General features: G+C 53.0%; 5 protein-coding genes across 10 annotated transcripts in view; 2 read left to right on the forward strand and 3 right to left on the reverse strand.

Moving 5' to 3' along the window:
- Positions 1 to 7828: 7828 nt before the first annotated feature.
- On the reverse strand, positions 7829 to 85016 carry PIK3R3 (phosphoinositide-3-kinase regulatory subunit 3). Of its 5 annotated transcripts, none has more exons than XM_051795578.1 (16): positions 84280 to 85016; positions 80145 to 80240; positions 79827 to 79904; positions 71341 to 71472; positions 68281 to 68482; positions 67842 to 67927; positions 25258 to 25369; positions 22862 to 22960; positions 21189 to 21369; positions 20198 to 20323; positions 19290 to 19432; positions 18058 to 18234; positions 17491 to 17565; positions 16972 to 17142; positions 15348 to 15545; positions 7829 to 7976 (listed from the first exon to the last, which is right to left on the reverse strand). In XM_051795578.1, exons 1-16 carry the CDS (start codon positions 84593 to 84595, stop codon positions 7844 to 7846), a joined length of 2325 nt encoding a protein of 774 aa, XP_051651538.1. In that variant the 5' UTR covers positions 84596 to 85016; the 3' UTR covers positions 7829 to 7843. The 5 variants fall into 5 exon arrangements, with proteins under 5 accessions (XP_051651538.1, XP_051651528.1, XP_051651548.1 ...); XM_051795568.1 differs by lacking the exon at positions 7829 to 7976 and adding an exon at positions 8182 to 14874 and having other exon boundaries at positions 84280 to 84631; XM_051795588.1 differs by lacking the exon at positions 7829 to 7976 and having other exon boundaries at positions 8182 to 15545; positions 84280 to 84623.
- Positions 85017 to 92390: 7374 nt separating this feature from the next.
- TSPAN1 (tetraspanin 1) lies at positions 92391 to 97526 on the forward strand. The gene is made up of 8 exons (XM_051796095.1): positions 92391 to 92471; positions 92610 to 92674; positions 93860 to 94066; positions 94497 to 94571; positions 95298 to 95396; positions 95781 to 95918; positions 96409 to 96492; positions 96757 to 97526. The coding sequence occupies exons 2-8, from the start codon at positions 92618 to 92620 to the stop codon at positions 96808 to 96810; spliced, it is 714 nt and encodes a 237-aa protein (XP_051652055.1). The 5' UTR covers positions 92391 to 92471; positions 92610 to 92617; the 3' UTR covers positions 96811 to 97526.
- Positions 97527 to 102377: 4851 nt separating this feature from the next.
- Positions 102378 to 121450, reverse strand: POMGNT1 (protein O-linked mannose N-acetylglucosaminyltransferase 1 (beta 1,2-)). Of its 2 annotated transcripts, none has more exons than XM_051795694.1 (22): positions 118940 to 121450; positions 117132 to 117313; positions 113989 to 114097; positions 113510 to 113625; positions 113137 to 113202; positions 112638 to 112751; positions 111864 to 111981; positions 111492 to 111590; positions 110856 to 110983; positions 110198 to 110268; positions 109822 to 109897; positions 108283 to 108366; positions 108110 to 108151; positions 107885 to 107943; positions 107299 to 107371; positions 106874 to 107002; positions 106434 to 106559; positions 106214 to 106278; positions 105784 to 105828; positions 105479 to 105614; positions 105079 to 105188; positions 102378 to 104800 (listed from the first exon to the last, which is right to left on the reverse strand). In XM_051795694.1, the coding sequence occupies exons 2-22, from the start codon at positions 117240 to 117242 to the stop codon at positions 104698 to 104700; spliced, it is 1980 nt and encodes a 659-aa protein (XP_051651654.1). In that variant the 5' UTR covers positions 117243 to 117313; positions 118940 to 121450; the 3' UTR covers positions 102378 to 104697. The 2 variants fall into 2 exon arrangements, with proteins under 2 accessions (XP_051651654.1, XP_051651644.1); XM_051795684.1 differs by lacking the exon at positions 118940 to 121450 and adding an exon at positions 118049 to 118183.
- Positions 118420 to 124380, forward strand: LURAP1 (leucine rich adaptor protein 1). The gene is made up of 2 exons (XM_051795900.1): positions 118420 to 118642; positions 121757 to 124380. The coding sequence occupies exons 1-2, from the start codon at positions 118451 to 118453 to the stop codon at positions 122444 to 122446; spliced, it is 882 nt and encodes a 293-aa protein (XP_051651860.1). The 5' UTR covers positions 118420 to 118450; the 3' UTR covers positions 122447 to 124380.
- Positions 124381 to 130936: 6556 nt separating this feature from the next.
- Positions 130937 to 138956, reverse strand: part of SMIM44 (small integral membrane protein 44) — an 11021-nt gene continuing 3001 nt past the window's right edge. Inside the window, exon 4 of the mRNA XM_051796113.1 lies at positions 130937 to 131750. Coding sequence (XP_051652073.1) covers positions 131575 to 131750 — 176 coding nt within the window. The 3' untranslated portion in view covers positions 130937 to 131574. The remainder of the gene's footprint in view (positions 131751 to 138956) is intronic.

Below are 138956 nucleotides of genomic sequence, written 5' to 3' on the forward strand. Positions count from 1 at the left end.
CCAACCCCCTAAGCTGGCTCTTTTCTGCAGCAGCTGTCCCCTCGCTGGGCTCCTGAGCACGTGGCATTTCTGGGGCTGGATCCTGAGACCTCAGGCACAACCCAGGGGGTTGCACATCTTCTCCTGTTTCCTGTCTCAGTTTCTCTTTAGCAGTGCTGTCCCTATGGGCACTGTGCAGTGGACCTCCTAAAACTCTGCTGGATGCAGGCGGCTCCCCTGGAACTGCTGGCTGGGGAATGAAGCAGGCCCTTGGGCTCTGCCTTCACCTCCAACAGGGAAGAGTAAGGGATGGATCCAGGACCCTGAAAAGATGGATGTTGCAGGGGTTCATGACTTAAAATTGCAGGAGCAGCATTCCTGAGAGGAGGCAGTTCCCAGGAATTGCCATCCACATGCAGCATTGTTCTGACGGCTTGGAGCTGAGCTGGTGCTGGGACGTCTTCCCATGCTCCTGCATCCCTCGAACCTGCTCCCTCTCAGCACTGGTGCCAGGGCAGTGCCTTTCCCTGACCCTCAGCTGTGATTTTTGGCTTTACAGGCTGACACCTGAAGTGGGACCTCACTGGGGCCGGCATTCCCTGGCCCTGACTCCTGCTCTCCACCCTGCTGGCTGTGCTGAGGATCTTTGAACAGTTTCGATCAGTCCTCTAGAAAAACAGATTGAGGCAGCATGGGCACCTTCTGCAAACAGGGCGGCATCAAAAGCCCATTTCCTCCCCATCCTCATCCTCTGACGGCCACGGCTGCTTTGCTGGAGACGAAAAGGAGAAGATTAAAGTGGGATTTTAAAAGTTTCCAGCCCCAGCTCGCTGCTCTGCCACCCTGGGCTGCTCCCCTGTGATCTTACAAGCAAATGGGCTCCTGTTACCTCCCTCCTGCCATCACCTGACTTTGTAGAAGTTGATGTGGATGGTGGGGCCAGCTTGTTAATTTTGGAGCTGTCATTAATTAGGGTGCTCCTTAACCCTGCTGGTACCCTCGGATTTGTCCATGGGGCTGCTCAGGGATGCACATTCCCATAGCAGTGGGGGATGCTCGTCTGGGGCAGGGGGGCCACACTGCTCCCCACCACTGCCCACATTCCCTCTCACTGCTAATAAGATGAGGATGGTAAGAGGATGAGGAGGAAAGCAGGTCCTTTTACTCCTCCCTGTCTCCTCAGCCCTTGCATTTCCATGTGCTGACTTTCCTGGTTGCTTTAGCCATTAAGTACTTTGGGCTAAGAGGAATTCCCCCCCCCCAGCCTTATTCCCAAGCCTTTCAGCTGGATGCAACAATGTCCAGAAGAAACCCATGGGGGTGCAACTGCTGTTACAAGATGGAAAACTGTTTCTGGGGATGTCAGCCTCCAAATGCAAGGGGATGCTGGTGGACCAGTGCCACGGAGCAGCTGAGCCCCTGCCCTGCCTGCGCAGTGATGCCTGGGCAGCCCACCCATCTGTTTTGCAGCTGGATGAAGGCCCCACTTTTCCCCAGGAAAATCTCCAGCTGCAGGAGTCAGGCCAGTGCTGCTCATACAGCCAGTGCCATAAGACTTTCTGGTTTTTGTTAAATCTCCCACCCAGCACTCAGGAAAACCTCTCCTGCTCGTGGGATGCACACATTCCAGCCCTGCTTCTCTGTCCTTGTGGTGGAGGAGCAGGTGCTGGGACAGGAATGAGATCAGTTGATTGGGAGACAGAATTTGAATTTTGGGGGGTCTCTGGGGTTTGGCAGTTTAATCTGCTGTGAGACTGCAGTTGAGGCTGGGCTGGCATTCCTTTTTCTGCCTGCCTGCTGGGGCCTTCCTGCACAGGGGAAAGGCAGGCACATGTGTGTGCAGGCATGTCCCAAATTCAGGGCAACTAGCCCATCCTTCCCCAATTCCTCCTCTCTGGGGAATGAGGCTGGAGCTCCACCAGAACTGCCACAGACCTGCAGGGGTGCTCTGGCCAGGCGTTGGTGGAGCTCCAGGAGTGGCTTATCCTGATGTGCAGATAGCCCAAGGGATGAACACCAGTGACATTTTGGGTAGATGCTGCAACCCATGGAAACAGGGGAATGATGCTCCTTTGGGGTCTGTTTGCCTGATGGGGCATTTGCTGCTCATGGAGAGGGGGATGAGCCCCAAACGGTGTTGAGTCTCATGGAGAGGGCTGAAGGGATTTCTGGGAATGCAGTGGAAGGGCCAGAAAATGCCCTGTGGCACCTGCAGCCCTGCTGCATGGCCCAGCACATCAGGGCTGGCAAGGAGCATCCTCTGTGGCCTCTCCATACTCTGGAGATACAAACCCATAACTTGGCAGGGGGAAAAAAAAAAGTAGCATTCCCCCAGCATGGGGCTGTCCCCCATCAGCCACTGTGGTTTGGGGTTCCCATGGGGTTGTGGGGTGGCTGCTCCCGTTCCCAGCCACTGCTGGCAGCACAGCGGGGATGCCAGTCCTGGGAAGTGGGGAGACCCCTTGGCACCCGCAGGTGCTCCCCTGGAAAGCCGTGTGGTGCCGGCAGCAGGCAGGAGCAGGGCTTGGCCGGTGTCCCTGCGCACAGACAGTGATGGATTCCAGATGGCCCACGGGCGCTCGGGGCTCACCGCAGCATTTTTTCGGCAGCTGGGCTGCGAGAGGGTCCGGTCCAAAGGCAACATCCGTCAGAAGGCGGCTGGCGGGACCAGGAGGAGGAGGAGAAGGAGGAGAAGGAGGAAAAGGAGGGGGGTGGTTTTAATCCCTTGGCCGCCAGCTCACAGGGTAGCGGTGACCTCTCGGGGCTGACTCCATTTCTCCATTCCATGTCTCCTCCCATCCCTGCACTGGAGGCTGGCAGCAGTGAAGGCGTGTTTCCAGCTGCCTAAAAATCTTTGGGATGTGGGCGGTGGGCAGGGGAGGTTTGGCCTGCCTTGCCAGGGGTGTCAGGTGTGCCCCACACCGTGTGGGTGTATGGGTCTGTGGGGAACCATTCCCTGTGCTGCAGGAGGGGGGAGCCCTGCACTTGGCATGGCTTCAGCTGGTGGGGGTGGGCTGGTGCATCCCCCTCCCTCTGCATTTAGGGAGGGGGAGCAGATTTTAGACAAGTGCCAGATGAACCAGTTGGAAGCCAGCAGGTGTGGGAGCTGGTCAGGAGGAGGATGTTTGTCCTCACCACCTGAGAGGCCTGTGCAAGCCCTCAGGTCCCCTGGAAAGGGCATGGTTTGGGAAAGAAGGTACACAACTGTGGAGCTATTTTGATTTCCCCCACTGACTGAGGCTGGGATTTATCAGACGTTCAGAAACCAGCCTCTGAGTCAAAAATGATAATGATGGGCACCTGCACCTCTAGTGGGCCTGGGAGGAGGGGCTTCTCTCTTTGGGAGGACACCTGGGTACAAAAGAGGAGTGCTGTGTCCTCAGAGGAGTGGTAGGGGTCACACACTCTGGTGCTGCACCCAAAATTCCTGGCAGAAATGGCAGCTGAAGCCTCGCTCCATGGGGGAAAGACATGATAGGGGAAAGGGCCATGCAGTGCCTGCACCTTGCTCCCAGCAGAAGGTTTTTCGTCCTGGAGCAGCAAGAAATTTCACTTAGAAATTATAGACACTCACAAAAATTATGCCTTGAAGTAGGAAGGAAAAAAAAAAAATAAGATCAACACAGAGAAGGAAAGAAAAAACGCCAGCAACCCACCCTGTGCCCGGGATCAAAGCTGGGAGCCGTTTGGAAGCCCTTGGACAGGAATATTCCCCGTCTCCTTTGGCCAAGCCGCTGCCGTGAAAGGCCGCTTTGTTCCTGGAGTGCCGGCCCCGCGTTTGCCCCCGCGGACTTTGCTCCCGCCGGCGGCCGGGCGGGCTGAGCTCGGGCTGAGCTCCATCCTCGGAGGGCAGCCCTGCCAGGGGCACCGCCGGCTCTGCCGCGGCGGCAGCGCTTTGATGGGCACGGAGGAGCAGGATGAGGAGCCCCGGCTGCTCCTTTCCCCGTCTGCCACTGAGGGCAGGTATAAAATACCCGGAGCTATTTATTCCGTGAGTGATGTGCGTCCAAGTGCCCTTGCGTTCCTTCTCACCCCCTCTTTCTACTCTGATTCCTGTCTCCTCCTCAGGTCTTCCCAAACTTTAGGCCAAAGAAACACTTTTCCTTTTTTTCCCCTTCTTTTTCTCTCTCTCTCTTTTTTTTTTTTTTTTAACAACCTACTTGTGTTGTCCTGGACTATTTCATAAGCTGCATCACTCCATGACACTGGAATTTCCCTCCAACAGCTCCTTCTAGGTTATGGGGGGTGCTCGCCTTTTCAGGGCTAGAGACAGTCAGGTCTGGCCAAAATTCCACTTGCCAGAAGTAAGGAGAAGGAGAGTCCCACAGCCTCTAGGTCTCAAATCTCCGGGGTCCTACAACCCCAAGTGCCACATCCCAAGGTTTGCTACCCCCAGCTGCCACCCCAAGCGTGGGAGGGACTCTGAGGCTGACTAAGCCCCTTTAACTCCGGGGTGTCTCACATCAGGCCAGCCTAAATCCTCTCCAGGTGCCGGACGTGGTCACGTTGACTGGTTTTGGTGGATCTAACATGGGGCAGGAAGGGCGGCTCTGGCCAAAGCCCAGTCCGGAAAGCTCGGCCGGGCTCTTGCTCAGCCCGGCGGAGCGGTGGGGAAAACTGCCCGGAACAGACCAGCCCTGTGCAAAAATGGGAACCTGTGTTGCCGATGAAAAGTGCTTTCTTTGGGTAGGATGTTTGTGTTTCCTTTGGCAGAGCGGCTCTGGGAGCGTGCACAGCACCTGCCCAGGGCGGGCTGGCTCTGCTCTCAGTGCACCCTTCCTGCCCCTTCCCTTGAAAGTGTGAGCAAAGGGAAAAAGTTCGGGGAATGTTTCAGTGACAGTTCTGCTTGAAGCAGGCTTGTGGCTAGTGAGTGCCTCTCCCGGGCACAGACCTGTGACAGCAGCCCAAAAAACCAGGATCTCTCCCACACAGGAGCCCAGGGAGAGGTTTTTGGGAGGGAGGGACACATCCTGGCCCCCTCCCTCCTAGCATTCCAGTCTGCCCAAGATGCTCAATCATGAGACATGCCTTTGCTTGCCCCTGAGGCCCTGAGACAGCTCATGCTCCTCTTCCTGCTCCTTACCCCTCTTCCGGGAGCCAGCCCCTGGGTTGCTCCGGTTTGCATCAGGGCTGGGAGGCTGAGGCAGCTGGGCATGAGGAGCAGCGTCCTCTCACTTGGAGGGAGAGGTCAAGGCTCTGCCCTGTGGCTTGGGTCTGGGGAAGGGAGGGGCTCCGGGCAGATGGTTGTGCAGAGGGCAGCAGGAGCCCAGGGGAATCTGCAGTGGTTTTGCCCTGCAATGCACTGGAGCGACTGGGCAGTGGCCAAGATGTTTCCCAGGAGCCACCACCACCAAGGATGGGTTTGGAGACAGGAGAGTGGGCAGCAGCCCAGCTGGTGCTCTGGAGCCTTTTCTCCCCTGCTCCAGCATGTTCTCTGGCCCAGGGAGCACAGAGTCATCATGCAGAGGGTGTCCTGGCATCTTGTCCCCTACCCATCCCTTCTCCACAGAGCCAATTTGTTTCCTCAGGGAGAAAGATTTGCCATCAGAAAGAAGAGATTTGATGAAAATAGTAGCCAGGAGAAAGTCTGGAGAAAATAGTAGCCAGGGAGTGGTTTATGCTGGTCAGGGTGAAGCCTCTGTCCTTCAAACCCCTCGGGTGCATGTATTGCTAGTGCTGCTAGTGCTGCTGAGGGACTGTGCCAGCTGAACCAAAATTGGTGTGAGGTGTTTTTTTCCCCTTGGAAGTATTGTCCAGAGTCAGATTTTGTACATTAACATTTTGCTCCAACTTGGATCAAACCCGACAAGTGAGCTGATGACATTTCCCATGAAATGGGGATTCTGGGTCTGTGGCCAACCCTAATCCACCAGTTTGCTTGAAAGCTGCCGTTCACTGCTCCAAGCTTGGATCTGATGCTCCAAGGAGGGAAATGCTGCACCTCGTGTCTCAGTGGGGGGAATTGTGGCCCATGGCTGGGGCAAATGCTCCCTCATTCTCCTCATATCTCCCTGGGGCCAGGTTGTGCATCCTTGGGGAGGGTCCTGTTCCCAGGGGATTCAGGTTGCACCCTCCGTCTTGGGCACCTTTGCACCCACCCTGACTCAAACATGGTGGGACTGGTGTGAGAAGCAGCTGCCCCAGCTGCATTTCCATGCTCAGGTGCTTCCTTCATGGCAGAGGTGCCTGATGGATCCCATGCACTGGCTGTGTATTTTGAAGTGGGCCAGAGGGGACAGGCAATCCTGTCCCTCATGGTTTTTGGGTAGCTCCAGGCACTGTGCAGCCCATCTCACTGCCCTGCCCGTTATTCATGACCGTGGTACTCAGAGCTACAGCTGCTGGTTGTGTTGCTCCTGCTGCCCAGCAACACGGTGTCTATTAAACTAAACTATTAGACTAAAATAACTCTATTTTGAGAGCTGAAACTGAAGAGGAGAAGTGGAGGACCTTGGTTGCTGCAACAAGCCTCTGGCTTTCAAACTAAACTCTGATCCCTTACATCAAGTCATTTTGGCTGGGGGAGGATGGAGTCTTTGAGATGTTTGGGGTTTGCCCCCCAGATTTTTTTCCCATGAGCACAAACCTCCCACTACAGCATGGGGGAACAGAAATCCCATGAAAGCAGCCTGGGGATGTCTGTCCCTCCATTCCACAGCCTCCCCTTTGGTGCTGTGCCTGGGGGTGCCATGCCATTGCCTGCCCCCAGGAAGGATCCTGTATGTGACTGGGGGGGGAACCCAAGGGACTTGCAGGAAGCTCTGCGGCGTTGCTGAGGATGGAAAAATCCCCAGGATCTGCCCTTTCTCTGAGAAGACATCTGAGCTGGGAGGTGTTTTTCTTTCCATCCAGTCAGCACGGCCGCTTGGAAATTTCCTACCTCGGCTCCCGGCTGTAATGTTTTCATAACACAACGAACTGTCTGGCAAAGCCCTGAAAAACGATTCGCCAATTAGTGACTTACATCTTTCCTGCAACTCTACCTCATTAGTCTTTATTAAAAGGAAATAAATTAAATAATAATAAAAAGAAGCCAGGCCCCAGGAGCCCCTTGCAGTCCTCCCAGTTTCTCGCTGATGTTTTCCCTTCGCTCCCCTCCCACTTGGGTGCCCAGTGCTGCCAACAGTAGTCATCAGCCCAGAGTGCCCATGGCTCATCCACTGGGAGCCATGTGGCTCCTGATGCTCTGGGTGATGTCTCTGAATGGCTGCATCCCTCCAGCATTGTGTCCCTTCCCAGGAAGGACAGGGGAGCAGGAGCACCCCAAGGTGCTGTAACATGGGCTGAGCTCCTTGCCGGGTGTAAACGACAGATGCCTGAGCAAGTTTTCAGGGTCCGTGCTCTCCTGCACCATCAGGGACTCTTCTGCTTTTTTGGGTGCTCCCTGCCTGATGGTGGAGGGTCCTGTGGCGTGAGTGATGGAGGGAATGCTGACTCAGCAGCTGAAAAGGCTTACTTGGCAGTGTGAGAAATGCTGATGCAGCATTTTTTTAAATGGTTGACTCAGGAGGCTGGAAAAATGTTGCTCAGCAGTCTGCGAAAACGTCGACTCACGGGGCTGCAAAAGCACTGAGCCCCGCACAGCCACAGCAACTGCCCCTGCCCTAATTTTCCAAGGATGCTGCTCTGGCATCCCAACCAACCCCCACGTTTAAGGGGCAAAACATCCCCCACAGTTTGCCCTCCTGCCATCACCTGTGTTTGGAATGAAAGAATACGAGCAGCATTACCCCCAGACTCACTGATTTTTCAGTGGATTCAGTGCCTGGTGCTCACGAAGGAATTCAGAAAGCGAACAGTGATTTCCCCAACTGCAAAATCCAGGCGAATGGATACAGCCGAGCCGGGTCTTTGGGAAGCCTGCTCAGTGCTGCAGCCCCCACCCCTCAGCCCCCAGCACCGGGATCAGCATCACCAAACGTGGTTTTCCCTGGTGGCAGGGGAAGCAGCCAGGCATGCAAGAACACTGCTGATGGCTCCTGCTCTCTCCGAAGGGGCTGCAAAAGGAACGCAGGAAAGGCTCCATTAAGGAGCGCGCGTGTGCTACGTGTATCCCTCCCTCGCCCCAGCCCCGAGAGGGGCTTTCTCTCCAGCCGAGAGGAAATCAGACCTCTGCAAGTCTTTTTTTAAAAGCCTCTGTTGAAGATGATGCCCGTGGCCTCGGCTGGGAGACAGACACAGCTAACACCACGACAGCCCGACCACGCTGCAGTTCTGAATTTATTAGAAACAGCTGTCAGTACATCCTTCTAAAACATTACATGTCAATGTGCTTTATTGCAATTTTTTTTATTGCATTTTTTTTTTTTTTTGATCTAGAGCAAGTAGGCCCAGGATGCTTAGTGTCTGGGATTTAAAAGCCCAACCATCTAGTAAAAGAAAGTACAGCAAAATTGTAACACACCTGGTGACAAGTACAGTGTTGCATTACTGAGCTAGAAACTACAGGATGACTTGTCAGAAAACACTAACATACACTTGGTTTCCTTATGAAGCAGTTTGTTTCTTTTCTTTAAAAGTTAAACTACATGAATTCCTTTTTTTTTTTCTTTTCTTCCCCCCACCCCCCTCCCCGACTACACCATAAACGACAGAAGAACAGATTTTACACAAATAACAAACAAGAGTACCAAAGTTACATGCTGGAATTCATCTGGAAAACAAAATAATTCCATAGCTTCTGGAGAAGCAGGTTCTTAACAGATGCAGTTTCCCTTAAAGAAAATAGAAGTCAAAGAAAAGCAGAAACATTGATGCAAAGGTTGTACAAAGGAGTGTGCTGTTATTTCAGCCCTCGACACAAGATCAAACACCCACTCATGCTTTACATTGAACCACACCTTGTACAAAGAGTCCACTCACAAAGGGACACGCACCAACACCACCCATTGCACATCAGCTCTGGATAGGGGGCACTGAGGGGCGACTGGAACGTGCAAACGATCACTGCATCTTGCAGGAGAGCAAGAGGGGTTTCTTTTGCTAAACCTTTTCTTGGGACAAAGTCGAATGCTTTGTCCCAGGGTAAGTAACACCCCAAATCAATTCGGTTTACAAATAGAGTAGTAACCCCCAAGGAAATCCAGAGTTCAGCATTTCAGAAGCACATATGCAAGATGAACACAATAAACTCCTTTTCATTTGACAAAAACCAACCCAATTCTGCCTGAACACGCGGCAGAATGTGCTAACAGTGAATTTTGTTTTATTTTTAAGGGGCAGTGCCACTTACAGCTAATGCATATACATGTGTACGTGAATATATTTTACATATATCTATATACATACAGTACATATACACACACGCACGCGCACACACACGCACACACAGATGATGCAGACCATTACAATCCCATGGTGCAATAAACAGCCAGATATACAAAATTAACAGGTTTCATCAAACATATCTTTGCTGGATGTAGAAGTCACTCACAAAAACAAAACAGACCAAAACCCCAACCCAGCCAACTGAATGTGAGCCCCACCCCGGCAGCCAACAGAGACCCGGGGGCAGCTCGTGGCTGGTCCCAGCATCCTACAACCCCCATGAAGCTACGAGACTGGTGCTGGGGGTTGATATTCACCCTTAGAGACCCCTTCTGTCTTTGGATGTAATAACTTTCTCCAAATGATCCCGAGCCTCTTGCTACAAGCACTTGGAAAGTGCGTGGGTGCGGCGTTGCTGAATACAGAGGGAATTTCCCTTCCCCCCCCATTTGACAATGCTGATCTCACAGAAGTGATCCCAGGGGAAGGTGGTGGAGGGGGGCATCAAATTAAAGCTGCTTTCTCTAATACAGGTTGATCAACGAAGCATTTTTTTGTATCAATAAGGGCCCATTTTTTTTTTAATTGCCTCTGATGCTTGTATTACATTTTTTAAAGGCAAACTTTAGGACAAATGGTGAGTCTACTTATGAAATATGGTGAGTCTATGCCAATAAGCAATTTAAAATATGCAAATTCTGCATTAATTGTATGGAGCCAGCCCCAAAGACCAGCACTTCAAGCACTGCCATCATCTAAACAGTTAACAAGCTAAAGCTCCCGATCTGCCCCTTTGAACAAACAGGAAGGAACTGAAAAGATTTCAAGAGAGATTTTTTTTTTCTTTTTTTTTTCCCTTCCCATTCGGTGGAAAGTATTTCTGCCCACAGAATGCAAGATTCACAAAAATGTTGGACAAACTTCATGTAACCCCATCCAAAGCTGCTCCTCACGCAGTACTTAACCGGCCGAGCCGCTCCGCGAACAGGCCGGCGCTTATTTGGGCTGGTGACTTGGTTCCCTTCTCCTTGCTGCACACACTGTGCCAAGGGAAGCAAAGGGATCAGCAATGCAAGTTCCCTTCCAACACAGAAAGGGGAGCAACTCCTTAAGGACTTATGTTAATTCCCTAACTCTCTCCTGGCATGCACATTTAAGGAGAGTATAGCTGATTATTCCAAAGGGAAGGGTCTGCTCTGGCATCTCCTCTTATTTTTGTGGTTCCAGGCGGAGGTCCTGCTTCATGGTCTGTCTCCTGCTTCAACAAACTACAACCAGAGGGATGCTTTAGGGTGCTGAGCCTTCCTCTTCATTAAAGCTATTTGCTTTGAATGCTGAACTTGAGCGAGCCTGACCCCCCTCCCCTCACAGCATCTTCGGGAATGTTATTTTGATTTTGCTCTTTCAAAAGCAGAGGTTGCAAGTCAACATAAGGAAAATAAACATAAGAAAATTTGATTTTAAACGTGACCTGAACAAAACAACCCCCAACCCATCACAGCGCTTTGTAAAACTGCATTTTGAACCTGTCTCTTACCCCTACTGATCCACAAGCAGTACCTGTTTCATGTCTGCACAATGCAGCAAGCATACAAGACTCACTAACATTTCAGATTTTTATTCCCTGTTAGTGTAACAAAAATAAAAAATAAACAGACATTCAAAAACAGAAGTGAGATTGTTCAAGTACCAAATAAGGGGCTTTTCCAAACTTAAAGTGTGACACTCCTATAGCAATTCTGCTGTTTTAAACAGCCACAGCATTCAGTTACAGACATGGTGCCACCTAAGCCCGCAGAGAGCCCAGGATTTGGGGCAACCAAGACCCTCCTCCTTCTCCTGTCCTCACTAAAACAGCACTAAGTGTCAACATTCATTTCCACAGTCCCATTACAGTTGCCTGGCTTTGTGAAGGAAAAACTGACTTTCGCCCTGCTGTGACTAGAATTCAGGTGTGATTAAAGATAAGATCTTTCCCTGGAAATGGCTTTTGGTTGTGGAAGTCTTGCTAACACTGGTGTCAGCGAGAAGAGAATCAGGCCCATCACATTAAATGGAAAACTTCTTGACCATCTGCCACATCAGGAGAGATGAGTGTGGAAAGAGCATTTTATTTTTGGCATAAGACAGAGGGCTGTACTGGATATAACTCTAGATTGCAACTACCAACGGTGCAAAGCAGTGACTCAAATGCACTGCTGAAAGAATTAAATAAAAACCAAAACACAAGCCACAAAACTAGAGCACTCCAGAATCAGAAAGTGAACAATCACATATTACTGCTCCACATACTAGTGAAGCATCTGTTGGGACATCCCTCTGTTTCTAGGTTCGTTCTTCCCATGCTCACATAACATGTAATCCAGAAAGAAACTAGTGGGAAAAGATTTATAATTTACTAACTTCAAAAAATATGGCACTCGTGGCTGACACAATGGGGCCAATGGCAACTGTGGAAGCAGACCTGATTTCCATCCATACCAATATAAAACACCGAATCACCCCTAATCCCTGCAAATATACTTCAAAACAGATTAGAAGTAACTGTGCATATTCGAGTTTCAACGTCCCCCTCCCCCCTCTTCCCCCCATTTAACACTGTGCAAAAGTTATTTATTTAACTCTACATATATATTTAATACAATATGGGTCAATGAGATCAATGCTCCTCTAACTGCAGTCTGGCACCAGACGGCTGCTACAACAGTGAGACTATTTCCCCCCTTTCCTCCTGACGTTCTGACTCTTAAAATTAAAACCTTCTCACATCTTACTGTTTTAAAAGAACTTGAGTTCCTTTGTTTTGCCTTTATGTTCGTATTTCCTGTATTTGTTTTAGGCTTAACAGCTGCTTTTCGTCCTGGGGTGTAATCCTGCACCTCTCAGGCCCATTGCTGATTTCTCAGCCATGCAAGTGTAGAACAGCTCCTGGAAGCTGTGGGTTTTCTCACAGGTCTAATGACACTGAGCAAACAAAATCAGGTCAAGCACAATGAGAGGTGCAGGACCAAGCCCTTGCCTCATGGATCACACCAGCTACATGTGGTTTTGTACCCATTTTCATTTGCTCTGTGAGTCCAAAATGGATGCAAAAAGGGGAACGACTGCAGCAGCTGCAGGACTTCAGGTGCCTAAACCAAACACAGAGATACAATGGCAAAACAGCCTCAGGGAGACTGCTCAGGATAATGGAGCCAAACGCAAGGACCGTGGTCTTAGTCTGTCCATGGCCCTGATCTGAAGGTCTGGGCAAAACAGAACTTCAAAGAACGCTTCAAGATGGCTTATTGGCTCCGAGTCCATCATTCGCACATCACCTGTGATCAGCGAAAAGATCTCGGAGAGCAAAGGGCCAAGAATCTCAACTCACTCACACAACGATAAAGCCAAGCTACCTTCACAGACGTTAATGGAATTACATTGTATTTACCTTGGCAGAGCCAGGGCTGGAGCCCGGACCAAGACCTCACAGGATCAGTCAGATTCCACTACAGGGAAACTTCAGACAGCCCCGCTCTGCTACCCCGCTGCTGTCAGTACTGCGAGGGTGTGCCAGGATTTATGAGCCTGGAAGTTGATCTGCGCTTGTTTAAAACAAAACTGAACCCTACCTGAAAACAGGGCAGAGGTGAAACACTTCAGCCAGGTTATCTCTGTCACAAAACCAGGGATCAGAAATATGGGGCCCATCAGCCTTGAATGTGAACGTTGTCAGTAAGAGGAGAGTCCAGAGAGATCCCAAGGGCAGTGAAAACAATCAGACACTCCTCCCACACAGATTTCTCCACAGGCATGAGGCACCTGGCTATCATTTGTGCCTTTGAACTGATTTCCCTCATTGGGCATTTGGTCTCAGCCCAGCATCAAGGGAATGCTAGATGCTCAAGAAGTGTGAGAATGACAGCTTTACAGCTACCAGATTAGAACTGCAAATTATCCAAAATGTAGGGCAAGTTTCTTTATAAAGAAAAGAATTCCATGTCCACATACCACTGAGGAATCCATTCAAGGTTTCCACTAACAGCAAAGGCTATGTCTCATTTTTCCTTTTCCTGGGGAAGTAGGAGAGAAGGGACACACTAGCAGATGTGTTTCACTTTTGACATAGCAACTTATCTGGATTTTATTTTTCTCTCACACAGTCTTGGTTAAGTTTTGAAGTGTTTCATTTAATGAGAAAAGTGGCATCTACAGAATTCTTTGCCTGAAGATTGCACTCTGGCCGATTAGAAAGTGCCTGGGATGCATCAGGGTCATTAGTGCAAAATAAAACATCTCGTGGCATGCCAGGCAACCAGACTACCCTTCCTGCAATGGCTGTCAGTGCTCCAGCCTTGTCACTTCCCTACTTGCAAATTCAAGACATTCAGTAAAATAATACTTCTAGTGTAAACATTATACATCAACAAGCCTGGCACTACTGCCCAGGCATTACAGAAAAAAGCCATTTGAACAGGAAATCAGCCCCAGGGTCAGAAACGGGTCTCCAGCATTCTCAGACCTGCATGACTGTCTGCTTCCTGTCCTGCACAATGGGTGCATTGCAAGGGAAACGCTTCCAGTAATGGGAACAAAAGTAACTTTCAAGGTTGCACACTGAACAATTACTTTGCCAGTTGTGCTTTGATGCCAAGTGGTTCAGTTTGCCAAACTTAGCTCTTTTTCATTTTAGAAGCTTAAGGAATGGAAATAAGCTGCTTTGTACACTTTCCAGGGAGGGGATTTATTTGATGATTGCTGTAGTTGATGAAGCCCAGGACTACCCACTCCAGTATCTGACAGCAGCCCTTGCCAAAGGATGGTACCAATAATCAAGGAGTATGGCTTTCTTCCCTTCCTGTGTTTTGCATCATGTCCAAAATAACTACAAGGGAATTTAGATTATACCAGTGTAAAGTCTTGCTTGGCTGCAGTGGTGTGAGAGTTCAGAACCCCTCTTGCAAAGAACAAATTGGAGCAGATCTATGATTACCATGCTCACCTCTCTACAACTGGGAGTGACTACACCTCACCAAAAAATTTGGTACAATAAGCCATCCAGAAGCATTTGATTACACTGACCTCTTCTGTACCAAGATCAAGCTTTACAAGAGTCTGTCATTGTTCAGCAAGAGACCTGCAGCAGGTGAGTGCAAGCTTCCTTCTGGTTTACATTCTGAAGCACAGTATCATTAAAAACTGAAAACAGAATCCCAAGCCGAGGAATGGGAGGAAGGGGGGAGTGAAGAAAGAGGAGAGTGAGCAATTACATCAGATCAGACAAATTTAGTGTGTTGAAGCCACACAATGTTTAGCTTTTCCTTTTATTTGTTTCAAGTTTTGGTGCAGAAAGTATGTGTGGATGCTAATGCAACCTCCCCTGTAAGTGTTCAATCTAGCAACGAACAAAGTTTTGGCATGTTCAATTTGGTTATGTTTCCTTTAAGCGAAGACCTGTAGTGCCATTGAAACCAAAACTTTGTTACTGTTGGCAAAAAAAATAAAGCAACTTTCCTTTTACAAGCATTTTTCCATTTAAACAAAAAACCTGAAGCTTTCCCGTAATTCCTTTGGTCTTCTCTCACCAAATTCCATGCTACCTCAAGACAAGCCCTCTTTTGGAAGTCCGGCTGAATCGCAGTGAAGCTGCTAAAATTAACAGAGAAGAATTGCTGTGGTAGAGTTTCCCCCTAGTTCGTTGGGGAGTTTAAGACTGAAAGACATTACTGATGCCTCGAGTAGAGGATTCAAATTGTCTCTACTAGAACAAGAGAAAACAAAATCCAATTAGAAGTTCCACTGAAGGTGCCTGGCAAAAAATTTTCTCCGTAAGATGATGCTTTGCTTCCAGTATTTTTGTATGCGTTGCGTTGAGTTTATTCCCCTCATAAGGAAACAAAAGTATTGGTGTAAAAGCACAGCTGAGCTTTTAAGGTAGCACCAGGACACCTACACCCAAGTTGTCGTCTTGTTGCTGCTAGGCCTCTTTTTGATTCACATTCACAGAATCACTTCTTGTGCAAAACAAGCAGTCTAAGGAGAAAGAATGCCCTCCGAGTTCTAATAAAAATCGTAGAAAAGAATCCAAGATAGCCAACGCTTTCCTCCTCCCCAAAATTTACCTGCAGAGAGAGGGGGGCATCTGTGCGTAGACAGGATAGGCAAGCCTGACATTTAGGGAATCATTGTGTTGGACAAGGGATGTCTGCTGGTAATGAAGAACCAAATCCTTAAGTGTGCTGTACAGGTTGTACGGTTCTGCAAACCCGTAACCTCTCGGAGTGCTGTAGATCACACAGTGTTTCACCTCTCCATCAGCTCTGCAAGGAAAGGAAAGAGGAGAGCTTAACATCAAAGGACAAACCCAAAGTGACAGTCTATTAACAATTAACTAATGCAGCAGCCCCGCCAGTCACTAAATTACATAATGGAGGACCCAGTAGATGCAAGTAGAGGAGATTAATATAGTCTGTGAAGAAACAGTGCTTCAGGGCATGCGATTAAACACTCTTGCATAATAATCCACATAAGAGGCCTCTTCCATCCCAGCAGTACAATTCCCTACTGCATTGTTCTCCAAATGTTCCTTGGAAAAAAAAAAAGTCAAGAGCTTAACCAAGAAGACAAGCACCCGAAATCAGCAATGACTTTGTGCTTAACTTACCTAGAAACCTTTCCACTAAGCAAAGAAGCCAAAATCCACAAATTCTCAGGACCTACAAAGTACTCCATGAAATACAGCACTAACCTTCAGTGTGCATTTTTTAATGTTAAGCACGGGATGGATTCAAGCTGATTCATTATCTGAAGCCATAGCGACCGAGTCTCTAACTTGGCAAAGCAGCTACTGGAACGCAGCATTTCCAAAGCTGCTACAAAAACTTATCTGCCAGAAAGATCGAGCATTATGTAACCCCTGTACTGGAGCCTGCTACAATCCGAGTCACATGTAGGGACAGGTTACATTATGCCATCCCTCTGGGAGTTTGCAGCGGGATACCGACCAAGAGAAAGCATCTGAGGAACCCATCACTACAGTGCCTGTGATAAACAGTACATTGAACAGAGCAGACACTACAGTATTCAGCTACCTTGAGGTGCTTTACCTTCATGTATTCATTTCTCGGACCTGCGTTCAGAAGCAATTAACCTCATGGGAAATAAATCAGCGGGAGCCATTTTGCACTCCAGAACGGGCTTGGAGGATTTTTAGATAACGGAATCAGTATTTCTGACCTCCATCACACCAGCATAAAATGAAGTGAAATACAAGAAATCAATGCAAGGCTGTGTGAATGTCGTAAAAACTACGGCTCACAAATAATGCCTCCTCTGAAGCATCACCATTATCTTAAACATACAAGAGAAAGATTCAGAGTTGGGTGTGTCTGAAAATGAGAACAGAAGATGTCACACCTTTACAGTCGTGCTTTATTTCTTCCCATGTGTTCTTTAGCAGGAATATGGTAGAATTCAGAGTTAACTTACTTATAGACTGTAGAGCTTCAAGTTGGGATACTTCAGAATTTTGTATTAACTACTGTGGCAAAAACAGAGACTGCAGGACTACAGTTATTCCACGTTCAAAGCACATTTTTGTTACAAAGCTTATACCATGCTGGTCTTCCTGCAAACACATTCCAATGGGTAGGCCTAAGCTAGGCCTGGCTTTTGTTCTCCAAAATAAAAAGCTTTGGTAGAGATTTATGTATTGAGTAGTTAGAACAAAAAGGAAAACAGACTTACACCACAGAACAAGCGTAACATCCTTTCTTGCTACTCTCGCGAATTAAAAATGCTCCATCAGGTTTCCCACAGAGCAAGTCTTCTGCTTGGATACGGTTGAGATCTCCAACAAACCAAGTTTTCTCATCATGATGTGGCAGGTTTTCATCTTCTTCATTCATAAAGTATGTGCTGAAAGAGAGGTTAACCAGTGATCAGCAAAGGAGTTGGTAAGTAGAGTTATTTATTTTTGCAGAGTCATGCAAAGAAATACCAGAATTGCCCAAACTGGGAGGTCAGGCTCCTAATGGACATATATTAAAGGCTTCCACTTAGAACTTCATTGTTTCAACTTTGTTTAATCCTAAATGTTTCAGGAGAGTTGCTCCTTCATATGACATCAAGCTCCCCTAGAGACCTTCTCCTTTTTTCTCCAGTCCTTTACTGAAAAACTGCTGTTTTTTGTTACCAAACCCCACAAGAGAAAACGTTCATAGATGGAACACTTCTCAACAAAATCATATGTATAGTGACACTTACTCATCAATATTTTCATTTTTGATCCCCAGCCAGTCGTTTATTCGCTTCTGTCTCACCCCTTTGTGATTGAGCCATCTGCCAGAAGAAGAGAGCATTAATACATTACTTCAGAGTACGTGTATGGGTTTTCTTACTAAGCAAGCTCAAGCTCAGACACAAGGTACCACAAAGAAACAGTCTGTGCCTAACTCAAGGACATTAGGAGCTGGATAACAGGAGTGTTGGTGAAATCAAGTGTGGGTATGAGCAACATCTGACACACCTAACAAAAGCAGTATTAATCTCTGTCGTACTAGCAGGCACAGATTTTGTTTATAGCTCATTTATTTTAAAATTTTTATGTACAAGAGTTGCAGAATGTGCACCTATTTGTGGCTGGCTCTTTAAATAATGAAGCCATGAAGAAGTCAACCAATATTCAAATATCCCATGCCAGAAAGTAGCACCTTAGCACTCACAGAACTTTGGTTATGAAAAGAAAATTAAATTCTCATTATCCTGATGGAAACAGTCCTTAATCAGGTTCATCAGAGACACTATTCTGAGGTACGGGTCAGGCTTACTTACACAAGATACTGATCTCTGATTTTGCGGAGCTGAATTAGGTCAGGCTTGATGCTGTTCATTTTCTTATCAGTCTCCCTGTTGTCCAGAGCTTGTTTCTTCAAGTCTTGTTCCAGGCGCATTTTACTGTCATGGATCTCACCCAGGCGGGATTTTAATTTTTCATAGTTCATCATTATCCTGAAAACAAGTACAATATTGGAGAGAAAAGGTCAACTTCAGTCTAGGACTGAAGAGTATCACAAGAAGTACCATAACAGCAGCTCCTCCCTTTGACTGCCTCATCTTCACATGAAAACTACTGTAAGAGTGACAGAAAAGACCTCTTGCCAGAGGGCCTACAACCTTCAGTTTACCTTAATATACTTCTTCCTGGCAGAGATGCAGGAACAAATTATCCAAAGGAGGGTAAGCAAGAACAGATTCCTCCTTCACTGTCAGATTCACTTTGTAATATCAATTATGCAATCCCACTGTAGGTATCAGGACTAGCAAGATTTCAAATGCAGACTTCAATTACTATCAAGAGCTACCAGGAAGTAATGCTGCCTGTCTCTTCTTTCAAGACTAGTTTACAGGTTTGGTATAATTCAGGAGAATTACATATTTTCCCTGTTAACTGATCTTCGTTCAGAATGAAGCACCACAGTTGTACAGTAAGATTGTTACAGGTAACTGTTCTTAGTCTAAAGATCTCCTTAAGGTTACCCTACGTGGTTCAAAAAACACTATGAAAAGTTAGGCATTATACCTGGCATTTCTTCAAAGGCCCAGATACAGCTTTTTCTGCTAGCACCCTCACAGAAAAGCAGTTTCAAATGAGGTCCTTACTGAATTTTTTAGATGACAGCTATTAAATATAATCTTCTTTGAAAATGACTAAAACTGACTATGGACTATGAGATTCACCATATCTATGTACGTTTCACAGGTGAAAAGTAAAGATTTTTCTGGATTACGTTCTGAGCAAATCCAAACAGAAGTGGAAGAAGCAAATTAAATTATTATTTCCTAATTCTTTCCTGGTCCTCATCACAGTACCTTGATTTACTGAAGTTAAGAGCAAGACCAATCCAGAGATCTCTCACCTCTGCTATCTACAATGCAATTCCTTGACAGAAGAGAGCTTTACTGGAGAAGGCACTGAGCTTACAAAGTGGTTTCTATGGTGCTTTAATGGCAGTGTCCATGTGGACACTAGTTTTGCCAGGGAAGCAAACACAGCCTGAGCTTACCGTTCAATTTCTTTGTCATTCCCCTCCCTGCGGAATCGCTCAATGTACTCTTTGCTGTATCGCTCTTGTGAGTGGCACTGCTCCTCAAATATCTTAATAGTTTCATTAAATGCTTCGATTGCAGTCCTCTTCATCTGGATTTCCTATGTAAGGAAAGAGTCCTTCATCATTTTTCCGTAATACAGACAACAAAGCAAGACCCAAGTATATTCCCTAAACTGACTGAGAAGACCATCTTTTCTCCCCCCACTAAGTCAAAATGAAATTAATCAGTTTTAAATTTAGTCAATTGTCCAAGTAGAGTCAGGGAATAACAGGGCAGACTTACTCCCTCCTCCTCTACAAAGTGCTCTCTATTAGGCTGCAAACCCCTCAAATATTTTAGTCATATTTTCCATCTTAGTTTTCAGGAAGACTGCCAGCAAACCTCCTCCCCATATATGAACTATCTTATTTTACAAGAAGCAGTCCAAATATCGTATTCACACTTCCTTAATGCATAATATCTGGTAACTGACTCGCACGTGACTTCACAAAAAACCTGGACAAACCCCTCTACAATTCTCACTGCAGAATACAGCAGCTGGAAATACTCAGCAGCCAGGGAAGAAGTCTGCAGTGTAAAGCTTCTAGGTGTTGGCCTTCTCCACAGCTTTACCTTATACTTGGAAGCTCAGCTCCTCTTTTTTCCTTGCCCCACACCACGCCTCTAGGACTACCAGCAAAAGCAATATTCACTCTTTCCATCACCTCTGAAACTACCTTGCTCTATTCCACAATTTACTAAGTTTTTTCCTTGTATTTTCTGGGTATGGACTGCCTTTATTAGCCATAACAGGTTAAAACAATTTTCTTTACTTTTTAAACAACAAGAAACAGACTCAACAAACAGCCAAAGAAGAACCAACCTGTGATGTTCTGGTATATTCTTCATACAATTTGTCGTACTCTTTGCTCTTTTCCTGATACTGAGCATGGTATTCTTGAAGTTTTTTACCTACTGCATCTATATTATCTTCTTTCACCAACTGATCCTGTGCATACAAAGAGCTATTAAGTCTTCAAGCAAAGCAGTTTTTCCTTAAGAGTATTCATTTGTCCACTTATGCACATTTGCATTTTACAGATATTAGCATCATGTTTATAATCCAGTTTCTAGAGAACATTGTCTCTAAATCCCCCTTCCTTCGTGCAACACATTCCACACTTTACAGACAGTAGGAACTGGAACTATAGGACACCAAGACCTATGCCAAATACTAAGCTTCCAAAAAGACACTATACCTTACTTTCAGAATTGCTATCCCCTATTCAAGAAAGAAGGAAGCACATTACTTGGAATCTGAAGCTAGAGATCAGAGGGTTGTTTTTTTGTTTTTTTTTTGTTTTTTTTTTTTTTTTTTCCCAAAAGCTCTGTAGTTCTTTTTCCTTAATGCAGGAAAATGTCTCAAGCTATTGAATAAAAGTTAAAAAAATGTTCTTGAAAAATTTAGATGTCTATGCACAGAGTGAGCATCTGCATGGGTCATATGTACTTCAAGGTTAACACTGCCTAGAACAGTGCCTGGTGGGTCCACAAGGATCCAGGGGGAAATAAAAAGGCTTCTCAGAGGTTCAGCTGCTGCATGCCAGGGTTTCTCTTCTCTTCTCTGCTGCCTGATGGCTGCTCAGATGGAGACCAGAAACTTGACAAAATGAAGCAGTTTAAATGGCTAGAAAATTTGAAAGACCCAAGTGAGGCCAAATGTGAAAACTCCACCTTTTTAGTTTTTCCGTATTCAACAAAAAAAAAAAAACAAAAGAAAGAAAAAAAAAAATCAAGCTATTCACAGAAAGAAAACAAAATTATTTTTGTTCTTGTCTGCCCTAACAGGTACTGGGGTCTGATGGAGATCTTACCTGCTGGTACCGGGACACTGGATACATCAACTTCACATCGAGCTTGGGGTTATACTGAGCGAGAGACTCGTTGCGGTAGTGGTTAATGAGTTCCACAACTGAATTAAACGTCAGCGGGTCGGAGAAGCCATACTTTCCATCCCGATGATAGATCTTTATCAGCTTATTGTTGCCACCCTTCCTGTAAGGCACAGAGGTTTTACTGTGTCACTCCCATCCCTCTTCAACACTAGGGCTGCTAACAAAGACACCAGCGAAATTCCTGGGCAAGTGGCCTTCATAGTGATTCTTTACACAGTAGCAGTATTAAGTAGTTTGAGAGTCAATACACACAGAAATTATCATCAGATTATTTGAACAGGAGCAAAGCCCAAAGTAAATCTCTTCCTATGTGTTCATTCTGAAGCCAGCTTATGGTATTTAAGTCCAAGCTTTGCCAGAAGTTGTGCAAGGGAAAAAGAGGATGCTGAAGGCTGAATAAAGGAGCCATAAGAAAACCTAAACCCACAATTCCATGCAATTTGGGCTCACTAATAGTATACAACTGAGTATAGATTTATACAATTATTAACAAGTCTTTTGAGTTATGGATGCTAATACAGGATACCTGAACCTAAACAAAATCCTTTGAGGATTATGAGATGGCTCTAAGTTTAGGACTTTATGTTACCCAGATTTATCTGTTCTAGTGGTTTCCACAAATTTAGCACTTATTTCTTCCTTTTTTTCCACCAACAGACTGTTTAGACACTGTCCTGTCCTTCCTGCACTCACAATTCTGGTTCCTAAAGACATCTGATTTCGGCAAAATAAAACCACGCCAAACCTTAGTGCACATGGTGTGAACTTTAAGGCAGAAGTTAAAGCAGAATTTCAACTACACCCTTGGGGTCAAACCTGCTATTAAGGCAATGGAATTTCATGGTAAGATCAAATACCTGCTATATCACAGTAACTCCCAAAGGTGTGCTACAGAGGCAGTCGCTTATGTGCCTCACCTGCTTGCCTCTAACAACCAGTCTTGGGAGCCTGGCAGAGGCAAGTGGCTGGGCAGGCTGGGCAAGGCACCAGAGCCAGTCACATGAGGTCTGCTGCCCAACTGCAGCAGACAGGGCTGGGGCAGCTCTGGGAAACCTTCCACTCGCAGACAATTTTAATGAAGAAAAGAACATGGCTCCAATTCAATATTTCCTAAACGATAGATCAGAAAGCACAAGATACTCCTTTTACAAAGACACTGTACTTGGGTTTCTACAGCTGTAGACTGATGAGATATTCAACACTCTCCCATTAATCAAAGCCCTAGCTTACAAATATCTTTTACCTTAGCAGTTCTGAAACTATGTGGATAGAGCCTTTCCCAAATCTTTGTTCACGAAGCCTAGCCATGGTGATGATGATCTGAAACTATGAAGCACTTCTGAGCAGCTCTCCTCCCCAAGTCTCATTTCATCCACACGCAGATCCTTACAGTACTGTTTAGTGAGGGACAGGATTCAACGCACAGAACAAAACTGACTGTGTGACCTGGTTTATTTATTTGCTTATTCTGTGATGTGCAGTCCTGGGAACATCTCTCCAGCCACATGAGCTTTACACAGCCATGGCTGTCACTGGTATAGCAACAGCTACTCAGGGTCTCACTGTGTGGGCTGCTAGTGCTCGGTGCTCACCGTAAGGTCAGGGTGTAGTCTCCCTGCATCTTGGTTGATGCGTCGCGCACCAGGAATGTTCCGTCTGGCATGTCTCGTAATTTGTCATTTACTTCTTCCCTGAAGAATGGAAAGGGAGGCAAAATTAGAAGCACTGAGGACATGATCATCTTTGCCATAGGTAAAACATCGGAGTCAGTAACGCCAGCATGCACAGAGTTCAATCTTCTTTGATGTCCGGGCTCTCCAGTCTTTTAGGACATCTAAAGCAAGTCTCAACCTGTGTAGCTGTACTAAAGAAAAGCAGCTACAGTCAACTGCCACTTAGAGAGAAGTCTCTGTTTAAACAACAGTAGCAGCTGTGACTCAGTTCATAACCTTTCCCTGTAATCTGCTCAGGTTTTAAAGTCCACACTAAAACAGGTGCCCTTTGAGAAGCCAGTCCTGACCCCTTAAGAGATGGCCTCTAACATCACAGCTCAAAGGTGCCTAAAGTTTAGCACAGTTTTAGTCTCAAGAGGCTCTTTATTGGCTTAACTCTGATCTTATTTACAGCCGTTTTAAAGCTCTACAACCTTTCCAGCTTCAGGGCAACTCTTCCTTATTTACAACTGAGACAAAAGGACACCCAGTCCAGAGCTTTAAGCTAAACCAAGAAATCTTGTAGTGAAAGTGAGTACCTGTAAGCATTAAGAAAATTATTTCAGCTGAAGAGATAAGCATCTTGCCAGGTTTGAGCATTTCACCCAGATTATGTATCTCGCTTCATAACAGCTCCCTCAAAGCTTTTAGAAGTACTAAGCACTTTTTAATACAATCATTTGGAAACTAAAGTTTCTCAGGTAGCCTCAACGTTGTCTAAGTGCTGTATGAAGCTTAGTTGAATCTTACAAAGCAAAATCAACAGCAGCTTTTTTGCTCAAATACTAAGGAAGAAAAATATTCCTACAGAATAGCCCTAGCTCTGATTTAGCTACATGAAAACGATTCTGTTAGTAAAACTGACTCCTGTGAAGTTTCATGTGCATATTCACTTACTCTGACCATTTTACAGATTGGACCCAGTTAACCCAAACAACTCTCTTTTTGAATTGATAGATACGATCCATGGGTTTGGGCTTGTGCCTGCAGGTTGCACCCTGGAGCTCGTGACAAAATTTCCAGCACAAGTTCTTGACTGAAGAACGTTGCTCCTGCCATGATAGCCCAATGCAGCCCATACCTGCTGGCTGCCAAATTAAGGTCATAAACAATTCCATCTTTACATGCACGTGTATCACGTTTTAATCTAATAAAGCCACTCCAGTGCGATTTGCAGTGCATTAGCTCCTGCCATCCTGTGCACTGTTGATTGAGGAGCAAATCCACAGTCAATAAACTGATACCAATATTGAGCAGTTTTAAATAAACTGTGTCTAGTGGGCTTTGCGATCACTTTTTGCCACTCTGCCTCGATTTAAAATTAACAGAAAAATATCTCTGCTGAGGCCCTTCAAAAGCAAGATCTCTGCGGGTTTACTTTATAAAGAGATAAGGGTGGTGCAATAAAGATATGAAAACTTTTATTTCCTTTCTCAGAACGTCAATAAGTTAATGTGGAAAACACGCTCTTCTTGCCTCTGTCTGCCAAAGTGCTTCAAAGTATTATGTGCACAAGTTTGAGCAATTCCTGATCATACTCCCAGCACGCTCACCTTTCCTCTTACAGTTCCAAATTCTAGACTCTTCAGAAGTGCCTTAAGAGGGAAAGAGATGACTGAACACTTCAGTTCTTTTATGCAAGTATATAAAAACTAGTCCTTCATTTTCTGAACGTAACCCAAGCCATCTATTTTCTCAAGTGCATAGAAAGAGGTTTTCTTAAGAGGTAAAGCTTAATTTATTTGATATGTGTTTCTATCAGCTGCTCAGTATAGCTGGTGAGGGGTAGCATTTTTAAGAGCTATTTTTTATATCACCACGTAATAGAAATTAATACAGATGCAATTTTAAACTAATGTTAAAGAAACCAAAACTAAGAATGCAATTCCTTTTATTCTAAAGTTTTATTTTTATACTGAAACTTCGCTGACCTGCATGCACTCCAGCACTGTATGCTTACAACACCTTATTAGATAGCAGATTCAGATTTTTCTCCTTTTTAAAGACTGTTTATCTGGACAAATTTAGAAAGCCAAAAATAAGTGTCACCAAGACTGGCAATATCTGCACCAGAAGAGCAACAACTTAAATGTCCTCAATCCAGCTGAATAGTTTCACTTAGGTGCTTTGCCAAGTAAAGTCCTGACGTGTTCCCCTCCTGTAAAATGCTGCCTGAAACAGGCATGTTCTTTTTATCTTGAATTGTAGCTGGCTTGATCTGTTTTTAACAATATATTAATACATTTCAATTAATATAGTCTAACAGTATTGCTTACCTTGAGATGTCCCCCCAGTACCATTCTGCTTCCTGCAGAGAGAAGCTGGAATTGTCCTTTATTCCATTCGTATTGACTGGAGTCATTGGTTTGGGGGGCTTTGGAGGAAGAGCTGAAAATTAAAAACAGATGAACAAAAGGTAAATAGAAGATAATCACTAAACTATTAATGAAATCTGACAGTAAAAAAACGAGAGACAATGTGCATCTTGAACTTGGCTTTCAAGCTCTCTCAAATCAAATGGAATTCGTAATTTTATAGGAATTCTGAAGTAAGCAGTTCCACTGTGATCCCAGATTTCCTAGCATCAAACTAAACACTTGCTGGATGGAGTAGAAAAGGAAGGAGCATGAGGAAACACGAGTTTTTGTTAAAAGGAAGACTGGCACAGGCACAACTACAAGGGCAGGTGCCGCTTAAAGCTCCAAACAAATGACAAAGGTGTATTGTGTTTGAAAGTCACAGCCTGGAGAGCACTGGGCACCACTGTGGAAAAACTCCAGTTGCTCAGGCATCACCAGTCCTTATGTCAACTCACAAGAGCAAACAGGTAAACTCTTCTTCAGAGGGAAAAACACTGGCATATCCATCAAAGACCCAAAGTTCACGTTTCATATTAGGTTTGTCATTTAGGCCCCTGCTTTGCAGGTGCTGAATGCTTCATCACAAACACTGCCACACAAAACGCCTGAGTTTCATCAGGCATTTTTTAGGCATTTCATGAGACTGTTTTAGAGAGGGACAGGTCACATTTGAATTCAGAGTAAGAAAGCAACTACACACATTGATTTGCTTCTAGCACATTTTCAAGCCAGACCCTGAACATCTGTGCTCCCAGCCCTGTGCCCTCGCCATCAGATTACACAAGCATCAGCGAGCAGGCCTGACACACTGACAACAGCCATCTTTCAGATGCACACAATCCCAGTGCACAGGCAGAAATACAAATAAAGGGAGCAGAAAGAAGATTTTGATCTCTAGCTTCAGCATGGAATGGCTCAGTGCTGAGAGGTGTGCTACTTGGCACCATCCATCTGCTCACCTCTGAGCCACACCTCCCACATTAAAGAAGAGAAAACAGGCTTCCAACTGCAGTTCCAAACACCATTTCATGTTGGATATCCAACACAGTAACTTCACTGTTCTCAGACAAACCAGTAGATGCTTTAATTGAGCCAATCTAAACTAAACCTGAACCTTGACCCAGACGTTTGCACCCTGGGGTTGCTGACCAAACACCTGATTCAGATAGCAGCATTCATTCTGTGGGACTGAGCATTAAACCGTAGCATACAGGTTCTTTTTATGGGGTGAGCTGGGAACTCTCAGGTGTGCACACATCTAGTGAGGCAATAACACCTCTTGTTGTAAAAGGAAGGTGAAAACCTTCGGATTCAGTGAAGTAGCTTCCTGGTTAGGAAGCTTCGGTTATTCCTAGCTCAGCTACTACAAGTGTTTGTACAAAGCACCGTGAAGAGCGAGACACGGTTCTAACCCTACTTTGCTTGAAGGTCTCAGCCCCATCCAGGGTCACAGGAACATACATCCAGGCTAAGCCTGTAGAGTCAATTGTATTCACTGTGCTGTTCCATCTCCCCCATTGAAAGTTCCTGAACTGGAAAATGTCTTCAGGTCCTCCCTCCTCCCCACCTCACATCTGGGATAGCAGAGTCTCAGCAGTTCTGAGTCTCATCAGCGTCTGCACAAGGCAGTTAATCCAATTTCAGAAAACCTGTAGATGTTCTGATCTACTTGAGAATCTTGTGTAGATTCTGAGTCTTTAACAAGCATGTGAAGATTCACCTAAAAACCATACAACAATGCAGAGAGTTCTTAGGAAACGGTACCAGCACCAGCAATTATTTCACTGGGTCTTTCAAATTAAGGCTTGGACATATCAAAAACTTCAAGGTATTTTACAGTGTAAAAGCCTGTTTTACACTGGTAATAGGAGCTTTCCAGAAGAGGCTTTCAAGTATTCTCTAGAGTACTTGAATACTTCTCTAGCCCTCCTTGTAAGATTAAGTCTTGCTCCTTTATATACTGTGGAATTATTTAGCAGCTTTGTTAGGCCTCACTCCAAAGCACAGGGCATAGAAAAGCAAAGTAACAAAGAGCAGAAAGGTAGGGAACAGGAGTTTGGACACAGAGCACTAGACATTACACCAAGTGTCCCTACTACAGGTGGGAGCTTCTCCTTCCCTCTAGTAGGCAGGTACCAGTTCTCACTATCAGGGGGATGTCTGCAGAACTTCACCCTGCATGAGAAAACTGGAAGGAAATTCTTTCAGGGAGAAGAATAAGGCTTGGACCGCTTCCTGTAAAACCTGACTCATGGAAGCCAGTCCTTTACACAATAGACTTTTGAAAAATGCTTTTTAATAGCTTGCACATTTCAAAAATACAAAACTATTTGCAAGGGTGGATCCTGTTTCCAGAGAGCTATGTATCTAATTCTTTACTTTCAATACTTAGAGGTCTTTGAGATTTCCCCCTGTACTGGATACAGAACCAGGACCCTGCTAATGCTTTACCCCGTAGACCAACATGCCCATCCATTTCAGCATTTCATGGCTACTATTTCAGTCCATGTACTGCAGTCCTGCACAAATGGAGAACTGACACAAAGGTAGTTTAAACCTCACAGCCCAGACCCTGGATGCCACAAGGGGAATATTCTGTAACAGCATGGCAAGTCTACTGCAACAGCACAGCATCACTGCACTGCTGCTCTCATAACACTGGTCCAATGGGTTGTTGAAAGAGGCATCCTAAAATAGTTTTTACTAGTACCTAGACAGTACTAACAGCCCTGCTAGGAGAAATCTTGTGATGTTTCTAGGAGAAGCTACAGAGAGCCTCAAAGAGTCCACGGATTTTGATTTAAATTCAAAATAATCCAGTTTTATATACTTTACTAGATGAACATTAGAGAGCTAAAATCCTAGAGTGAAGTAAAATAAGGCTGGCTTGAAGTCAACAGAAATGCTTTCAAGAGCAGCCGTGTTTCTTTCCATGTCACTGAGCCCAATTCTGATCTAGCCACAGGCACAATCTTACTTTATCTCAAAACAAGCTCTGATTAAAGTGAACGATCCTGATGGTTTCTTGCCTCCCTTTTTCCTGGGAGAGAACGAACATTGATCACAAGTGATTAACAGCACAACGGATCTATCCGTTCTAATAAAGAACTTGCTGTTAGCAGCAGATACACAAGCATCCTTCCCCTGCCATGTCCCTAAGACAGCTTTAGAGCATGGATCTTTCCAAATCCCAAAAGGTGACAGCTCAGCTGGACCCTTCCACTCCCATATGAGCACATTCCAAGGATCAGGTTCAGCCCTCAGCGACCGCCTGGCACGCAGCAGTGAGAACAGACTGTCTCTCCCTCACGCATTTATGGGCATATCTGGTTTTAATTTCTTTAGCAACTCTAGTTCTCTCTTCCTAGCTCAAGTTAGGTTGCCTGGGGAAACTAAATCCCAATCCCAGCTCTGTGTCACTTAGGAGGGGGAAATAAAAAGGAGCTGGTGATGGAGTGGAGGCGATGGCAGCCAATGTGGTCGGGGCACGGGATCGGATGTTGCTGACGTCAGGAACCGAGGGCTGCTCCAGCAGGTACCTCCAGCTGAGCTGCTCCGCCGAGCGGCCGCGCAGGTCCGGGCAGAGGGAAGACCACTGATCAGGCTCTGCCCAGGTAGTTTTGTGGTGCTTTCTTGACTGCACAGAACTCTTCTTTTGAAAAGGCAGCTCAAGACATAACTGACTTGATTCCCTGAAATGCAAACCACCTCCAACACCAAGACAACTGAGAAAGCTGGCAAGTGTCTGAAGTTTAGCGCCGCTGTATTTCTTTTAGAGTCTCTCGTAAAAAGTCGTAGGCTACATTAAACCCGGATTTAACTTGGGCGAAGTAGACCGTGACTTCCATGAGATACACACTTTCCCCAGTTGGGTTTTGAATAAAAAAATTTTACAAGTTTACATGATATAAGAGCCACTGAGCCCTACGTGTGAGGGATTTCAATGGCACTAATTCAGGAATGAAAAAAGAAGGATGCCTCGGGTCTCCATGTGCTACATCCCACACAGCATCCAGTCAAGAAGCCTGTTTCTTCTCTGGCTGCAGTATTTGTGTACAAAATCAACCTGCCAGTTAATTAAACTCTGGTTTTCAGTTTTAAGGCAGATGCCACTTAGCCTAAGAATGACTCCACAACTTATTTCTTCCAGTATGTTTCAAGAGCTGCAGGTCAGATACTTAAAAGCATAGCAGGTTTAAATGCAGCATTAACTCTACCTTACTGTTAAAAATAATCACAACTACCAAGTACTCTGATAAAGTCAATTTTAAGTCCCTTAGCACTTCCACAAGCTTGTTTACTAGCCTTCTTTCTGATGCACTCAATCTACTCTCCCTCCACATTGTGACAAGCAGAAAACAGATCAGAGGATTTCCAAGACACTTACTCAGCTTCAAAAAGGTTGATGTACAGTAGATACCCTGCAAACTGTAATATAAAGCTCTACAGAGTGTCATTACTATGGAAACATGCAAGTTATCTGTGGTTAGGCCAGCTAACATTTTAGTGACATAGTCCTTGAGGAGAGAAGGGTTCTCCCTTTGGAGATATAGATGAAGGCTTGGAATGAAAACATAAGCTAGCTTTTTTGAAAAGAAAAAAATCTCTCCAATCTTTAATTGCTCTCTGCAGTCTTACTCGATTTCTCAAACACTCTTCTCAACTTCTCTAACACTTTTCAGGCAAAGCTTCAAAATCTTTCCCTTCCTCAGGAGTCCTATACTTGTCCCTGTTGCACGAGAAGCCCTCAAAGACAGTTGAGAATAAAAGCATGTACCAAACAAAGGTGCTTTTTGCACGTCATTTCCATGAAAGTGCTCCATGTGTGCCCACCAGAGCAGTGAAGCACCGTGCTCTTGGAGAGGTTTTCCAGCTGACAACGAGGAGGGTCGTGCGCACCTGCTGACAGCAGCTCATTCCCCACCACTGGCAGGTAAATTATCTTGGCAGCTCCACATCTCGGCTCCTCAGTTCTCTTGCCAAGACCCCTCTCGCAGAGCGCTGAGCGCCGGTGCCCTTCGAGGCCGCCCTTCCTCAAAGGGCAGCTCGTGTGCACGGAGAGCTCCGCCGGGGACGGAGGAGGAAGCCGCTCCATGGCGTTACTGCTGGCCACAGCACCCCCGGCGCGCTCGCATTTTCGCTCTCCTCCCCCAAAACAGGCGACATGCCAAAGAGCAAGACATATTCAAAGAATCGAGGTCTTTCAATATCTCATTACAGAAAACAGCAGACAAGTTGGCAGAAAGCCAGACAGGCTTCCAATGAAAACACTCCCATTATAGCTTTGCTTGTGTTTCTGTGAACTTTCATAAAAAACAACACCTTTAAGAAATATTTCAGTTTTGATTAATTGGCTTTTTTGATAAAGATCTGTTTTGTTTGAAAACTCCCCAGCTATCCAGCCCTCTCCCACACCTCCCAGTCACTGTTTCACCTCCTAAAGCCCGCCAGGCTTCTGCTGCACTCTGTTCTCCACAAGCATCCACAGCTACTGCACAGGTTAAAAAATTATCTGCTATGGGACACCTGCACTATGATGGACAACAACAGTGTGTGAAGAGGATGGTTCAAATTCCGCATTCTTTTGGGCATTTCAAAAGCATCCCTCACTACTTGGCAAGGCCTGTCACTTCATGGGCAGAGATGGAAGAAATAAATGGAAGATGCTCATAAATGACATGGAGATCTTTGACTTCTGTACTATAACACAGCTCCTCCTCTTCATTCCAGCCTTTGCATGAAGTTGCAAAGCCAAGAAACCTCAGCTTCCCAATTATTTTCACTGCCTAATGAAAAATGGTTTTCCTTCCAACCCAGACCACAGTGTAACAGCTGCAAATCTACAGCAGTGTCAGAGGTTCCATGATGAACAGGGTTGAGGTGACTGTCCCAAAATTAACACAAGGAGGATAAAAAGGATAAGTCCTCTTTTACCTACCAGGCATAATTAGCACACTTAATAAACTGGATAGCTTTTAGAACTTTTGACATGTTTCATCACTCAAAGGTTGTCACTACCCAGCATCACATGCCCAGCTCCCTGCAGGAAAGAGTAGCTTTATCATGTAGACAGTAGGTCCAGGCTTTTACCAACTCTGGATGAAAGTCCACGACAGACATTTTAATGCCATGAAAACGCCATACTCTATAAGAACACTGTACTTTACAGTATCCAATGTCAGGTCTAGAAGAGTGTACAATAAAAGTAAATATAAAGTGCAAGGAGTCAGTAGATTCTCTTTTTTGCTTACTAAAGCAGCTCCTCATCTGCCTTCACAGAAGAAATATCACAGCATGTTTTATACCACTCCACAGGCAGAGTCTTCAAACTCCTACTAAAATGTACTATTTCGTCAATACATGGGAATAGATTTTTGGATAAGAGCAGGGAAAAAACAAAAAATTCAGAATAAGCAGAGAATTACTGTGATCAAGGAGCAAGAACTGGCTTTTCACTGTGAGAGAGACAGAATGAAGTCAGGACTGAGCAGTGACACACTATGGCTAAGAGACATACCAAAGCCCAAAGAAAAAGCCATTTTAAATCAAAAGTAATTTTAAATAATAGATAATTTAAATAAAAACAGCCCAGAGCTTTTTTCCCCCCCCCAGATATTTCAAAGACTAACCATTCATCCAGATGTCAGGTACAAACCTCATAGGAGAACCAATTCATAGAAATAATTGGTGCTACTGAGAAGTTTGTTGCATAAGAGGTTACTTAAAAGTAATAATAATACAGCTGCAAATACATATGATTCTTGCTGCTCTAAGCAGCATTTTATTTCAGCTTACCATTAGCTCCAATCTTTCAGAGCAGCATGTAAAATTGTTCCTCATACAGTACCTGTCCTTGTGCTATGTGAAACCCTTCTCTAGGTGCCAAAGTACAAATATTTCAACACCACCTAAATTACTAACAGTAAGCCATCTAAATCAAGATCAAAAGGTGCATTTTTAAATCAACGCTCCAGAAGAAATGTGAAGGTGGAAAAGTATTTTCAGAGGAAATCTGTTGCACATTTTGTCACGCCTCATCTTTAAGAACGGAGATGTCAAAGGAAGCTCCACCGAGGCAGAAGTACCAACCCACGTGTTCCAGTGCCTGCAGGAGAAGGGGAGATTTGGAGCAGACGTGGAGTAGTCAAGCCTGGCTGCTGCTCATGCTCACATCTCAAGGTGTAACACGAGAGGATTCAGTCTCCTTACTCAGTACACGGTGATCTTCAAAGTATTTTAATGAAATCCATTTCACAGCAGGAACTTGACTTCTCCCACTGTCCAAGGACTTATCAGTGAGTACTGACAGTCTCGGAAATTCCACTGCAATGTACAAATTCAGGTTGTAACAGACAACAGAACTCACATACACAACACTGTCAATGAACTCCTCATCCATCTCACCTCTAAAACCTTTCCCTGGGGCAAGTGTTGGAGTGCAAGCCCTACTGCCCGCATTCAAAAAAACCCACACCCCAACAGAGGGTCATGTTCCCTCATTACAGCAGTTTTTCTAGAACTCCATTACAGCAGTTCTGGATTCAAGGGGTTTGTTTGGGGTTTTTTGAGGGGAGGGATTCAAGAATTCCTCCAAAAGAAAAGATGAGTGGGTGCAGCAGCAGATTTGAGGGACAACAGAGATTGAAAATTAGGATAAGGCTAGAAAAGGTAAAAAACTGAAAAAAATAGCTCCAGTGGATTTTCTTCTTTCAAGGGTTAGAGGAGGAAAGCAATAGTGAGTAAGAAGTAGCTAATAAAAAGAAACAGGAGGTTCATGTTTGGAAAGAGAAAACTGACCTGAAGTACAAGAATCCCAAAGTGACACAACCAAAAGTCAAGTTATTCTGTAGTGAAAGAACAAACAATATTAAGGGGATAAGGAACAGATTGGTATTTTTTTAATTCTTCCAAACCCTCAAATTTTTGCACCAAGAAACATGATGGGTTTCAAGCCTTTTCTAGATAACCACGTGTCAGCTTCAGGGATATCTGATTTTAGAAGTAACACTCCTATGGACTGATAGTCCACTAAAACAACATTTTTTCCAGTTCACAAAAACTGGTAGAGTCTGGGTGAATGCTGGAAGCAGTCACAGGCCGAAGCAGTTGAAGCATTTCATCTCCTTTTCCAAAATGCTCCAGATGGAAGGTATCCATCTTAAGTGTGCTGCTGGACTCAAAGCCAGAGAAGAACCTGGATCCTGTTCAGCCACAGGAAAGCTTCAGAGCGCATCGTGCTTCTGCATCAGGATTCACCAGGCAGCTGGTCAGTGTCCAGCAGGGCAGCTGGAGTCCTTTTTGGAAAGGGCTACAAGAGGCAGCAGTTGCACTTTGCCTTTTTTGAACTGTATGAATCCCTATAAAACTCCCTGTATACAGACACTTCTCTTCAGAACTAGAAGAACTTAAGGTACTGAAATATATTCACTGAAACATTGCAAAATCTTTGACTGTTGAGTGGAGGACAATGAAAATATCTTCTAAAGAAGTTACATCCACTCACACTGTTTGGGGACCCGGCACCAGCTCATATGCTGTAGTTCAGATTATGTGGAGAAGTGAATTCTTGCTTACTTAGCTATTGTGCAGACTTTAACCTGTCAGAAGAAATGAGATAAAAAAGCAGAAGAAAAAAAAGACAATCTGACTCATTTCCATAGGGGTACTTAGTGCATGAGCAGAGACTGTTCTTTAAGCATTACTCAGCAACCTACTTTACAAAAATGAGTTTCCAAAAAATCCAGCTAGAACACACCTATTGCTTTAATGGGGCCAAAGTTTTACAGCAACCTGTTTCAACACAGTTAACAGTCTTTTTGACAATAATAAAGCCTAAGCTTTAAAACACACAGAGCATGCTGATAAAAAGTATTCTTTATGCTTCTCTCTTTCTCTGCCCAAAAGGTGACTCACTAAACAACTAAATGAGGTGATGTAAGGAACCCAACTGCTTTCAGTCCTGGGCGCAGATGTGTATGACCAGCTATGCCTCTGTTTTCCCAAGCTGTAGAGCAAAGATAAGCCCGAATAGCTTCAGTCTGGAATAAGATACCATGCAGGCAGTGGCAGAGACAGAAGTCAACTCTGCTGCTTGGGAAAGCAATAGTCTCCAGAGGAAACTCCAGGAACAGTTTTCTCCCTTTAAAGGGGGTGAGATAGAAGGAATACCACGATTAGCTCCTGTCAGGTACAGGTATCACGCAAGACACACAAGTGTTGGGAACAAAAACTGCAGAAATAACATTTGCTGCAAGTTTTGCCTTCAAACATGTGTTGAAGAGGTTGGTTTCTTCTGAGAATGTTCCCTCATGTTTCAGTTTGCATAAGCCTACAGCTTTACAGAACACAGAACTGAACAACTCCCTTCAGCAAGCTTTCCCTCCCCAACTATTTCTACATCATGTGAAAGCCTACTGATAAACACAAAAGTTGGCCTTTTAAAGCAGGCTCTCTCATCTCAAGCAAAACACCATTTCACTTTATATTAATGATGCTATTTTTTGTGTTCATGTATTTAATTGAAACCTGATGAGTGATATTCTTTAACAGTTAGAGCCATCAAAATGAAAACGAAATGCAAGGAATGCAAAAGCAAGCCTGAAATGCAATCAGAAATAAAAAATGGTTACAGCAGTCATTAAGTGAAAAGGCCAGCAGAGAAAACTAGGCATAAAAAGAAGAGAATATAAGCATTTCACATCACTGTCCTCATAGAAGCTGAGACTCCAATCAAACTAGGATTTTCTAGGATGTGCAGAATACAAGTGACTGAGCCTAATTTACTCCCTCCTCTACCCCAAACCAGCCTGCACAAACTTCCTGTCTGTAATAAGGCATCTCTCAACCCTAAACATCTACTTTCTTTGAAATGTGATTTTCAGCAAGACCTAAATTAGCAAAAAAAGACAGTTGCAGCTACAGTGCTGCTGTCTTGATTACATGCACTAGTAGAACTAGCTTTTTTTTTTTTTTTCCTCTTTAAGATGTGCAAGAGCAGAACTTTTCTTTGATAAGCTTCTGGAGTCAGCTTCAGATAAGCTGAAGGACAATACTGACAGTGCTATTAAAATTTGCATCTGTTCTCCCACTGGAAAACTAGTCAGGCATAGACACGCAGTGTTCACCTACATCTGGCTACTGTGTACCACACACCCTAATTGAGAAGCCACACTCAGTTTCCACTGTAACATTGATAATGATACAGCACGCCTGGTATCCCAGTAAACACTGCCCTGGAGCTCGGAACCCTGTGTTTTCCAAATTACAATTATAGTATCGCTCCCCTAAAATAAGGGTTGTCAAATTATATATGAGAAGAAAATAGAAACTGTAATGAATAAATACAGTTTTTCTCTTGAATACTCGTCTCACTCATACACTGGCAGTGCTGCTTTTACAAAGTAGACTAAATCAAGCAGCCTACAGACTATTGTTGCCCTCCCCCCCTTAATTATCAAAAGATTTTGTAGCAACAGCATTGTTACAGCCAGTCTCAGCACATCAGGCAAGGAAAAGTAATATTCTTGAAAAAGACAGCTGGATCAAGTTACAAACATAGTTGGTCATATTTGGGTCTAATGGGCTCCAAAAAGGCAACTTTCCTATAGCTTTAGGTCAAATGGTTATTGTACTATTTAGTCATAGACAGACAGAGCCCATTCTGCATTAGGAAGCCTACTTTAAACTTGTGGTTTTCTTCATAATCCACACAAACGAAACTAACCTCTAATTTGTAGTTGAGCCAAATATCTTTACTGACATCTGTATCAGAAATCCCAGTGGAGCACTCTTACTGATTTTCATCCAACTGTGACAAAATGTATTCAGTGATTACACATTTTATCATCAACACAACTGATAATATATCCCAGATCTACAGAGAAAAAGACATTACTTAGTCCTACTGATTAGAAGTTAGACAATACATAGGTAGTGGTGCTTGAGGTCCTCCAGTAACTTTTGCAGTCAATTTGACATCCTCTGTTCAAAAACTTAACTTCCGGCAGTAACGAACTTTTGCAGACCTGAAATAAAAACTAAATTCAATCCAATAACCTATTTTCTTGTCTTTTCAGACAGCAAGACCCATGGGAAGGACAAACATGTGAATGAACCCCCAACAGACAGTTTCCTAATGCCAGAACCCAGCACATGATGCTGCTATGGCCATAATACTCTAACTTCATCCATCACTGGAAAGTTGAGGAGCTACGTTAGCTCTATGCAACTGATGGTTCCAGCTGTGTCTTTAGATAATGAACGTTATTTGTTGCATGTAGTATTATTTGCCACAGAGAGGTCCTACCTTATGCCAGTGACGAATGTATAAATGCAAAATGAAACGTAAGCAGAGGGAAAAACCATTAGGCAACAGGAGTCACCCTGCTGGTTTTCATCACTGTGGCTCCAGCGTTACTTGTACTGCTTTAAATTTTGCTTTGTGAAGCTGGTAGAGGTGAATCCCTAGTTCCACCACTCTGTTTGGGAGAACTGTCCCACTCCTGCGTTTAGGATGGATTAAAGGCTATCAGAAAGCTTGCAATCCTTTGTCGCCCTGGCCCTGCCTCTGCTAGAGTCGGGGAAAACTCGTGTGTGAGAGGCATTATTGTTATTTTTGAACTTTCAAGCGAGCCCTTCCAGCAGAGAGGCTCCAGGACCTGCTCCGAACATCCATTTACACCTACAGCCCTGAACAGCAAACATGAGCCCACTGATAAGCTGGTGCAGGTGCACTGAGGCCTGACAGAAGCTCCGGCTGCGCTGCAGGCTGCCTGCCATCACCAGATTTTATTTCTGCATTATTATTGGGCAGCGCTAAGGTGGGTATTAAGAGAGCCTGCCAAGATAAATTAAAGGTCTACCGGCCCTTAACAAGAAACAGTATCCCCACCCTTGCCTCGGAGGTTATGGGTGACACTGCGCATTATGTTCACCTTGCTTTTGTCTTCTGCCCGAAGTTTAGACGCAGTAAAATGTAATCACGAGCAGCCATGCGTGATCCCAGACACTTGGCTCCCGGAATCCGCCAGTGCCCGGTGCTGCGGCATAAAGCCCAACCGAAAAGGGATCTCTCTCCAAAGGCAAGTTCTGGGAACAAAAGAGCTGTGCTGCACATCGCCGGTTCGTGCGCTGCTGCTGAGGGAACATCTCGCCGCCGCTCAGCTGCTCCGGAGCTCCGGGGAACGCTGCACCGAAAACCTCCACAAAATTTTTGTTGGAAGTGGGCCAGGTGGAGCTGTGGTTGTTACCGGGTGCAAGCGCAGCGACTTTATCCCAAGGCATGCCGAATGTTTAAGCCTTCCAAATAAATTCCTCCACGCTCCCCTTAGGGATGACCTATCATCCCAGAGCGGAAAACGCCTTCCCACCCCACCTCTGGACAGGGAAAAAGCAGAGCCCCTCTGCCACACTCTCCTTCCCTCCCTCCCCCTGCAATTTAAAAGTTGTAGTTCTACGAAATCAGGACATACACACGGGGATTATCCCCCACATCATTTCCAGCTCTGGCTCTTCCAGTTTAAAAATATGAAAGATAAAGTTACTGAGCACTCCAGGGATCAGCCTGTAACATTAAGTCCTTTTGCTAACTGGTGTTTGGACTGTGCAGAGCCTTGATCCCTGACAAGAGGGCTTCAATGATGGACATACTGACATTATTAACGATAGGAGAGCTGCTTCTTAATGTAAACTTTGTAAGGCTTCCTAAGAATTTTGCATGGCCAAATTCCTGCAGAAACACTGGAAAGTTGTTTTCTGACCAGTTCAGTTAGGCCAGCCCTTTTTAGCAGCCTCTTTGCACTAAACCATTCAAGGGGCTTTATGTTTTTTTCATAAAAACCCCACACCAATTGCTTTAAGCCACCTACAATGGGACTTAGGTATTTGTTCACTTGATACAAGCACATACAAATACTAACCTCAGAATCAAAAGCATTTGCAGGAAAGATATCCTTTGAAATTCACAAAAGAAAACAGATTTGACTGAACTTTAGGCTTTCAGGAGCAACATCTAAAAATAGGTAGTGTCAGCTATGTAAGAATTTAATGACTAGTGGCCAGTATTGTGTTTCTGAGAGATCTGCCCAGTTTTCAAAGCGTCAGAGTTACCAGAGGAAGCAAGTCCTTGAGATCCAAAAATCTCAGGATGATCACCTCCTCCTCTTTTTAATTAAAGTACCACATACCTCCAGAGAGCAAAATACAGCTCACTGTGCTGAAACAAAGAGACTAAACCACACTTGCAGATACATGCCACAATTGAGGCACAGGTTGAAAAGAATATTTTGAAAGTACATACCCCACAGAAGACACCACTTAGAAGTACTTATTTGCTATCAATTCCTCTGCAGGCTAAGATTTTTGGTGCATATTTTACTGTACCTTCTGGCTGTACAGATCAGAGTCCTGAGAAGATAAAGGCCCTTCAATTACCTTACTGCTTTCAGCCTGTTTGACTCTTACAGGTACAGATACAGTTTCACCAGTACTCATTTAGCCTTACTTTAATTCCTTACCAAAGAAAGACTCACCCTCTCCTCCTCCACCTCCTCATAAGCCTTCCCTCACTCTTTAGACACAAAAGAAACTTTCTGTCCCATCTACAAACTTCAGGCAAAGGAGGGACAATGCATTTCCCCATTTTCAGCACTGGCAATCCATGGGGGTGGGGGAGCGTGTGTGGGGAAAAGTTGCATCGAACCCTTTTGAACAAGGTTATTAAGTGTTATCAAAGTAACAGTGCCTCCAGGGATGGATTGCACTCTGTTCCCAAGTATTATCCCCCCAGCACCAAAACCCAGCGACAGCACACACCTCATCTGTCAATGCTGGAAGAGAGCTGGGGAGAAAAGGGTCTCGGAGACTGTAAAAGCGATTAAACTGGAACTGAATGGAGGTGGGTAAATCACCACCATCAAAGTGTTACAGGCACATAAAGGCACACAGGTGAAGAGGATAATAAAAGCGCTCCTCTAGGAGCGAATACATCCGAAATATACGCTTTTCAATAAAGGCTTTAAAAAAAGGAGACTCGGGAGAGGGGCTGCGAGCAGCTCTCCTCCTCCTGCCTCCTTCCATCTCCCCAAAGGCATCATAAATCGCTGTTACCCTCCCACCTCCCCCCCCCAAAAAAAACCCCCAGTATCAAAATACTTTAGCCCAAGAGACAGCGAGCTCAAGTCCCTGGAAAGTTTACGCAAAGTTAAACTAACAGATATTAATTCCCCCCCCCTCCCCCTCTCCTTTTATTTCAAAAGGGAAAAGTGTGCAGGAGGAGGGAGGGCGGGGATGGACGGCAGCACCCAGGCTTCGGCTCCCTACCTGGAGGGTCCATCTCAATGTAAAATATCAGCTCAGTGGAATAGGGCATCATCACTTCCCTCCAGTCCGTGTCATCGCGGTCCATATCCCACACCGTGTTGTACATCGCGACAGCCAAGTCCCGGCAGGGTTGGGAATGAGAGGTTGGGCAGCTCGGCTTTTAACGGAGTGGGGGGGGAAGGAAAAAAAAAAAAAAAAAAAAAAAAAGACAGGGAAAAAAAAAAAAAAGAGCCGAGAAGGATCCACCTCTCTCTAAAATAACACTTTTAGCAAAGAGAAAATTAAAAAAAAAAAAATATCGCAAATCGCAAAATTAAACTTAATAAAAAAACCTCCACGCAAGTCACCTCAGCAGCTGCCCTGCAGGAACTAAGATAGGTAGTTATATATATAATATATATATAGAGAGAGTGCTTCTTTTTGTTTAAAGAGACACCTTTCCACAGAAAAGCCACTTTCCTGAATTCTCTCTAAAAAATAAAATAAAATAAAAAAAATCGCCGTTTTCGGGGTAATTTTTTAAAACACGGGCAAAACAAGCCGCCCCACAGAAAAGCGCGGGGGGTGGCGATGGTGGGAAGCAGCGGATAAAAAGGGGGCGATTTCAGTCTCTGGATGAATCCTCTCCGCCGGCGGAGGACGAGAAAGGAGGCGGCGGCGGGCAACAATACGGGCGGGCGCGGAGCCCGAGCGGCGCTGTGCCCGCCGGCCGGGCTGGGCTGGGCTGGGCGTGTGGGGCTCAGCGGCGGGCGGGCGGCCCGCGGCGGGGCCCGCCGTGCCGTGCTGGCGGCGCGGGGCGGCGGGCGGCGCTGGCGGCGGGCGGCAGTGCCGGGCTCGGGGCGGCCGCGCTCGGTGACATTTTAAGCGGCTCTGAGGGGCCCGGCCGCCGCCGCCCGCCTCTTGCCGGGGACGAGGCCACGCCCCCCCGGCGCCAGCGGGGCGGGGCTTCGCACCGGCTTTTTAACCCCTTGGAGGCGAACGAGGGTGTGTGCGAGCGGGCGCGTCCACGAGGCGGAGGAGGGGGGTGGGCGAAAAGAGACGTAAAGGGGTAACATCGCTCTTCATGCTGGCGGGGCACGCCCGGACAGAAAGCCTGACACAGGACAAACATCTGTTTTTCTCCTTTCCTAACTGTTACCCGTCTCCCTTCCGCCACTTTTCTCGACGCCTTTTCCTAGCCATCCCCCCCCTCCGTTCTGAGGCGCGCGCCGGCGGTGGTAGGTACCGCGGCTGGCCGGGCGCCAGGGGGCCGGTGCCGCGGAGCACGCGCGGGGGGCGGGGGGAGCGCGGCGCAGTTGCCAGAGCCGCTGCCTTTGTCTGAGGGAGCAGCGAGCGCCGCGATTGGCGGAGGGCTGCGGGCGGCCCGGCCAATCGGCGGGCGGCGGGGCCGGCCGGCTCGACGGCGATTGGCCGGGGGCGCCGGTTACCAAGCGGGACAAAGGAAGGCGAGCGCTGGGGCGAGAGCGGGGACGGGGTGCGGGGGGACCCGCGTCCGGCCGCGGTCCCGCACCCCGGGAGTGCCCGGCCTGGGCCCGACACCGGCAGCCGCAGCGCGACCCGTGGGGGAGCGCCTGCTGCCCGCACCGCTGGGGGTGCTGCCCCCTCCTCCCCCCGAGCCGGTGTGCCGCAGCGCCGGGCCTGCCTGCCACCCCCCGTGTGGGGACGGGGTGTGCGGGCACAGGGCGTCCTGTGCGGGTGGAGCCGCTGTCCCCATGCCCGGCTGTGTCTGACCGCTCTGCCGCTGCTTTGCTGTCACAAACAGGGCTCTCCTGCCCTGCCCTGCCTGTGCTGGGCCCCGTCAGCTGCCCGCTCTGCGATCCACGTAATAACCTGACCATGTCAGAGGACACCGTAACTGACGCGGGTGTGACCCCCGGGAAAAACCCAGCGCGCTTTCTAGTGACATAACCAGCGGGGGAGAAACAAAAAAAAAAAAAGACACCAACCAACCAAAAAAAACCAACCAAAAAATACCCACCAACCCACAGGAAAAGGCACCAAACTGGATGTCTGTCTCTCATAAGCTTTGGGATAAGTCTGAGCTGCGAACACACCCGAAGCGGAACCTCAGCCTGCCTGGCAGCCGCATCCCGATGGGCAGCCACAGCCCGCAGCCCACAGGCACCGGCGGGAGGCAGAAGTGCTGCCAAGCTCGGCACTCAGCCTCGGCTTTAGCGCGGCAAAGCACACTCAAAGAAAGGCTAAACGAAACTGAGAAATTCAGGAAAAGTCCTTTCCTGAGACCTCCAGCCAGGGTCGCAGGCACAAGGAGGGACAGCACCTCGGTCTGCGGAGATGTCAGGGAATGCTGGAAAACCCAGTGCTGAAGCTGTCTGCTTTATTTGTGCTTCAAAGCGTGGAAGAGCAAGTGACGAATAATTTCTCCTGCTCTAGCACTAGGCAGCAGCTCCTGAGAACATCTCCTGGCTGGGGCGAACCCGAGGGTGACTGCAACACTGAGTAACTGAGAGGCTGTACCCGATGGAAGAGTATGAGGGAAGATCTGAAGTTTGCTGATGTATCACAACTTCCACAGCCAGCAATTGAGAGCAGGCTGCTCCAGTAACAGAGCTCCTTGAGGGACGGACAGCTGCAGAGGAGCACAGGGCTTTGATTCAAATCACTCACTGTATATAAATTAATTTTATAACCCCATCCACAAATTCTGATTAATCCGTGATAGCCAGATACGATTCCTTTTTCTAATTTTTAAATTAAATTCCTTGGGCTGATACAATATATTGGCTCCAGCATGTTCAAAGGGAAATAGAAGGACAGCCCACTCCCCCAGAGAAAATTTAAGCTGGTGCTGTGGGTACAAGCCATTGGCTGCCCAGCGACAGGGTGAGGGGCACCGCACAAGGGTTGGGCATGGGTGCAGCTGGAGAGGTGGATGCTGCTTTGCAGACCCTGCAGAACTAAAAAATGGGGCTGCAGTCCCTATGGCAGCCCCCAAACTTAGATTAGCAGCTCTGGCAGAGGTGGGGGAGGAGGCAGACTCGGGTTGAAATTCATTTTCCCCCTTCCTGCACCTCATTATAAGTTCCACCCACATAAGACCTAATTACTTGGCTTTTATGCTGGCAAAGTGGATTTCATCCTTGCTGTTTCCCATGGTGGTTCCCTTCATTTTCATGGCGGCACTGATGGTTACAGCTTATTGATGTTTTCACTTTAGTGATTTAAAGCGGAATACATTTTGTTATTAGCACTGGTTTCTCTCATTGCTGCTTTAATCAAAGATGCAATTTAAGGCAAAGGATTGTGTGTAATGGTAAACAGTAGGATAATGCCTTGAGAGAACAGAATATTAATGTGTTTTTATTTCTCCAAACTGTACTTATAATGTATCTAGGATTGCTTGGCTCCCAAGACACACGTATGAGGTGCTCCCTTTCCTACCACAACACCGGCCTTGCACAAGGGGTAAGCATGGTGTGCATGTGTGTGCTGAGGGGGGAGAGGGAGGCACATGTGCTGCCTCACACACTGCTAAACCCCCTCTGTCTGTGTCCCTCCTCCACAGGCACAGGGTCTGACCACCGAGCACCACGGCAGTGCCCACGGGGAACAGACACAAAACCCGGAGCGCTCAGGGATGCTCAGGGTCTGGTTGAGCACTGGGTCCCCCCAAGTCAGGAAGACCTACATTCAAACACTGAAATAAAATAATGGTGATTATGGAAATGCTGGAGGAGGGGACCTGGTGCCCCACGCTAAGGCTGAAAGGCAAGAAGTGAGCCCGGTGCCTGCTGCCTTCCCGTCATCCCGCATCATCGGCGGCCATGCACTCGCTCACTTTCCTTCCCGAGGATCTGACAATTTGCATTTCAAGGCAAGATTAAATATTGAAGTTTTGAGCGCTTCCATGTGCTTCAGGAGGAGCCAAACAGACCCGCGCTGGAACAGGCTGAACACAGAAAAGCCATTTGTGCCAAACTGCTTGGTTTCCTCTTTGCAGAGCCATGATAATGTGATATCCGACAGCTGAATGTAGGCCACAACAGGCTTTTATAGTTGGAGGGGTGGAGGACGGAGGGAGGGAGGGGGCTGAATCCACGGTGCTGCCAGCCAAATGCACGAAAATGATGAGAGATTTTTGGGGCAGGCTGGAGACTCCTGGCCACTCCCAAGATCCACATATTAGCTTCACTGTTAGCACAAGCTCAGGGCCTGCTGGAGGGGAGCCTGGAGAAGGTAGAGCAGCAAGGACAACTCCCTGGCCGTCAGTAAACACTAAATGAAATTCTTGGCCTTGTGCTGTACAGACATTGGGATTTGTGGAGGATGGGCCATGACTGGTGGCCAGCTTCCCATGGAGGCAGCCGCACCTTGCAAGGAACAACCAGTTGCAGCAGTTTGGTTTAGTTAATGGATTCTTACTGCCTGTTTCTCAGCTCCTGGTGAGGAGAAGGAAAAGGCAGGAGGGTTGGTCTGCTTTGGCTTAGACACTGCCACTGGGGCCTTGGTGTGGCTCGGTGCTGTGAGCTAAACCTGGGCCTTGCTGGTGGGAGAAGAGGTGTTGGGAAAGTCAGAGGGTCATCCTGCCTTCCTGAACCTGAGTGGTGCTGGTGGAATGGGGACAGTGCAAGCACCATCTTCCCCATCAATTGTACAGTCTGAGCCCCAAAAGTACCACAGAGACCACAAAGCACTTGCCACCAGATTAAGAGTATTAATCCCTGCAGGGATGAAGTAGCAGCAGTTTCCCACCATGCATCCTCCAGCACCTTCATGTGAAATCTAATGGGTTTTTTTTAATAAGGGTTGTGATTCCTCCTCTCTGCTTTATAGTCATTTTATGTCCTAATAGGCTGCAAAACAGTTGCCTCACTCCACCCCAGATGCGGCCACATTTCTGTGGTGAGGAAGAACTCTGGCAAGTGCACCAAAGTCGGGTGCTTTGGTTAGAAAATTATACATTGCATTAAAAACCTGTATTAAAGAATAATATGCGGTCTGCAAAAACATTCAAACAAAACACTTCAGTGTTAGGAAGTGTCTTATTTACAGCGGTGGGAGCTGCTTGTGCCCTTTTCCCTCCCCTGTCCACAGGGCAGAGATAGAGCTTGGGATAGGGGCTCACGTAGGTAAAGGTCGGAGCACAGTGCGTGCACACAGAGCTGAGCTTGCAAGGAATCATACATTAGGCATTTCCTAACTTAAAAGCAGTTGGCTTTGTATTGTAAACAACATTCTTTTAACTTAGGAAATAACATTTAAAAAAAGAATGAAGAAAAAGATTTTTTTTTAAATAAACGTCTACAACGTAGGTTGTTGCAGCTGGACCTAAGGTATTCCTCAGCAAGGTTTGGGCTGGCCTTTCCTCGCTGCTCCAAAGGCTTCTGCCCAAAAAACTTGCAGGAGTAACGGTCCAGGATGGAAGCAGAAAGCTGCTCTCCTGTGAGGGGAGAGGAGGTGTGTGTGGCTTTTGCAGCTGGACAGTGGCCTGCACGCTGGTGGACACATCTGCACCAGAGGGTGCCCAGAGTTGGGCGTACAAGGGGGTGGGCACGGGGTGGGGGGTGAGGGAAAGGACACACAGCACTGAGCTGTGCTGAATTGCTGCTTTGGCAGACAGCACCGGGCCAGCTCTTTAGAAAGTTCACGTTCAGTTATTGTTTTGACAGGCTGCCAAAGTTTTCCTGAGGAATGCAGGCAGCAGAAGGGAAATGGTGATTTTCAAACTTTTTTTTTTTTTTTTTTTTTTTTTTTTTAAATAACTCAGCCAAACCAGAATGGAATTTCATGGGAAAAGTGAAAGGTACATCTCTAGCCTCGGGGCATCGTTGCTGCCAAGTTTCAGGGTCTGGCTGCGAACAATGGAGGTGTCGGAGCATCTCCAAAGCAGGGCACCCTTGCACACACTCGCATGTGCTCACGCACACTCACGCACGCCCTGGGAGCACCTTCTCCGACGGTAACTGCTCCCAGCCTTCACCCAGTGCTCCCAGAAAACCGATATTAACTCGTAGTGCTTTAAAAAGAAGAGTATCTGGGGTGTAAAAGCAGACAACAAAGCCAGTTCGCTGCTGATTACAGGTTTGCAACTTGGGAGGACACTTAGGCGCTCTCCCCCACCCCAGTCCTGGCCTGCCGCCAGCTGCGCGGTGCTCCAGGGACCCCCCAGTCCTCCCCCTTCTCCCCACACGCTCTTCACTAGGTCGGCCCCAGAGCCACAGGGTATTTTTGCAGGTCTTCCTATCTCTAGGAAGGGTAGGAAGTTGCAAACTCCCCTCCTCCTCCTTCTCCACAGAGGCAGGAGAGCAGCCGGTGAGCCGGGCTCTGGCTCTGCGGCACCCCGGGGTCTGCGGGGCTGTGGAGCTGGGCTGGGGAACTGCCAGTTACCTTATATTTTCCAGTACACTAATTTCTCTTGTCATCTTGCCAGTGACAAACAGAGAGAGTTAAACAGAGCAATCCATTAAAGAAGCAGCCTGACAGACCGATTGTTAAGGGTTTCAGCGATCCCCATTTACACTGGCTTGAAAAAAATTTTGCCTCGAGCAGCTCCAATTACAGAATTATCGGACCACACTCTGGTCCCTTTGTGCACTTTGCATCTCTGTCATCGTTCCAGGCCTCTCTCTATTTAGTTGCTTGGAAATGGTGAGCAAAATGGAAGGAAACTTGTAACAAGTTCAGAGAAATTAGAAGGGGAAAAAAGAGAGAGAGAAAAAAGCCGCCTCCCCAATTCTAATGTCCTAAACCAGAACACTTTTTAAATGTAACACTGTAGAGGAATTTAAAATATTTTTCACTTCCTCTATTCATTGCTTTAATGCACTGGAACTACTTGCTTAGATTTTTTTCTTTTCCCAAGGAATGTACAATAACCACTCTGTAAATTCCTCAGGTCTGATTTTAAGAGGAACTGTAGAACTTTATTCATGGAGGGAAGAAATAATCCCAATACTTTCCTGCATTAACTCCTTCTTTTTAGTAAAAATGGCAGTGTATGTTTTGATCCCAGCCAGTGATGCAAGCGGCAGGAAGAGGAAATCAATGCCACCTCTAGGAAAAGTGAGGTCTCATCCCTGCTCTGCTGCCATCCCACTCAGTGACCTTCAGGCTGGATTACCAGCATGGGTTTGAAGGTGGCACCATTCCCAGTAGGAGGAATTCTGGAAAAGCCCAGAGGAGTGGTCACTTCTGCAAATGCAAAGCTCGAACTCTGTGGATTTGTTATTATTCTGAAAAAACCCCAACTCAGTAGTTTTCCTACACTACGACGCGAAGCTGAAGGGTCCCCTAACCCTTCACCCACAGCTGAGACAGGCACAGCCCACCATAATGCAGCATCTACATGATGTGGACATTATGCCCCCAACCCAAAGTGATCTCACCTATTTTTCTTCCAGCAAATTTTCCCATTCCTGGCTTCCTGGATGATTTTACCATCCCATAGCTAGTGTTATCCTAGTACTCGTACCCTTATATATGCAGAATGTGTTACCCCAGGGTTAGAAAGCTCCCATCCCCCCTTTCCTTACAGCCGAGATTATCTGGTTTCACAAGGAGGAAGAGTGAGCAAAGCCACCCCTGGGTACTGCTGGAGGAGGCTGAGATCAAACCTCAGTGCTGACGCACGGGGGAATGCTGGCTTCCCTCTGGCCCAAAACAGAAGGCAGTTTCTCCTGGTTGAGTCCCCAGTCCTGCCATGCAACTCCCTTGGCCCTATCCCTTTCCCTGGGATGTGGTGGAGCTGACCCATCACTCTTTGTGTCCAGGGAACCTCGCTGCAACACATTCGTACTCGGAGCTCTGCCCAGCCCCAGTAATGGAGACTCCCACCCCAGGTTTTGGGTGGAGATGGAAAGCAGGAGAAAAACCCCCGTAACAACCCCGGGAGCTCTCGGGGGTATTGAAAAGTCCTCTCATTTCTTATTAATCACTTATGCCAAGAATTCAAACGTCGGCCGTGTGTTGGCTGGGGTTGTTTTCCTTGCAGTTATCCACATGCAATTCATGCCTTGGAAAATGACCCATTTACCATCATGCATTGTTGCTTAGCTACACGCGCTTTCCCTCTAAGTTTTCCCAAATGGAAACATGGCTCTGTTTGCTTTGGAGATCATTTTCCCTGGCTTTCTCTGCTTTACAGTAAATAAGCAAAAGAAGAACAGCCTCTGAGCGCTAAGCAAGGAAATAAAACAAACGGCATGGTGTAGGGTGATTGTTTAAAATCCAGCACATGAACATGATGCCTTCCTTGTCCAGCCAAGGAAATGGGCAGGGAGGGTTTGAGCAAAGGCAACTTGCAGGTCAGCTTCTTGTCTGTCTTTTTCATTAAGGTTATTTCCCTGCTGAAGATTTCTGAACTCAAACCGGGAATTTGGTTGAATAATGCTGGATTCCCAAGAGAATATTATTTCTATGGAGGACAGGTGGGACTTTGGGACACTGAGAACTCACTCTGCTGCCATGCTCCATGCTCTGCTGCCATGCCACTCCTTGTGGAGTCCTAGATATCCTCTAGAAACATACAGGATATATCCCTTATATGTGCAAACCACCACATTACTTTGTGCCATTGGACAGGACTTTATCCATTGAACCCCAAAATTTCACAGATTCACTAAGTCCTGGTTACAGTGGCACAGCTGGAGGTAGGCACAAGTTGGCAGATGAGCCAGTGCAGCATGAAGTTCAGCTTCCCAGCACACCAGGTAAATCTTATGGCTGTTTGCTGGAATCCTGAGCCCACCAGTGCCTATGCTACACAGATGTCCTTGAAACATGCAGCAAATCCAGAGCATTTGGAAAGCATCAGCTTTACAGCCCGTGCACGGAGGGACTGCACAGCACGTGTGTGGCTGGTCCCCTGCGTCCTGGGAGCACTGGTCTTGCTAAGCATGTGCCTTCGGGCTGAGCTGTGCTTGCGTCCAGGATTTCCAGATGTCCGGCAGTTCATCTGTTCCTCAAGGATCAGATAAAACTTGCAACATCTTCAGATTTTAACGAGGACAAAGCTTTCGGGTAAAATGCAGCGGAGTCTCTCTCACAACACATGGGTTGGTAGAGAACACAGTGGAAAATCTTTTGTCTCCTGGTGCCATGACCATGCACTGGACACGAGCTCTTTGTGGAGCGCAGACACAGCTGTCAGCTGCTGGAGCACTGGGTGCCTGCAGCTCTCAGGAATGGGATGCCCCAAAGGGTGAGCTCTCGCCCTGCCTTCTGCTGACAAAGCATAGAATGTGTATTGTCTCCAAAAAGAAAAAGGGGAAAGACGGAGTAAATCGTGCAGTGCTGATTGCCAGGCCAATACACTGGTCTAAGGTTTAATACAACTGGTTTCCAGGCCAAGAACCTGCCAGAAAATGAAGAGGGATATTGTAGCTATGCAAATCCCAGCCGGTGGGTTGACACATCCCAAACACTGGGGCTCTGTGAGAGCTGCTAGTACCTTTATTGCCCCGCCACTGGGAAGCTCTTATCTTGCTTTGGGGAAATGTACACAATACAGCTTTGTTTGGGGCAATACCTCCTGGATGAATGGCCTCTTAAAAGTGCTTTGGGGAATAAAATGGGTGAAAACAGTGTGAGAAAGAGAGGCAGGGGAAGGGAAGAAAAACTTGCTGCTGCAGTACAGGAGGCAAAGTTGGTGGATACTAAAACCACTAAATAAGGAGCTAGGAGCTATGTCAGACTGAAAGAAGCAAATGTGTGACCGGGCTCCCTGCCACCAGAGGCACCCCAAGACAGTGGCTCAGTCACAAAGCAAGAATCCACTTCCCTGTCCCCTATGTCCCTGCAGGAAGGATGGGGATGCTCTTGCTTGTGGATGCTGTCTGGGCCTGTGGCACTCCAGTCTTGTCCTGGGCAAAGGATCACTCTGGCTCAGTGCAGACTGGGCACCTGCCCTAAGTCCTGGAGCTGAATCAGGCCAAGGACAGTTTTAATGAATGGAATTCTCCCTGGTTTTATTATTTTTGGAAGCCTGGAAACACCTGCCTATTGCTCAGAGAAACAAGGCATGCAGGATAAATGTCTGGCAGCACCTCCCGTTTATTCCATGTCCTTCCTGGGCAGCCTTTGGAGCCCAGCCCTGCCAGCACCCTGTGCTCCCCATGTTTGGTTTGGAGTTGGCCCTGTGAAAAATGAACATCAAAAGGGCTCTTTCAGCAAGGGCTATTTCCACATCAAATGCCTACCTCCAGTCCTGAGCCATCAGGGAGAGAGCTCTTTATAAAAGGAGAGGGAAGATTAATATTATTTTTCAAAAGTATAATGGGAGGTTTCCACTCCCCAAGCACTTCAGAGTTGGTTTTTGCACAAAGCCATAATAATTTCAACCCCAAAGGACAAAGAAAAATACATTAGAGGAGGTTACAAATGCCTGAAAAAATAGTTGGTCTGAATAGAAATGTTCAGGTCACTGTCACTTTAGAGGCTGGAAGAGGCTGCTGCTGGGAGAGCCTGAGTTTCCCATAGGAATGTGTGCCCTCCATCCTTGCTCAGAGCAGCAGCGGTGTTGAGCATGGGGAGGTGGGGAGAACCCAAAGAGGGGCTGTCGGAACTGCAAACTGGTGGGAGGGGGAAGGAGAGGAGAAGGAGTGGAGAAGATGCTGGAAGTACCCTGTTGGGCAAGCAGAAAAGGGAAAACCCCGTTGTCAAGTACAACCCTCCCGAGACTCTCCGAGAGAAAGGGAGGCAGGAATCCAGCCCAGTGACTGGCTGGCAGTGTGCCTGGACCGTGACACGGCTCTGCCTTGGAAAGGCACCTGCGGCCTCAGCGTCTTCCTCTTACAATACAAGCACAGCATCGCGGGGGAAGCACAGTCCTGCAGCTTGACAGCAAATTTCTGCTCTGTGAGCATAAGCCATTGGGCCAGACGAGTGTATGAACAATTATTTGATCACTTCCACTGCAGGAACCAACTTGACAAATACCTCTGATTCACATGCTTGCAGTCTGCTTCTGAAAAACCAGACTAGGAGCAAGCTCTCACCCTGGAAAATCCGTTGCCTGTGTCTGCTGTGCATCCTTTTCCCATGCTGGCAAAGTTTGGGCCAAATGCAGCAGATGCCGTGGAGCTGGCAGAGCTGCTCTGAGGCAAATGTCCCCAGGCTGGTGGGTCAGGGGTGGCAGGGCTCAGAACCTGGGAGGTGGTCTGTCCTAGGGTGACTTAGTGCCTTGCTTGCTTTCTGCTTCTTGGTCATTCAACAGAATGAATCTTTTGCTAGTGTGTAGCTCACCTTCCTCTGGACTTGGGGTGCAGATGTGAAATGAGGTGTGGGACAGTCCTTGCAGCCCCAAGCCTCACAGTCACTAATGACACAAGCCCCTGAGTGGTTTTCACTTAAAAGGTGGGTGGGGAGAAAATACTTGTGGGTAAGGAAATGCAAAATGTGATCCTGAGGGCTCAGAGAAACTCTGCTAGTTAAGTCAGATCTTGCCTTTTCCCAATGCTTGGAGTTACCTATCCGTGAAGAGGGCTGGAGCCCTCACCACTTAAATCCCACTTAAGCCCTAAAGAAAGTGCTTCACTAGTGCTTCAGGTTCATCCACTGGCTACCACAGGGACAAAGGTTTCACATTCTCCAAGAAAGCTGAAAAATCCCCCAGTCCGTCTGCTGGAGATTGGAGCTGATGGCCAGAGGGCAGTGATGAGAGAAAGCAGCGGCAACAGGGTGGTCGAGCAGCAGTTTGTGGGACCGCGCTGGCATCACTGGGTACCCCAGGATCCTTCCTTTACAGCTCCTCTGTGCACCTGGAGCTGAAACAGGGGGGTGACAGCAGATGCTGCTCCTCTCCCTGAGGCATCAGCTGTCTCCAGGAAGGTGGGGGAACCCTGGGAAAGTGGCTTTGTGCTGATGACGGGGTTTGACACGCGGCAGGCCAGTGCTGGGAAAGCCAAGGAGTGCGCTGGAAACAGGAGACGCCTGCGGCAGATGACGGTGCCAGTAGGACATGGCTGGTTTGCTGCCTGCGGGACTGCAAATGCTCTGCCCAAAACAACTTACTCAGATTTACTGTAAGCGGCAGCCTGGCCATCCATAGCCTGTGGTGAACACACCAGCCCTGCCTGCAGAAAGGGCTGCGGAAGCCAAGCTGGCCCCTTGCCCGGCAGGCTGGAGGGGGAGAAGGGGGGGCTCTGCAGCCCTGCCCGCCTGTCCCGGCACAGCACCCTCAGCCCAGCACCCTCTGCCCGCTGCGGGTCCCAGTGCCAAGTTCAGAAGCACATGAGGTGGATTTTCTCTTGCCAGGTGCTTTCTGCACCCAGCCTAAGGAGAAGGTGATTCTGTGGATGGAACCCCCCATAATGATTCTGCTGCAGCAGCACTGGGGGAACTGAGTGAAGGAAAGGGAGGGAATTCCCCCACTGAGGCAGAAGCCCCTTGAGCAGCACAGCAAAGGGGCTCAGAGGCCAGGCTGGGTGCTGCTGGCTGGCAGCCAGCTCATCCCTGGGGCACCCGGGGCCACGGCTGAACCGGGAAACCCCCCGACTGCGCCCAGCTTCCGGCCTTTGTGCGAGCAGGAGCCGGTGGCGGGGCGGTGGCAGTGGGATGGCTGCCATCGTGTCACCCTGGCCTGGGCTGCGCTCGAGGCTCGTGTGTCCTCGCGCCCCGAGAGGTGCTGCCGGATGGAGAGAGACTGTGCAAAGTCTGGCCGAGGGGACTCGCCGTCCCCTCCCATGCAGCTGTGCCGGGAGGGAAATTTCCGATACTGCTGGCTTCCCAGAAGTCAAGGGGAGGTTTCATCCCTGGCTCTGCTGTCTCAGCTCATGCATCCTTCCCGGCTCAGTCTGTGAACCTGGCACGCGAGGCTTAGCGCTGGCAGCATGGGGCAAGACCGAGGGTGGGCAGCCTGTCAGGCCAGGCTCTGCGGGGCTGAGCCAGCCCTTCTCCTGGCCAGAACATCCTCGCTGGAGGGTTGCACTGGCGGGCAGTGGGGCTGCTGCAGAGCAACCAGAGCCACGTGCTGCCCAACACCAGCCAGCTCGGTGACATCAGCCCGTGCCGTGTCGCCGTCCCCCTGCCCCAAAGCCCCACACCAAAATCCCTTATTGAGGCACCGTGGCAGTGTTGGTGTCACTGTGCTGTGAGGTGCCATAGGGGTGTGCTGCAAGGCCAAGGGACAGGGTTTTTGTCTCTCCCCTCCCTGACACAGAGGCAAAGCATCCTAAGAGGGAATGCCCATAAGGGGAGGGATTCTGCTGGCATGAGCCACAGTGCTGGTGCCCACCACTGGGCATCAGTGCCCTTGGCTCTGAGGACTGTGCAGGTGATGGAGGATGTGGCTGCTCTGGGGTGGGGAGTCACGAGAGCATGGCCACATACTACAGAAGCCTTCCCCTGCCTTCCCCAGTCACTCAGCACTGGCTACGGATGTTTTCTTTTCTTACAAGAAATCCACCTGAAAACAAGAGGGGCTGTGCCAGCCAGGTGGCTCTTCCAGAGCATTTGCTTCTGCTCTGCATTTAAGCAGCAGTGATTTTTGCTCAGAAACGTCCAAATTTTTGCTCTGCACAAGCTCTGGTTTTGAAGCCACCACCACGGAGCTCCCACGGACTGAGGGGCTCCTGGCGCATGCCCATCTCCTGCCTGTCCTGACTGCAGGACCTGTTGCCAGAAAAAAATTGAGTATGGGGCTCAAATGGCCAGCCCAAACCTGATGTGCCCAAGGGGAGGAGCGCTGACCCTGACCTGTGCAGCCCTCCAGCACCAGCTCGGGCGTAACTCTCTCCTCTGCAGGAAGATTTGAAGCCTTCCAGTTAAATCCGGGAAGGAGTTAGCAAGTCTTTGTGGCAGGCGGATTAGAGGCAGAGGTAAATGCTCCTGCTAAGTGTAATCTGGCTGGTTAAAAGCTCAGCTCAGCCTCTATCCCAGCATTGTCCTTGCTTCTTATAAATATAAGAGACAATTCTGCAAACACACATTTTTCCTATTGCCTACTTAGAGACGCAAGAGACTGGAGAGAGCCTGTTGCCCTCCCCCTCTCCCCAGGTATCATTAGGGTTTATTATCACCCCCCCAGTGCCCTCCTTTCTCTGGGATGGGTTCAATGCTGGCAGCCTCTGATCCTGCAGGTGTAGCAGGAGGGGGATTACAGCTCGTGGGGCCACAACTCAGGGCAGGTGAAGGCAGCAGAAGCTCCCAACATTGGGGAAATGGGACTGGGGGTGAGAGCCAGGACCCCCTTTCTCCCCACAAGCCAGGGTTCCTCCAATCCCATGCCCTGGGGAGCCCTCTGGGTGGAATGGGGCAGTTGTGGGATAGGGACTGGCAAGCCAGGGGTTCTGGTCACTGTGGAGCATATAGTAACTCAGAACAGAAATGAAAAATTATCCTAACTGTGTAAAAGTAGGTAACATTTATCTGATTCTCTCTGAAAACCTCTGTTCTGGAGCTGGTGGCACTAAGGGGGCACAAGAGGGTGGCAGCTCCACCTGTGACCCTCCCTGCCCTGGCCATCCCACCCTTGGCAGAAGCATCTCTATCTGCACTGTCCTCTGCAGGTGACAAGACTTCTTGGGCAGTGCTAACTAGGACCTGTGTGGCGACCCCAGGAGTTTGTGGGTGCCCTGGAGTCTCTTCTTCCCACAGCTGGAGGGTACACAGATGACCTCTCCTAGGGGATTATGGCTGAAGTGGGGGGCTTTCACAGGGAGAATGAGCAGGCAGGGATCAGGGTCTTACTGGGATTAAGGTATTTTCCATGCATTTAAACTAGTTGTCACGAACCCAGAGCTACCTAGGAGTGAGTGACCAGAGCACAGTACCAAAGGCACTGGAGAGAAGAGCAGGGAGAAGCTAATACCCACCCTGACCCTCACCCCAGGGCTTGCGGGGAGCAAGGGGAAGATGCTCACAGAGGCTTGGAAGCCCCCAAAGCCCTGGGGATGATCCGTGGGCTGTGATTCGAGGAGAGGTGAACAGGTGCTGCACAACCCCAGTGAGATGCCTGCTGATGGAGGAGAGCTCGGGGAGCTGGGGGGGACAGCAGCAAGTCCCCAGGGAGACAGCAGAGCACCGTGCCCTCTCTGGGCCAGGACAGAGGGGTCCATTCCGGGAGGCGTGAGAGCTGGGTGGCTCCAGGAGCTTGGTAACCTTAATCCTCCCTCGGATTAATGCTCAGGGGAGCTGGGGACAGTGTTTAAACCTGCCAGAGTGAGCTCTCGCGTTGAGTGCAGCTCTGTGGTGGGGTCGGAGGGGGACAGAGAGCACAGGTTAAGGACAAGAAGAGGGGCAGGCAGTCCTGTGGCCTAATCTGACATGCAGCTTCAGATTCTGTGGCCATGTTGCTGGGCCCTGTCCTCCCTGGGAGCAAAGGGATGGGCAGTCTGATGACCAGCTCCATACCGGGGTCACACCCGGCAACGCTGCCTGGCTCCAAGAGGCTGCTGCTGGTCTGGCTCTGCAGGGCCCCTGCAGGCTGAACCCCTGGAGCCAGCCCAAGGTGGAAACCATGTGCCCTTGGAAGGATGCTCTTCTGGGGCAATGCCTGCCCTTGATGAAGTCTCCGGGATGAAATCCCTCTCTCAGGATAAATTGGGTTCCCTGGGGCTGAGCTTTCAGCCTGGCTCAGAGGAGCAGTGCTAGGATTCTCAGAGATGCTCAGACAGCCCATGTTCCTACCCACATAGACCCCAGACTGATCCCAGACCTCAGCAGAGGACCACCTAGCTCGTGGCATTAGGAGCCACTCCCCTCTGCAGCCACTGGCATTGCTGGGGTGCTTGCAAGCCCACGCAGGGGCAGAGCAGGCCAGCTGGCAGCCCTGCAGAGCAGCCTGAGCCCCAGCTCCTCACCCAAAGCAGGTGCAGAGCCCTATGCAATCCCCTGGTCCCAGTCTAGCAAGGACCCCGGGCTGTGTCCCCTGCCCCAGCTGAGCAGGAAATGCCACATGGATGCCATTAGAGGAGGTTCCCATCCCTTGGCAGTGCGGGTGCAGCTCTGTCCCGAGCTTCCCCTGGTCCGAGCTGTTTTGCCAGGCAACTGGCTTCAGCACAAAGGTGCCACCAAGATACACCAGTGTCCTCTGGACCCAAGCACCAGTTACACCTCCTTCACCCCTCCACAGCCTTGGACTCTCATGGGAACCTCCTGTCCTGCGCCTAATCCAGCCCACGGCTCCATGCTCCCCAACCCTGCCACCTGTCCCAGGGAGATGCCACAGGGTATTGTCACCCATCCCGATGTGGCCAGTGTCACCTTGGGTGCCTCCCTGCTGGGCTGGGAGTGGCCTTGCAGGGGTTGCAGGTGCTGTGTGCTGTCCCCTGAGGCAGCGAGGCAGGATGGGATGTACTGTCCTAAGTGGCGTCTTAACTAGATCTGATCCAGCCTTGCAAAGCCACAGCGCCTTCAATTCCCTTAGCACTCCAAATCTGCTACTGTGCATCTAAGCGGATTATTTTAAATACCCCATGATGGACTGCTCCTTTGTAATATAAACCAGCCTCGTGTGTCCCATTCCCCTCCTATTTGCTGTGATTTAGCTGCAGCTGTGACAGCTAGAAGTCTCCCCAGCTCCCTCTGCTCCCTAGGAAACATCCCTCGTACCAGCCCCTTCCCCAAATCCTCTCTCCCCTGTGTTTCCAGATCACAGGGATGCTCCTCCCCACACATCCTTTCACATCTTGGGGTGAGTGATGGCTGTGGGATGTGCTGCCCCAGAGCTGTTTCATCTCTACCCAGAGCTGAGCCCCTGCACCAGCATCACCCCCACCTGCACCTCAGGGCCAGCCCAGAGAGGCTTTTGCCCAGAGAGGGGCCATGAAGGAGCCCTTTTGGGTGGGTTTTTCCAGTTTTCAGGTTTTTTGCTCGAGCTGACTGGCTCTGACACCTCAGTCCTGCCATGAAGTCAGCCAAGCAAGAAAGCAGCCTGACTCCCACTCCCGCTGGGGGGTTGGTTTGGGGAGCACGGGGGCTGGTGTGGAGCCCACCCACCCCCGCTCTCGGCAACAGCAAAGAAGCCACCACTTTTCGAAGCGCTTCCCTTTGGGGCTTGTCTGATTAATGAGGGCTTGTTATTTCCAAACTGTTTGAAATCGTGTTTATTTTATCTGCCGCTGGATTCCTCTGACTCAGGGCTCATCGTTAACTGCCAAAGATGAGTGACAGATCCCACTAATTACAGCTAATGATGGCCTTAAAGGATCTCTGTGCTCACACGTGTGTTTGTGTGCACACATGCCAAGGGCCATTTATAATTTAAAGTGGGGAGAGTCGTTAGCATAAACCATGCCCAGATTAATTGCAGAGAGCAGCCTCTCCAGGGAGGATGCTCACCAAGAGGCTGTGGTTTCAAGCACTGGATGCTGAGGGCGGCACAGGCTACCTGGGCAGCATGGTCCTGACCTGGGTGTCAGCCTCAGGGACACCAAATCAAAGCCACCAGATAGGAAATGTTTGGTGCAGAGGAGCTGGTAGGGACCAGGGGACCCTAATATGTGGCATAGACACAAGTGGCTCAGAACCATTTAGGACCATGGAAGCTGAAGTCCGGCAGAGCCCTGTGTGGTGTCTTCCAAGTGGGAGGAGCACCATGCCCAAGAGACCCAGTTGTCCCCCAGTTTCTCTGGGAACAGGCAGCTGGAGAAATGGGAGACACTTTTTATGGCCTCCCTGAGGACAAAGTAGCTGCAGGAGCACAACCCATTAGTAGACACCAGAGACCTCTCAGCTGGGGCTAGCAGTGCTCCCTGCCTTGAGGAGAGCTCTCCCCTCTTTAGTCCCTGGGTAATCCAGCCAAAAGACTTTGCTTTTACCTTTATTCCTAGGAAGGAAAGAGGGAGGATGGAGATGATGAGGCTTTCCCCACCCCTGGGCTGGAGGATGTGGAATGAGAAGCAGTGGCTGCAGGAGCTCATGGCCACCACCCTGGCAAGGGGTCGAGCAGGTGGCTGCTCGGAGAGAGCAGGCACATCCCATGGACAGGCTGACTGGGGGACTTGAAGGACCTTCCACACCGAGGTTTGTTCCAAGCCCTTCCCTAAACCAGCTCTCCACCTGCCTGGGCTGACTTTGACCCACCCCTGCAAAGAGGGTGCACAGGGACAGATCCATGTGTCCCCTGGCTCCATCTCCTCACCCCTCCTCTCCTTGGGGGTCCAGATGATGCCCTTGCACCTCTCCCGGTCCTCCCATCTCAGATCATGGAAGAAGTATCCAGAAGGAAACCAAAAGCGAAGCACCAGCCCTGGCTCCCCAGGGAGGGGAAGCGCCATCCTGCAAAGTGCTTCTATATTGGTCTGTGCCACAGGAAAGTCTAAATTGGAAATGATGGCAGCAGCAAGAGCCAGGATGCCAAGATGGACTCTGGGGCCTGCACAAAGTGATTTCAGGGGCTGGATGTGCTTGGCCCAGGTGATCCCTGCCAGCACAGGACACTGCTGTTCTAATCCTGCTAAAAGCTGAGTGGAAACAACTTGGATGAGGGCTTTTGGCTTCCAGATTCAGGTCAAGACCCATGGCTCATGAATTTGTCTTGGATCTTTTGAATTGTTCTGGTCCCCAAAACACTCAGGTTTCTCTTTCTGAAACACTCCAAATGTTTCAATTTAAGGGTCTTGCAGAAACAGCTGTCAGAGGGTGTGGAGCAGAGCTCCCCTCAGACACCTGCAGCCACTCAGTAGTTGTCACTGCTCCTGAAACAGCCCAGCAAGGCTCTTCAGGCAGGACCAGCTCGGGCTGGTGCTTTTTGCATTATCCCCCTGTCACTGGGGGCTTCAGTCCTCCAAACCCTGTTCACACAGGGGTCCTGGGTGCTCCTGCTCTCCTGACCCCACTCTCCCCCTGGCATGGCTTCCTTTACCATGGTTCCCTACCATGGTCTCTCCCAAGTCCAGGTGATATGTTTTTCCCTCTGTGCCACGGCCAGTGTGGGGTGCATGACAGGGCAGGCCACCATGGGGTCCAGGGCCTGGGCACCACGCTGCAAGCTGCTTGCTCAGCAGCATGTTGAACCCTCCCCAAATAGCCCCTGAGATCACCATCACCCAGTGAAAGAGCCCAATTGCAAAGAAAACAGGGAAGCAGCTGAAAAAATAAAGGCGCTGCCATGGCACTGTGCACGCCAGGTCGGAAATTTGGGATGGTGCCGAAGCACAGCCCCGGATGCTCCTCCCGCCCCAGGGCATGAAGAGCCAACACAGAATGGAGAAATGAGAGGTACTACAGGCCAGAGGGAAGGCACTCTGCTGATGGCACCAGGGATGGGCAGTCAGGACTTGTGGTCCTCCAGGTACTCGGGAAGAGCCAAGGATGATGCAGCCACATCTCTGTGGTGTGAGATGGAATGATCCAGCCCTAGCTCTATGTGTCCTGGGGACAACACAGTGCCAGGCTGCTCGGTGAGATGCCAGCCTCTGTGGGTGCCTCAGCTCCTTCACCACCTGAAACCCTCCCCAAATGCCAGAAGTATCCAAAAGACGGAGACATTGTCCAAAGAACAGCCATAAGTCTCTCCCAGAGACGTGGTGTAGCCCTGGCTGTGAGGCAGTAACTTTTTGAGCTGAAGGATGAATAGAGATTAACTGGACAGACACAGCTTTGCTGGGAGAACTGGAAGGTCAAGCAGCCTTGAGGTCAGGATAAGAGGCAATGCCAGTGCCTGCCTCCCAACCCTGTGTGTACTACTGCCAGACTGAGACTGCCAAACTCATTGCACCTCTGCCCTGGGCCCCTGGTTGTCTCCAGCATCAGCTGGCCTGGGGGCAGGAGCAGGTCGTGGCAGAGCTCCGTGCCCCTGGCCCTGCCGGAGCGGGCAGGGTGTGGGTGGAGGTAGCAGTCCCTGCCCTATCTGCCAGCCTGTGGGATTAGCTGTGCGGCATCGGGAGCAGCTCTAGCAGTGGCTGGGTAAGAACAGATAGACACAGATAAGGCAACCTGAATCCCGGAGACAGCGAGCCAGCTTCATTAATCCCTGTGCATCCAGGCGCTGACGAAGATGCTATCATCCCATTTCCTTCCCCAGCAGCTTGTGTGTGGCTGTCAGTCCTGGCTCACACAAGGACAAAACCTGGTGCTTGCATGGGTGGCCCCTCTCTCCCTGAGCTGCTAAGTGGCTCCCATGTCCCCCCGAGGACACTGCTGGTACAGGGATGCAGCCAGTGCAGGGATGCACAATCTGCACAGGGATAGAGCTGGTACAGGCATTCACAGCCAGCGTGGGGCTCCACAGAGAGATATGGACAGGGCAGGGATACAACCAAGATGGAGACCCCAGGATGGGGACCAAGGTGATGGGGACAACATGTAGCCAGGTTGTAGACCCTGCGAGGGGACACAACGCAAAGGATGGAGAGCCATGGACAGTGTGGGGACATACAGCCAGGATGGGGACCCAGCTGGCATGGGGACACATGCAGGAGGACCGTGTAGAACACTGGGGCATACTGATGCTGCAAGGCAGAGGACAACCAGCAGTATCACCCATCCCTGTGATGGCCTAGCTCATCCCTCTCCAGGCTCCTGCTCTCCAGCTGCAGTGAGTAGGAGGGTTCAGCACTGTGTGGGCACACAGAGGGAGGGACGCACTGCCAGGTCCCTGCTGTGTCCCCATCGTTGCCATGCTGCAGGCTGCTCGGGGATGGGCTCAGCGTGGCACTCCCCATCCCGTTAGCTCTGGCATGAAAGCGCCCGCCGCTGCGGCAGCAGGGCCTGGCCATGATCCCCACTTCCAGGTAAACACACGAAACAAGCGGCTCGCCTTCCCTCCCTGCCCGGCATTCCTGGCCGCACAGACCCACCATTCAGCCCCGCCACCCCACACAAGCCCCCAGTGTTTGGGAGAGGGCTCGCGCTCCCGGCGGAGCTCCGGGGGGGACACGCTGCGGCTGGGCAGTTGACACCCAGCCAGGCTGGAGCGGGGCCAGTGGGCACAGAAAGAGGCGCTGTGTTTTGGCCGGATCCTGCTGTGCTGGGGTAGGGGCAGGGGCAGAAAGGACCCCTTGTGTGCATAGGACCCAGGGGTGCCCCCATCCCTCAGCTGCAGCCAGAGTCCCATGAGGCCGTGGCAGTGGTCACCAGAGGCTCAATGGGGTGGGAGCCTGAAGGGGTGAGGTGGTCAGAGGCAGGGGATGCCCTACTGCCATCCAAAAGATTTGCAATCCCAGACTATGCGATACAAAAGCAGTGGAGGGGATTGACCAGGGACACATTCAAGTGGTGGCAGAGGCAGGAGTGGGAGGCAGTTTTCCCTGGGCATCACTCTGCCACTTGCAAGGATGAAAGAAGAGAGTGCCAGATCCTGCCCCTTGGGCTCTTCTCCTCCAATCTCCTAACCCTATCCCCAGACTCTCCTTGGCACTGTTGGGGGTCTGTCCTGCAGCACAGCCTGGGGTGCTCTGGCCACAGCAGGGCTCAGAGGACAGCGGATCCCTCTGGGGAACCTGGGACCGAGCTGAGCATATCCCTGCCTCAGCCACGAGCATCCCTGTGGGGCCAGGCTGAAATGGAGAGGGGAAAGCAGGAGGCAGAGCCTTGATGCTCCAGTATCCCAGCTGTTCCTTCTGCTGCCTCTATCATCCAAAAGCAGCCATCAGTGTTGTTGATGGGGGCATTGTCCCCTCCTCCATGCCTGGCACCTTCCTCCCTTGCTCTCCCTGAAAAGGTGGCTTTCCTCCCCAAGGAGTGCAGGGAAAGCACTTTCCACCACGGCAGATGAAAATGGATTCCAATCCAATTTTACCCTAGTACCACTTCAGTGGTTTTGATGGAGCTGCTCTGGATGGGTGCCGGTTGGAGCCAGAGGACAGCTGTCATGGCTCCATAGACCAGGGGTTTCTTATCTGTGTCACCTTTGATTACTGTAATTGAAATCCTGCTCTGATCTGAGCCATGCCCGAACGTTTCTGCTGCCTGTGCCGCTCTCGGCTCGAACAGCAAAATGACGTTAATAGATTTTAAAGCCAGGCAAGGCCTGTAAGAGCATTTCTGCCTGACCTCCTGGATAGCAGCCGACAGCCACCACTTACCCCAGTCCCGCTCTCAGCTGCTGGCACAGCCCTGTCACACCTCCTATGACTCATTTTCCCTCCTGAAAGCACAAATCCTGTCTCTCCCAAGAGCCGCTCGTGTGTCTGCCGGGCAGCCTGCCTCCTCCCACCCCTGCAGAGCAGAGCTGGCAAGCTCTCGAGGGAGGCAGGGGCCAGGGGTGCCGGTGGGATCAACTTCCCTGCTCCAGCATGAAACTCCCTATGGGAAGCATTGCCCTTTCCTGGCATCTCCTGGCCAAAAGGGCAGCAGGGTGACACGCTGCTGCCCATCCGCTTCCAGGCAGGAGGCAGGGGATGGAAATACCACCACACTGGAGAGGATGCTCCTGGCTTTGGTGCCAAGCTGGAAAATCAGCTGTAGCTGGCAGTGTGACCGATACTTTGTCACCCACCCCATCTTCTTTTGTGAATCTGCCCGTGGTGTTTAGCCAGAGCCACTGCAGCAGAAAGAGTGGCTCCAGCCCAGACAGTGTCTGAGGGCAGGAGCTGGGAGGACACATGCACTGGCACACACACAGTCCTGCAGTTTGGCTGGGTGAGCAGCCAGCACGAGGAGTGAGCCTGCCCTGGATGGTGTGGGACAGTAAAGCTGGGGGCTCTGTCTGGGTTGGGGAGGTTTTGCTCAGCCAGTCTGGCCTCTGGGAGCTGCCCTCTGGAGCAGGCAGTGGTGACCCAGGTTCAGAGCTCCATCTGAAGAGCCCTGCAACTCCCAAGGGCCAAACCCTGACTACATCAGACAACCACCCTGAACCCCCAAGGCTTCCAGGCTGGCAGCTTTCATGACCGAACAGCCGAGAGCCGGCTGGCGTGTGCTGGCACAGCAACCTGGGCTTGCACCAATGAGGATCCAACGGAGCCAGTCCAAAACTTCATATGCTGTCAAAAAAAAAGGCAGGCTGGCCAGACTGCAGGGCACTCCAGCAGCCTGCCACCGGCATAGACAGGACCTCCCCCCGAATCCTGGCTGGCTGAGCAGCAGCGTTTCCTCTCATGCTGGCGGGTCATGGGCCGACGACACACACAATGCTTGGGGTTATCCAGGCCTTATCAGCTCCGGCCATGCAGTGTGGGCAGGAAAAGGGTTTCAATCCCAGCCGAGCCCTGTTTCCGTCAGGAACCATTCCCCTTGTCACGGGGGAGGGCTGGACTGTGCCATGGTTTTGACACCAGGACCGGTGAACCTGGGCTGTGGGGAGAGTGGGACCACAAGGGTGTCACCCTCTATTCCAAAAGCATCACCAGTGTCCCTCCTTGTACCAGGGAAGCTGACAGTCTTCAAGCAATGCAGCTACTCCCACCCCAACTTTGCCTGGCAAAGCAGCACTGGAAATGGTGACCTGCAAAGCTTGGGCTAGGAAAGGGCCAGAGCTGGTGAATCCCAGGAAAGGGGCTGCCATCAGAGTGTGCAGCAGAGGTCTGAAACATCCCTTGCTGGGTGTCACTGGTCCCCACTCCAGGGAGGCATTCCAGAGCCCTGGCATGCTGGGAAAACTCCTGCTCAGAGCTGTACAAGCAACCTGAGAAATGCCACAGCAAAGGCCACCACTGCCAGTGATGTCAGGAAACTGAGGCATGAGGAGATACCAAGGGAGGCCTTCTTCCCTCTTGGCCCTATGCTGCCATGGGACATCCTTCCTGGGGCTGCCCCAGCCTCTTAAAGCCAGGTGGAAGAAGGCTGGCACGGGGTCTCTCTTAGTTCCTCAGCCCAAAATCACGGAGTGGGTGTATGCCCAGCCCTTGCTCCTCCAAACCCTCCAGCAGTGCACACAGGGTGGAAAGAGGAGCTGGTGGAGGCGCTGGCAAAGGCTGGGCTTGCTGAGATCCCCTCCCGCTCCATGATTAATTGAACACAGGCTAAAATTAGCTGCGGAGGCAGCACCCCTGGGGTCTCCCAGCAGCATCCCACTGCCCGCCGGCTGCCTGCAAGTGGGTCAGGCAGCAGCTGCCTCCCAGCTGGGCACCCTGGGTGCTTGGGGGACCCCCATCCTCTGCTGAATGTGGGAGCACTGCTCCCTGCTCCATGGCCCAAGGGAAGAAGACTCCTCACTGCTGCCCTTCTCGGAGGCGTTTCCCTCTGTGGATCAACCGGGCAGGGCTGCATTATGAGGAGCAGCTGGGAAGGCACAAGGCCGCCTTTTGGGATGGCAGGAGTGCAGATCCCCGTCATATTCTTCCCCGTGCCTTCAGGGATCTGTTATATTTAGCCACTCTCCCTACCTCATGTTGCTGGCTCGGCTCTGGCTCTTTCCCCTCCCCTTCCCCACTGTTAATTTGCTTTCTCTGTATTATTTGCAGATTCGGGGAGGCAGAATGAGGTGTTTCGGCACAGGGGACCACTCAGCCATGGCCTCATGGCTACTCTCCACCCAGGGGCTTTTGGTTGGGTTTTCTCCTGGCTATTTTTAACCCACATCAGCAGCTCTGAGGGGATGAAACACCAAGGGGCAATGCAAATTGGAGGCACCCTGTGGCCGATGTGCCAGGACAAGGGGGAGGATGCTCATGGCTGTGCAGGGATGCTCCCATGGAGGCAGGGCAGGGCCTGGACACACTGCCCCCACATCCCAGGCAGGCAGGGGGCTGCACCCCCTGGGTTGGCCCCACCTGCCAAGCCCTCTGCTCCCCCCTGACTCCCTGCAGATCCGAGTCTGCAACCTCCACTGTAACACACTGACACACAAGCTGGGGAGAGCGGGAGGCTGGGCTTTTCCCTTGGATCCAGAAGAAAGCAAACAGGGGAAAAGTTAATTAAAAACTTCAAAGCCAGATCATTCTAATTTGGTTTAACACGGCAGTCCTGCTCAGCGGCAGTGCTGTCCCAGAGGTGCCTGCATGGGGCTCGGGCTGGGAGGTGTCCAGTGTGTCACATCACGAGATGTTCATGGGCAACACCAGCACCACTGCAGACCTCCACCCCTGCCAAGCACTGGGGTGTGGGGTGCAATGGAGCTGGGGTCCAGGCTGGGCAGCTGGTGACCAATGCTCCCAGGGACTGGATTTTGGAGCCACTGGAAAGGTGACTCCATGGGGAGGCTGTGCCTCAGCTTCCCCATAGCCCAGGGATGCCAAACCTTCTTGCTGGGAAGGTGTTTTCAAGGCACTTGGGCTGGGCCTGATCCCCACCTCCTGGCATGATACCACTGTCCCACATAAAGCAGGACAGGGTTTAGGGTCTTGGGGGGAAGCAGGGGGTGTCTGCCTCAGCAAGGTCCAGCAAAACAGGGGGACATCATCCTGGGGTGAGGAGGGGACCCTGGCACTGCCAGCCACTGCTCTGAAGGAGGAAGGTGACATCTTCCTTCCTTAATTCTCACTCTTTTCTCCAAAAGGAGCCAAAAATCCTCTCATTTTCTCCAGAAAGCTACGTCACAGGACAGCAATGCTCCTGCCCAGGCACTCTGCCGCCTTCCCCTGCCTCCTGCCCCCACTTTTGGGTTTTTTTTGGTGGTGGGTTGTGTTTTTTGTTTTTTTTTTTTTTTTTTTTGCAGAACTTTGGGCTGCATGGTGAGTAAAGGCATCCTGCTGTCTGAGGGCTAACGGCTTGTTGGAGAGATAATAAAGCAAAGGGGAGTAAATTAAAGTGACTATAAATAGCACCAGGAGAGGAAAAGGAGATGAAGTCATCTTCCTTCAGCTGAGCTGGTATTTGCATCACTTCTTCCCTTTGCCTTCCCCTGCCCCCTCACCCTACTCGGGAAACAGCCCTCCCCAGACCCTGGGGTTGTGCTGTGGGCTCTGTGTGCCCCCTGGGCCCCCATGGGGCTGGGGAATGTCCCCCTGGGATGTCTGCCCAGCGCTGGGGGTTTGCTGGAGAGCACAGCAAGGTGTCCTGGATGCGGTCACTTGGCCCCAGGCTTCAGCCCAGCTTTGCCAGGGATCTGTGGCCTTACCCCATGCAAACCAGTGCATGGCCCTATGCAAACCAGTGTCTCCAGCATGAGCCCAATGTTACATCCCATAGTCACCAGAAAGAACTTTCAGGAGCCATCACAGACCCATTTTTCTGTTCACAGCCCATCCACAGGTGGCTAAAAAGACCCTCCAGGAACAGTGCCTTTGGGAAGGCATTCTGCAAACTCAGCAACAGCGAATCCACCCAGAAAAGCCCCTCCAGGAACCAAATTCCATAACTGACATTTTTATTCCTGACGATTTTAACATCCAAGACTCCACCGTCAGTCCCAGGACATATGAAGGAGGAGGGATCCTGACCCTGAAGGAGCCTCCCTGGAGTTAGCAGACACCTTCAGATTCCATTCAAAACATGACCCTCACTGCCAAGGAGGCCACTGCCCCTGCAGCCCCCCAGCAGCCCCCAAACCCCCCAGCTGCCCCCTCGCACGAGGTATATTTACATCTGAGTCAGGATGAGGTCACACCGCGGTTTCCTTATGTCAGCTACCGACTCCTATTCCTGTGCTATGCGCACACACCCGCCGTGTTATTGCAGGGTATTTATAGCTGTTTTACATGTATAATTATAAAACCACAACTCCACACACGCACCAAAATAACCACGGTGCCGGGAGGCAGGGGAGCGGGGCCAGGGTGATGGGAACGGGGCCGGGGCACGGACCCACCGCTAATAATAATTCTTTGCACTTTATATATAGCCCCTTTCATCCGCAGCTCTCAAAATCGCTTTGCAGACGTTTAATTAAGCTTCCCAACATCCTAATGTGATGACAGGCAAGTAATAATATCCTCCCTTTTAAGGTACAAAGAGAGGGGAGGTGGCAGGACTTGTCTGAGGTCCCGCAGCGAGCCCAGGTGTCCCGTGTCCTGCCCCACGCTTGTGGGATGCCCAGAGGGGAGATTTTGACCCAGAAGGACCCCAGGATCCTGCCCAACCCCTCTGCTCAGTTCAGGGTGGGGACAGCTGATGACAGCACAAGGTCCAGTGGTGACCCTGGGGACCGCTGAGCTGCAGCTGCCCAACATCTGGATCAGCAGGTGGAAGAGAGACATATGTATCTCAGCAAACTCATGGGCGAGAGCTTGGGGGAGAGCAATAAATAAGATGACAAGTCTGAAAGGGCTGATTTATGAGGAATATTAAGAGTCATAATACTGCCTGGCCCAGCCATCCCCCAGGGAGACAGGGTGGTGACAAGGACCCAGAGACATCGCAGAGAGACAAGATTCACTGGGGCCAGTGCCAACATATCTCCAAGCAGGCCTGGAAGCAGTTGTGCCTCTCGGCACTGGGAGCTCTAGGCAGCTTGGTGTGGGAGAACAGATGGGTCTTAGTGGTAGCTTGGAGATGGGATCCCCCAAGGGCAGGTCTCGGTGGTCCTCAAGGTCTGTGGTTTGTGCTCCCCGGAGCACCTTTCTCCCTCCTGTGTACATCCCTGCCTGGAAGGACCACTTGCCTCCCATCCTTGAAGTGCTGCAGAAGGCACAGGGGTGATGTGCTTCAGTTTTGGACACCAGTGGGACATGAGGTGCCACTCAGCAAGAGGGATCTGGCAAGAGAAAGTGGCCAGCAGAACAAAAGATCAAAGAGGTGCTGGAAGCAAACACTGGTGTTGGTAATGAAAGAGGCAGGACTGCTGCCCTGAGGGGTGAGGCTGGGTGGGCTCATTAACATCTGTAGAAAAACCCACACTCCCAGCTCCTTTCCCATGCATGGAGAGGTGGGGGACAAGTGCCCATCCTTTTCACCACCCTGGGGATGCCCCACAGGGAAAGCAGCAGTGTGTTGGTGGATGCAGTGCAATTCTGCACACATGGGAACTAAACGCAAGTCAAAAATCATAAACCCTAATTTGATCCTTTAGCAAGAACCATCCTGCCATTTTATGATCATGCTGGTATTTTTTTTCCCTCACAGACTGTATCCAGATCCCTGCTCACCAAAACAAGCTGCACAGCAGCCCTCCACTGACAGCCCCCACGCATACCAAGCCCCCAAAATGGGGCAGCAGAACCCACTTGCATCACACTGGCACCAAAGAGCAGTAACACAGACGTTAAGCAAGAAAACAGCTGCAAACCTTCTGAGAGGCTGCAAAGAAATGCCCCAAAATCATTATCTGTGAGGAGAAAGAAGGGAGGGCAATGGGAACAGATTGCCTGCCCATGAAGGCAGCGTAGCCCGGGCAGTGCCACAGGGACATGGGCACCTTCCTGCTACCGCACCAGCCACCAAAACTGCCCCGTGACCTGCTGCTGTCAATTCCCTGAATTTCACCCCCGCTGCCTCCCCTCCAGCACCAGCTGGACATCTCTTACCAGGAGCTGCTGGCAGCTCTGCCATCTCGCTGGCCATGATGAAGGACTCGAGGATCCTTGCACGGAGCTCAGGGCTTGCCTCGGTGCTGTGGGGAGAAGGAGGGGGTCTGTGAGGATGCCAGCACCTCAGCCTCCTTGGAGACCCTCGACCCCCCCTGGGACAGCAGCCAGCTGCCCTGGTGGATCTCCCGTGGGACCGAGGCAAGGCTGCGTATCCCAGTTCCACATGTGCATCACGCCCGGTCACCGTGGGAATGGGTGTGATGCCTGAGCATCTGAGCTCCCAAATCCAGCTCCCCACTTCGGAAAACCCTGGGACTGGACCACTGGTGGGCTGCCATCCAGCAAAACCAGCTTGGCTGAGACCAGCTTGTCCATGCCTGGCTACGGGCACCCTCCTCTCACCCACCCTGTCCCATGCGTGGCAGGGGCACCTCACCTGGCTGCCACAGGGCGGAGAAGCACTTCCCCAAAAAGCTCCCCGAGGAGCCGGGGTGAGAAGCGGCTCCGGTGGGTGCCCTGGCAGAGGTGGCAGAAGTGGCGGGCGAGCTGGCGCAGGAGCAGTGCCTGGGGCTGTGGCAGGGCTGGGGGGGCCAGCAGGGCTCTGGCTCGCTGGCCACATTCCTCCAGGCTTGGGGTCTCTGCAGCAGAGGAAGAAAATGGTCAGTTCAGGAGGTCAGGGTATCCCCTTGCCTCTCATGGGAGCCTGGCACCCCCCAGCACACATGGCATGAGTTGTGGCAGTTCTCTACTCCCCCCCAGAGACCCAAGAATCCCTGATCTTAACCTCTTCCACAAAACTTATGCAGCCCATCTCTTCCCAGCCAGGCTGGGGGACACCTGGATATCCCAGGGCATGCAGAAGTGTCTTCACGGTCTTGTCCTCCTCTTGCTGGGAGCTGCCAGCCCCATTTACCCACTCACACCACCCCACCACCCCAGATCAGGTTGTCAGGTGCCTTTAGCACATTCCTCCTCTCAGCACAGCCAGGGAGGGAGCATGGGAGGGCTGACCTTCTCACATGGCAAGGGCTGCACCTAAACACCCCTCACTGCTGCTCCAACAGAGGAGAACAGTGAGAACTCTGCCCTGGTGCACAGCAAAGCCATGGCAGAGGCAGAGCAAAGCAGAGGTGGGGAAATGGGCACCAGCTGGAAGATCTGCTGAATTTAAAGGCTCAGCCCTCCCCTGCAGAAAAAGCAAGCTGGGAGGGAAAAGGCTTTTGAGGAGGCAAAAACCCAAATGTGCACCTGGGCTGCAGGTGTGGCTGTAGTGAGGCCCCTTCAGCCCCCACACTGTGGTCTCACACCCCATGAAATACAGGACAGGGAGGGCTGACTGGGGTACAGCTACTTCCAGCGATGCTTGAATTGCCCACATGAATGAAATCAGGCACCTGGTGGTGTTGTACATCATGGAGGTACTGCCAGAACCCCCATCACAGGTGTCCCGAGCAGCCCACAGTCCATGGTGTTCCCACCAGTGTCCTATTCCATGTCCCCAGTGCCCTCTGGCAGCCTTGGCTGGGGCTCCCTGGTCTTGTGATCTGTGAGATCAGTGCCCTGGGATTGCAGTCTGCCCCAGGCACAGGAAACAGTCGCTGTCCAGCCATCATCCATCCCCGCCTTGTCCCAGCCCTTTTATCTGCGGGGCACAGGGAGGTCCCCAGGGCTGGGTTGGACTCAGCCACCTTCAAAGCTTGGCTCAGTCGGGGGCTGACTCAGCTCCTCGAGGCTCTTTGCTCCAGGACTGAGGCTTGGCCAGTGCCCAGCCAGCTCCCAGCATCCATCCTTGGGGCCAGGGTGCACCAGAGCTGCAGGGGAAGGTGTCTGGGATCCCCTCCAAAGCAGGTCTGCAACCCAGCTGGGATGGTAATGGGGTGTTTGTGAGTCCTCGTATCCAACGAGCTGCTCCTGAGGCATGTTTGGCTTTGCTCCAGGCCTCCCCTATCCCAATCCCTGCTTTTTTTGCACCTTTTTGCACCCAGAGGATCCCGCAGGAGAAGGCCCACAGCCAAAGGGGGAATTTGGCGATGTTTTCCCCCTCCTTTTGCAGGTGGTCATCTTGCTGCTTTTCCAGCCCTCAGCCTCTAGCAGGGCAGAAGGAGCCTTGCAGGGCAGGCTGCCAAAACCCAGCACTGTCTCCTCAAAGACTTATATTTTCATTTTTTTCTGTTAAGCCCCAGAGATATCCCCTTTCCATTGGTTTCTCCTCCGTTCCTGCCCCCTCCTCCTCCTCCTGCCCCTGTTGTGCCAGGAGCAGAGCCCGCTGCAGCACAGGCTGCAGGGAAAGGCGCTTCCCTTTGAAGTTGCTTAACGAGGCAACCCAGCTAATTGCTTCCTAATTGCGTTTTTATCCTTGGAAGGGAGGCAGCCTTTGATTTCTGCTCTGAAGGGTGAGGGGAAGGCAGCTTCTCTGTGCCACCAGCCCCAGGGGTATTTCTTCTGGCTCCGTGTCCCAGTGCAGGGCAGGGAGGATGGGCTGTGTTATCCCTTGCCTTGTCCATGTGTCCCCCCTGCCTTGCTGGAGGCCACAAAGAGCCTGTGGCCTTCTCCCATCAGGATAGGGTAGGGAAAGGCCATGCTGGTCTGGCCATGGGTGATCTTTTAGTGCCTCTTAAGGCAGCCAAGAACATGATCTGCCCAGGCACTAATCTGGCTTAGGATGGGGAGGTGATGCTCGGGGATGGAGGATACTGCAGCAACTGGCAGTGAGACGAGAGCTGCTGTGAAAGGGGAAATCCTCGTTTCACAGGCAACAAGGGATTCAGGTCCTGTCTAACGTGGTGGGCAAGGGCTTCACGTGTGCCTGGTGATGCCCCCAGGGCCTCAGGCTGGGAGGGGCTGAGCAGCTCAGTGAGGGCTCATATGAAATGCATTTTGGTCCAGGCTCACTGTTGAGATGGACCATGGGCTCTGCTGGCCTGGGTACGAGCCCTGCTCTGTTTATTTGGAAAAAAATCAAATAAAACCAAAACCTTAATGGTCTCATACATTTGCACAGAGGTGGAAAAGCTTGCAGGGATCTAAAGGCACTTCCTAATGGCACTAAGCTGAAAAAGCAGAAAATTTTCTGTGCCCATATAAAGCCAAGAGTTAATGAGATTACAGGAAAAAATTCCCAGGCAGCAGAGCCAAAATATTATAACAACGCTTTCTTCTGGGGCCAGCATCACCCAGCCTTGGCAGCCACCCGTCCTGGCAGGCAGCACCTCCTTCTCCGGGCACTGCAGCAGGAGAAGACCATGCTGTGGTGGGGGCAAAGGAGACCCCTGGGCCTCCCCTTGCTTTCCCAGATCACCTCCCAAATGCTGTGGTGCTGCTCTGGCACATGTGATGTTCCCAGTGGTCCTTCTCAGAACCTGCCCTTAGTGCAGCACTGGGCAGGGGATCAGGTCAGAGCCACCCTGGAGATGCTGGGGAGGCTTTTTGGGGTCTACCCAAAGCTTCTTCAGCCTCACAAAGGTCCCAGGTGTGGGGAGAGCCTGGGTGTGCTTACCTTGAGCCATGTGGACCAAGTCACTGTAGAGAGCTGGAGGGATGAGGGGCGATGGGAGCTCCTGGAGGTACCACTTCAGGGCATCTGCCAGTGTCTGGGCCTCATACAGGTCCATGTCCACAGCCGAGGCGTCTGCAGGGAAAGAGCCAGCAGGAACCATGAGCCCGTGGTTCTGCCCCTCTGGTGCAGAGCTCAGAGCTCTTCCATCCCTGTGGACCTTCCTCCAGACACAGGGGCTGATTTCTTCGCCCATGCCCCCATCTCCCCAGTGTGGCAGCCCATGATTTCACTGCCACCACCACCCCCACCCAGCAAATATTCCTGTCCCAGTTTCCACTGACCCCGAGTTCCACGTGCCCATGGAGAGCACGAGGCAGCATCTCTGCTTTGTGTGAACTGCACACCCAGTGCATGGGGCAGGGAATCTCACCATTCCACTGGGGTCCCACTGCAGGATAGCACCCATGGGAAGGACTGAGCAGCCCTCCCAAGCATCCTCCGGTCATCAGGGCCAGGTACCATGTGCTGAGCCCAGCCCAGGAGGAACTGCTTGGAAAATGCATTCACGGAATGGGGTTATGGTCCCCCAGGCAATTCATGTTGCTAAAGGCCCATGCCACCCCCCAGTGATCCTGAAACACTGTGAATGTGCCCCAATTGGCATCACTTCTCCCAGCCCTGAAAGGCAGCTGCCCTGGGGAGGTGGTGAAGGATGCTCCAGGAAGGGGGGGAAGCACAGCTGAGATCACACAGCCTGGGCTCAGGACAGGGGCAGCGCTAGGAGCAGAACTGTCCCACGGTCCGGCAGGAGTCAAAGGGTGGGATGTGTCTGTCTGAGCCCCGTGGCTGGGCCAGCACGGGGACATTGCCTCACCAGGGTCCAGGGGGAAGAGCCCTTTCAGCATCCTTTGGTATTGCCTCATGCGTTTGTCTTGGAGGTCTCTCAGCCCGGCTGGGCTGGGTGGTGGCCGTCCAGAGGACGTTGGTCCCTTTTGCAAAGATCTGGAGGTTTCAAAATCTGGCTTTGATTCGAACTGGAGCCAAATGCAATGTTTTGAAATTCTCCTTGTAGGAGAAATTGGAGGATGTCTGAGGTGGTCAGGAATAATAAAAAAGCCCAACATATCTGGTATGGTTTGAAAAGGTTAATTTTTTTTGAACAAAAAAGCAAATTTGGCACTTTCTTAAAGATGCTGTATTAGGCCCCCAATTGCATGGTGTGACTACGAAGACAGTGGGCTTGCTCTGCTCTGAACCCCCCTCCCCTTCCTCCTCTAGGCCTTTACCCCTAGATGCAGCTTTACTGAAACCGGTGCCATTTTGGGAGATGCTCCATCTCCCAGGCCAGCATTTTTCAGCAGAAAATATTACGAGTCTCCAGCCATTTCAGCTGCACTTCCTTCTGGGGCAATAAACCCAAAGGAGAGGAGAAATGCTACTTCCTAGGACGAGGCTTTAGAGACACATGGTCAGCAGGGCTGGAATGGGAAGCAGCTGGGAAAAGCTGTTTTTGGTCACCTTGACCTTGATCTCCTCTCGTTGGAATGTCCCCACTGTGGGCCAGGCAGCCTGGGAGCCTGCCCGCCTGCTCGGGGTCAAGAAGCCATAGTGGGTCCCTTATGGCCAGTGCCTTCCATTTGGCTCCCAGGCCGGAGAGAAAACAGATTGACCAATGCCCGAAGCGAAGCCTTTAACCCAGCCGTGGGAGACACTACCTCATCCTCAGGGGCAAGCACCCAGCCGGCTGGGAACTGTGCCCTGGGGCAGTGTGGGGACAGCTGGGAGAGATGCCACCACGCTGGGGTGGGTAGCCATCCAGCCTGGCCAGACATGACCCAGGGCAAAGGTGGGTGCTGCCTTTCTGGCACCCCACGAAGTCACAGCATCATCCCATGGACCACTCTGCCCTTGGCATCTTCGAGGTGGGCAGGGCAGTGCCAGATGCACTCTGACCCCGCTCTGGTCTGTGCTCATGCTGCCATCTCCCAGCCACACTTCTGGACCTTCTTGGCTGGCCAAAAGTGTTATTTCTGCCAGGGTTTGTGACAGACAATTCACAACTGACTGTCACCAGGGGGTGACAGTCACTTCCCCATTTTTGCCCTGGAGAAATGAGCTGATAGGTTGTCTCAAGCTGGGCAGGTGGAGGAGAGTGGGGTCAGGGATCCCACAAGATGCTCCAACACCTGTTTTGGGCTGAATCCTCGCAGTGCATGGCTAAAACCCAGGGATGCTGCTGCTGGGTCTCAGAGTCTTGTTGCATGGCAAAGAGCTTCTCCCATCAGTGGAATGCACTGGGCAAACCCCAAAGCCCTTCTCACTCGCCACAGATATTTCTGCAGGGACCTGTCACTCGCCTTGAGAATGATGGCACGAATTGAGGAGAGCAGCCACAAGCTGTTCCTGTGCAGGCAGGGGGCCGCCGCCGGGCGCTGGCCCCAGGCGACCAGCTCTGGGCTCCACCGTGGCCTAATTAGCTTGTTTGCCTCGTTAGGCATGGGCCTGGGGGGGTGTTCAAAGGGAAGGCTCAGCCGGTTTCAAAGCAGGACTCAAAAACATCTTTACACCCAGAGAGAGGCACGATGGGATTCACACCCCGCCGACAGGGACTGATTGCTGGTGGCACCATTCTCTGTGACTAGAAATAGCCATTAAGCCCGTTGCCCCCTTCCTCCTGGAGGTGCAGTGGCATCCTCCTGCCTCAGCTCCTCTCCTCCCCCTGGATCTGCCACTGAGCTGGGCTCCCCATTAGGCTGAGAACACAACCCGGGGCTGCTCCGAGCTGCTCCCCGGCACCGGCTGTGCCCCGGCAACTCAGGGAGGCTCAGCCGGCAGCTGGGGAAGGGTTAACCCTGGAGCCTTCCCAGACAATTACCACAGGCCTGACCCCACGGATGCTGCTCTCTTCTTATCAGAGGGAGATGATAACCAGCTATAAGAAGTTAATGAAGCTGCAGGATGAGTCAATGCTCTCCCGCTGCTCTCCAGATGTTCCCGTCCTTTCCCCAGGGGAATGACGGAGGAATGACGGAGGGATTCTATCTGCCTGCCATAAATAGAAAGAAAATACCCCAAAACCCCAACCTTAACCCCATACCAACCCCTTTCAGCACACAGCCTACTTGCTGACCTGCTGTCAGAGCAAGAATCCGGGGACCAGTGGAGAGCATGCCTTCCCCACGGAGGGGTGAAAAGCAGGGATAAATCTGGGACTGGAGAAAGGGTGCATGGGATGACCACTGGCCCAGAGGGAAAGACAATGGGTGCTCCCAGCCTCCTCCCACTGGGATGCCAGAGCCCACATCCCAGCAGAGGCGGAAGGGTGCCGGGGTTTTGGGCTGAGTCAGGCTGGGCAGGAAACTCCAGGACCTCTCCTGCAGCTGCAGCCAGCCAGGGAGGTTCAGTAAGTAAGTGAGTAAGCTCGGAGTTTCAGTAAACTCAGAGGATGTTTAGCCAAGAGGTGTAATGGAGGAGGTGGGGGGTTGTTTTGGAGGAGAGGCTTGAGCAGGTCCTGGTAACCAGCTGTCCCCTGCATGTGGCCACAGGTGACGGCTGCACCAACATCCTCGGACAGCGTGTGGGTGACAGGGTGCAGACCCTGCCCAGCACCCACGGCCCCACTCCCGGCCAGGTGCAGCAAGGTCAGTCCAACAGGCCAAGCTGGGCAAGTGCTACTGCAGTGTGACACTCTTGGGTGCATGTTCCCTGTGACAGAGGGGCACCCAAACCACCTGTACCTGGGGCTGACTGAAATACTGACTTGGGAGCTTCTCTACCCCTTCCATACCTTTTGATTTTGATTGCCAGTGGGTGCTGGAGGGATGTCCTCACTGTCCAGTTCTGGGGGATATGCCTTCTAATCCACATGGATAATGCCTGCCCAAGGACCTGTACATCCCCCAGACCTGACCAGGCATTTGAGGCTCCTGGGCAACCCACAGTGGGGGTTTACTGGGGAACTGTGCACTGAATCAGGGAATATTTCCCAGCTTTGATTCAGCTTCATTGTAATATCTCCCAGCCAGCTTGCTGCTACCTTGTGCTGGGGACTTGGCAGCTGCCAGGGCACCCTCTGCCCATGCACAGGAGCACCTGGCAGCCCCAATCACCCTTCCTGCTGGGTTTCATCTCAGCATATCCCTGGCTTGCACTCAGCCAGGGCAGGAGTACTGGGCCCCCTTTTGAGGGTGCCCAGTGAGGCTTCCTTCTGCCACCTCAGCTTCCCAGGGGCAGTTCCCTTCCTCAGTTTCCCCAGCACCTCTTGGAGGTCACGACAAAAACTCGCCCCCAATTCTCCCTGATGGGTCCGGCAGGGACGTCTCTGCTGCTGCCGTTTATTTACCCTTCTTTCATCACCACCAAATATAAGAGATGAGCTCATGCCTCTCGCCAGGCTCTGACGACACGGGGTTTATTTCCACTGCAGGTATAAATAAAAAGCAGTGCGGCAGGCACCGGGGCGCCTCGTGCTCGGGAGGAGAGTCATCTTGGTGGAGTTAATAGCTTGGCCAGGGGAAACCAGAGCCCTTGTGGGCCTCGAAGTCTCTCTGGCATCCCAGGGATGAGGATGGGGATGCTCTCCCTCCCTGGGCATCCACACTGTGATTGGGGGGAGTGGGGGAGCGGTGTGAGACCCCCCAAGCTGCTCTTCACTTCCCAACCCTCTCTGCCTGGCAGCAGCTCCCGGTAGCCCCAGTGAAGCCCCGGGACCCACCATTGCTCGCTAATCCCCACCGAGACCTGACCTAATTCCCGGGCACGTGAGCGTGTCTCCAGGCAGACTGCTCAGCGCCGGGGCCGCAGATCAAAGCGCGGGATGGCAGCGCATCCACGGCACGCCTGGAGACACCGGCTCCAATCCTCGCGCTGCCGACACATTCTCCCTGGCACCCCGAGTCGCAGGCAGCTTCTGCCTGGCCCTGACAACAGCGGAGGCTTCTCCCAGCGCTGCTCTTGTATCTGGGGAAGGGTCTCGGTGTTTATGTCTGTGGGCCGGAGCGCAGAGCAGGGTAGGGGTTATCCAAAGTGTGGGGGAGGCTCCGGCGCTTTGCCACCATCCTGGATGGGCTCAGCCCCATCTGAGACATACAAGGCACCCAGGGACCTGGGGGGGGGGAAGGGGGAGCTGCAGGATCTCTGTGCAGGATCTCACCCCAGGGAGAAGGGCTGAGGATGCAGAGCATCCCAGCACTGCCCAGACATAATACACAGGACTTTGCAGCTATCCCCAAGCCAAACCTCCCCCAGCTCGGGCACTGCAGGGAGTGCTGGGTGCCAGGTGCCATGGTAAGCGTTGCACCCTGATGCTGCTGTTTGAAGCTCTACTTTATTCCTCTTTTTCTGCCCATTCTCCTTCCCTACCACTGCAGTGGGGCTCCTGGCTGGCTGATCACCTCCCACCCTTTGGTGAGTTCTCCCAAGTCCTCTGTGGAACTGCAGCTTTTCTGTAAGTCTCCTTTTGGTGCCACCATGTGACTAACTCCCGTGTTCAGTGATGTCACGTGGCCCCTCTTGCCTCTCTTAAGGGGCATAAAGGTCCAAATTGAGCACCCAGCGTCCTAAAACAATTCACTCTCCTCTGGAGTCAGGATAAGCCAGCTGTGAGCCCAACCACCCTTCGGGTCCGTGCTTCACTCGCCAGCCCTGGTGTCACCTGAGCCAGGTGGCAGTGAAGGCACTCAGTTCACTGACCTCCCTTCATTGATGAGCTCTGTCTTTGATTCCTTTTTTTTTCACCTATAAATAATTCTTCTTGTACCATCCAACGTGGAAGTACCAATTTTGGTGCCCAGGCTCTAGCCAGCAGTCAGATGCCACTGACCTGTAGTGGGTCACCAGTGCCAGGATGGGGACAGGCTCAGCACAGGCTGCAGAGCCATGTGGAGCCATGCTGCATCCAAGTCTGCTCTGCCCAACGTTGCTGCAGCCCCACGAGGATGGGAAACCTTCATCCCAAAGCCTGGGTGATTTTCAGCTCCAGGGCTTGCCCCGTCCTTCTAGGTCCCCAAAGGGCAAGGGCTCCAAAAGAGCCCGTGACAGGAAAAGGGTTTGATCAGCACAACTCAGATGAGTACCTTTGCTGCCAGCCCCAGGGATACAATGCCCACTGGTTCCCTGGGACAGGCAGGGCTGCTCTGACCTGCACATCTCCTCCCCAGACAACCATCCTCCTCCGTCCCACTGGAGGTTCAGATGCCTTTTCAGGGTAGAAAACACTCTGTCTTCTCTGACACATTACGATTTGGGGGTTAGAAAACCAACACCTGAACTTTTCCAGCCCCTACTCCATTTTTTTTGCACTCTCTAGCAGTTTTCCTGCCACCACTGCCAAACACCAGCATGATTTGGGTATTTGCAGGGAAGCTGAAACCCCTGCCCCTGGAACCCCATTTTCTCCCCAGCTGAGATGTGGTTTGGTTCCAGCAACTGCCAACCCTGGCTCCAATTTCTCCCCATTCTCCAAGATGGAGCTTGACTTTTGCAGGTGAGCTGCTGGCAGAGATGGGACACTGGAGGGACGAGCCATCAGGAGTGCAGGAGGAAGAGAAATGTGACCCTCAGCTCTGACTGCTCATGTGTGGGGTAAGGAAACTCCAATATTTCATCAGGGATGTTTTACTCCACCAAATGCAATGAAAGGGCTCGTGTGGCAGCCAAAGCAGAGATGCTCTCCTGCCCTCCCCATCCCAGTTTGGGCTCCAGCAGGATCCTGGGGACACACCACTGGGTCTCTCCTCTGCAGGAGGCTGCAGGGAGAGGAGGCTGCCAAGCCTGGCCTCTGCTGGGATGTTTGACCCTGGCAGGAGCATCATTCCCATCCTTTTTGCAGAGCATCCCTCTGGCAGGGCTGAGCATCAGCCTCTTCAGCTGAGAGCTAATACTACCCCTCCTACCTACACATACCTACACACCCTACTCCCTCCAGCCAGCTCTGAGGAGCTCTGGCTTTGCCCAGCTCAGCATTGCTGAGCGCACAGGGCAGCCCCCTAAAGTGCCAAATAAAAGATTTCGGTCCCAGAGGAGATGGGGGCTTGGGAGCATCAAGTCTCCCAGGGCTTTTGGTGATTTTTCAGGGCTTTCAAATGGTTTGAAGAGCATGATGGCATCTCTCTGCCTGGTGCTGGGCCCTGAACTGGAAGATGGACAGACCTGGACAGACCCTGAAGCTGCTCAGAGCTCTAGCCCAGGCTCTTGCCAAGACAGTGGGGTTTGCCCCTGGGCAGGGGGAGTCTCCCAAGGCTGGGCAGGATTTTGGCAGTGACTGCTGTGGTGCAGTGGCTCCCTATGGGGAGCCCTGGGCCTGCCTGGAATGCTGCACCGGCTGTATGGGAAGAATGGAGGACCTGTAACTCCTGCGTGCTCAGAAAGCAAAGCATCCTTCTCATGCTGCCCCTGCCCAGCCTAGGCACCAGTGCCCAGAGCAGCCGAGGGGGTTGCTCTTGGATGCCTTCACCTTCTCCAGAGCTCAGCCACGAAATCTGGGCCAGGGGACAAGGCTGTGAAGAACAGCACTTGCTGCTCTGGGCTTCCTGAGCCCACAGCTGGCAGAGGAGAGTGGGGTGGTGGGGTGCCCTGTACCCCCATCACCCCCGGGGGAGCGCAGGTCTCCTCGGGCAGTGAGGACGGAGCAGCCCCGGGAGCTCCAGCATCTCCTCTCCTGCACCACTCCTTCCCCGCCCGGCGGGACTCGGCTCCCGGTGCGCGGGAAGCGATGAGGTCATGGTGCTTAATATAGCGATTTCATCACAGCCCTTCTCCCCAGCAACACGGCCCGGCTCCCGCCGCCCCCCGGCCGGCAGCGCCCGGGATGCGGTGGGATGTGGGGCCGGCCCGGGGCTGTGCGGGGCCGCCCGTGCCTGGTGTCACAGTGCCGCCCTCTGGGCACCGCGGCCGGACGATGGGGATGCTCGACGCAGCCCCCCCACCCCCCAGGTACCCAGATCTGAGCGGCACACTGGATGCATCGCGTGTCCCCCCTCCTCTTCCCCCCCTCGCCGCCCCGTGCCATCCTGTCCCAGCCGTGGATTTAGAAGCAGGGGTGGGGAAGATGGTTTTTTTTCCCTCCTCCCCACCCCGCTCATGCCCCAGAGTCCCGCAAACCGCTTCCCGTTCTCCTAAATAATAAGCTTTTCCTTTCCTCTTTCTTTTTCCCTATTGCACGCACAAGAGGCTTTCTGACTGCCCTGATCCTCAGATACAAACCCTAGAGATCTGAAAAAACCCCCCAACAGTATTTTTCTCCCTAAAAAATAAGAGAACTCCTAGTGAAGTGCCCCAGCCCCGCACCTGCACGCTCCTGGCTGCATCACGTGGGATTACTGGGGGAGTGGAGAGGGGTCTACATAGAGGCAGGGCCTCACAGAGCTGGGATTAGGGCCGTAATGATGTTGGAGCTGTAACCCCTCCCTGCTGTGCCAGGGCAGCATCACCTCCACAGCCCCCTTCCCTCCCGGGAATATAGGGAAAGATGTGGCTCTGGGACTTACCTGTCAGCAGGGCCTGCTTCAGCTCAGCATCCCCCAGGGCACTGGGGCCGGATCTGTAGAGCACTTCACTGTCGAGACCTGGGGGACAGGCAGGAGAGAGGGGTTAATGCTGAGTTCCATATCCTCCTTTCCAACATAATGGAAGCAGGCAGGGACCGAGAACGCCAAGCTCCCACTCTGGGTGGGTACTGGGGTGAGTGGGCAGAGGTTTGGCTCTGGTGATGCTCTTGGGGCCTCTTTGAGCACGGCAGAGCCAGTGGCTGCACGTGTGCCCCACTGTGTGCCCTGCAGAGGGATGGGCAACCCGGGTCTCCGTACCTTGTTTTTCCAGCGCCTCGATGAGCCTGGCCACGGTCGGCAGCGCCTGCTCGGGGAGGGTGGGATGCTCGGCGAGCTCTGCCTGCCCGGGGAGCCCTGTGATGGAAAGAAGGGGAGAAAAGGTTTGGAAATTCCTGCCTGCAGGAATTCCAGTCTCTTTTCTCAGCTGCCCCATGATAGGATCAAGCTGCTGCTTTGGCAGAGCCACAGCCAATACTTTGGCTCAGGCTTGTCCAATTTTGGAGCACTTCTCCCTTATTTTATCCTCTTTTTGCAGTAAGAGTCACTGTTGGGGGCTCAGCTGCTTGCTGAGATGCAAAGACATGCTCAGGCACATGCCCTGCTCATGGGGAACATCCCATCCTGGGCATGGAGACCCTTCAGGCCAAAACCCCTTCCCCACCTCTCCTCCTATGGCACCGGGACTGCCCCCACTCATCACCCACAGCCCACAGTGACACCGGGCAGGAGCTGGGAACCAGATCCATACCCACCACCGACATGGCTCTCTGCAGCTCTCACCCACTTGGATTCTCTGGTGTCTGTGACAGGATTGAGGACAGGCCCTGGCAGGACTCAGTCCTTGGTTGGTGGAGACCTCCTTCAGCCCTTGAGGAGCCCTTTGGCCGAACATGGGTCAGGCTTCCCACAGCACAAATCCCCATGTACTGCTGACTCCTGGGTTTTATACCAAGGACACCTCACCCTAGACCATGACAGAGAGGAGCAAACCCCTCAGCAGGCAGGAGAGCAGCTGTCCTTACCCCAGCTCATGTTGTATCCACCCATCCCTTTTTACCCCAGCTGATGAACCCTTCCTGTGTGGGTTATACCCGAGGGAGACTCCAGCAGTGCAGTTCTGGGATTTCTCCCCATTCTCTCTCTTTGGTGGCCTTTAAAGCCCCAGAAAGGCAGTGGGCAGGGGCCTGGCAGGGGCAGGGACTGCCACTGGCTGCAGCACATCAGAGCCCTGTGCGACTGCTGCAGTACAGACATGTACATGTGGAAATGCTGGGAAAAAAAAAATAGAGGGACTTCGGGGAGGGCCACGCTGCCTCCAGTCTTTTGCAAAAACACAACCTGGACACAACAGGTGGATCCAGGCTCTGATCCTCACCGCAGTGATGCCCTGGTGCTCCCTGGAGAACAGGGAGGGATGCAAACCTCCCGCTCGTGGGTGGCTGATCCAGCCCCAGGCACGGCTGCAACCCCAAAGCCCAGCAAGGGGGTCTCCTCTGCTGCCCAACGGGGATGTGTGGGTGCCTTGGGTGGGAACAGGGAAGATTTCAGGGTTTAAAGCAAAGCACATCGTTGGGAGCTCATGTAAAAATGTCACCACCGCATGAGTGGTTTTGTAATTAGGCAAAACTGGGCTTTTCCTCCAAACCAATGGCTTAGGGGTAAGGTGGTGACTGCAGAAAAATAACTATCTGTTCCTCCTTGCTGGGAACAACAGGAATGGCCCCAAGCTGTGCCAAGATGGACCCCAGCACCCTGACACCCTGCTTGGCTCCAGCCCCAGGTGAGGTGGAGGTGATCCCTCTTGGCAGTGGGACCACCGGGCACAACTAGTCAGGGGCAAAACAGCCACTGAGCTCCTGGGAAATCCCCTGGGACTCGGATCTGCTGCAGAGTCATCTTCAGGATGTTATTTAATTAAAAAAATAAGACCATTTCTCCCTGCAGAGTCAGCCCTGACTTGAAGGCACGGCTGGGACATGCAGTGTCTCTCTGTCATCCAGGGCTTCCCCCATGGCTTCAGCCAGCTCAGGGTCCCTGTGTGGCACCAGGGCTCGGTGGGCACTGAGGGCACTCTGGGTGGTGCACTGCTGTCGCAGAAAAATAAATTAGGGCTGGCCAAAAAAAAATATCCCTCAAACCTCCATCTGGGAATGGAAACACTATGGCAAGAATTAAAAAAAAAAAAAATAAAAAAGAAGGAAAACCAAAAGCACCTTCTCTTTCAAAAGGATTTTGGAGATTTTTACTCAAAGGGAACTCTCGCCAGCCAGGAGGTTTGGGTTTAAACTGACGTAAAATGGCACACACTGCTCCCCTGCTGCAGAAAGATGTGGTTGTGGGACATGAATCTCCCCTGCTGAGGTGCCTGCACACCCTGGCATTGCCTCAGGAAAGGCACTCCACAGAGGGGCATCCCACAGCACAGCACTGAGGAGGCAGCACCCAACATGCCCCTGGATAGCAGGGCTGGACGCCTGGCCATGGCCAGAGCACGTCCTGCAGACAGCAGCACTCTCCACAACCTACCCCCAAAACCTGCTCTTAAGGATTTTTTTCCCCCTACTAAAAAATATGAATTTTACATTTTTAAAAATTTTGTTATCCCCTTGCCCAAGCACATGCACAGCTGGGGCTCCTGTGCTGACACCTCCAGCATGGGCCAGGCTCTCCAGGCAGATGAGCTTCCTTGACTTGTGGGGCATCACCACATCCCCAGCACCTGCGGGCAGGGGTCCCGGGGCACATGTCCCAGCCCCTTGGAGAGGAGCCCATGCCAATCCCTGTGTGAGGCAGGCACAGGGGTGGGCAGCAAGGGCAGAAACAAGAAGGTGACTTCACACTTCTCCCTGGTGAATAAGGCTGGAGATCCCCAGGGTCTGCTCCTGTCTGACCCAAGCTGTCCATGCTATAGCACCGAGTTTGCCAGGGCTCAGCCTGCTGAACAGCCAGGGCAGAGGGCTCCTCACACAACGTCGGGCTTGACTGGGAAGGAGGCTCAAACCCTCCATCTGGCAGGGTAAGCACCCCCAAAAAGTGGCCTCCACCCTCCTACAAAGCCAGCATGTAGCTGCTCTTGGAGCCTCACCAGTGCTGGTGGGACTGTGGCCGCCTTGCTGCACTCAGAGCACTGGTCAGGGAGGAGAACCTGCACTTTTGGGAGGGGAGGCAGAGGGGCCCAGCATCCTTTTCAAATGGCTGGGGGGGCTCCGCATCAGGAACTGCTTGGCAACCCCACACATGGACGTGGATGATGCAGTGCTCAGCTCAGGAGCCAGGTGGTCCCCACCTCTTAAATCATGGTGGCAAGGTGGTCCTGAACCATATTTTGAAGAGAGATGCACTCCTCATCAGTGGACGCCCCTCTAAACCTGGGACCAAGGTACCTCCAGTGCCCATCCAGCCCAGAGGGGAAGCAGGTTCTCTGTGCCATGGTCCAAGACTGGGCAGGGAGGGTGCCCAGAGTGCTAGATCAGCAACTGGGCAGGTTTTGAGCAGTCACAGGTGAGGTGATGCCCCTCTCCCAGCCCAGGCCCACACAGACAGCCATTTCTCCTCCGTCACATCCTGGAGCAGGAGAGCACCATGGCTTTGGGGTTGCCAGGACATGCCTGGCTGGAAGGGGGGATTCTTACTTGGCTTTTTTTTTTTTTTTTAGCTTGTGTACATTATGTAACTGCTGTGAAACCCCTCCTGGCCCCAAGGCCCTTGGCCGTGGTGAGGGCAGAGCTGGCTGCATGAGTTCGGCAGAGAAATGGCTGGAGGCCTCCGTGCCAGGAAGGGTCTTCCTGAATATTCCTCCCAGTGCTGCAGCCCCCAGGGATAGAGGAGCCCCCCAGGGACCAATTCCACTGCCTGCCAAGATTGTTCCCTGTCCCAGCCTGCACAAAGTGACAATGAAGCCGGGAGCTGGCCGAGGGCCAGAGCTTGCCAGGGCACTGAGAGCAGCCTGAATCAGGTGCCGCAGTGGTGGGGAGAAGAGCAGTTGGAAAAAAAGTCTCTGGGGGACCACCATGGGGCTTTCTGATCCTCTCTGGGGGCCCAAAGGGCTCCTCCATCTTCTCCTGTGCTCTCAAAGACGTGGATCCCCTCGGACACCCCATGCCAGCACAGCAGCCAGCCTGGGATGCTGGTGAGGAGCAATCCCTGCAGCATGTTTGCCTGGGGAGTAACGACACTCGAGGCACCCCCTGCCTCCCCTGAGGCTGCCCTGATGCACCAGGGCAGGTAATTCCTGGGACAGCTCCTCTTACTGTGTCTGGATCCCCATCCTCAGGGTGGATTCCCACCAGGCCACCTAAATCGCAAGCATCCACCCCGGCTCCACACCACCCTCGCCATCTTGCAGGGGACACGCACCCGTGGGCTCCCACCTTCCTGCTCCCCCAGCACTCACCCCAGGGTGTGGGGGTCCCAGCGGGTGGCAGGGGCAAGGGCCGTGGCCTGGCCTTGGTGGCGGTGGTGGCGATGCGTGCGGGGCCCAGGTACTCCACGTAGGTGCCGGGGAAGTCTCCGCGCTCCTTGGTGCGCTCGTTGACGCCGTGCAGCCAGCCCTGGGGGTTGCGCTCGTCCCCGTCCTTGTAGTTGGGGCTGCTGAGCAGCCCGGCCCTGCTGACTGTCAGCACGTCCCCGGGGCACAGCGCCAGGTCCTCCTCCCGGTCCTTCTGGTACTCGTAGAGAGCCCGGTACTGCAGCCCGTCCGAGGAGGCCATGGTGGCAGCGTGGCGTGGGTCACACTGCCCTGATCCAGCCGGGCAGCGTGGCGTGGGTCACACTGCCCCGGTCCAGCCGGGCATCGGGGGCCCGGGGCGCCCGCACAGGGCAGGGGTGGCTGGGCTCGGGCAGTGCGGAGGGGTTGGGAGTGCTCCTCTCTCCCTGCACACGCAGAATGGAAATCTCAGTGTTGGAAGATGTCCGAGATGGAGAGCAGCTCCTGACCCTCCAACCCCAGAATTGCTGTGGAGCCAAGCCAGTGCCTGGGACTCATCAGGGCTGGCTCAGGTGTGGGTAAGGAGCTGTTTCTTCACCGGGGCAAATGGAGGGGAGAGAATGAGGCTAGTTGGGGTAGAGGGTACAAATGTGAGTCCTCTTCTCAGCCTGGCCTCATCCACACGGTGCTGGGGACCTCCCTCTCTCTGCTGGAGAGAAAGGCAGCGTGTTAGTGACCAAACCGCTGTCTTGACCTCAACCTCGTGCTCTGTCCCCCCATCCCAGCCTCCCAACACCAGGGAGAGCCCAGCAGCTCGCTCAGCTCCTGCTTCCCAGGGAGCTCCCGCCAGCAGGGCTCGGCCGCTGCACGCGAGGAAAGTACCGGCAAAGAGTCTGGAAAGTAGGGCAAGAGATCACGCCATGGGTTTTTAAAATAGACATATGTGCTGAGAAACCTCCTGCTGCACGCAGCTCCCCTCCGGCAGCTCCAGCCTGGCATTGCTGCACGGAGCTGGCAGATGAAGATGTAGGATTTTCATGTGGGTTTGGTTTTTGTTCCCCCCCCCTTCTTTCCTTTTTTTTTTTTTTTAAATTTTTTTTGATGCATTTTTATATATTCCTCCAAGAGTGACATCATCCCTAGGGGGAAAAGACGGTGCTGCTGCCGACCCGCTGCCCCCCAGCTTCCCGCAGGACCCCGTGGAAGAGGGATGATGAGCAGCAGCTGTCTGTCTGTCCATCCATCCACCTGCTTCCCAGAGACCCTCCCGCTGCCCCTCCAGCCTTACCGGGCGCGGTGGCTCCACCGGCGGGAGCGGCGAACGGGAGCGGAGCGGAGCCGGCTCCCGGCCCCGCCGAGCCGCGCTCCGGCGGTGATGTCAGCGTCCCTCCTCCTCCTCCTCCTCCTCGGTAGCCGGGCGCCCCCCCCGCCGCGCTGCGGCGGGGGGGGCGCCCGGCTACCGAGGAGGAGGAGGGAAAATTGTAGGAGTAGGTGGATGACTTCATCCCCAGATGCAGCAGCGCTGCTCCAAAATTGCATCCTCTGTAGGATGGAGATCTCCCATCTGTGGGTCTCCATCCATCCTTAGGGATGCTAAAGGACAGAGGAGGACCAGCGCCCCATGGACACCCCCCCTTATGCCAGCCAGCTCTCCCTGAGCACCCACATAGGATCCCCTCCTTTAGCCAGGCTAGAAAACACGCACAGGACAGGCAGGAGACGCCATGGAGAATCCCAGCCCAGGGATGCTCCGGTTCCTCGCCCTCCTCCTGAGTCTGGACAAGCTGTCCCAGTATTTGACTGTCCGTGAAGCACAGAGGGGTTGATGTGATGTTCCCAGAGGCACAAAGGCTTGCTTTATTTTAATTTTTTTTTTTTTTAAACCCTTGTTTCTCACGCTGACTCCTCCGAAATGGTCATGGCTCCTTGTCTTTGCTGCAGGTTGGACATCCTAAAAATAGATGGTACCTAAAACACAGGCTCTGGCAAATGCACACTGGCTGAATCCAGGCCACTGCAGGGAGCAGTGCAGGGGTGGCACAAAGTCCAAGGAGGAATCACAAGTGCTGGGAAAACTGAAGAAACATGAGACAGACAGGCCAGCAGAGCAACGCAGATGTAGGGCCCTTCTCACCCATAATTTCATCAAACTCCCCCCTCCTTTCCCTGCAGCACATGGCCTGACGGCACAGGGCAGCAGCATCCTGGGGGATTTCTCCTCAGCTGCATCTCCTTGGGCAGCATGCAGTCCCCACTGGCCCACTCCCCAGCTGGATCCAGCCCAGCTGCTGGTCTTAGGGGATTAAAAGGGATTTTTCTCTCCCTCGTCCCATTTCTGCTGGCACCGTGCTGCTGTCACAGCTGCCAGGACGGAGTCCGAGTTGGTTGTGAACAGCCACACACTGCCCTCCCCCGAGCTGTGCTTCCCCAGTCATGTTCCCTGTGCCCCATCGAGGATGAAGAGGTTTTGCTGAGTGTGCAAAGCCCTGCTTGGCCTCCCCAGAGTCTCCCACTGGGGTTGTCAAATCACCCAGGCTGAGCATGGTGCCAGTGCTCAAGGGGCTGCCTGGAGAAAGGCAAGGAGGTGTTTTCCTCCTAGGAGAGCATTAGAGCCAGGGAGGCTGGTGGGTACATCACCATCCAGTATTACCACCCATCCTATCCTAGGATCAACCCTATGTACAGGCCAGGAATTAACACAGTCCTGGGGCTCTGGGGCAGGGAAACAACCTGGCATGACACCCATCATCTCCCCTTCCCAGGATGCTGAGTGGGATCCTTCCTTCCCAGCAGCAGATATCTTTCCCTCCTGATGTACCTCAGGGTCCCCAAACACAAAGGCACCATCTCCTGCTGGAGCTAAGTTTCACTGCCCACCACCCTGCCACTGGATGGGGCTGAGATATCCCCCCAGCCCTCCTTGATTCTCAGGGACCCTCAGAGCACCCCTTACAGCCCATTCCAGTTGCACTGCAGCAGGATCGTTCCCAAAACTCTGCATCCTGGGCTGCCCTTCACCCTGTGCCACCCCATATGGTTTATTCAAACCCTCGCCCCACTCCAGTCCAGAGCTGGGCACATCCCCCAAGGCAGGCAGAGAGCCCTCAGGGGGCACCCTGTGAAGAAGCAAAAGGTGCTTCAGACCTTGACTGCTATTTATTGAGCCTGAGGAGCTGCCTGTCAGGCTCTGATTAACTACAGATCCATCCTCGTTGGCTTAATGAGCAGCACTCATGGCAACGAGAGCTTTGCCTTGGTTTGCCTTGCCCTGACTATTCTGTGGAGTGTGCAGGAGGAGCCTTCCTTGCTCCTTGCACCCTGTGGCCCCCTTCAAGCCCCTCTTTGCTCAGTGTCCATGCAGCCCAGGATGGGGGGATGGGGAGGAGAGCGATGTGTCTCCTCATTGGGGTCCCAATGCCCTGCTGTAGCCCCTCTGCTCTCCTGGCCAGAGGGACAACTCTTGGTGGGAGGAGGGGATGCTTTGCATCCGCCTTGACTGCCTATCCTGGCCTTCCCGAAGTGACAGGGGTCCTGCTGCTCCCCTCTTTGCTTTGGGACCTACCCAGTGCCATCCTGTCCAGCCCCTGGATGTGCTGGCCATGCTCACGCCCAGGGAAGTTAGCCACTGTGAATAAATAGAGCATAAATGCAGTTGTTAACGTGCCTAGCTGGAGAATGTGAGGCTGCAGAACTGGGATGAGCCCTTCCTAGCTGGAGAAAACAGAGAGAAAAGGTTTAGGTTTCCATTGACATTTCAGTCCACTCTTTTAGTTTCACCTCTGTTTTCCCACTGTGGAGGGCTCCACGCTTTGCTTCCTCTTCTCTTTAGGAGCAGGAAAACTCCCTCTCTCTTGCTTTTCTCCCGGAGTGCCCAGGAATGAGCTCTGGCCTCTGTGGGTTCTGGTTCAGGAAGAGCCAAGTGCTTCTCGAAACAACCTCCCGGCGTGGCACCCATGGACAGCTGGGAGCCGCACGGTTCTACAGACACTCTCTGCCGCCACCACCACCGAGTTGGGGCTACCTCAGACCTGGGGAGGAAGACGCTGGAGAAAACCCAAGGAACACAAGGAAAGGCTGGGGGCGCTGCTGGGGCTCTTCCCTGCGCCGCTCTGCAGGGCTGAAGCTTCACAGCACGGCAGGTGCCGGGAGCTGTCGGAATGGATGCTGCCAGGGCATCCCAGCATGGCACTGGGGACCCGTGGCCCCTCAGTGCCACCTCCCTGGGCAGCGGGCACTAGCACTTCCCGAGCTGGGTCAGGTCCTGCACCCCGACTCTGCAGTGGAAAGGGTCTCCCTGGTGGGAGAAAGCTCCATCAACCACACCGCCCTGGCCATCCTCGCAGGCGAGACAGCGGCAAAGGCTTCGCAGCCCGGCTCTCGCCTGCAGGAGCCCCCGGAGCGTCGGCGCTCAGACGTGGAGTTATCCTGATATGACCCTGCAGCGCAGCCCTCTGCATTCCTGAACCTGCCTGGCTGGGCTTTACGGCAGCTGGCGCCTCGGCATGGCCCTCGTTAATTAATTCGGGAGGGATTTGCCGGCCTGGACACATGTGAGAAACAAGGAAATGTTATCTGGAGGGGTGTGGGCAGGCAGCCAGGGCAGGGCAAGCGCCGGGGGAGTCACTGCGGGGGATACACCCGTGGGAAGAAGCTCAGCCCGATACAAAAGCAGAGAGGTGTCCTGGAGCCCCTCTTTTAATTGTGTTATTAACACACAGCTGGAAACAGCATAATGATTAACATCAGCTTAGTAAGGCACAGGGCCAGGTCCCTACACTGGGGGATGCACTGCTGGGACACACTTGCAGCCCCCCCCCTTATCACATCTGTATTTACACCCTGGGCCCCACATGGCACCAGATGGGGCAACGCCTGTGTTTTGGACTGAAGTTGTGGTTTTGCACATAGCCATGGAAACGGGGAGAATTCCCCTGAAACAGGAGCCACAGCCACGGGGAAATCAGTGTGGTCTTGCTGCCCAGTCCCTCCCACGGTGGAGGAATCGGTGATTTCCCCAGTTCTGTGGCCAAAAGTCTTTGAATTTTTGAAGCTGAGAACTGAAATGCGTCCTTTTCAAGACATCAAAAACTTTTGGCTGCCGTAGATATTTATTTCTCTGCGTCAGGAGGTGGGAAGTGATGAATTCAGCACAAATTTGCAACATTCAGTAACTTCCATCTGCAAATCCGAAGTCAGGTTCATCTCTGGCACATTGCAGTGTGTCCATGCATCCAGACTGTCCAGGTGACTGCATGCTAGACAGACAGCTTCATAGGTACTGCCAGCCCAAAACAGACATGTGAAAGCCCTTTGCAAGGGACTCACTTGGCTGAAGCTACCCCAAAATCCTGTCAATCACAGACTTGGCTGGTCTCCATGGCTGGTGATGCTTGGGGCTTCTTACTCAGTGCTTTACCAGGAGGGAAACTAAGGCACGAGGGGGATGTCCCCTGTGCCCAGCCGAGTCCTAGTGGTTGCATTAAGCCAAGTGAGCCTGTCTTAGCACCCCCCTGGGCTGTCAGATCGATCAGGATCATTAGCACTTGCTAATCCATGCAGGGGCTGAGCAGCAGGGCTTGTTCAGGGCTGCCAGGACGCCTCCTGCCCTGCTGGGTGAGAGATGCCAGTTTAGGTTTCTCCCCAGATGCTTTGTTAACCTTGCTGTCTAATTTGCTGTGCAGAGGGACGGATGGCTGCTCCAAAATGCCTCCTCGGAGCACCCAGCAGCTGCCTTGCTGGTAACCAGAGGATGCCAAAGACCAGGTTCATCAGCAGGGTGGAAATTCAGCACTTGAGAGCTCAAAATGCAAACACAAGCTGGAAGAATAACAGAATCATAGAATCATAGAATCAGACGGCTTGGAAAAGACCTCTGAGATCATCAAGTCCAACCCTTGATCCACTACCATTGTGGTTACTAGACCATGGCACTAAGTGCCACAACCACTCTTATCTTAAAAACCTTCAGGGACGGAAAATCCACCACTTCCCTGGGCAGCCCAGGGCAGCATGAAGCTGGAGCAGAGCTTGTAGCTTTTCCTTGAAGAAAAGACCAAGAAGGGGGGCTTGGTGTAGACACCATGGCCTGATCCTGACACCCTGCCTGGCTCCTGCACTCCCTCAGGCATGGGCCAGCAGCCAGGGTGGGGACAGAGGACCTCAGGAGTGGCCACTTATGGTCACTTCCCTGCTCTCAGCTTCCCGGGGCCAGCTGGCTTGGAGGAGCCTTGCATCCCATGCCCTGGTGAGGAGGCATCCCCATGCTCTGGGGAAGGGGATCCTCAGGGAGGATCAGGCTGTGTGATGGGAGGGGGACAGCAGGGAGATGGTGTGGCCTTGCTGGGCAGGAGGGATGTGGGAATGTCACTAGGCTTGTCCTTGTGTGGCCAGGTCAGGCCTTCCTGGAGAGCCAGAAAATCCAGCCCTGGCTCCCTAGTGGGGTGACACTGGGGAGTGGCCAAGCCCCAGGCTGTGGCACTGGGGAGGTGAGGGGAGCAGCCCATAAGTTGTCCTTTGTTTTTCCCTGTGGCTGGGAATGACTGGGAAGGAGAGCAAGTATCTACGTATTTGCCAAAAATTATTTTTGGGGTAGGGGGTTTTCGTGCAGCAAATAGGGTCAGGCTGGGATGGGGCAACTTTTGGGAGAGGGGCAATATGATGGTCTTCATTTCAATTTAGGAGCAGCAGTCCCCTCTGGGAGAGGGATCCCTCACCCTCATAGCAGCTGCTTCAGGGAAGGGCTGAGGCTGCAGGCAGTGAGGGGGAGAGGGCTAAAGCCCCCAACTGCAGCACGGGTTGCCTTAATACTCAGGGTGCCTGGGAGGGTCAGGGGCTTCCCCCAAATACCAGTGGGATTTGGCTGGAGCCCAGTGGGGCTGACTTCATCCTACTGAAATGTATCATTATGGCCAGGCAGGGAATGTGCTGTGAGGTTTCGGGGGAGCTGGGCGTGGGCTCTCTGCCGAGCACACAGAGACTGGTTTCCTGCCTGCTCTTGCAGGATGAGATCTCTCTCCCCTGCCTCCTGCATCGCTCCTTGGTCTGATGACCAAGCTGAAGGGATGCACTGTGGGTGCTGGGGACCAGCACAAGCTCCTGCCCCAAAGGTGCACTGGACCAGCAAGGACCACTGCCAGGGGCAGGCCTGGGGGTCAGCTTTCCCCCCCCCCCCGTGTGCTGTGTGGCTCTCTTGTAGCCCTCCTCTGTGGGAAACCAGCCCTGTTTCAGTGTCTCTCCAAAGAAAATCACTTTTGGCAGCCCTTAGGCTATGGCAAGTCTCTGCTGACCTGCTCCAGCGCTGGCATCTGTTACGGCTGTCACTGTCCTCTTCTGCCACCACCCCGCTGTGTCCCCGCCGGCAAAAATCCACCTCCCAGCGCAGCAGTCGGGGGCGGCCCGTCCAGCTTCGGCTTTTCCTTTTTGTAAACCGGCTTGTGCAGCTGTTCCCCCCTGTGCCCTCCTTTGCCTGCTTCTCTTTTCGCCCAGGGTGTTGGAGGTTTGGATTTTGGAGAGATCCTTGCCTGGGTGGTCCCGAGAAGGGGGGACCAGCAGCGCACCCACAGAATCATCCTGGGCAGATGGGATGGCTCAGCCACGGGTGGCAGAGGGGGGGGCTGTGACCCGAGGGGCTGAGACTGGGGGGCTGCGACTGCTGGAGCCGTCCACAGCTGGAAAATCTCAAGCACAGCTGCAGACCGCCTGCGGAGGAGGGCAGCGGGTGGTACCCCCACAGCTGCAGCACCCGCCATGGGGTGAAGACCCCCAGGGCTGATATCGTTTCCCGCTAAAGTCCCCATAGCAGGGGTCTCAGCCTTCTGCTCCGCGGGGCTCTGTCGGGCTGGGACTAAGCCGGGTCGCAGGGTGTGCGATCCCCGAGGGTTGTCAGCTCCCGGCAGCAGCGGGACGGGGACCCCAAATCCCCCAGGCCGCGGAGATGGGTGCGGGCAGCGGCCGTCCGGGCTGCCCGGTCCCTGCAGAGGGCAGCAAGGCACCGGGATCCCCGGGACACCTGCAGGGGGTGGCCCCGGCGGGGCCGGACGGGGCGGGGGCGGCCCCGGGGCCGAGCCCGTTTAAAGGGCAGCGGCGGGAGGGTGGCGGCGGTAGAGAGGGTTGGGGCAGGTAGGGTAAGGTGGTGGTGCTGGGATCTGCTTCCCGTCCAGGTAGGTCGAGCTCCGTCCCTCCCTGCCCCGGGGGACTCCCTCCGGGCTCCCCTGGAGGGGAGCTGGGCCCCGTTCGCGGGAGGGCACCGGCGGTGCCAGCGTGGGGGCTTCCCTCGGTAACTTCTCTACTCTCCTTAGGTGCAAAGATGGGGTGCTTTACCTTTATCAAGGTTATGATGATCCTCTTCAACCTGGCCATCTTTGTAAGTGCACGCCGGGGGCTGGGGTCTGCGGGAGCCGGGTCGGGGGGATGCCCTGAGCCGGGTGTGGGGTGGGTTCAGCCCGTCTGGCTTGTCTCTCCTGCCCCTCCATGTTCCTTTCCGTGGGCGATGGAGCAGAGGGTGTAGAGAGGTGACTGTAGGTGGGATTTGTGACCATGGGACCCCGCTGGGGTGTGAGGTCTGGTCTCTGGCCCCAAACTGAGGGATAAAGCCCTGAGCTTGGGCGGGTTTTACTCCAACAAGGGCTGTGCCGGGCTCTGGGGACAGTGGCTGTTGCATCAGCTGCTCCTGTCCCTCGCTGTGCTGAAGCTCTGTGTCTCAGAACAGGGGGGTTTGCCAGGTCCCTGCCTGGGGGGGCCCATATCTGTGGAGGAGCAGCCCGTGTGTGTTACTGTGGTCTGGGGTGTTGGGGTTCTTGGGTGTTGGGGTTCTTGGACATTGGGTACTTCCAGAGCACACACTCTGCTCCCACCCAGGGCAGAGAGTAGTGGAGCTCCCGAGAGCCCTGGCTCTGCAGGAGCAGTGGAGCCACCTGGAAGGGGGTGTGGTAGGATACAGCCTTGGGAAAGGGGGTGCAGAGCCTCCAGGCTTGCCCTGGTGAAACACTGCCTCCTTAAAGCTCCTGCTAGGATCTGGGGGTGGTGGGGAAGGTCAAATGGGCAGAGGTCAGGGCTGGGACAGATGGGAGGCAGCCAGGAGCTGACCTTTGCCCAGGAGTCTGTGAGTGTCTGGGGTGGGGGGGGCTGCTCAGCTGCTCCTCCAGGTGGGTGGGCACCTGCCCTGGATGGAGGAGCTTGTGGCAGGGTGGTGGTGGTGTCTGCACTGGCCGTGTGGGCCCCTCTGGGGTCACGTGCCATGGGCTGGTGGCATTGCTGGCTTGGCTACCCTGTGTGGGGCGTTCTGCCCCACTGCCAGCACTGAAACCACTTGGGGTGGGGAAGGGGCAGCTGTGACACCACACAGAGGCTGTGCTGGTGGAGGGGTGTGTTACATCTGGCCACCCCCAGTGTGCAGTGGCAATGCCCTGAGGTGCCCCACAGTACCAGGAAGTCTTGCTTTGGTATGGTGAAAAATGGCAGAGGGAAGAAATACCTGTGCCCAAAATACCTTCCCCAAACAGCAGATCTCTTGCCTACCTGGAAGCTGACATTGCCTTTCTCCTCCCAGCTCAGTGGCGGGACCCTCCTAGGAGTTGGCATCTGGGTCAAAGTGGATGGACAGTCATTTGTGAATATATTTGGGGCGCTCTCCTCCAGCGTCCTGCAGATTGTGAATGTGAGCTATGTTCTCATCGTCATTGGTGCCATCCTCCTGATCATCGGCTTCCTCGGGTGCTGTGGTGCCCAGAAGGAGAGCAAGTGTCTCCTGATGGTGGTATGGACCTGACTTACCTTCTTGTTTAGCCTCATTTGAGCTGGGTCTGTGGTGGGGGAGATCTGATGGACAGATTTCGCTGTGGATATGAGCTCTGTGGATGTTTCCATGTGTGGCAGTCTGGGTGGATTTTGGAAAGGCAGTGCTGGACTCGAAGTCTGCCTAGGGAAAGAGTGAGAGGAGGCAGGAGTTGGTGCTGAGCAGTAGTCAGTCCTGAGCAGGAATGTGTCCAGAGAGCTCAGCCCCATGCAGAGGGAGGGCTGGAGAACCCCAAGGTTGTGCTGCTTCTGCCTTGGAGCAAAGCTGAAGGCAATGAGGCAGGAGGGCTTAAGCCCCAAGATCCTGTGGCCCTGGGGAAAGAGATGTGTTCCTGGGGCCCTTGAGGAATTCTGGCTGTCAGTTTGACCTCCCTCCCCTTGCTGTATCCTAGTTCTTCTCAGTGGTGCTCATCATCTTCATCGCTGAAGTTGCTGTTGCTGTGGTGGCTCTGGTCTACACAACTCTTGTGAGTGGCATACCTGAGTCTCGGGTTGGGCCGATCTGGGACATGTCCTACCCCTTGGGAAAACAGGAGATATGGGCTGGCAGTGCTGCCCATGGATGGGGAAGCTGAGGGGTGGACACTGCTGCAGGAGGAAGGGATGTTGGTTACTGCTGGCACCCACTACAGGGGCAGGCTGGGGTAGCCTGGCTGGGCTGAGGGTGGTGGGAACAGGGATTCCTGTCTACCATAAATCTCTTTTTTTTTTTTTTTTAAGGCAAGTTTTGCCCACTTCTTTCTCTCATACTCCTCAGTCCATTACCAGCTTAGGCTTGACTCCTCTCCATCTCTGAGAGTAGGAGCTATATGGGAGAGGAAGTTGCTAATGCCTTATGTTGAGCAAACTCAACCCTTTATTAAGCAGCTGAGAAACCACCTGGAGAGAAAGGTGCCTGCCTCATTAGGCACTAGAGAAGTGAACCGTGGGTCAAACGTCATTCCTGGCTCCCTCACTTAACACTGCTTATCAGATGACTCACTGGTCGTAAAAGACCTTGGTGCCATAAGGCACTGGTTAATGGGGAAAGGGCCAAGCTCCCTGTGGGTCAAAGGGACGTGGTGTGATGTACTTCTGGCCATGATGGGTCTTGCTGGTCTCCTCCCCATAGGCTGAGACCAGTATGGGGGTGCTTGGCTCTGTGGTGCTCCCCAGGACCTTCTCTGATGGTGTTTTTCTGCCTCTTCTTCCAGGCAGAGTCGCTGCTGACGGCCGTGGTGACCCCTGTCCTGAAGGAGCAGTACGGGAAGGATCCGACTATCACGCAGATCTGGAATACCACCATGACACAGGTGTGCTGAGCCTTGGGACCCTCACCTGTGGGTCAGAATCCTCCCAACACAAGCTCGGTGGTGCACACCTGGGTGGGCCAGTGGGATGGGAATGGGAACACCATCACAATCCTGGATGTGCTGAGCTGTCCCCACCTCATCAGCTTCCCTGGTGCCTGGGAACCACCTGCTTGAGATCTAGTGGTCCCATGCCTGGGGTGAGAGATGTATGTGGTGGTGTGTAGGGTAAAATCCAGGTCTTGAGATGACTGTTGAGCACCCTGCCGGAGCTGGGTTGAGATGGGTGACACCCTTCGTGACGCAGCGGGGTCCAGATTGCATCGGAGCCTGGAGGGAGACATGAAGGATGCTCTCCCCATCCCTTCCTCTCTCTCCCCCTCTTAGGTCCATTGCTGTGGCCTGAATAACTACACAGACTTCAATAACTCCTTCTATTATGAGAAAAATGGGTTCTACCCCCCCCAGTGTTGTGGCTCGCCTGGGTCCTGCAACGCCACACTGGCTGCACAAAGAAATGTCACGGTACGGACACGCTGGTGGCTCTTGCCCTCTGGCAGAGCCTGTTTTGGGATGTGCCTGGGCATAGGGATGGAGATGTGTCCTGTAGCTCCAGGCCCAGCTCTGGACATGGCGGTCCCATGGGCTTTAACTCCTGGGGGATGCTGTGGTGGCCCTTGCTTGTCCCTGATAGAGGCCAGCAAAGCTATTACTGTTGCTCTGGTCCTAAAGGGAGCAGAGTGGGATGCCTGATGCTGGGCATGAACCCAGCACGAGATGGGATGGGCACAGGCACCTCTGCCTTTTTGGGTGCTTTCCCTTCTTCTGCTCACCCTTTGTCCTAATATGTCCACTGAGAAGTGGCTGAGTTTGCCCCCTGGAGCCCCCAGATCTTCTCCAAGGCTGTGTTCTCTGGGTGGGAGAAGAGTACCTCCCTTTCTGGGGATGCTGTGCCCTGGCAGTTGGGGCATTGCCCCCTCTTGGTCATCCTCACCTGTGTGGTTGCCTCCTGTAGGGTTGTTTCGACCAGATCCTGGAAGAAATCAGGACTAATGCGGGAGTGGCGGGTGGCGTGGCAGCCGGCATCGGTGCCTTGGAGGTGAGTGCCTGAGCACTGCTGTGCTCCCTCTTCCTTGTACCTGGAGGTGAGTGGTGGGGCTGGGACCAGCCTCGATGGCCAAGGGGGCTGGGGCAGCCCCATGGAGCACCCTCTGCTCCAGGCCACTGAGCCCTCTTCCCTGGGCACATTCAGCTCTTCCTCCTTGGTGCACTGGGGACGGTGGGCTGTGACTCAAACCCATGTTGGGAAGGGGGAGGGAGGATGCACATTTAGAGGGGCTGACTTGCATCTTGCCACCCCCAGATTGCAGCCATGGCGGTTTCCATGTACCTGTACTGTCGGCTGGATCAGAAATGATCCCACGAGGCGGGAAGATGATGTGCCCCCCACCCCTGCTGGTGCCGTGCTCCCGGGGGGGACCCCATCCCTCCCTGGGTCTGATGCTGTCCTAGGCACTGTGATTTATAGCTGTACTTTGATCTACTGAGCTGGGATCTGTAGAGTTTGTGTATATTTTTGTACCGATATGGCACACTGAGTCTGTACACAGTGATTTGGGGTGGTTTTTGAAGGGGGTGGGGTGGGGTGGAAGAAGCTGTTCGGTCTGTTTAGCTGATGTCAGCAGGAGATAAAGCAGCACCAGGGCTGTTCAGGGCTGCTGATCTGGCAGTGGCACAGCAATGCCTTGATAAACTCTTGCAGGTGGGTGCTGTACCTCTCCCATGCTGTCCCCAGTATGCACTTAAGTGGGAGCTGGCAGGGCAGGGAGCTGGCCTGCCTCCCTGCTTCCCTCTATGAGGTAACTACCACCCTCTGGGTGGTAACTACACCTCACAGGGGGATGTATCTACTCCTGCACCCTTTTTGTGCCAGCACTGACCCTGTTGCTGTGTTGTCCCCTGAAAGAGGAGCTGGCTGGTCTCTGCCCCTGCCCTGGCATGAAGACAGCCCTGGTGGTCCCTGGCCCTACAGGTGCTGGGCCTGCCCCCTGTGTGCCTTCTGTCATCTCATGGGTGAGCCCCTCTCCATGCTGCAAAGAAATGCAAATAAATTTTTCATCTTGGATTAAAAAAGTTATTTTCTGGAGTTGATCTTGGTGCTGCCTCTGTTCGGGAGGGTACAGAGCTGGGAGCTGCCTTGAGTCCCCCCCCACCACCATTTCCTTCCAAGTCCTTGCAGGTAGCACAGCCCTGCCCTCAGGCTGCCTGCCCTCCTTGCCTGCAGCTCCTTCTCTGCTCAGGTGCTTGGAAACAAGCAGCCCAGTGTTTGCACAACAGATGGGCAGTGGTGGGGGCCACCACCAGCACTACACCCACCCTCCCTCTGCAACAGCCGCTGCTTGCTCAGAGCAGCCGTTCATGGACTGAGCAACAGCTTGGCTTGAAAGGCAGGGCTGGCTGGGGTGTTCCTGTGTCCCCATCAGCCCCAAGAACCTGAAATGGGGTGGTGAGGAGGGATGGATCCTGCCAGCCCCCTCTCTGAGCATCTCCATCCCCGGCATTGTCCCACACTGCCTGTGTGGGGGGGGCTGCTGTCCCTCTGTGTGGGGTGGGGGGGTGGGGGTCATGCGTGGGCTGGGGGATTTCCAGCCACCCTCTTTCCCCAGCATTGCTCCTTCTCTGCCCTTGAGGATCTGCTTGCCCTGCATCAGTTGCCCCATTTCAGAAGTGAGGCCAGGGTGGGTGGTTTGGGGGGGGTGGGTGTTCCCAAGGGCTGCTTCACCCTGTTTTTGACATGAGGCTTCCTGGTTGTGGGGCAGAGCACAGGGACTGGGGGAGGGTGGTGCTGAAGGACAGGGTGATTAGCAGTGTGCAAACAGCCTCCCCCTGCACTGCCTTGCTCTATGCCTGCCATGGCACCCCCTTATCAGCTCCTGCACTGGGTACAGGGCTGCACCAAGGCACTGCCATGGCCCATTGGGGTCTGGCATCTCCCTGGCACCGTCCAGCACGCTGGTGGCAGTGGGATGGGCACAGGCACCTGCTTCCCCACCCTGAGTGACTCAGCCCTGGGGACATGGGTTTTAGCCCTGCCCCACAGCAAGGTGTGGGGGAAAGCTGCCAGAAAATAGCCTTATCCTTCCTGGACAGGTGAATGACCCAATTCCACCATAAACTGTTGTCACCTCGTGGGTGATGTCAGGGCTTTTATGCCTCTTTTCCCTCTCAACGGACGTAGGAGCTGCCTGGAGCCTGGCACTGCCCAAGGCCCTTCCCGGAGGTGTGGTGCCCAGGAGCTGGTTGGTACAGAACCAGGCACCTCTGGGCACACCTGGCCATGTCCTCCTCTGCTCCCTCTTAGTGGGGCTGCCTTGCAAAGCTGGCTCCTGGCACACACCCTCCCACCATCACCCCCGTGGGGTGGAGCAGTTTTGGGGGTGATGTCTGACCAGCTGATGGCTTTTGTCTTCCAACCTCCTCCTGGCCCTGGGGTTTCGGTGGGGCAGGACAGGCTGTTTCTGTGGCACTGAGTTTTGTCAATAACCCTGCAACCACTGGCTTTGTTCCTTCCCTCCACCTGCTGGGAAAACTCGAAGGACCAGTTTCTCCTCCCGGATATGATTCCTCCCAGTTGCCCTTCGTGGCTCTTGGCTGCCCTGGCAGCTGAAAGCGCAGCAGTGGAGGGTAAGCCAGACTGGCACAGCCTCCCCTGTGCCCCCCCTCTGCCCCTGCTCTCTGCTTCCCACTGCCCAAGCACCATTGGAGCTTTTGGGCTCTCCAGAGGAGATCCCATCCCATCACCAGCTTCAGGACACATCCCAGTCCACCAACCCATGTGGGTGCCACCAGGCATCTCTGCACCCTGTACCCTGCACCCCTTAGACTTGTCTGGTTCTCCCTGACTGGCGCCCCGAGGTGCCTGGCAGCACCCCAGAAGCTGACAGTTGTGCCATGGAAGCACGAGTTCCAAAGGTCCTCAAGGACACCTGGTAGCAAACATGAACTTCCTTATTGCCTCTTGGAAGATGTCAGGAGATGCCCGAACAGCTGGTGTACCTGGGTGTGTGCCAGAGTGGGGGCTCTTCTTTTCCACCTGCAACAGAGGGTGAGAGAGGGCAGGAGGGTAAAGTCCCCCTGCAGGGATGTTGGGCAAGCAGTCAGTGCCCTGTGCCTGCCAAAGCCTGGTTACTGCTGTTCCCAGCCATGCACCAGCTGGTGCTCCCTGGTCCTTAGGTTGTCCCCCCTGGCCATATGGGGAAGGCAGAAGAGCTGCCTTTCACACCCCAGAAGCCCCATGGGGTGCCTGCGCACCCGTTGCCCTGCCATGTTGGGTGCCACACATGGGCCAAAGTCCCAGGAGATTTGTAGGGTGAATTCTCCACTGGCATGTGCCAAACCCTGAGTGGCACAGGGATCTGTGCTGGCGGGGGATAGGCAGTGCTCAGCACTCAGTGATTCAGGAAAGGAGCCATCCCCTCCTTCCTGGGAATTAGCGTTGATGGGGACAGGTACGTGAGAGGAAGGAGGAATTGCACCTCTCTGTGTTTGTGTTGATAAAAGAAGTAAATTAAGAAGCAAAAGCAAACTTATCTGGCACCAGCTACCCAAGGAGTGCCCTCTGTGGGGAATTTCCCCTGCCTGCATAACAGCCTGGCCAGGATGTTCCCGGATTAGGGAGGAGAGGACATCCTCGAAGGGCACGGACTGGCCCAGGGGAAGAAGTGACGCAATGCATACTTTTCCTGGCATAGCCTTACTCCCTGGGTCCCCTTCTCCTCTTCTTCCTCCATGCCTCAGAGATAAACCATCCCAGGTGCTGACCCAACCCCAAGTGTGCTTTCTAGGCAGCTCCCTGCCCTGATTATTTGTGAGGGTATCAGAGGAGGCGATGGAAGGGCTGTTCAAAAGGCAGCAGGCAGGAGCTGACATCGAACCTGGGGTGTTAATCATTAATTCTGTGCTGGGCAGGACATGGGACAATAACCATCATGGGACAATAACCATCACGGCAACAACTCTGGGTACCCAGTTGAAGATTAATTCACTGCCAGCCTTGGGCGTGGGCACAGGAGGTGGCAGTCCTGTGTCAGGAGGCACAGCAGGGAACAGGGACAGGGATGGGCTGGGTGCAGCAGAAGGACCACCCCCACTCAGCTGGGATCAAGGGGAGAAGCCAAGGAGAGCCCCTTCCTGGGAGCAGTTTGGGCACCTTGGCATTGCAGGACTTTTTATGAAGCAGAGGGTGCTGAAAATTTAGGATCAGTTCCCTGAGCTGGGATGCAAGTGGCTTGGGCATAGCATCATTGACTCCCTCCCACACAGGGAAGGGGATAGGGTCAGCACACCCAGCATCCCTCTAGTGCTGAGATCTCTCCATTCTAGAGATCCTCTGGATCTGTTATCCTGGAAGAGTGGCTGGAGGGTGTTTCCTTCTGTCTGTGGGGCACAGAGGGACTGATGTGCCATGGGAAGAGTCAGCCTGGAGCTTGTCTCCCACCTACCAGCCCATCATTGGAACACAGGGATTCCCTGCTCCCACAGCAGAGAGATGTCTGGCAAAAAAACATAATGCATAAAAATAAACACCACCAGAAATTATGCAAAACTCCCCACCCCCCACAAGCTCTGGAAAGGTCAAGTTTCATGCCAAAGCTATTTTGCTTTTGTTTAATTATCAGCCAGCTCCTGGGAGGTGGAGCAGCCCAGACAGGTTCTCCTTTGTAGGGCTGCACAAAGCCAGGGAGGCCGGGCTGGGGGGGCTGCAGGGGGCTGGGTGAGACCTGGGAACCACAGCTCGGGCAGCACGAGCTAAAGCTCAGGGGGCTGAGCTCTGGGAACCAGGGGTCAGGCTTCCCAGAGAGGGCAGGTGACAGGCCAGTCCCACAGACAGCTCCTGGCCAGCCGGGCACGCTCCAGCACCAGCAGGCTGTGCTAGGAAGGAAGGGAGACCCCAAAAAGAGGACATAATGGGGAGCGACCCGGCTCATCTAACAAGCTCTCAGGGACCGAGTCCCCTGGGCAATGAGCCTTGGCATCACCATCACCTGGGGGCGATGAGCTGAGGCTCTCCATCAGCCTGGCACAGGCACTCCCCCTTCAAAGGGGTTAACCTGTTTCTAGCACCGAGACTCCAGTTCAGGAGGGGAGGCCCCTATGAACACAGCAGTTTGCACACACTGGCTCCTCGAGGTGGGCAAGATATGGTGGGTGTCAGACCCGAGCCCCCATCACTCTGCAGGACTCTGTGCTAGGGCAGACCCAGCAGCTTGATCCCCTTGCCTGTGGTGCCCTGGCAGCAGCTCAGCACCAAAGGGTTTGGGCAGGAGGCAGAGGGGAACGCTGCCAGGAGGTGAGAGACCCTCCAGCATCACCAAGCCAAGCCCCTGGGGCCAGGCAAAAAACTTCTGGCAAGGACTCTGCCCCCACCCAAAAGCTGTGCCTGGTCCTGAGGAAGGGGTGGCAGCCCAGCCTGGCTGCAGGGATCAGGCACGGGAGTAGGAGGCAGCCAGTCTAGGATGCAGGTTGCAGTCGGTCCATGCTGGTGGCTGACACTCTCCCACTGCCATTTCATTTGGGTCCTGTAGTCTCTGCCCCAAAAATGGGTACATCCCCAGTCGTCCCAAGGCTACCTGCCCCATGGGAGCAGAAATGTGGAATGGCCACGAGGGTGATGAGTCATAGTTCTCAGGGGATCAGTAGCTGGAGGTGTTGAGGGAAACAAGGGGGCTGGTCACGCCAAGCAGTCGCCAGGCAGTTCGTCAGAGTTTCCATAATGAAGATTAAAGTGATAAAGCTTGAGGAGGGAACAGCTCATAAACCTGTGCCAGCCATGCTGGCACCGCATGGCACTGCACGGAGGACCTCTGCTGGCACAGGCCCAGGGCCACCGTTAGCCCACGGCCAGGCTGCACTGCACAGGGGACAGGAGTCTGTCCTTTCCAGCCCCAGCCCACACATGAGGCCAGGCAATGGAACACACGAGGCTCAACAGCTTTGCAACGTTTACTCCTGAAAAAATAATTTGATTCAGAAAGCGGCAAACCCTGGTGATGCCACACACCCAGCCCTGCCACGGCTGCCACCCCGGAGCCTTGCTGGGGGAATGGGGAGGAATGGAACAGCACCCAGCAGGCCCAGCAGGTGTGCCAAGAAGGGAGATGATGCCCACCAGTCAAACCCTGCTGTCGCTGACAGCAGGGACCCACAGCCCCCTGGTCACTGCAGGGTTGGCACCAGAGGAGAGGGGAACTTGTGTTTAGCCATTCTCTACCCCAAGGACCACCCTCCCCAGCCCCAAGAAGAGCTGGGAGGAAGCCAAGCCCGAGCCCTGCCAGAGAAGAGAAAGGGGGTTCCTTTATTTTGAGGGGGAAGAGAAACTAGGCCTTGGGATGCTAAGGAAAGGGTAATAGTGAGCCATGGAAGTTTTTCCAAAGCAGGGCATGGGGAGCGAGCTACGTTCCCCAAAAAGAAGCCAAGTCCCTTTTCCATCACTCTGAAAAGACCTTTTACGCTGAGGGTCAGCACAGGGGCCACCTGCCCACTGGCTGCCAGACTGGAGTCCCTGTGTTGAGGAGGGCAGAGGAGGGCAGAGTGAAGCCCAGACTGGTGCTGCAGGCTCTGGGATGTCACCCTACACGCTCTTGTTCCCCTCCTGCATCCAACCTGTTCCTGCTGCCAGGGCAGGCATGCAAGGACCAGAAGGGTCAGAGTCCCTGCAGTCACACTAGAGCTGCACTGGGACCACCTTGGCCAAAGAGATTTCCCTGGTTTGCAACTTTTCCTTCCTATTGTGGGCAAGGGAGGAAGGCAGGGAACAGAGGATGGAGCCAGGGGGACAAGAGACAAACCTTCCATGACTGCTCCTGCACAGGCTGGGGGCTGCCAGCTCTCCATGTTGCTTTCCTGTTATCCACCCCCTTCCCAGAAGCAATAAATAAATAAGTTAGTTTGTAGTGTATGTAGACCCCAATGCTCAGTTCACAGTGAGAAAATGAAGGGGAAGAGCCCCTGTGACCTCAGGGAAAGGGCTGAGCAGCAATCTCTTGCTGCATGGAGGAGAAAGGGAGGTGTACTGAGCAAGGGGAGCAGGACTACCCCCCAGGTACAAGAGGGGCATTAGTACCAAGTGTCTGGGAACAGGAGGGGACCCTGGGGTCCTTCCTAAGGCAGGGAAGGGGGGACAGGAACCTCCTCCCTCTCCCTCTGCATGAGGAGTGTACCACAGCAGGACAGCTAGGCTGCCCATCCTAGATCAGCTCACAACTTCCCTGCTAGCAACGTACCACAGTCAGGGTGGGGATTCAGGAGAAGGAATTCCCTCTGCCTTCAGCAGAAGCAGGAGATAGCTGGGCAGGGAAGAGGGAGAGACAGGGTACAGTACCACAGGCAAGGTCCACGTCATAGTGCAGCATCTCTCACTCCAGAGGACTCTGGCCCATCCTGCCCCTGCAGCCAGGGGCACAGCCAGTGGCTGCTCCCATCTCGCTCTGCAAGGCACTTTCACCCCCTCTCCCACGACTCGGAGGGCAGGGCTGCTCCCCACAGAGAAGGTGGGTGAGGATGGTCTGAGCTGCAGCACAGTCTGATCCCCTTCCATCTACAGTCATCTCCAGTTTCCAGAACTGACAGCCCTCGTGCTGGGCACGGGGTGTCCCCGATGTGTCTGCAGCAGGTCCAGCTTCTCTTCAGCATTCCCTTTTGCCCGTGAGCTGGGATGCACCAGTACCTGCAGCCCACGAAACAAAGCCAGTGTGCAGGAAGATATCCAACCCTGCATACAGTCTTCAAGGTGCATCCATCGTGCAGGTAACAGAAGAGATGCTGGAATATCCCTTTTTCACCACTGTGATCACCATGGGGCACACACAGCCAGCCAGGCAAGAGTTAATAAATACCACCCAGCTGGCAGGCTGCAGCACTTGCACCATGCTGCCTTCTCAGCACTTTGGGGCCAAAAAAGGGGAGCAGAGGTGTTTCTTGAGGCCCCCTCTAGGCTCCAGTTGAGCATCTCCTTCCTCCAGCCTTGCCCAGCCAGGGGGCAAAAGGAGCAGCGTTAGTAAAGCGTCTGTGTTAAAAAACGGAAGTTCCTGGGATGGGGGTGACGTATCTACAGGGAATGACCCTGTCCTGTGCAAGGGAGAGGGAGACCACAACAGGGGGCTGGAGGGAGCCCAAGATCTCATTTTGCAGCCCAAAACAGGAGTCTGTATCCAGTCACCAGCCTCCGAGAGCTGCTGCCAACTCTGGCTCTGCACCGTGGGGGTCTCTGTCTTCCCCCAGTCCCCTTCACTTCCAGCTGCCAGTCTCAGGTCTGCTCTGCTGCTGCAACCGCTGGCACTGCCACTGCCCCCTCCTCCTTGGCAGGGGGCTCCATGTAGATTGGAGTCACTGATGAGGGTTTCTTGGACCTGCAGGTGAGGGAGCTGGATGGGAGCAGGTAGGGGTGGCGGTCTCCCTCAGGACCCCAATTCCCAACAGCACTGCCTGGCATGATCTCCTTCCCACAGGGACATCCTCCAGCCCTGGGAATGTATCCTGTCCCCCCTCCCACCACACAGACTAAGAAGGGGGGGTGATGTCCCGCCAGGATTGGGCTGGGACAGGAGTGGATGATGCACTGTGCCAGGCAGGGGGCAGTGCCACGAAGATGGGGGATTACTCAAATTGTTGTGTCCCTGATACTCACGAGTAGGGGGAGGCAGGGACCCCCACCACAAGGAAGTGGTTCTTCTTGCGGAAGAGCCGCCACAGCCCCTTGTGGTTCCCACGGACGTCCAGGTCCCAGATGTGGAGGCACTAGGATGGTGGGGTGGGAGGAAGAGGAATCAGAGCCTGGGGACAGACACCAGGGCCAGGCATCCCCTGGCATGGGAAGAGCCACCACCCCTGCCCTCACCAAGGCAGTGCAGAGAGGGCAGCATCCCCCTCCAGCCACACCGAGAGCTTTAACATCACCCAGGGACAGCAAGAACCCACTTGTTGAGCTGCATTGATGCCATGGGCAATCCCAAGAATGACAGCCAGGTGTTTCCTGGTGATGCAGAGAACAGTGCAGGCCTGAGGACAGGCCATGTCAGGGGCCTCACCTTGGCAAGCTGAGTCCAGGTGGTGAAATCTGCTTCCTGCTCCATCCTGGTGAACATGACGTAGACCTTGCCCTCCGTGTCGGGCACAAAGGAGTCCTCGCAGGGATTCTTGCTGTGGTCCAAGACCTCAGCCTCACTGTGGAAACAACAGGGAGTGAGAGGGGACTCCACCTCCACCCTATTCCCACGGCAGAGTACTTCAGACAGGCACCAGGGCTACCAGGGCCACCTCCACCCTTCCTCCTTGTCCTGGTTGGTTCACCCACTGTGCCCTGTGGCCTCCTGACCTTCCTGTAGGCACTTACCCCAGGAGCCGATGAATTTCAGTCTCATAGGCATCCTTCCTCAAGCTGTGGGAGGAAGAGAGAACACAGAGATCAGGGCAGAGTCAGGCACTTTGATAAGCAGGGAACACCCAAAATGATCCAAATTTAAGACTGCCCCAGTGTAATACTAAAGGTAGGTTGGAACTAAAAAATGGAGAGCAGTGACTGCCACACATCCTGGTGATGTGGCAGCAAAAACATGACCCTTCAACATATCCACCTGAAGTACAGGGAAGCCAAACCCAACCTTGTGTAAACCAGTGCCAGGATTCCCCAGCAGAGGCCAGTGTGCTGATGCAGGAGGTTATGGCTGTTCCAGAAGGAAGGGAGACAAGTCCAGCACAAGGAGAGAAGGGTCAGGTCAAGCAACTGTTTCATCAAGATCTCATTCATTCTGACCAGCACTCACCTCTCCACATTTTTAAGCTGGACATTTGGAACTGTGTTGAACTTGTGCTTCTTGAAATAGGCTTCCTGGGAGGAAGAGAGAAGGGAGGGAAGGAAAACCGCATTTGATCAAGAGTTGGCAGTACTTGGGGATGACCTCAAGCATCCCCACTACCTGGGAAGGTGTCTGAGTCAGAGATCAGCACCAGGACAGGGCTTGGGGACCGCAGGAGGTCACTCACGTGGAAGTAGCCGTTCATGTTGAGCCCCACGATGCCGAAGTGGTAGGAGCGTGAGATGTCAGGGATGATGCACTCCCGGCCCTTCCGCTGCTCGGGCATCCGCATCCACATGTCCCAGTCCCAGAGCTGGGGAGGGGAAACTGCCACTCACACTCAAGTTTGGGGACATGATTAGGTAGTATGGCCATGCAGGGAGCTTTCTGGGTACCCACACCAAGTCCAGCCCCTTTGGCCCCCACCTCTCTTGGCTGCTCCAGCCAGCTCTGTGGCTGGTTATGAGCACCCAGAGTGTCCCAAATCCATTCTGCTTGGGCATCCTTCCCAGTTCAAGCACAAGGATAGCCCCTCCAAGAGCTGCGCACACAGGGACTGGGTGAAGGTCAGGGCCTGCTGATGGGCAGAGATGGGGTGCAGAAGTCAGGGTCCCTTAGAGTACTCACCTTCTCAGGGGTTGGCCACTTTGGTTCCAGCTCATCCTTGTACAGGCTCTTCCGGAGCACCCATCCCAGGCCTGGCATGGTCTCCACACGATACAGGAGTGAGGGGTCCTCAGCTGTGTGTTCATAGCCCTGCAATGTTATGGAGATTGTTCAGCACCCTGAATGTGCCCCTACCCCACCAAAAAGGGAGATATTTTGCTCCACTGAGAACCTCAGTAGAGACAGAGAAGAAGGGACCAGCCAGTGGGAAGCACATGGCAGGGACAGGATGGTGATTTGCTGGGGCACTTTTTTCAAGAGTCCAGGGCTGGGGAGACAGACCCACTTAGGATGCCCTGCTTTAAAGATGGAACCTGGACCCCAGACTGACATGGGAACAATACAGGGCAGAGGTGACCCTGTTCCATCATCCTTCCCTGACTCACCTGGTCATTCCATGCTGAGATGCAGTACAGGCTCTCGTCCTCCTCCAGAAGGTGTATTGATTGGCTCAGAAAGCTGAGGAAAGAGTTGAACAGTCCCTAGTCAAACATCCTTCTACCATGTAAAACAAGGCAAACTCTCCACCAAGGGATGAGCCACCCCCAACTGCTGGGACTACTCATCCCAACTGGTGGGGAGGAACACCTGAAAACAAGCTAAGCTGCATCTCCTCATGGAGAGGGGACAACATTGTCTCCTGCTCAGTCTCTCCTCCTTAGGGAAAAACAGGAGCCCTGTTAGACACTGCCCCTGTCCTCTTGCTATGGGGCAGCCCCAACCATGTATGCACAGAAAGGATCAGTGTCCCCAAAAAGCAAACCCGGAAGAGATCCCTGACCCTGAAGTCACTCTGCACTGAGTGCCAGGACAGTGGACTCAAGACTCTATGAGCAGAGCTCAGTTAGGCTGTTGCCTGGGGACTGCTCAGCCTCAGATAAGTGAGCTACAGCATGGCAGAGATCTGGCCTCTCCTGAGCAGCCAGAGAGCTCCAGGAAATGGTCTGCCCACACAGAAACCCACAACTTTACCTGAAGAAGTCAACAGAAATGTCAAGATCTTCCTCCAGAACCACAGCGAATTTAGCTTCCTGTAGGGCAAGGAGAATGTCAGAAGGATGGAGACAAACAGGACAAAGCAGAGATAGACAGTGTCCCCTGCCTGTGCTGTTCCCTGCCCCTGAGGACTGATTCCAGCTCCCATGAGAGGGGATCACAGATGCCAGGGACACCCTGCGCTGTAGCAGTCACACTCACCGGGAACAGGTTGAAGGTTGCAGTCAGACTGGCTTTGTAGTGCTACAAGAAAAGACATCCATTGCCTGTGTTAGCATCAGCCTGGCACAGATCTGGGCCTAAGCCTGCCTCCTCAAATGCTATCCCAGGTCCCTGGAAATAACTGTCCCAGGATTTGGAAAAAGCTCTCTCACCTGGGAAACTCTAGCATTTTTAATGCTGATGGGAGTGTGCTGTATTCCTGAGAGGCCAAACAGCTCCACGACATCCATTGGCTCCTGCAATGGGAAAGTACAAAGCTCATCAAACATGTGGGTCATTCTCCCCACCCTCTGCCAGTGTCAGGTCCCTAGGACAAGAATATCCTTGGACATGGCTGTCTTCTTGGGGCAAGTGAGGCTCAAAATGATGCTGTGCTGTAGACCCTGCAGCACAGAACTCACCAAACCCTCCTGGCCCTGCAGCTCTTGGGTATCGCCATGAGTTTCTGTTACCTCTGATAGTTTGCAGACCCAAAGTTGTATCCAAGAATACCAAATTCCCAGTCCCCCATGGACAGTGCAGAAAGAAAACAGGTATAGCCAGGAACACCTAGTAGCTGCTTAATGGCAAGACCACTATCAACTCAATTTTCTCTCACAGTTGCCTAGAAAAAACCCTTCTGACCAAGCACATCTGTACTGGGGCCAGAAGTAACTTATATTTGGGCTGACATATCTCTGCCCCAAGAAGGACCCACCAAGGCCTTCTCCATCCCCTTACTGTGCATCCCATCTCCAAGCCACAAAAGAGAGGAACTCCCATTGTACCAATCAGTACCAACCCCCTTTCCCTGGTATCCACCATGGCAGCATGAGCATGCAGGCTGCCCCCTCGTAGCTGAGGGATGCTGCTCCAGTTGCCATGGCAATAGATGCTGCTATCTTTAACCACTCTGATGTGGTACAGCAAGAGTCTGCATAAACAAACCAGCTCCCCCAGCCCCACGACCTGGCAGTGGTGGGAGAGGCCTGTAAGGGAACAAGCCTGTTCCCTTCCCTGTCTCCATCACAAGGCAACCAGGCAGTAACTCACCAGATGTTGCAGAGAGGAGGCCTAGCAAGCTCCTGAGACCTACTAAGACCCTACATGCCTGTCCTAGACTTCATTTCACTGCAAGAGAGCCAAGACTTGCAGTAGGATTCTCCAGGGCTTTATAAGGTTGAGCTGAGAGGAAGGTCTTTCCCTCTAAAGGGCCAGTTCTCCTCCACCTAGCCCCATCTTTCATGAGCCCCCAGCTTTGAGCCTTATGAGAACACACTGGTTTGGGCCTCTTCACTTCTTACTGAGAGTGGAGCTGGACAGGCATGGTTGGACTGGTTTGTTCCTCTTCACACGAGGGAGCTGGACAGGTGGTGTTACATCCAGACCCTGCCCAAGGGGCTGACGATGCTCATCAACTGAGAAAAGAGGACGGGGAGAGCCCAGCATGACCACCTCACCTCATTCCTGCACAGTAACCCCTTTCTGACATGGAGACATCAACTCTGGGCTCTGGGAAAGGCCAAGGCAGCTTTATCCACAGGCATGGCTTGGCCAAGCTGACTTTGCTAAGAGCAGGTGAGGAGCAGTGTGACAGCAGGAAGGGTGATGGGGCTCATAACCTGCCACCCACCAAGGACTGGGCCAGAACCTCATACTCTCAGCTGGGGGACCATGGAGCTGGCTACATGGATCTCTGGGAATGCTCTCACCTCATAGTAGCCATCGATGAAGACTGTGATCATCTGTGGATTGACGCCCTGAGCCGACAGCAAGGAACGCAGCATCCTGGGGAGAGAGGAAGGGGCCTGAGAGCAGCACAGCCCCGGTGGGCACAGGCCCTTCAGCAGAGGGGTATGGATCCCTTGGGATGGGGGAAAGTGTGCATGATTAGGGAACAGGACCTATTGCCCTTGGGCTCTTCACTTTCCCATGGCCAAGGACCCAGGGAACTGCCCAAGCAGGTTGGCCCATGCTGCTCATGCAAACCCAGGAGGCGGCTGGATCCTGCCAGCAGGAGAAAGGGAAGGGCCTGGGCCATGCCTGGTCTTGTAGTGCAGAGCAGAGGAGCCCCCTGGAAGTCCTTACCTGTACAGGTAGTTGGGCCGGTTCCCTGCAATAACAGCTACAGGCACATCAAAGACTTTGTTGTCTTTGAGCTGGAAGAGAACAATGTGTGTGAGTGGGGTGGGAGAGGCTATGCCAACCACAACGATGCTATGATTTTATGGCAGGTTCCAAGGGATAGGGACCTGCTGCTAAAACAGCAGAGTTGCATAGTCCTATCCTTTAGTGCAGGACCACACCAACCAACCAGGACACCGCTCAGCACTGCTGGAGATCCTGCCAGCTTCTCTCCTTCACCTCACCTCTGCCCCAGCTCCCAAATCAGAGTCTGCATCCACTCAGAGACCTTTGTCTGAACCCTTCAGCACTGGGTCAAGGACAGCCCAAAGGCCACAATAGCTGCTCCATCTCCAAAGGTACAAATTCTGCTGCTTACATTGGTGTCCCCAGAGCCAGCGTAAGCTGGGGGCTCAGGGCAAGGGAACTCCCTTTCCCCAGTATCACCTGCCCCCATGTATCCACTTTACCTTTGCCAAGGCTCTGGGCTTGCCCAGGGGCAGTTTAGAATACTCAGCTGGTGCTTAAGAGCAGGGCTCTGCACCTGAGCTGCAAAACACGCCTGGTCTGGCCCAGCCCTCCCTCCTGGAGCTTTCCCTGAACACTCTGCCCCGGCACTCACGGGATCAGGGTTGAACTCGATGGGTGTGGGGTCTTTGCAGCTGCAGACGCTGCCATAACCTTCTACTTTGCTGCAGAACCTCTTCCGGCGCCGGTTCAGCTCCGTGTCGGGCCAATGGCACTCAGCATCTGGAAGCACCGAGGAGCAAACACAGACCTGTCATCCTCAGGGCCTCACCTTGTGTGCTCCAGGCTGCACTACCACACACAGGGCTGTCCCTGGGCTCAGCCACCACCGAGCCAGTCCTTGGTACCAGGAACAATCAACGCTTCCGGATGTTGGATAGAACCACAGGAGCCATTCAGAGCCCAATCCCACCTATGGCCTCTCTGAGCAGCAATGGGCTGTTCAAGGCCAACAGTCAGAAAAGACCAGACCAGGTCTGGTTTGGACAGGTGACAAATGTCCAGACCACATTCCCACTTCTCTGTCCTCACCCTTCTCAACAATCACACATGGAATTGCCAGGAAGGCAGGCAGAAGGGAAGCTGTGTCCATTTTTAAAGTTACCACCACCATCTCAAACAGCCTTAAATCCATCCTGGGATTTTGCTAACAGACCCACAGCTTTGACTTAAAACCAGGCAGCAGGCAGACATCTCCCAGAGATACCACAGAGCAGACTGCACTTCCTACCTTCCACGGATGTCAGGTGAACTTCTGTCTTCAGCAGGACGGGGTCACCCCACGTCGAGAGGGCAGGTGACTTGGCGTGCTTCTCCCCGTACACTTCCCCTGGAGCAGGGACACAGGGTCAGGACTGTCTGGAAGGGCCCATCAAAGCATGACCAGAGGCTGGGTGGCAGCTTGGCACCTTTTCCCATTGGCCTCTGACAAATTGTTGAAGGAACACTTCCATACTCTCCCGACCCCCAGGAATGGAGCTGCCACTGTCTGTGACTTGTTCCCTGCTCATACAGCATGCTGGGGACAGGCTGGGTTTGTCTTCCCCTGGCTTCTCCTAAAAAAAGGAGCCACAAACCCTCTCCCAGCCTGTGCAAGACTCACCTCCCTTCTTCCCCACAAATGTCCACATGTCTCTCCAGCTCAGGAATGGTGCAACTTGGCTCCCCAGGCTTTTCAGGACACTCTTGGCTGTGTCCTTGAGGTGAAAGGAGCCTTCATCCTGCAAAAAAACACAACCCTGCTGCTGAGGTGTGGCTCCTGACAAGGAAAGTCTTCCATCAATAACAAAGAAGTAGAGGGCCCACTCCTACCCTTCAACCAGTTGATCCTGAAACCTTCAATGTCTCTGTGCCACTAAAGCTGCTGGTGGCTTCATCATGACCCACAGAGAGGTCAGAGGAGTCATGGACTCCTGTTTCCTTGAGACCAAAATGTTCTCAAGCAGGGCCTCGTGTTAAGCAACACTTCACACAGCTAAACCTGGAACCCTGAAGCAGCACAGTGCTGTCACACAGCAGCCCAGAGCCAGCACAGTCCACAAGACCTCTGTAAAGCCTGGAACTGGGACACAAAAGTATTCCACCACATCCTGGTATTTCCTCATGTTTGTTCTCCACCTAACACCTTGCTTATTGCTGCAGGCTCTGACACATCTGCTTTTTGCTCTCCTGCTTTGCAGGACACACAGCAGTAGCTGCAGCAACAAGGGAGGGCAAGAGGGCAAGGGAGGTGATCCAGCCAGGGAGTCGCAGCCCTGCAGAGATGTGACATTTAGCACTGGGAATGCCTGGTGACATTCAGAAGGCTACTGCCTAGATGAGCTTCAGGGCATCCTGACTCAAGATGACTTTTCCTTTTGACATGAGGGTCACATACCTTAATGGTGAAGATCAGGATTCGGCCCCGGGCAACCATGTTGAGGAAAAGTACCATGGCTTCATCTTCATGGGGAGAGTAGGTGTCAAAGACCCTCTTGGCCATCACATGACCCTATTGGTATTTAAACATCAGATGCATCTTAAATACCACATGGTACCAACACAGAATTATGGAAATCTGCCCTGGAAGCCTCATTCCTTGAGCAACACAAGGAGTGGCTTTTCCGGTCTGCCAGGGAGTTAATCCCCAGTCAAGCTCAACCCTCAGGCCTTTGGGACAGCATCACCCAACCTCACAACTCCTCCCCTGCCCGCTCCTCAGGGACAGCAGGCAGCACAAGGGAAACCCCACAGGGACAGTCTGGGTGACCATGTCATGCTCTGCAAATGACAGATAAAAAGCATTCGGGGATTTCCCTCCTCAGGCACCCAACATCAAGAGCAAGGACAAACTGCCCAGTCAGAAAGACAAATGCAGACACGTGGGGATGCTTTACCGTGGCCTGATTTAAGACGATGACGTGGATCCCTCTTCCCTGCTCCCGAGCCTCATCTTCCAGGACCTGCAAGTGGATTAAGTGATGAGAATCATATGCCAAGACCTCTTCTTATTGCCTGCCCATTTGGCACAGCAGAGCCCCCAAACAAGGGTCAAGTCTCTCTCCTGTGACGTTTTGGCTTTGCCCATGGCAGTGGTGGGTGCCAGAGCAGAAGACAACACAGGAGAATAATCCTAGAGTCCCAGAGGCAGGAGGGGGATCCACTCCTAACCTCCTTGCCACTGAGTTGCTCTCACCACTGCTGTTTGCAGCTTCACCTGTTCAGCTTTATTCACCCTCTGCACACAGGGACAGCACTCCCGTCCCTTACCGTTGTCCCATCCACAGCCACGTAGACCTTGGACCGGCTGGAATACACCTCGACATCCAGGACCTTCTTGTTGTTGACAGGGTGCCTGGGGACCTCCACATTCAGCATCTCATCATCTACAGTGGAGAAATGCCCAGTTTCAACCAGTCTTGCCCCTGCTCAGCCCAGCCAGGCCTCCAGAAGGTCATGCCCACCAGGCATCCCAGCCCAAGTAGCCATGGGAGGGATGGCAGGCACTGGGAAAACACGAAATGGCAACAGGTCTATCCCCACACAGATCCCTACAGCCAAATGTGCCAAAGCCTCCCATAGACAGACTGGTAACGAGGACAAAGTTTTCTATTAATTTTTATTAAAGCCACATGCACAGATCTATCTTTTGTGTTGTAGCTGGTCACAAATTAGCCCTCACTTTAAGAAATTACTTCCCTCCCTCCAGTTTCCTTGCTTCCAAAGCACAACAGGATGCTGCTGCTCACCGTAGTCCTGTGCAGACTCCTCTTCCTCCTCATAAGCAGCTCTCCTGGTATCCAAGATCAGCTTGATGTTCACGATCACAGTCACAAGCAGGAAGAGGACAGCACCTGTCTGCAATGCAGGATGCTTTGTGTTAGCAATTTGTAAGTAACAACCCACTTTGGCAGGGGCTGCAGGGCACCCCAAGGAGATGTTGCAAGGCATCACAAGCATCTGTCAATTCCCCTGTTTTCTTCTGGGGAAAGCAAAGAGAAAAAAATACAGGTGACCGAGTTTTATCGTGAAAGGCATTCATCAGCTGGAGAGCACTACCTTCTAGTTATGTGAGAATTAGCCCACTTCCAACATATCCCTGCTTCCAGATCTGTGAGCAGATTCCTGTTAAAATATTACATCAAGTTTGAGGACCCCTGCAGGCAAAGAGTTTGGTAATTCAGAGATACAACTCCCAGGATAACCTTAACTTCTGCCTCTCCTGCAGCATCACTACTGTCATCTGTCCCCCTGCAACGAGAGGATGCACTCCGGGTATTCAGAGGAGAGGAGATGCTGTGCAGCTAAAACAACCAAAGGGAAGAAGCTGAGGTCTGCTTTCAGGAAAGAGCACTGTACCACAGGCTGCAGAGAACAGCCCACAGCTTTACTATCTGCAGCAAACTCCAATGCAACCCACGTGGTTGCTGACACAGAGGGCTGTGGGAAAGTCCAGGGGCTGTGGAACAGTTCATAAGAACCCCTGTTGTGACCATCACCATTGCCCATGGCCTTGTTGTTCTCAGACCAAGAGGAGGTGCAAAAGACTACACCACTTCTACAAGCACCTGTTTTTACTTAAATGCATCTTGCTCCTCTCTTCCTCAATGTCAGTCTTTTTCCTGGTATTTGGACCCAATGTAAAGCAGAAACTGCTCCACCCTAACAGGGACCCTGTTGAGATGGAGCCACACAGGAATACCTGAACCACAAACATCTCACGCTGGGAAATAATCTACCTTCTGCAAGAGCAGGTCTGGCCACAGCCAAGAGGATGGTCTTATAGCTGCAATGCTGGGCTGGGATGCAGGACTGAAAGGTCAGACCTCAGCTGAAACAATTTGTCTGTACTTGAGCCAGGGAGCTTTGTAACCCAGGACCCAGGTGCTGCTTTGTAGTGGAAAGGTGACAGTAGCACATGGTGGCCACAGGGCTCTGCATGGGGACAAAGGCCCTGACCAGCAGCTACAGTCTGCCCTAGGGCTGGGGAACAGCTCCAGCAGGGAGCCCAAAAGCTGTCCTGGACAGTCAAGAAGCGAGGGAAGGCTTTGCCATTGGATTAAAGACACAAAGTCCTGAGCAGCTGTTACTCCCAAAGTCAACACTGCTGCAGGGCTCCACCAACAGCCTCCATGCCACAAGGGTCTGTCCAGCTCACAAGGGAGCCCCTACAGAGGCCCAAATGTGACTGATATGTGTTGCTGACAGATTCACCCCATGGCCCAAAAGCTCTGGCCCCTTGGCCCAGCCCTGCTTTGGATGTACCAGGTGGTTTCCAGTTTCAGCCATGCAAGCTCAGGGTCCTACCAACCCCCCTGAAGCATCCAAAGACTCAGCATGGAGGTGTCACAGCAACCAAGAGAGAGGAGGGGAGAAGTTGGTGGAGGCTACTCATAATTTGGTCCCCTGGCAAGGGGTGCTCAGTCGGGTTTTGGGTGGTTTTGAGACTCTTCCCTTGCCCCTCAGCCCCACAACAGCTTTCTTCCTAGAAATTTGTGCTTCTCCAGCTCTAGGACCCTTGATTCTCTGCAGTCTGGTGTGGGGTTGGGATCACACACAGGCCTGCCCTTGGTGAGAGGCACTAAAAGGATTCCTGCTCTGTCTGTCCACCTACTGCCTCAAAACTACATGTTGCTGCTCTCACTGCCAAGCAGCCAAACAGGTTCAAGGAGCAACTGGGGAAAATGGAAAACCAGCAATAACACAACATGATGACATAAATGTCACTATGGCATTTTGGCTTGTTAATTGGCTGTTGACTCAGGAGCATGAGCACCTTTTGGGATCTGTGCACAGAAAGCTTTTAATTAGGCAAGAACAGAGCTGTGGGCTTGCAGTGAGGCAGGAAGGCCACCTTCCCAACCTGCCCAGATCTTCACCCTGCTCAGTGCTGGGGATGTGAGGGAGCACCCCAGTGACCAGAGGGAATAAGTCAGCACTAAGCAAGACCAGCAGCCCGGTCTAGCAAGGCTGACCCAGTCAGAGCTGCTGATGGAGACTCAGATGTTGCAGACCTGGCTGCTCCATACCCGAATCCCTGGGTTTACCTATTCTAAGCCCAATTTTCATTTGTTTTTTAAGCCACAGCAGTACCACAAAGGACAGAGATGACAGCAGGCAGGCTCTAGCCCGTTGCCCCAGCATAGTGAGCAAATTCTGCCTGAATGACCAGACCCATTCCCAAGCCTTGAACATCCCATCAGACACAGAACTGAGCAATCTCCTTCCCCAGCCTTCATCCTCCCAGGCACATGCAAAACCCTCCCCTGCTCCCTCCCACAGCAACCAACTGCCAGATTTTATGAGCTTCTCTCAGGAAAGGCACCTTTTCTGCTGTTTGCTGCCATGGGGCCAAACCATTCCTTACACCCCCAGACACCCTCTAGGACGCTGTCTCTGCCAAGGATTAGCACAAGCAACCAAGCCTGCAGCTTTCCCAGACGCCAGCTGCCTCTGGGGCATGAGATCCTGTTACAAAGCCCTATTTTCTCTGTCCACCTGTCCTGCCCTACGCCAGGCTTGGTTTGCAAACCAAACAGGCAAGAATGGTTTCCCTCTACAGGCTGAGCCCTGCAGCACTGGGTCCAGAGCCAGGAGGGGAGGAATCAGCCAGGTTTCTAGCTGAAAGACTCCCAAGGCCACCTGGATAATTGTGTCTCCTCCCATAGCCACTCAACAGGTCCCTTTACAGCTGAAAGGAGGTGCCAGACACGGCAGGTCCTTCCACACAAAGGCACTGGAGGGAGCAAGCTGGGGAGCAAGCTACACTTCCCCAGCATGTCAGGTCACCCACACTGCCAGCAGACCCACTTCCAGCCATGGAGTGCTCCATAAATTCGTAAATCCCATGGATTATCCCTCCTAATCCCCTGCAGGGCTGCGGGTGACTCACCTGGCACAGCTTCCGCAGCGCGCGCTGGTTCATCAGCTTGTACTTCCAGGCCAGGTACCAGCTCCGCTTCTTGTGGGGCTTCACGGCGGGGTTGGGCTTCCACTCCTCCATGGTCCCGGGGGCTGGCACGGGGGCAGAGGTCAGGATGTGTGCTGCTCCACTCCCATGTCCATCGAGGCTCCCTGCCAGGGTGGGACGGGTGCAGGGTGAAGGAGGGGAGTACCTTCAAACCCCCTCCTTGGCAAAGGCAGTGCCTGGCACAGACAGTGCCCATGAACAGCACTGACTAAAAGCCCATGGGAGCCTCCCTGCCTGCCAGCACTCCCACGGGGAGCGATGCAGGAGGCCAAAACTGTGAGCAGGGCGATGGGAAGCCCTGAACCAGGCCAACCTGGAGGCTGCTGCAGTGCCGCGGGCCCACTTCCATGCTCCGGGAGAAAAAAGCTGCCCAAAGGCAGGAGCTGGCGACAGGCCCCGGACCCGCAGGTGCGATGGAGGGGCCGCCACTGGTCGCATGTGCCTGTGCAGAGACGCACCCTCCCCACGCACAGCCCGGGCGCGGAGAGCAGCGCCAGGAATGCCCTGCTGGGGCCCCAGCACCCTGGGGCAGAGGGGCCGTGCCCAGGGGAGGCCAAGCCTCGCGGGGAGCAGCCGGGCCCGGGGGGGATGCAGAGCCCCGGGAGAGCCAGAGACCCGGCCGGAGCACAGCGTCCCCCAGGAGCACCAGCGACGAGCTGGAGGCACCGCAGCCGCCCGGGGCGAGGGCCCAGAGGCTCTGAGGGGAGGGGGGTAGCGAAGGGCACCGAGGAGCTCTGGGCGGGGAGGGAGAGCCGGGAGGGCGACAAGGAGAGCCCGGGGGGGGGCGCAGCGTCTGTGTGTGTATGTGCGTGTGTGTGTGTGCCGGCCGCGCTACTCACGGTCCGCGCGGGGAGGCTGAGGCGGGGCCGGGCAGGGCTGGGCCGGACTGGGCTGGGCCGGGCCGGGCTGGGCTGGGCTGGGCCGAGCTGGGCCGGGCTGGGCTGGGCTGGGCCGGGCTCGTCTTGGCTGGGCCGGTCCGGTCCGGTCGCAGAGGCGCCGCCGCCCCGCGCACCCTGCGCGCCGCTTCCGGCGCCGCAGCGACACCGCGGGGGGCGTGTCCCGCGTTAGCCCCGCCCCCCCCGCGCGCCGCTCTGCCCGCCCCGGCGGCCCCTCGGTGGTTGCGCGGGCGGAGGGGGCGTGGCACTGGGGAGGGGGCGTGGCAATGGGCGTGCCCCCGGCGGGCGGGGCGTGGCCGCGCGCGGGCCGCGGTGACAGCGCGGCCGCCGCCGCCCCACCCGCGCATGGAGGGCGGCGGGGAGGCGCTGCCCGCCGACCTGCGGGACCTGGCGGGCAAGGTGGGACGGCGCCCGCCCGCCGTGCTGCTGCGGGGGCTGCGCGCCGACACCGCCCCCGCGCCGCCCGCGCCGCCCGCGCCGGCCCGCGGCGAGCGCTCGCCGCTCGCCGAACGCCTGCGGACGCTCCGCCTCGAGCTGGTGAGTCCCGCGGTACCGGGGCCACCCCCGGGGACTGGCCGTCCCACTCTGGGGTCGCCGCATCGTCCCCATCCCGGGTAGCAGCTTGCCGACCCCGGTGACAGCCCCCTGATAGCGCGCTGCGCTCTGCCGGCGTTTTGGGGAACCCTCCCTCCGCGCTTGCTCTTTGCAGGTTGACAGCCCCCAGCTCAGACCCCTTCCCCGGCCTTTCTCTGTCCCCCGGCGCACGCAGCATCTCCCGCCGGGCTCTCGCGGACACCTCGGCCCACCTCCGTCCTGCCCCCTCACCCCGTGCACCCCCGGGTTGTGCTCCCGCGGTGTCCCGGGGTCGGGATTTAGGGCAGGAACCTTCGCCAAGGGCATGGTGGCGGATTTTCTCTCCCCCAGCTGTGACCCCCTGGGTGACAAGGCAGAGGCATGGCTGGGAGCCTTCCCGGGGTCCGGTTCCTGCTGGGGCTTCTCGGGTGGCTCGTAAAGGGTTGGGCTGCGGTGGGAGCCTTTCCCGGGGACCGTGGGAGTGCCTTCCTCGCCTCCCTCTCTCCTGGAGGGAGCAAATACGGGCGATGCCTGCGCCTCCGGGAAACGTGGCGAGATTGGGCAATGGGTTCAAGTGCAGCTGGGGGGAGGGACTCTCCCACGCATGAACATGCCGAGCGGGTGGGAATGAGCATCGTTTCCATAGGGAAACAGGCTAAATACGCCCGCGTCCCTGCCTGCCCCTCGCGGGGCTGGAGCACCACCCAGCCTGCGCCCTCCACTTCGCCGGATTCAATATTCCCATCGGTGCAGGAGCTTTCATCCTCCCTCCACTTTCATCCTCCCTCCGCGCCGCCTTCCAGGCTGCACCCTGACCGGAGGAGAAAGGTCTTCGGGCCCTGGGTTGTTCAGAGGAGGAGGAGGAAGAGGAGGGCAGAGTGGTGTCTGCCCTGCCCCGGTGCAAGCAGGCTCAGCCCATGGCCAGCAAGGCCTGGCTTTGGCCGGGCATTATTCACCTCAGCTCAGAAAGGCTCTTCCTTGCTCTGCCCTGGCTCATCTCAACGGCCAGGGAAGAGGTGGGGACACCTGACACCCAGGTCAGCAGTTTGGGGATGGCACCCAGGTACCAAACTCAGCTCAGGGTTCCCCTCATGTCCCCATCCCGATGAACAGGAACCAGAATTCCCCCCCCCCTCCTCCCCTGAGCAGCAGAGACCAGCAAACACAATGCTTAGAGGATAAGCTAGCCTGGAAGTGGGCGGTGGGAGGAGAATTCAGCAAATTCCCACTCTTGCCTCCTGGTCTGAGGAGGATAATTTATACCTAGGGCTCGATGTATTGAAGGGAGAAGGTGCCCGCAGGTTTCTTAAGTGCTGAGGAGGGGAGCAGGACCATATCTGCCCCTAGAGAGTGTGAGGAGGAGTGTGACAACCCCCTGGACAGCTGCCCTTGGTGGGAGGTCAGTGCAGTGAACTCCTTCAGTGCATCTGGAGGAGTATAGAGAGCAGCCTGTGCTAGGTCTCCTCCCACGATAACCTTGACTTGCTGGAGAGGGGGTTTCTTGGAGTGCAATGCGGGGGTCGGGCTGTGCTGAACTAGCAGCAAACTGGGGGGCCAACTCCTTCCAGCAAACAGTATGGAAAGCTGGGAGTGTTATCCCACCCTCTGCTTTTGGGGTGGCTCCCCTGACATCTCTGACAGCTGCAGTTCTGCACGAGGCAGAGAAAGATGGGGAACCCCCCCATCAGGGGTTCCCAGCCTCCTCCTCCCACGTCGTCTCCCTGCCAAGGCCAGATGCTTTAGCAGTGCGTGCAGAAAAGTCCATTGTAGGCAGTTTTTTAAATAACTTGCCTAGAAAGGAAATTTCTGCACTTGGAAGCTGGCTCCTGCCTCAATCCGGGCACATCGCTGCTACTTTTTATTTAAATTCAGCTTGAGGGGCGTGGGGGAGGGACGGGGGCTTGGTGTCAGGTCTTTTACAAGTCTTTGACCCTCTTTTTGTGTCGTCTGGAGTGAGAGGTGTCACGTGCCAAAATCCTGGCTGGAGTTTTCCCAGGCTCCTTCCTTGGATGCTTTTGTTGCTGCTCTTGCTGTGGGACCGGAGACGGGGGTCTCAGGAGACTGTCAGGTCACCCGTGGGCGAGCGAGTGACTCCAAGGGTACCGGATGCTGGGGACCAGGCACTGTGCTTAAACGTGATCCCAGGGGATGGCTTGCATTTCTGTCTCAGCTTGCTGATGCTGGGGACAGGATGTGTTTGTGAAGGAGTCCGTGGGCATCCACAGCTCCCAGGCTGCCTGTACCTGCCTTGGAGTGGGTTTTTCTCTCTTTCCCCCCCCCGTCGTTGCCTTATTCCCTTTCCTGGCAAAATATTTGCGTCCCGCGCAGGGGAAATCCAGTGGCTTTTGGCGGCCAGTATCATACAGACAGGAATGTCTTGGCACATGGGGCTTTCCGTTAGGAAAACAGATGTTTCTTCAGCAAATGAGGTTTGCAAAGAGCTTCCCCAGGCTCGGAGGGGCAGGAGCCGGCAAGGCAAGTGCTGTGATCAGCAATGCCTGTCCTCTTCGTCCTCCCGTTTTGGGAGTGATTTGGGTCTCCAAATCTTGCTGTGTAACTTTGTCATCAGGCTTTGACATCACCTGTCATCCAGGTTCAGACCCTGGAAGGAGAGAAGTACTGGCATGAAGGGACCGGCCTGGGGAGGTGCTGATGGTCCAGCCAGACCCTTGCCCTGATCCATGCTTGATCCTTTTGCCCTGATAGCAGCCTCCCAGGGCCTGGGGGATGCTCTGGGATCAGATCTGCACCCAGTACCTCCAGTTCCTTGCTTACTCCCTGTTCCCATAGGAGATAGTGACATAGATGCCCTGGATTTATTTCCCTGAGGGGGTTGGTGGCTGGTGGGAATCATAAGTAGCTGGTTGCTGATGGTTGTGTCCCCAGGTCTTGGACAGGATCCCCTGGGATGGTTCCCTGCAGGGTGTTCTCCCATACTGGGCTCTTCATCAAGCAGCTCAGGAGACCTGTGGCCGCTGTAGTGACACCTCTGCCAGGGTGGGTTGGGACTTGGGGCCCTTGGCCACTGGGGTCACCTTGGTCCCCTCAAAACCCCCCTGCTCTCTATCTCCCCTCCAGGCCTACCTGCGAGCCGTGGATGTGAAGATCCTGCAGCAGCTGGTGGTGGTGAATGAGGGCATCGAGGCGGTGAAGTGGCTGCTGGAGGAGCGGAGCACCCTGACCAGCCGCTGCAGCAGCCTGGCCAGCAGCCAGTACAGCCTGGTGGAGAGCCAGGAGGCCTCGCGGCGGGGCAGCTGGGACAGCCTGCAGGACCCCAACGACAGGCTGGACAGCATCTCCGTCGGCAGCTACCTGGACACCTTGGCCGATGACATGGATGAGTATTCCCAAAACGCTGCTGAAACTGCTGCTGCATCCACATCGGGCAGAGCCCTGGCCAGGGCGGAGCAGGATTGGGTCAGGATCGACCCCGAGAGGGGTCTTGCAAAGCAAGAGAAGGGCAAAGCCGAGCACGAGTGGCCCCACGTGGACCTCTCCCCTCCTGGGTTGCCCCCGGATCACCGGTTTGCTAAGGAACCCCAGGTGGCCAACGGGTATTTGGGCCAGCAGCCCCCCTCTCTGGAACCAGGCAGAGACACCAAATCACCATCGGGGGCTGGAGAGAGGCTGGGGAAGGGGAATCTGGGTGGGAAGGCTTGGAAAGCTGAGGCTGACTTTGAGAACTGCAAACTCAACAGCAAACTGCACCTGGAGTATGATGCCCACTGGCGCTGGCTCCAGTCTCAGGATGATGTGACATTCTTATAGCCCGTGGCTTTGCCTTCCCAGTCCAGCTCTCCCAACTGCCCATTCTGCTTGATTTGTCTGTGCTTGGGAGAGTTGGAGTGGCAGGAGAGGGGGGGACAGGCTGGCTTGGTGGTGTTCCTCTGATCGCCCCAACACTGTTTGGTGATGCAGCCATAAGGAACAGGGTGCCTGCCCTGCAGCAAATTTCTGGGAGAGGCAGGATGAGGTGGGTCCTGGTAAATTTAATCCTTTGCTCTGGGGTGGTGCTTGCAGGTGGCTGGACACTCCTCTGTTGTCCTTGATGGTGGTGGTGGGGAAACCTGGGACAGTGGGACTCCTGGGACCTCTCCCTCTAATCCTCAGCCTCTTGTCTGCAAAAACTGAGGACCCTTTCCTCAAAATAACTACACAGAGAGGAGAGGAGACGCTCCCACACATCCACAACTCAGTGGCACCAGCATGCTCTGTGTGGGGCAGGACCATCAGCAGGGCATGACCTGTTGGATCTGCTCATTTCCATCATCATCTTCAAGGCCAGTGTCCATCCAGGGCAGAGGTGACCTGGAATTTGGCCCTAGCAATTGGTGGATGCTAAAACCCCTTCCCTGCTGGTGAAGCCCTGCCTGGTTTAAACACCTCTGTGAAGCCAATCTGAAGGGGGGCTGGGCAGCCTCTGCCTGTGCCCTGCGATGGAGGGATGACGGTGCAGACTTCCCAGCGTGATGACACGAGAACGGCAAAGCATTGGGTGGGAAATGGAGATCCAGCTCTCCCAGTTTGTTTCTGGACTGTCTCCCACCTTGGGAGCAGTCCTGCAGAATCCCCAGGATGTGGCAGCATACGGGCAGCCTGGCAGAGCCTGCAGGGCTCAGGCTCGGAAAGGCTCCTGCTTTCCCTGACGCACTGTGATGGTGGTGAAGGCTGGGTTTCTCCACCTGTGTGATGAATGTTGCCAGGTCTCTGCCTCCTACCAGCAATCAGAAGCATGAGGCTCCTGGGCTGGGGTAGATTTGCAGTGGCCCTGCCCCAGAGACATCAACTCTGTCTTTTTAGCCTTGGCTTCTGCCTGTGCCTTTTGCTGTCCACCCACCACGCCTCCCAGCACACCCCTCGCTGGCTTGCAGAGCATGGCTTGCAGCTGGAGCTGTGTGAGAGCTTGGGCAGGACCTGCTGCCTTCACCAGACAATGCAGGGAAGGACCTAAGCATCCTGCTTCGAGGAGCTGGGCTCTTCCACTCCTCTGGAGTGTCCTGACTTCAGAACCCGTGGGTACATCTGTCCCCAGAAAAGGGCTGTGATGGTTTTGCTCTCACCACGGTGCTGTTGTTCCCTTGCCTGCATGGGTCGCAGCTTGGATCTTTCCTTGCCAGGGTGGTCATCAGAGGAGAGTGGACATCACCTCATGATGTCAATGGGAAACTAAGAGAGGGCAGACCTGGCTGTGACTCTTTCTAGATGCGAGATGTGAGCTGGCCATGGTTATGAAGGTGTTTGGCTGCACAACAGGTTCAGATTGGTGTCTCTGAAGCAGCACCTTCAGTGGAAACTGCCCTCTGTACTGAGACCCCCGAGCACCCTCCCTTCCCCTGCAGATGGAACTTCCCTGATGGACATGGAGAGCAGGACAATATCCAGAATTCCCAGAGATGGCACCTGCTGAGGACTTGGGGGAATCCCAGCAAACTGGGACTGGATTACCCTATGCAAGCACCCGTCTGCCTGCCCTGGAGCAGCTGTGCTTGGCTTGCTGTTGCCTGCGAGCTCCCTGGGTAGCTCTGCTGCTGACACTGACCCACCATGTCCCCCAAGGCTGGCTGTCCCCTGCTTTCCTTCTAACCCTGCATGCAATGCATCAGCTGAGGGTCCCCGGGGGAGACGGGGTAAGTCCTCCAATGCTGTTAAAATCATTCTCAACAAAAAATATCTGGCTTAATAAATGTTAGTGTTTCTCCCAGGCCACGCTGTCGGTGCTTTGCTGAGCTCATGGGTGTTTCTAGAGGAAGGGGAGAGGCTCTGGGCTGGAACACCCTGGAGCCACTGGCAGCCCTGCAGGAGGGCAGGTTTAGTCCCAGTCCTGAAACAGGCACAGAGCAAGTGTCTGGGGATTTTTTCCTTCTCACATCGGGGTGGTGACACATAAAAGTCATGCTTCCTGAAGCAGCTGGGTACCAGCACACATCTGCTGGGAGCAACATGCTGGTGAGACTGTTTTGATCTCAGCTGAACTATATGTCCAGCTACAAACATCAGCTTCACCCCTCCTGCCCCAGATTTCCAAGGAAGATCTGTTTAGGTGTTTGCCAGCCCTATGAGCTGTGCTGGAGTCTCTGTTTGCTTCCCTGTGTTCTGCAGTGGCAGCCTTGGCTCCTGTGGCCTCCTGTCCCCGGGAAGTGCAGCGTGGATCTGGGTGTAGAGCAGAGACTTCTCCAGCCCAGCTGGGGCAGGAGCAGCACAGCTCTGATATCAGGCTGTTGGGATTTGCTCCTGGGTGGATCACTTTAAAACCCCAAGAGCCGGTGCTCATGCAAACATCAGCTTTTCCAAAGCAAACGCAATCGGATTATCCGGGCCTGCCATCCCAGCCTCAGCATCCCTTCCGGCTCACGGCTTTGACACTGTGAGCTTTTGCAAATGAGGAATTGGCTGCTGGAGCCAGCAGAACTCAGCAGGATTTCCCAATGTTCTGCTGGGCTGAGGTAAAAAATAGAATAATGAAGAAAACCTTAGAAATAAAATGCCCAGCCCATTCCTCTTCCAAATTCAGACCTCAGCAGTCGGACAGCTCTGTATCGCCTCAGAGGAACTTTTGCTGGGACTCCCCAGTCTGGCTTACATCAGTTCAAGGTGCCCACAGTCCCAAAATCTGTGTATCCCCCAAATCCCAGCCCTTGAAGCTGGAGGAGTGGATGGGACCTCACAGTTTTCCTGCCATCCCTTGCTCTGTCTCTGGGCTGCCTGGATAAGGGGTCACCCCCTCCAGGCTTTGCCCAGGCGCAGGCAGAGCCAACATGTCCCAAAGCCACTCCGGTGGAACACCCCAGGGACCTGCATCTTACTGAAAGGTGGGTGCAGCAACGGGGTGCAGAGCACCCAGGGGCTGGAAACAGCCCACAGCATGGATCCACAGCCTTTCTCCTGGTTTGCCTGGCCCTGACTCTGCCTGCTGCTGCCCTTGGGCTGCTCTTGGGCTGTTCTTTGCCGGTATCAGGTAAGAAAACAAGCAGATAAAGCAGGCAGGATCCCAGCCATGCCAGAAAACACCCACCTCTTTTACAAGAAAAACACCAGCAAGCCAATTTTTTTTCAAGATATACACGGAGATTAGACTGCCTTAACGAGGCAGTAAAACACTTCAATAGCACTCCTTGCTTGTTATTAAAATGTCCCCTGGGCTTTCCCCTCCCTGCGGCTCAGCTCCGAAAGGGCCTGTCCCCAGAGTGCTGCAGCCAGCTAAGTGATTTCTGTTAGTTCCTGTGGGGAGGAGGCATGAAAATAACCTTTTCCCAGGGGAAAAATAGTGGGGTCTCCACGGACAGAAGGTGGATGGCCAAAACAACCCTCGTTGGTCTTGGGGTTCTTGGCCCCTCTGCCAAACACCATGGCCTTTGGTCTGGCAGCCCTGTGGCCCCACACAACCCCGTGGGCTCACTGGTGTGGGGAATGGGTGCAAGCACAGCCTGTGGGGCTGGATCCCAGCACTTCTACCCTCCTCTTAGCAGGAGATGGATGTTCCCTGTTGACCTTTGTGCTGTTCCCTGCCCAGGTCCCCTGCACCCCACAGTTCTCTGTAACCCTTGCCAGGGAGCAGCACTGCGAGCAGAGCCCTGGGCTTGTGCTGCCTGACCCATTGCAGGCAGTGTGGGGCAGGAAAGGCCAACGAATGGGTTGAGAAGGGCTAGTATTGCCCTAAGCCCTGCTCTCAGCCTGCCCTGTTTTGGCAGTGGGGATGGTCTCCTGGCCAAGGCTGAAGTGTTGGTGCTGGTTGTGAAGAAGTGTTGATCCCCAGATCCCTAGGGAGATTTTCATGATGCCAAAGGCACCTCCAGGACAACATTCAGTCCCAGTCCTTTGGGACATGGCACCCAGCTGTCCCCATCACCCAGCTCTCCTCCTGCCAGCACCCCTCGCCCAGTCCGCTCCCCATTCTGTGCCTGGGACTCCCTAGTGCTGGGATAAGTCAGCCCAGTGTAAGATTCCTGTGTCCTGAGTTTCCAGATGGTGTCCAGCTTTTCCTTCCCACAGTCCCAGGATCACAGGTCTCCAGAGGTGGGAACTTCCTTGAAATTCTGTGCAAAGAGGAGAAGGGAGAGACATCCCCCCAGTGCCTGTCTTCTGCTGAACCTCACAGGGGATACTCTGACTGCCCAGGGCAGCTCAGGCACCGGGTGGGGGTCTCCTGATAAGCTCCTGCCTCCTCCCCACCTGTGGAAACCCCCTACTGAGATTCTTGGTATCCACAGCTGAGTGACTGTGAGGCTGGCAAACAAGGGTAGAAAGTCAGAGGTTGAGCCTTAGGGAAGTGCCTTCCCAAGCTGTTTGTTCCCCGCCGGGGGCTGGCAGGAGGCCAGGCCTTTGCTTTGGAGACTAATCCTCTGGCTTCAGAGCTTCCCGGCACTCCTTGGGAGTGAAAAACAGTCGTGACTGCTCAGGGCCTCATGGGTGTGTGGGCATGGGTGGGTGACAAGGACAGGCTCAGGGCCTCATTCCCTGCCTGCACCCTGCTTCCAGCCCAGCCAGGGTGCCAGGAGGGAATGGTGACACAGCTCTTCCCTTCCTCCTCCCTGGGTGCTGGGCACCCACCCTGGCCCATCAGCATCTCCGATGTGGCACCTTCTTCCCACTTACACGACCCATCGCTTGGCAAGAGTGCCCCTATACCTCCCACATAGGAATTGGACCTGGGGACGTCCAGGAGTGGCACCAAAAGTTGCATGGGCCCAAGAGATGTGTGTGCTCCTGCTACCAGCTCTGCACTCCGTGGGGACCAGAAGAAAAATATGAATTGCTCGTCTGAGAAATTAATCTTCTTTCCCTGTCTTAGCTCAGCCTGACCTAGAAGAAACCCCCGGGTTGGTTTTTTTCCCCCATGGGGTGTTTAAAGGGAAAATTACAGCAAATGTGTTGCAAAGAGGCTGTGGGAGACAGGGGCCAAACCTGCAGGAGGGCAAAGTGGTGTGGGCAAGGTTGGAATGGTTTTAGGCAGGATTTGCCAGGCTGCCCTCTCCTGCAAGACCCTCTGGTCTGGGGTGGGTGGCCAGACAAAATTTAATCTACCCAACACTAGGCAGTAAAAGAGAAACAGTAAAATGTTAAGAGATGTGTTGGGTTCCTCCTGGCATCGTGCAGAGTTGGGGGGACTTCTGGCTAGAGAGAAAACAGCTCGGCTGCTGGAGAGAGAAAAGGCAATGGAAACAGAGCAGCTGCAGCACTCACTGTCCCCCCTTGATGGCTGTGGTCCTGGGGTGGTGACAGGGGCTGGGGCTGGGTGGAGGGACAGCACTGACTGCCAGGACAGGGACAGGAAGTGAAATATGCCTCTCTCAAGACTTGCTCCTGCCCCACTAAACCTTCTGCTGCCCCATTTCACATCCCTTTCCTCTGTCCCCTTCTTCCCCAGGGATGAAGCCTGGATGGCCCAAATGCCACCCTTGGCTTTGTGGGCACAGGCTGAGTAAGGGAAACCAGCCACCTCAGCACCAAAATGACCCCGATTAAATGCTGAAGCTCATGTCTTTGGGGTTACATACAAGTGTGGAGCTTCATCAGCCTTTAAAGCTCATCAGCTGCCTTGCAAAGGGCTCTTCTCCTGAGCTGAAGGGCCAGAAGCCCCTTCCTTGCTCCCTCCCTGCCTCAGTTTCCCATATGTAAAGACGGGGGGCATTAGAAAGGAAAGAAACCCCCAGCCCTCCCAGCTCCTCTTGCTCTTGAGGACTTTCTTGTGTCTGTGCCATGGAGTTGGTTCCAGCTCCACAAGTTTTGGAGGAGAGAAGGGAGGCCAAGCAGTTGCTCTGGTGCTCATGCATGTGTCTCTGTACGTCTGTCTCCCTCCTCATCAGAGTGCTTAGACTGGGAGGGGATTGCAGCACTTGTGGCCATCCAATGCCTTCTGCAAAGGGGTCTTGATCCAGGGCCAGCCCCAGCTGGAATCTCTGAGCTGTGAGAGAGGTGATGCTGGGAACTGAAGGGGTTCAAGGCATTTTTTGGGCAGCAGCCCCCGTTTTGGAGGCTCAGCCCTGGGTCTCGGGGCAGGAGGGTGCAGGCGGCGTGAGCAGCGAGGATTATGGCTGCTATAAAAAGCACCAGCATCTCTCGCCCCTGCTCCCTAAGGCGCTTAGGGGAGGAAAGAGGGAATTAAAGAGCAACCTCCTGCACTGAGGAGGTGCAGGGACTGGAGCAGACGGACAGCCTGGCACATTCATCAGACCCCCTCCTCCCTCAGCATCCCCCAAAACCTCCCCTGGACAAAGCAGCCCCCAGCACGTTTTCCCATGGACCTTCTCCCTGGGCCCTTGCTGTTGGATGACCAGACTTTCATACCCTCTTGGAGACTGTGGGGGACAAGAAGAGGGCTGAGGGGGACAGCCCAGCCTGGAGAGGGGGTCCTGCTGGGCAAGAAGAGCAGATCAGGGTGCTGTACCATTTGCACTGGCCCCCAGTGAAAAACGTGGAGCTCTCCTTTCCCCGTCCTCACAGCTTCACTCATCTGCCTGGTCCTGTCCTGCTTCAGAGGTCCTCTGAGGGTACTGGAGATGCCCTCCAAAACGCAGCCAGCTGCATGGGTGGATGGCTGGAGAGAAAAACACTGAATTCTTGGAGGGACAGGGGTTGCTTTCAGCCAAAAGCCACACTCTGCCTCCAGTGTCCAGAGGCGAAATGGCTCCACAGCGCTGGGACTCTCTGACAGGCTCACAGTCATCCTCAGAGCTCAGCACTAGTGCTGGGTCTGGTGACATGTTTGGGGACCAGGCAGGGGGAAGGCAGGTGCCAGATGATCGTGATGATGGCAAAGATGCAGGGAGGGGGGATGTGAAGGAAGGTGGTGTGGAAACTGCTGTCAGTTTTCCCCTGGCATGTGGCAGGTTCCAGTGGGGTCAGTTACAAAAGCAGCTACAGCCATGGGATCATGTGGAGCTCTGGTGCCAGCCTGGTTCCTGGCATTGACCAGGTGTGACCCCTTGGCTCAGGGAGATGGTTGGTGGTTCCCCTTGCCATGCATGCTGCTGTAACATTACCCAGGGCTCGGTTGGTCTGGGAAATGGACACAATATCAGGATCCCTCCTCGCATCCCTGCAAAAGAGGGGCTTCAAAAGACAGGTGCTGGCTCCAAGAGGCTGAGGGGAGTGGGATGAGGGTACTTCCTCACCAGCCCCTTCCCAGAATTGAGCAGTCTGGTGGACCCCGGTGCAGGTGGCCACAGGAGGGAGCTTGGCTCCTTCCTTCTGCTCCTGCTCGGAGGACGGTGGCTTTGGGTGTGGGTGTCAGCCAGGCTGGCCCTGGGTGCGGGTTGCTGGTTGGTGCAGGAGCATCTCCTCTGGGTCAAACCGTGTCACATGGGACCCGAGGTGTCACAGGAAGGGAGCAAGAGCCTGGCTGGAGTGAAGGTGGCTGCCTCCATCCTCAGGGAAGCCTCCACCTTATTTCCAGCAGCTGATGTGTCCACAGTGCAGATAAGTCACTGGGGCTGTTTCCTGCAGCCAGGAGGGGGGACCTGTTGTGCCCGGTGAGTGGCATGTCCCCTTGGCAGGGACCAGTGCCTCTGTGAGCAGTGCTAGTGTGAGACACATGGTCTCGCTGTCCCTCCCGAGCAGTGCCAGAGGCACCCGGATAACCCTGATCTCCAGCCCCCAGATGCTGAAAGGGCAGGGGAACAAGAAAACCAGCCCCTCCCCATACAACCTCCTGTCCCCCAGAAATCTGGACCTTCCCAGTTTCCCCAGCCCACAGCCAGCTCTGGTGCTGAAGCTCCACTCCCAAGGGCCGACAGTTATGGGATCACCCCGCCAGCATCCTCACGTGCTGCCGGGGCATCTCTGCCTGGCTCCCCTTCACAGCCCCATAGGAGATGGCTGGCAGGTGCCAGAGCAGCCACACTACAAACCCAGGGAGGAAAATGGTGGTGGCAGCAACACTGTGTCTGATTGGAAATGGTTAATTACTGGGGGGAGGTTTGTGGTAATATCCTGCAAAGCCAACAAAGCCCCAGCGTGGGACTGCTGGTAATGGCTCTCATTAAAGCCATTGGAGCAGGAGGTTGAAACCGCATCCATTTTCCTCAACCACTTTCAGAAGGGGAAAATAGCTGTTCTAGCCCCTGCTATTCATGGTGTGCCTGGAAAGGCAGGGCTTGCCTCCCCGAGTACAGAGGCAGAAGTCTGGACTATTGCTTTTTCTCAGGGTCAGGTCTGCGGGCCATCAGTATAACCTTTTTTTTAAGTTCAGGAAAGATGTGGAGAGCAAAGGGATCTTCATCAGGAAGAGGCACTGGGACCAAGGAATGATGCACCTGCTGTGCAAATAGGCTGTGAACTGGAGCTGCAAAACTAAGGAGAGGAGTGATGACCCAGGCAGGTCACCAAACTACAGGTCTGGATTTGGCCCCTACTGACCTTTCTGTGTCTTTCTGCCGTCCCCAGCTCCCTGCTGTGTCCTGGACCTGTCCCCAGAAACACAGATACCCCCATTTCTCTGTCACCTCCTTGTCTCCTTTGCCCTTTTCACCACCCCATTCCCATGCCGCTGGACAGCCACATGCCAAAGGACCGCCCGGCTTCTCTCCAGCTCATTTCTCTTGCAAGCTTTGCTTGGTGGGTGTATTTTGCATTTGCTTTTTCTTTTTTGCTATTCACAGGGAACAAAGAAGGGCTCACAAACCCACGGGCAGATGTCAGGACAGGGCTGACAAGCCTGGGAGAAGGGGCAATGCCACCCACCCCAGCAAGGTCCTTAGAGGCAAAGCCAGCGGGAGAAGGGCTTTGCTCCGCAGTGCCGGCTCTGCTCATCCCTTCCTCTCAGTGCCCGGTCCTGCAAGGTGGCTGCTGCAGTGTTCCACTGCTCCATCCCTCCGCTCCATCCCTCTGCTCCATTCCTGCTCTCCATCCTGCTGCTCCATCCCGCTGCTCCATCCCGCCTGGCCCGGACGTCGTGCCGGTCACGTCTGCTGTGGCAGGTGGCAAGTCTCGCCGATGGCAATGACCACGTCCTGGGGCTGCCGGTCCCGGTGCCGCGGCGCCTCGGGCATCTCGCTCATCTCGTTGACGCTGTTGCTGATGCAGTTGATGTCGCTCTTGTTGCTGTTGTCGTCCGGGTTGGGGCCAAAGATCCAGTCTGGAGGAGGGAAAAGCACAAAACAAGCCCCTGATTACCTCTGGCTGTTCCCACATCCCAAGCTGGCTGGAAAATTGCTGCCTCCTGCTACATCCTACCTCTCACCCTGGGTTCTCGCCCTCCCAGGAGGGTCCCTTGCCCACCATGGCCCTTTCAGCCCCTTCTGCTCCTGTGGAGTTGCAGTCTCTGCTCTTCCAAGCTCTGGGCAGGTTTTCAGGCTGCTGGTTTCTGGAAACCCTCCCGGCTTAGGCAAATGAAATCACTCTGCTAATCCCAAAAATGGGAATGACATGCCTGTGAAGTGAAGTGTGCATCTGGGCTCTCCAGCAATGTATTTCCTACAGTGCGTTTTTGCTATCAGAAACAGAGGGGACAATTAAATAACTATGTGACATCCAAATTGGGCCGGAGGCATGGCTAGGGACATGGCTTTTCTGCCTTGAGAGTGTATCACAGCCACACCAGGGCTTCAAACCCTCCATGGCAGCTTTGGGGCTGTGCTTCTTGCTGGTCACCAGAGCACCAGGGCGTGGCTCTGAGCTGATCCAGCCACTCTCACAACCCTGAGGGTGACTGTCCAAAACACAGTGTCACTGCTGGATGGTGGCATAACCAAGACACCTCCTGCAGCACAAGGGGCTGCAGCTCAGTGGAGGCAGGTGGTGCTCCTTCCCAAACAGCTATTTTTTAAAAAACTTGGCTGTTTGGGCAGTGAAAGGCCATGCCCAGCCACGATGGGAAGGCAGCAACAACGAGGAAACCAAAGCTGGGGAAATCCAGGTGAGGAGAGAAGAACCCTAGAACCTGGTGGTGGTGGGCAGTGGAGCATCAACATCCCCCTGGTTTAGTCCTGCTCCCAAAATAAAGCAGAGATAGCTGCCAGGAGGCAGTCAAAAGGGCCAGCCTGGTTTAGCTTTTTCTGAGGGACTCCACTTATTTGCCAATGGATTGCTCTCAAGAAATAGCATTTCTCTCCTTTGTGGCATGGGGTATTTTCTGTCCCCACATGGCATTTCAACTGCAGCTCTTTGGTGGAGGATGTGGGCTGCCTGGTGGAGCAGGGACAGAGAAATGCACTCCCAGTGAGACATTGCCTTTCTCATGGGCTGCAGAAAAAAGTTTTGCAGCAAAATTGAGGCTGAATGATGGCAAATGCCATCAAGTGTGAAGGGAATGAAAGATCTAATTTCTCAGCTCGCCAGTGGTGTCCAGACATTTCTGCAGGTGTGAGAAGAGAGATGAGAATGACCTGTGGTTCTTTCTGCACTTGGTGTGTGCACTGTAGGTCAAATTTGCTGGCTCCAAGGAGGATAATACTCCCACCACACTGGGCACATGCAACATGTCCAGAGAGTGACTATTTTTTCTTGATTTTCCTTTTTTCTTTACTTCCATAAGTGCGCTAGCAGGGTCTGCTGGTTGTGTGACAGGAATGACAGGAGAAGAACCACCACGGTTCCCTCAGCTACCACAGTGCTGGCAAGAGTAATTGGGAATCTCAGCAAAGATGTGGTCCAAAGGTTTCTGGGGAGTCCTGGGTCTGCCCCAAGTCCCAGCCAGGGCATTTAGCTTTCACTTGCATGATCCACAGCCCCAGCCAGAGCCTGGGCTCCCCGTTACAACACTTCCCCAAGGAAATCACCCAAGCCCAAAAGGCTCATTTAGGTATTTTTTCCTTTGTAGCTTTGATTTTGCTTGGCTTTACTGGATTTAGACTAAAGCCAAACACTCCACCATCTTCTTCCTGGTCTGGCCCTGCAGCCTGGGCTGGGTTCAGACCAGACAGAGCCCCAGCCTCTTGCCCCCAAGACCTTCCAGGCTCCTCCAGCCCCTGCACAGACGCTTGCTGTGAGGAGAATCCAAAGGCAGTAACAAGATTGCCTCCTACAGATACTATTAAAGGTCTCGGCTTGCTTTCCTTGATGTAAAACTGTAAAACTCCAGTGGGAGAAGGGGCTGGTCCAGCAAGGAAGAAGGGGAATAACCTGTAGGAAAAGGGGCTATGGGTCCCCAAATATCCTGGGAGCCACTGGATGAGGATTGCTGTGAGCAATAGGAAGCAAAGAGCTCAGCATTGGATGCCTGTGAGTGAGGGGGAGTGGCACTTGGTGGCCAAATGACGAAACCTTGGGGACATTTGCAGGCAGCAGAAGAAGCTGGAGCTCGATGCAGCACTGTGATAAAGGCAGAAATGCAGGGGATGGGTGTTTTGGAAGAGCACCAAGGGGACCAGCAAAAGCCATTTCTATGGGAAAAGGGTCACAATGTACCGTCACCAAAGGGAATGTGGCTGACCAGGGTGCCTGGGGAAGGTGGCTTGTGTGAGGCTGCCACAGTCTAATTCCTGGGTAAGAGCAGGCTGGATTGTACGCGCTAATCCGAACCACTGCTTCCCTGGGAATTATTTCTGGAGCCTGCTGGATCTAATTACCCAGTAATCTGCAGGAAGATGTAATTAGGCTGTCATTAGAGGGTATTTACTGCGATGCCTTTATGATTTGACTGTGTAAGTAAGGAGTGAAGTAATTACACAATTACACGTTATTTGTGGCCATTTATGGCCTGTAACTTCAGCGTGTTGCCATGTGTGGAAGAGGGGAGCGAGGCCCCGTGGAGCTGGCAGAGAATCTCCTGCCAGCAGGACCCTGGACAAACAACCATAAAAATGTCAGCACCCTCATCTCCCCTGCCAGCCACTGCTGGATTTGTCCCAGCCATGCACGCTCCTCCCCAGTTTCACCCTGTGGCTCCTCTCAGTTTGTGGGTGAGAAACCAAGGTCTCACAGGTTCCCCTGTGGGATGTCTGGGGAGGAGTGACGGAGAAGAGAGAGGAGACCTGCACATCTCTGGCATCAATGGGATTAAACCTTGCTCTGATGCAGAAGAGCCTTTGCAGGGGATGGGATGCACAACCTCACGTCATGCACAAGCACATGATGTAAACCTCAGATAATGAACCTGAGGGGAGATGTAATGGGGTAATGGAGGGTGGTGAAGGGCTGGGAGCCAAGGCATGGTGGTGACAGCTGAAGGTAGCTGTAGCCCTTAGCATCATGTCAGGTATTTCTCTCTCTATCTCTTGCATGTGGCGGGGGGGCTGAATAAGCAACAAAAAATAGACACAATTGCCACTGAGAGGAAAACAAAATCCTCTTTTGGATCAAAGTCCACATATGTGTTCACGCAATCTCCAGCAAGAAGGCAAGCAAAATCAGGCTAAGCCAGGACACCCAATGGTTCTGGGACACCCAAGGGCAGAGCTGGAGTGAGCGGGGACCACACAGTGCCCACTCCTGGGGCAGAGGCACCTCTGGACCCAGGACAGTTGCACTCTGGAGATACGAAAAAGCATTTAAGCATTTCCTGCCCCTACCCAGCCACTGGAAGGAGCTCATAATACGTGCTGCAAAATCCAGGGCGTGCATGTGGGCATGTCTGTGAATGTCTTGGATAAAAGAAAGGGACAAAGTGACTTTCTCAGCCAGGCTGGGGGAGCAGCATCTGACTGAGAGATGCCTCTCCTTGCTCCTCAGTAGCTGCCAAGGCTCAGTGTGCCTGCTGAGGTCTGCAGGGCGAATGGAGAGGTGGGAAGTGCTGAGGTGGGGTGAGATCGATACGGAGTGATTGATCCAAAGCAGCTGGAGAGACAAGATAGAGCAGATTGGGCAAATCAGGAGTTGTGGTATAGCAACTCTATTATTATTATCCCTAAGTAGCAGAGTAATGTGGAACAAAGCTCCCCTACACTTCCCTGGCTCTGTCAGAGCCTTTGACAGCACCCCTGGAAGCAGTCCCTTGAGATGTGCCGTATTTTTGGGGGTAGAAGAACACTGGGGTTGCCCAGATGTCACAGTGTGCCCTCCTTGTACCAGCACCATGAAGGATGGTCCTCACTTGGAAAACCCTTACAATGCAGGCAGCAGGGAGCAGCTTCCTGCTGTTTGTGTGCAGAGGAGCACAGGGATGCTCTACCCCCAGTCTCATCCCAGTAGGGGTGTCCAGGTCCCCTGCTTTCATTGGTGACAGGGTGGGATGTCCACGAGGCACTTCAGCCACTGAAAAAGAGACATCCCCAGCAGAAGAGCAGAGGCAGGTGGGAGAAAGGGCTAAAATTTAAATGGTGAGTGAGACATTCACTGTCCCTGCAGAGATGGAAACAAGGAAAGGAAGGGGTAGCATGTTCAATGAACAATCAAATTCGTGCTCTAATTTTGCTTTAAATGGAGCTGGGTGTGAAAGCAGCTGCTAAAAAAGCCCTTTTCCCAGCAGCAGGAGCAGAAGCTCCTTTTTGTTTGACACAAGTCCTGACCCAGCAATCACACTGTGCTCTGCAGTAAGGCTGGACCAGCTCTGGCCAAAGTGTTCCCAACGGACAGGAGTTCAAGGGTATCCCTCATGAGTTTGACAGGATGCAGCATTCACAGCTGGACATCGTACCCATAAACAGCAGCTCAGGAACCCCTGATATACCCTCATGCACCAGAAGGGAAACTGAGGTGGGGTGTTAGTGTCAGAGGTGGGTTAGCACTGAGATGGAGAAACAGAGGGGAATATGATGTGGTATCTTCTTTTCCCACAACTTTGGGAAGCAAAGGAATCATCCTCAAAATAGAGCCTGAAAAGAAGACATGTAAGTCCTCTCTGATGGGTCTAAGATGCTGTCTGCAATCCCTGCCGTAGGCTGAATTATCCTAAGAGCCCTGCAGTTCTGTGTGGAGCAATTAAAAGTGGTTCCCAAGTCCCTGCAGGATCACCCAGCAGCTATTTTCAGCAATGTTACATTCATGCACGGTTTCTTTGTTCAAGGAGACCGTTTCCTAAAGAAGCCTGAAATGTGGCAGTTAGAGATAAGGATGAAAAATAAAAATACAGCCGGTGGGTCAAAAGGGCAAAGAAAAGAAAGACCCCGCTCCGAGAATGGCGCAGGGTTTTGAGCAGTCTCACAGCATTGACCAGCACAGTCCCACTGGTGTCGGTGAACCCGCCCTGCTTTGCCCCAGCTGGACATCTGCCTTGGGCCCATTCCCAAAGGAAAAGTTTCCTCCAAGGTCTCCTCTGGAGATCAGCAACTCAGAGGAGACCTCGGCCGTCGCCTCGGGTGACACCAGCGAAGGTCTCCCTGTGAAGCATCGCTCCCACGCAGACCATCAGACCCTTCCCGTGTGGTTCCCGCGCAGGAGCGAGATGCTTTCCCCTTTCCTGGGGACCACAAGCGTGCAGTCTCCATAGCAACAGCTTTGTTTCCAGTCAAACTTTTTATTTTTTACCCCTTTTTCCTCCTATTTTATGTTTAAATAAGGGTGCTATTCAGTGAACTGCTGGGGACGGAGGAGGGAGGGCGGGCTGATTCCCAAGGATTGCAGTAATTAGGCGCTTCGTACGTTGGTGACAGGCTTGTCATTTGCCAAGCCGGCTCTTCGCCGCAGCGCCGGCTCTGGCAGCTCTCCAGCGCTTCTGAGTTAAGCAGCTTTCCAAATGCTTCGACCCAATTTGCCTTAACTGGTGGTTGGGTCTGAGCTGCACTCACGCAGGAGCCCTTCTACCTCATCATAGGGCTCGCATCCATCCCCAGGCAGAGACATCTGATGAGTTTTGGGAGAGTGTCAAACATGAGACTTCGTCAGCTCAGAGGAGGTGGAGAGGGATCAGAGAGAAATTAAAGTATTTTGGGCTATCCTTGGTCAGGTCTCTCCAGGAAGAGCTGAAGAGGGTCTCTTTCAGAGCCCTCTTATCCATATCCAGGTGCTCTGCCTTCCTCCTCTCTGACAATGCATCTTTCCCCCTCCTCCGATGCAGTCTCCCATTTTCCACTCCTCCCCACCCTCCTGGACATCGCAGCACTGTTCATCTCCCCCTGGGGATGCCTGGGCAAGCTCTAATTGATTTTTTAAGAAGCATCTGCAAGAGATGTGTCAGTGTCTCTAATACTTGTTCGGATTTCACAGGGGAAGAGCTTGGCAGCATCCCGAGAACCCCTTTGCCATCCCAAACCAGGCCCAGTGCCTGCTTCTCACAGTCCCTGTGAGTGCACTGGGCTGGGTGATGCTTTGACTTCCCAAGCCATGTCTGACAAGCTGTTATTGAGGAGTCAAAATCATCCTTGATGCTTCCAAGTGACTCTTTAAAGTAGCGATTAACTATTCACACTTTAATCTCCCTGAAACAGGCTCCAGCCCTTTGGCATCTTATTTCCATCTCTCTCTGTATCCTTCTAAATATGGTTAGTGCAGAAACACTGATAGCAGAGGTTGGAGCTGCTGCCGAGTATATAAATCCAGGCATTGTGTTAAAGGCAGCTAATAGGCCAGCTTCTTATTTACTATCCCTTGGTCCCTCTGTCCTGTCCCTAAAGTAATTTTATGCAAACTCATTCAAATGAAACCTTCTCTTTAAAGGCTGTTCCTTGGCAGTGTTAACAAACACAGGCTCGTCCGCTCTCCTCCGAGGACTGGCTCATTTTAAGCGTATCAGCTGTGGGAAGACAGGCCCGGAGTGCTAACTAGGATGAGCTGGAGGCAGCCTTCGGCACTGAGGGGTGCTGCTGGAGTTCTGGAAATGCCTTTTCCTCTCTGCCTGGATGGGGAAGAAGCTCACCTCTGGATTTCTGACCCTAACTTGGAGAGGTGTTACCTCCACCCTGGGCAGGGAGAGAATGCTCTGCCCTCAGCGAGGGCGCTGAACTGGGAAAGGGCTTCTTCTGAAGTGGCGGGGAGCGGGCAGACCCCGGGGCTGTCCCTGTGCCTGCCCAGCCCTGCGATGGCCGTGGTGCTGTGAAAGGCTGTGGAAGTCCCTTTGCAAAAGGCTTTGCGAGGAAGGGGCACCCTGCTGACCTCGTCCCACGCAGAGGCTGAAGCTAAAGGTCACCAGGGAGCATTGCTGCTGAGTTGGAAATAGCACAGCCAGGGGCACCGGTGCCCCGGACCGTGGCTGCAGCCTCCCTCACTGCCCATAGGGGCATGGCATTTGTACCAATTTTGGCCCTACTTTGCAGTACCCAACCAAGGGGCGGGTTTGAGCACTCACATCTGTGCTCTCCTGTGTCAAGGACCCCAGCAGTTGGGGCAGGGGTGCCTGCCCTGCGGGGGCACTGCGGCTGGACCAGCCCCCACTTCGGGGCAGTTTCTGACCTGGCCTGACCTGGTCCTTTGAGCACCTTGGGGCAGCAGCATGTGTATTTTTAGGTGCTGTCCCCACTGCCTATCTTTG

The sequence above is a fragment of the Manacus candei genome, unplaced genomic scaffold, assembly GCF_025592945.1.
Source record: "Manacus candei isolate 608988 ecotype Guabito, Panama unplaced genomic scaffold, ASM2559294v1 h1tg000005l, whole genome shotgun sequence".
NCBI classification, from domain to species: Eukaryota; Metazoa; Chordata; class Aves; order Passeriformes; family Pipridae; genus Manacus; species Manacus candei.

Excerpts from the sequence above, each read along its gene's own strand:
- PIK3R3 (XM_051795568.1), bottom strand. The coding sequence starts at position 84,595 with ATGGCCTCCTCGGACGGGCTGCAGTACCGGGCTCTCTACGAGTACCAG. Across the intron at positions 79,905-80,144 it reads CGAGGCGCTGGAAAAACAAG|GTCTCGACAGTGAAGTGCTC; the intron begins GTACGGAGACCC and ends CCTGTCCCCCAG. Across the intron at positions 14,875-15,347 it reads ATGCCCCCCTCTCTCTGCAG|CAGCTTCACTGCGATTCAGC; the intron begins GTAAATTTTGGG and ends TGTTAATTTTAG.
- TSPAN1 (XM_051796095.1), top strand. The coding sequence starts at position 92,618 with ATGGGGTGCTTTACCTTTATCAAGGTTATGATGATCCTCTTCAACCTG. Across the intron at positions 92,675-93,859 it reads TCTTCAACCTGGCCATCTTT|CTCAGTGGCGGGACCCTCCT; the intron begins GTAAGTGCACGC and ends TTCTCCTCCCAG. Across the intron at positions 95,919-96,408 it reads CTGCACAAAGAAATGTCACG|GGTTGTTTCGACCAGATCCT; the intron begins GTACGGACACGC and ends TGCCTCCTGTAG.
- POMGNT1 (XM_051795694.1), bottom strand. The coding sequence starts at position 117,242 with ATGGAGGAGTGGAAGCCCAACCCCGCCGTGAAGCCCCACAAGAAGCGG. Across the intron at positions 111,982-112,637 it reads TCCTGATCTTCACCATTAAG|GATGAAGGCTCCTTTCACCT; the intron begins GTATGTGACCCT and ends GTTTTTTTGCAG. Across the intron at positions 104,801-105,078 it reads GTCCCTGCCTCCCCCTACTC|GTCCAAGAAACCCTCATCAG; the intron begins GTGAGTATCAGG and ends CCTCACCTGCAG.
- LURAP1 (XM_051795900.1), top strand. The coding sequence starts at position 118,451 with ATGGAGGGCGGCGGGGAGGCGCTGCCCGCCGACCTGCGGGACCTGGCG. Across the intron at positions 118,643-121,756 it reads GGACGCTCCGCCTCGAGCTG|GCCTACCTGCGAGCCGTGGA; the intron begins GTGAGTCCCGCG and ends TCTCCCCTCCAG.